The sequence below is a fragment of the Nerophis lumbriciformis genome, linkage group LG09 (genome assembly GCF_033978685.3).
Source record: "Nerophis lumbriciformis linkage group LG09, RoL_Nlum_v2.1, whole genome shotgun sequence".
Taxonomy (NCBI): Eukaryota; Metazoa; Chordata; class Actinopteri; order Syngnathiformes; family Syngnathidae; genus Nerophis; species Nerophis lumbriciformis.
In genome coordinates, this window is record NC_084556.2 from 39,180,479 (window position 1) to 39,324,657 (window position 144,179).

Consider the following 144,179-nt stretch of genomic DNA (forward strand, 5'->3'; position numbering starts at 1 on the left):
AACAAAATAGAAGCAGCCGGAAAAAACGCCTATCTGCAATTATTGCCAGGCTTCGCTCTCATGTAAGGGGGGAAGCCCAACAAGCATGATGAAACATGTTCAGGCCGTACATAACCTGAACGTTCGAGAAAGGTGTCGTGGAGAAGCAGCGACAGAGATGACGAAGCAAGCCCCTCTTCCTCTACTTCAAGCTGCAGCGCCAGCTCCAGTGAGAGTGCTGGTGAGTAACTAATGTTAACTGTTGCCGGTTAATTTCCATATCTGCTCACTCGTAGCCTTTAGGCTAAAATAAGGTTACCTCTTATGTCAACCAGGACTGCAGTAATATTAGCTAGACTAATGTTACCTAAGCATTGTCAGTGGCTAATGGTAACGTTAACGTTCGCCTTTTTGTATGTGTCTGATAACGTTAAACGTTATCTTGTAGCCTACACCACTCCAGAGTTTGCAGGTCTGTCTAATAATTAGTGTTTTCTTTCTTTCTTTAGTTTATTTTGTGCATGAACACACTTACAGCATAACACATCACAGTTTCATATCATTTCACTTTACATCATGTCTGAAAAGGAGTAGGAAGAAGTAAAGCTTATTTAATCCTACCCCTTTCCCACTTCAGAGCGTTTACAAATATATACATCATTTACTGACCTTTTTATAATAAAATAACATCTGTGAATTAGTATATACAACAGTTTTGTAATATGTAATTAATTAATGCAGTCATTATTAATATAGTGAGATGAAGAATATCTTATTTTCAATAAGGTTAAAAGTATTTCTCATCATTCTTCTTTGTACTTTGCAAGCACTATTAATTTGAACAACCTCTTAAAGTGGATCATATCAGTACAATGTTTAACTTCATTACTTAATCCATTCCATCATTTAATTCCACATACTAATGCTAAAGACTTAATAACAGACACCCTAGTCTTCACATTCAGCTAATTTCCCCCCTAATTCTATGCTGTGTCTGTCCCTCATTTTCCCTCCAGGACAAGGACGTGCATTCCTGGGGGAGGCCACACTGATGGACCCCAGAAGGATGTTCCAATAGCAGCAGAAGTGCACTTTTGTAGAGCTGTATTATTTTCAGTTTGGTGCCCAAGGGACTGATTTTATTTAACACTATAGTATTATTTATACACCTATAGTGATCACAGAGGCAGGTTGTTTTTGTGTTACTGTATATATTTGTTTTTCTGAAAAATCCCACTTAACATACTTTGGGTAACAACAGTCAATATTATTTTTTTTAATTATTTTTTTAGGGGGGTAACAACAGTCAAAATGTATTTATTTATTTTATTTTATTTTTTTCTTATAAAATAAAAGTTTGATTGATTGATTGATTGAGACTTTAGTAGGTTGCACAGTGAAGTACATATTCCGTACAATTGACCACTAAATGGTAACACCCGAATAAGTTTTTCAACTTGTTTAAGTCGGGGTCCACTTAAATTGATTCATGATACATGGTTGTTATCATCAGTCATCAACAATTGAGAACAGAGAAATGGATATTGTAACAGTGTAGGTCTGACTTGGTAGGATATGCACAGCAAGTAGTGGACATAGAGAGAGAGAGAGAGAGAGAGAGAGATCAGAAGGCATAAGAAAATTATCTACATTTGATTGTTTACATTTGATTATTAACAATCCGGGGAGGGTGTTAGTTTAGGGTTGAAGTTGTCTGGAGGTGTACTTTTATTGCGGTTTTGAAGGAGGATAGAGATGCCCTTTCTTTTATACCTGTTGGGAGCGCATTCCACATTGATGTGGCATAGAAAGAGAATGAGTTAAGACCTTTGTTAGATCGGAATCTGGGTTTAACGTGGTTAGTGGAGCTCCCCCTGGTGTTGTGGTTATGGCGGTCATTTACGTTAAGGAAGTAGTTTGACATGTACTTCGGTATCAGGGAGGTGTAGCGGATTTTATAGACTAGGCTCAGTGCAAGTTGTTTTAATCTGTCCTCCACCCTGAGTCAGCCCACTTTGGAGAAGTGGGTAGGAGTGAGGTGGGATCTGGGGTGGAGGTCTAGAAGTAATCTGACTAACTTGTTCTGGGATGTTTAGAGTCTAGATTTGAGAGTTTTGGAGGTGCTAGGGTACCAGGAGGTGCATGCGTAATCGAAAAAGGGTTGAACGAGAGTTCCCGCCAGAACCCTCATTGTGCTTTTGTTGACCAGAGAGGAGATACTATAGAGAAATCTCGTTCGTTGGTTGACCTTTTTGATGACCTTGGTTGCCATTTTATCACAGGAAAGATTAGCCTCTAGAATGGAACCTAGGTAGGTGACCTCATCCTTCCTGGTGATAACAATGTCACCTAATGCTAAAGACTTAATAACAGACATCCTAGTCTTCACATTCAGCTAATTTCCCCCCTAATTATATGCTGTGTCTGTCCCTCATTTTCCCTCCAGGACAAGGACGTGCAGTCATTCCTGGAGGAGGCCACACTGATGGACCCCAGAAGGATGTTCCAATAGCAGCACTTTTTGGAGAGCTGTATTATTTTCAGCTTGGTGCCCAAGGGACTGATTTTATTTAACACTATAGTATTATTTATACACCTATAGTGATTACAGAGAAAGGTTGTTTTTGTGTTACTGTATATATTTGGCCCCGCGATGAGGTGGCGACTTGTCCAGGGTGTACCCCGCCTTCCGCCCGATTGTAGCTGAGATAGGCTCCAGCGCCCCCCGCGACCCCAAAAGGGAATACGCGGTAGAAAATGGATGGATGTATATATTTGTTATTCTGAAAAATCCCACTTAATATACTTTGGGTAACAACAGTCAATATTTATTTATTTTATTCATTTTTTTAGGGGGGGTAACAACAGTCAATATTGATTGATTTTTTTTTTTTTTTTTTTAATAAGATAAAAGTGAGCTTTTGTTAAACCAAATATTGTGTTTTTTTTTTCCATATACAACAATCTATCTGGATTCGATAAGAGAATTCGATAATGGGCTCGAACTCGATAATTTCTTATCAAACATCATCCCTAACCGTGGCACAGTGGTTGAAAAACACTGATCTAAGTTACATTTAGTGTCGGTGGCACTGGGAGAAGGTGGGTGAAGTGTCTTGCCCAAGGACACAACGGCAGTGATTAGGATAGCGGAAGCGGGGATCGAACCTGGAACCCTCAAGTTGCTGGTACGGCCGCTCTACCAACCAAGCCACGACGCCCAAGTCAATGAAATAGTGACCAATTGTTTTCCACAGTCGGTAGAATGCAGCGAATGAGGTGTTTACCGCCCTCTGCTGGCCAACACGTGTAACCGCACGGTCCAGTTCCTGGTTCACGCTTTCGGCGATTGGCGCACCACGCAGCATCAACTTTTTAACAATGCAAGTAGTCGGGTCTTAGCTTCTCAAAAATACTTGAGGCGAGCATTGCGTTCGTACACACTGTTGGCGGCACACGTCGTCGCCAGGGCATGATTCTGTAGACTTGTGCAGGTTTCGCTCAGCGGACTCCCAAGCTAAGCTAGCTAACTTGCTAGCTTAGCTTAGCTACATTGCTATCCAACATGACTGACTGCTGCGCCGCAGCCAACTGTGGTTACCAGCAAGAAGGGCCCGACAACAACACTCCACTTTTCAGCTTCCCCGCGGACCCGGAGCGGTAAGAGCGTTCCCCATTGTGCTGCTAAACGTGCATTTGCCATTGGAACGTGTTAGCATCCTTACGTTAGCATTGCTAGCTCAGCATCAGTGACACAAGTCGGTTGAAAATGGCGCAGACTCGCCACACTCCCGAAACAAGTCGTCCGCCCGTCCTGCCTGCCAGGCTAATATTAACTCGGTTTAGTTGTAATACCATCATATTGCAGCGCTTGCCGCTGTGGTAAAATATAATATAGAGCGTATTTGTAAACTTTTGGGAGTGTAAATTACAAATATATTAACGACACCTAGCGTCCCTGCGCGGTAACTTAGCTTAGCATAGCAATCATCTTGTGGGACAACTTTTAAGCATAGTTAATGTCAGAATTGAATTGTGCCGGGCTTATATAAAAATGTGCTGTTTCGGTAGAGTAGTGCAAGTACGAAAGTCGAATATATCTGCCTGAAATGTAATATAAAGTGGGTGTGTCCAAAATCCGGCTTGGGGGCCATTTTAGGCGCGCAGCGCCGTTTTTTTATTGTCCCCCGGTGTACAGCAAAAATAATGTATTCATAATCAATTACCTGTATTGGTAGATATAATACCAATTAGCACAGATGCCTTTGTTTTGTAAAGATCGCTTAGCAAATATTGACCTTAATTTGAATTGTATTATACTAAGGCCCCGTTTACACTAAGCCGGTTATCCAGGGTAAATCCCACCTTACCTTATCCTTGTCCACACACACACAATGGTCGTTTAATACCCCCTCACCCCTCCGTCCGCCGGCGCAACGTGACCTTGTACGCATGCGCGGAAAATGTGCACGTCATAGTCACCTCCAGTGTTGCTTTGTGTGCAAGTTCTTAAATGTAACTTATCTGAACAATATTCAGTGTTGTGGTATTTCAATTAACTGGATTTAGGGCTGGGCGATATGGCCTTTTTTTAATATCGCAATATTTTAAGGCCATATCGCGATACACAATATACAGTATATCTCGATATTTTGCCTTAGCCTTGAATGAACACTTGATGCATATAATCACAGCAGTATGATGATTCTATGTGTCTACATTAAAACATTCTTCTTCTTACTGCATTAATATATGCTACTTTAAAACTTTCATGCAGAGAAGGAAATCACAACTAAAAAAATTACTATTTTTTTCATACGGTGTACATCTGGAAATGTTTTCCTCAGCATTTTGATGGTGTGGGCGTGTGGCACCGAACGGAGATGTTGACGTGCGGAGTAAGCACTGTTCATTCTCTAGCAGGTGACTTTTCAAATGATGCTACATATTAGCAGTAATGCTACTTTTTATAGCAACGCTTTCGCCCCACACTTGACAAATTACGGTTGTCTGTTCGACATATTCCCACTTGAAGCCAAACCACCGCCAGACGATGGACCCCCTGCTGTTTTGTTGGGGAATTAATTATTCCTTCATTTGTAACCAGATTCGCACCTTCTTTCACTCGTATTACCGCTAGCATCACAGCTAACGTTAGCCATGCTGCTACCTCTCTGCTCAAGGAGGGCGTATACGAATGTGACGTATGTCGTGACAGTGTGTGACGTGTGTAGAAGCTGTGCTTGCTGTCTGTGAGAAGGAGACACAGGAAAGCGTGGGAAGAGCCTGTAGTGTAATGCCCGCAGCTAAAAGCAACTGCGTGAGAACGCATACTCGAATATCACGATATAGTCATTTTCTATATCGCACAGAGACAATCCCGCGATATATCGCGCATAACGATATATCGCGCATAACGATATATCGCCCATCCCTAACTGGAATCCAGTGTGCTGTGGGGCCCTATTGTAGTGAATCACACCTGAGCCATCATAAATTAATCAAATCTTTAATAAACACGTGAAAGTACACAATGTGACAAAGAACATTTTGCAACAATCATTCTCGGGATCTAGATATCTGGTCAGGACACTCCTCACCCTTTTGCCTTCACCTTCATTGTCCATTAGTTTTTGGTGACTTTATATACTCTGGACCTAGACGTTGAGTCCGCGACATACATGGCGGACAATAACTGATACAGTCTGCTTTGCCAGTCCAAAAGCATTCGCCGTTTTACGTAGTCTTCTCTCGACGGCCAGGTAATACAAAGCACACGCTACCTTTTTTATCACATCCACAGGAGCCCGCATTCTCGTTGTCTCTCCTTCGACAAATGGACAAAGTTTTTCCCTAAGTAGAATCACAGCTGACCTGGACATTCGAAAGTTCTCTTGTCAGAGAAGTGTCTTATCCCAAATAGCTGCAATCGCTTTCTCTTAACGTATTCATGTGTGATTTCCACAAGCGTCTGCACATGTAGAAGAAGGACAAACACGGGCATGTCTGGATGACTCGCCTCCATATTTACAGTGGTTAGCTCCGAGTTACGAAACTGCTTTATTGTGAAGCTGGCTGTGGCGCGTTCTTTCTGACGTCACTTCCTGTGTGGGCGTGGTCTTTCTGGCGTCACTTCCTCTCCGAACTCAGTTTATAAACGATCAATGAGTCCATACAAAGCTAAGAGCCGGAGATTCAAGAAATACACGGTGCACTTACCCATGTAAAAAATTATCCAAGGAGGGGGACCTTAAACGCCAGTTTAGTGTGGCTATAAGGGGGCTTAGGCTAAATAATTATTCGTTTAAGGGGTTATCTGGCTTAGTGTAGACATAGCCTAAAGCAGTGGTTTTCAAACTTTTTTCCACCAACACTTGGCTCTCCAAGTACCACCATAATGACCAACACTAAAATACAGTAGCATAGTAGGCCTAATTAGTCATTACAAATAGAGCAGATGTTTTATTTAAAGGTGCTCTTTGCAACTTCCTCACAGTACAATTTTTCCAAGCAAAATATACCACCACCAAAATATACCACTTATGTTACCATTACTGGTGTAACAGAACACATTAGTTTGACAATTGTCAATATTTTTCACAATTACAAAGTTTATGTAATAAACATTTTACCGGCCCGAATAAAATGATTAGTGTTTACGCCGGTTACTCACCCTGTCTCGTCAACACACACATGCAGAGAGCGTGTGCACACATACAAAAGTAGTCCAAGAGAAGCAACCAACAATTTGCAGTCGTGTTGTTGTTATGATAGAATATACATTCTATGATAGGTAACGCTAGCTATCAAAATTGCTATTATTAGCTAACAACACCTAAAGCTAATGTGCTTGCATGTGTTACGTGCGTATGTAATTGTCATTACGTACAAGAAGCCATGAGAGGGTGGGATATACTGTGTAAAATACATTAGAAAGTTGGCATCCCCCTAGGAATCTGTGTAAATGGGCCATTTTCCACCAAAAGTTCAGGAACATTTGGTTCCTGGAACCTCTGGTTCTTGGAACTATAGGTTCCTGTAGAAGTGTGTGGTTTGTGTTTCCACTGCATTTTACAGTTCAGGGTGGTTTATATAAATCAGGCTGAAGATATGGAGGTTAATTTGTGTCTTTATTACAAAAGCTTTTTTTGATACTGAATTATAAAAGGAATTGAAAGGAATTTTTTTACATCAAATTATGCTGACAAGTTAATTGGAAAAAATTTTTTTTTTTAAATTCAGTCACTGAATTTTAAAACACTGAATTTGTATACCCTGAATTTTTATACACTGAGTGTATGAAAATTAAGGGTATAAATATCTGGTGTAAAAAAATTCAGTGTATAAAATCTCAATGTAAACAAAATCAGTGCTGAAAAATTCAGTGTCGAAACATTTGCTGCTTCAAAAAGCAAAACTCACTTTCGGTAAATTAACACTGAAGTAGGGTTGTCCCGATACCAATATTTTGGTACCGGTACCAAAATGTATTTCGATACTTTTCTAAAGAAAGGGGCCCACAAAAAATGGCATTATTAGTTTTATTTTGACAGCAAATCTTAGAGTACATTAAAGATATGTTTCTTATTGCAATTGAAGAACAATTTTGGCCTTAAATAAAATACTGAACACACTAGACAACTTGTCTTTTAGTAGTAAGTAGTAAGTATAGACCTGGTTGTGCAAATAAACAAACGTCATGTTAAGTCCTAGTAATAAATACTGTAAATCCACCTTATTTTTGTTGTCCATAACATAAACTAAAAGTTTAGTTGTTGTTTTGCAGGGAAGACAAGTGCTTTATTTGACGCAGATGACCACATTATAGAGTCTTTGGTGATATTTTTTAGCATCAAGAAAATATCCTTAATAGTATGAATAAATCTCTCGTAGGCTCAGCAGCAGAATCTTGATATCGCTGGCAAACATTGCTGAACAACAGGGACATCTATAGTTAATAATAACACAAAATATGAACTTCACACCATAAAAACAACTGCAGACATGAATAGTAGATTAGACTAATATTTGTAGCAGGAAATAAACCGCAAACAAACTTATCCTTTTTCTCATTAGTGTCACAATCACACCAGCACAGCACTCGTTATGTCAATCAAATAGGTTACTCACCGATGCATGAATAAGTCCAACTTTGTCTTTCACTGATAAATCTTTAATTTGTGGACCCCTCGAGATGTAAAAAGACACGATGATCCAATCTTTTCTTTTCTAAATACTGAGAGTGTCAAATGAAGTAAGGTTGAGGCGAGCAGTAACGTCTTGGTGATGATAAATGGTTTAAATCATTAAAAAAATATTTTTCTTAAAATTTTATAAATTTACTGTGTCCCATTTTAAATATTTTTTTTATGATCGTTCATATATTTGCGTCTAAAAATTTCCAAATACACCCAAATCTGCACAGATTCAGGTAAATAAACCGCAGCCCAATGGGACTCCAGACCATCGCCTGAAGCCCAGAAGTACCCGGATGTGCCTCTATGTCACGTGTTTGCAACCCAGCTATACTTCTGTACTGATATCATGTAAATAAACAGACAATAGTAGGTCACAGATCTTTCACTAAAAAGTAAGTAATTGAAATACAAAGCAATCATATATTAAACGATAAGATTTATAAAATATAGTGTACCGAATTGTTTATAAAAAGTCAGGCTTTTGTCCACAATGTCCAACAGTCAGAAAGTCGTCCTCTCGGTAAATTATGAATTTATTTGGGTCAGGCAGTCCATTTCAGCTGTAAATAACAATATATGATAATAATAAATGTCAGTATTTATCTCATGCCGACAACACAAACACATCAACTTTAGCGTTAACTTGTTAGCATTAGCATTTTGTTCACTCAGGTTGAGGCTAGTAACTACACAAATGGAGTGTCACTGACTACTTTTACTACATGTAATAAAATAAATAGTTAATATTTGATGTTATTTACCTTTGTTACACTCGTGTACTGCCTCCTTTTTTTCACGTTCATCCAACAAAGTCAGAGTAATAAGCAGCCGAGGTCGCCGCTTCGAGTCCGGCTTCATACTCCTCCGTTAATACGTTTAAAAGAGTCTGTCACTTCTCGTACCTTCGCATAATGAAATTAAGTTCTTAAAAACTAATAAACAATAAACTGTATATAGTTTAAAAACTACAGCTGAGTAAAAACACTTCAAAATAGTTCCACTGATTAGCATTCTTCAGCGCATAGATGCCCTACAAAAGTTTCTGCATTTCGAAATCTTCTTTTGTTCTCTCCGTTGTCAAGTTTGTTATAGAAATACGTACCGGTACATAAGAAATAAACAAGTTGTCGCCTATATTCCAGTGGCAGTCGTGTGTTTGAAAAATAAGTTTTAGGAACGCCCCCAACTATGTTCAACCAATTACAGCACAGCCCGCCCCCATAGAGGTTCCTGGTAGCTTGAAAAAGTCTCACCGAACTAGGAGGAACTCCAAAAGGTTCCCGGAGAACTAAATCTACCTGGGCTGTTTTTGGTGAAAACACAGGAACTTTATTTACCCCTAAGTGGGAAAGTTCCTGAAAAAGTACTTGGGATGGAAAAGGGCCTATTGTTACAAACAGCCCATTGAGGAAGTATTTTTAATAGTTTGGCCACTGTTACATTACACACAATGTACAAACATAATCAACAATGATACTCTGTATGCAGTACATATTTCCAGGCTTATTTAGCTTACCACGACTCGTCCAGGGTGTACACTGGCTTCCGCCCGAAGCAGCTGAGATAGGCTCCAGCACCCCTCCGTGACCCCTAACAGGACAAGCGGTATAAAATGGATCGATGGATAGATGGCAGAGCTGTGTATAGAGAGAATGGACAACTAAACCCCAGGACATGTCCGGCCAGAAGCATGCAATTGCAGTCTTAAAGGTTTTTTTCTAACAAAATCCAAAATAATACGTTTAAATATAGTTGTAAACATACTCTAGCTCATAAACTTACAATAAAACATGTTTTTTTTGTCAAAGTATTACTTTGGATACATTTTGGGTCCGTATTTGATGCACTCCGCTGTATACATTTATGCAGTGTTTAGTAATTAGCAGACTAACACGCTCTCCACGGTGCAATAAACAAAACAAAAAAATGCACAAAACGACCAAAAAAAATGTATTACCCTCATTTTGCTAAAATCCTTATTAGCTATGGACCAACAATTACAGAGAAATTACGACTTTTGTGTTAAGTATGTTAATTGTGGTGGCTGCCTCCAATGAATTGTTTGTAATCACTCTGCTATATATATCTGTGCTTTTGCTTTTGTTTTTTTTTACTCTTTTTTGTTTTTTGTTTTTTTTGCTGTAGCAAGTCAGCATGGCTTCCTGATATTATTATCACCATACTGAACTAATGCTGATTTTTACTGCAATATTTATTAGTTTGTATTATTTATGACAAATGCAGGTAAAGTGCAGTTTTGAAGTAAAGTTTTGTCAGGCAAGTTGTATTAATTCACTGTTACTGAGAGAGATATACTTCCCGTTTGTTTCCCATGTGTACAGTGTGCTTGCTTACCCTGCACAAGATACTGTTGTCATTCTTTGGCACTTTAGCCTTCGCGGCTAACCTTTGTTTTCCATAATTGTCCTCAATGCGAGGCAAATGCTTCCCGCATTTTTGGCGAGTGGAGCGTCCCCATACTGCACAACAGGGCATGTTTGCATGGCAAAAAACTTGTCAATTAAAAGAGATGTCCGATAAGGAAGTGCTGTGTCGCTTAGCAGCGGCTTAAAACTGCTGTTCAACATGGCGCCCTGAAGTCACGTGAGGAGCTTTTGACCAATAATTAAGAAGATTGTCTGAAACTGAGTTGTCCATACTCTTGTCTATAAACTGCTCTGACTAGTGGTACTTGATAGTGATGTGCGATACCACTGACCTTCTTTCCTATCCCATATGAGTAAGATTCAGACTGGTATCGACGATACTGAGCAAAGCACAGAGTGCCGCTGCGCTTGCACATTACGTACTTACCGAGGCAGAAGAAAAATATAATTCCCACCAATCGTGTTTCATTTAGACAAGATCTCAATGATTGAATTAGTTATCACTTTGTTCTTGTTAATGATATACATTATCTCAAATAACTCAAGTATCAATATTTTGATTTAACAATTGATATTTGGGCATAAAGATCTGATATCGGCGATATCAATATTTCAGTATTGATCTGCACATCAATAGTACACGTACCACAGTTTGAAAATTGCTGTCCTAAAGCACAAAATGTATCAAAATGTCCTCTGCATGTTTACTTTTTTGGTGTGCATTTTTCGGACACATTTGTGCTAAACATTGAGAAGTCAGTGTAGAATTCTTTCACACTGCTAAACTCCCTAAAATAACAATTACATTTGACATTCTACAAAATATATATTGTGTTTTTTTAATTCCTGTCTCATAACTGTTTTATGTATTTCAGCTGCAAACAATGGTTGGATAACTGTTGTCGTCAGGATCTGGCATCCCAAGCTCCGGAGGAACTGCATAAAGTTTACAAACTTTGTGCAAAACACTTTGAGCTCTCTATGATCTCTCAAGAGGTAAAAGGCTTGTACAAATTGTGTTTTTCTGTTAGTTCTGGACTGTTCTGTGGGAAGATAAAGCTACTAACTCTATGTTGTTCAGTTGGGTTCACCATGATGTCATTTAAATCTATTTTATATATATATATATAAATGCTGTCAAATGCTAAATAAAAATTAATCCGATTATCGTATTTTTCGGTCTATAAGGCATGCTTAAAATCCTTTCATTTTCTCAAAAACGACAGTGCACCTTTTGAATATATTGATTCTGGTCGTGCTTACTGACGTTAAATACATTTTAATATGGTACATTGTGTAATAAGTGTGACCAGTACATGGCAGTCCAAAGTTTCCCCAAGATTGCCAAGATACGTGTGGCGATGGGGTCGTGGTTAGGGGCGTGATCGCCATGACGTCATCACTCAATTCATCACATATTTGCAATTGTTGCTGCTTATTGTAGCATTAACTTTGTTGAGAATTTTTCAAGTGTCTAGAGCAGGGGTGCTCACACTTTTTCTGCAGGCGAACTACTTTTCAATTGATCAAGTCGTGGAGATCTACCTCATTCATATATATAATTTATATTTACTTATTTATTAAATATATTTTTGTTAACAAGTTAAAGGTGTTTAATGGTAATGCAAGCATGTTTAACACATATAGTTAATATTGTTAATAAATTAAAGGTGTTTAATGCCAATACAAGTACGTTTAATACATATAGGTAATATTGTTAACAAGTTAAAGGTGTTTAATGATAATACAAGCATGTTTAACACATAGTTAATACTGTTAACAAGTTAAAGGTGTTTAATGATAATACAAGCATGTTTAACACATAGTTAATATTGTTAATAAGTTAAAGGTGTTTAAAGATAATGCAAGTATGTTTAACACATATAGTTAATATTGTTAATAAGTTAAAGGTGTTTAAAGATAATGCAATCATGTTTAACACATAGTTAATATTGTTAATAAATTAAAGGTGTTTAATGATAATACAAGAATGTTTAATACATATAGTTAATATTGTTAATAAATTAAAGGTGTTTAATGATAATACAAGCATGTTTAATACATATAGTTAATATTGTTAATAAATTAAAGGTGTTAAATGATAATACAAGTATGTTTAACACATATAGTTAATATTGTTAATAAGTTAAAGGTGTTTAAAGATAATACAAGTATGTTTAACACATATAGATTCCTTTCTTTCATAAAGACAAGAATATAAGTTGGTGTATTACCTGATGCTGATGACTTGCATTGATTGGAATCAGACAGTGGTGCTGATAACGTCCGCATTTTCGAATGGAGGAGAAAAAAGTCCTCCTTTCTGTCCAATACCACATGAAAGTGGTTGGTTTTTGGCATCTTATTTGTCCAGCTTCCGTACTCCTTTGTATACACTTTACAAGAAATACATTGTCGGCAAACTCCGTAGCTTGCTAGCTTGTGCACGCCAGCTTTCTGAGATTTTGTTAGCGCAACTGTGCAGTCGGTCTTTGGAGTTTTGACGACAGGTACGGCGCCAGAGTCTGTTGAAATAAAGTGTTTCTCGCCTTCCAGTCGGTAATTTTAATGAGCTGGCAGCAGCCAGCGTCATCTCAGAAGACCTTCGGGTGCCGTGAATGTCAATTAAGTGACGAAAGTGACGTCATAGTGAAGATTTATGATCGCTCATTTTTAGGACTATTTTTTTAATGCCTGGCTGGTGATCGACTGACACACCTTCCACGATCGACCGGTAGCTCGCGATCAAAATAATGAGCACCCCTGGTCTAGAGACTATTAAGTACTTTTTTTTAATTAAAAACGACTAACAACAAACCTATCATCTTTTTGTAGTCTTATTATAGAATGTACTCATGTTTAGAGAGTCTACTCGTCCCTCAGTGTCCCCGGCAAAAAGCGAGCTTCAGCAAGCATGACGTCACACTTTCTTCACCCTGCTGCTCCAGTTGGACTTTCTCTCCTTAAAAACCGCCACTGTCCTCTTAGTATTTGCACATTTTATAGATTGCCGTCCACGGATATATTTGGGATATATTAAAGTTACATTCACATCGCAGACATGCTGACAACGTTCCAGACAATGGCATGCGTCTTGTTTATGTCCAGTTTCGGGCAGCGCTGTTTTCGGTGATCAGTTTTTTTCCGATGGCTGAGTTTTCGGTCCATCACTGGACAATAGTGCACACGTAATAGGTTATGTACTGTATATTAGAGGTGGGGGACATAATCGATTTTTAGATGCATCGCATTTCGGACATGGACTGTTATAAAATCGATTAGTATACATCAATAATCGATGTATTTATTGTAAATAAAGTAATGCAGACAGTTCTAAAATTTGTCTGACTACAGTGAGTCACCTCACCAAGAGATCCGACCAGCTTCTTTATTATAGGCTTCTTATGTCCCAGTTTTGCACACGTTTGTATTAATTTGATAAATGTGGGAATTAACTTAACTGTTATTTATTACAAATACACTGTTTTAGAGTTGCAAGTGATATAATATATGTAAATTAAAGATGCATCAATAATCAATTTTTAATGGGATCGTAGCTCCTGAATCATAATCGTAATCGTATTGTGAGGTGCCCAAAGATTCCCACCTTTACTTTATATCCATTCATAATGTAACGATCTGCTGGTGGTAATGTTTTATGTTCGTGTGGTTTTCATTTGGTGTTAATGTTCCCATGATCATAAACACACCGTCTGTGCCTGAGGAAGCTGCGGATAGGCGAAGAATGAGCAAGTGGTGTGTGGGGGAAGCACGGAAAAGAAAGTGTTTGCACGGGAGGTAAAACCTGTTGGAATTGTGCCGTTTGTTAGCATAAGATTGTCAATAAAAATTGAAAATAGCGTCTGACTGTATGTGACTTCTTCTGGAAGCTACAATATATTACTTTAATTTGATTTCATGTAAAAAACGTACTACCAAGGTGTGGTGGCCATGATATTGCTGTAGTGGTATGCCACATTCAGTTACATTAAGGGGAAACCCTGCAGTCATTCATAAAAGATAAGTGTGAACTGCAGGTTGACGTCTGTTCAACAAATTAAGCAAGCAAGAACCGGTAAGCAAGCAAGACCAAAACTTTGATGTTTAATTGATAGATGATCAATGTTCATTGATTTATAAAACATTACACACAGCGCTCAAAGATCTGTCCAAATGTTTAATTACAACTTTAGTAAGCTGTGAAGCCGCACCGCTTGATGACTTATCGGTGCATTACCGCTACCGTAGTCAGACATACTGTGCTTCAACATTCGGGTATTATTATGGTGTCTGTAAAGACCCCAAAATGGCATCTATTAGGAGACATCTGTTGTTTTGTTTCGCAATATTATGCAAAACCAACTTTTCTTACGGATTGGTACCTGCTGTTCTGTATTTGGTATCTGCAGAAGTCTTGAAAATGTGCGCTTGTACCAATGTACCCTTGTAGTCCGTGCCAATGTCGTAGTCAATAAGCTCCTTCTTTGTATCATTTGGTTGTGGGGCATTCATCTTCCATTGTTGCCATTTCTGAAAAAAAGTATTGCACAGTTCTAACTTAATCTATCAGCTAACTCGCTATGGAAGCACTAACAAGTAAAACAAAGATTACAGGAGAAGACACTGTAGAAGTTGAGGCACGTAAATAACACCGCCTACCAAACGGCCAGAAAGCAGCTTGAAGATAGTCTGTAAAACATAATCTTTGCAACATTTTGACGAAAGAACCACCATTGCATATAATGTAGACCCCAAGGAAGTGTTTGAAATGTCGAAAGAAATTATAATATGACCCCTTTTAATGAGCTTTATAATCCGTGGCGCCTTGTGTATGAAAATAGACCCGTTTATTGACAGTGCACCTTATAATCCGGTGTGCCTTATGGTCTGAAAAATACAGTAAGCACAGGATTACTGTTAATTACTTTATTTTGTCAAGGCAGCCGTTAAGAACACCTTTGTTTTTTTTCTGTGTGGGGAAAAAATGGCTATCTGTAATTGTTTTGATTATTTACGCCAAAAACACAATTTTTTTTTTTAATATTTCCAAAGTGTGATGTTGTGTATTGTATATTTCCAGGTTTCCAGTGCATGCGTCTTAAGCGAAGATGCTGTTCCAACAATATTTGATTCCGCTACATCTAAAAATAATGAATCAACATGCAGCAGGAAACGTACTGGAGGCCCTGTAAGTGTGACAGCCATTATGGCATTTACTATCATATATTTGAGTAATCAGTAACCTTTTATAATTGACCATTGTTGACCCATCTAGGCTGAGGAGGAACCCACTGTGAAAAAGTGTACAAGAGGTAAGGTTCAAGGCATGCCTGAAAGTGTACAAGGATGTTAAGTATTACTCAGCCCCTCCAGGACTTTTTAGGCTTTTTCGTGATGGCTGAATTTGCAATAGCTTTTTCTGAAAGTTGCGGCAAAAGTTACAGTACAATGTTTTGAGGCTTTTTTTAATAACATTGAATCAACTTGTGATTTTATCATCAATGTTTTAAGTGTTCCTTGTAACCTTCACTACAAAAACCACACTATTTTAACAAAAATTGTATTGATTGTATTGTTTTACTCGTTTTCAACCACACAGACTTAGAAGTAGACACTAAATGGCAGTAAAAGTACATACTCAGAGCTCATTGTTAGACTGTACGGTTTTACAGAATTCTAACTAAAAATAGTCATAAGTTATTATTTATAGTAAGAAACCCAACCAATGGCTTCGTTATTTGCTGTCTGCTCTGTCATGCACAAGTTACAGACATTCTTTGTATTTATTTCACTATGAGCAGGCGAGGCCGCTAGCTTACTCACAAACAAAAACACGGACATCGCCTCCCGAGTCGCGACTCGCGAGTGAGAAGTAATTGTAATAACTATTGAAATAACTGCACTTCAAGATGTTCAATATTTATTGAAGTGCAATTTTTGCTAACAGAGATTGAGTCCATTTTATTTCTATATTTACCTATTTAAGATATTGAATTAATTATCTAATTACAATAGTAAAAAAATACTACAGTAATAAAACAATGTTTACCGTAATTGCCTTTGAAAGGGTTACTTCCATTATTATTATATAGGGGACGGTGTGGCGCAGTGGAAGAATGGCCGTGCGCGACCCGAGGGTCCCTGGTTCAATCCCCACCTAGTACCAACCTCGTCATATCCGTTGTGTCCTGAGCAAGACACTTCACCCTTGCTCCTGATGGGTGCTGGTTAGCGCCTTGCATGGCAGCTCCCTCCATCAGTGTGTGAATGTGTGTGTGAATGGGTAAATGTGGAAGTAGTGTCAAAGCGCTTTGAGTACCTGGAAGGTAGAAAAGCGCTATACAAGTACAACCCATTTATCATTTATTTATTTATCATTTATATTATGATAACATTGCTGCTTAATTTGTCCACAGTTAATGTAAACATTTCAACTACTCAAAATTAATATTGTCACATGCTTAAAATTACTTTTCCATCCATCCATTTAAATTCATTCAAAGACAAATTTGATTTGGCGAAATGACGCTGATTGTTGCGTGTATTGGACAAAGGTGCAAGGTGATGCATAAATCGCGGGAATTGGTTGAATTGAAATTGGCACAATCGTGTTGTTTTCGAACCCTGAACTACTTTTTTCAACCAGCTTTATGTGTAAAGCCTGCATACAATCATTTAAAACATATTTCCAAGAGCTCCCCAATCTTTTAAAGTGGAACATTCCATAAAAAAAAATCAGTGACTACGTTTTCATGCATTAAAATAGGCGATTTTCCAAAAAGCAACATTCAATTTAAGTTTTTTTTTTTTTTTAATGTGTGTGAATGTAGTGAGTTATAATTGAAGAAGACTACAAAAAAGTTTATCCTTTGACTCACTTATGTGCTTTTTCCTATCAGAGCAAACCGCAACACCAATACTGATTGAGACGATAGAAGAAATTTCTGGCCATGACAATGTTACACCTGAAGAAAAGAAAGAAAAGAAAGCAGAAGAGCACATCGGCAGTTCCAAAGCTAAAGACACTCTGAAAGCTTATTTCAAGGAAATCCTGGCATTGACTGGATTCAGCATCAATGGTGCCAATATCAACACGGATGAGCCGACTGGTGAATTAAGTCAGCATTCTGTAAAAAAAATATGTGCCGAGAAAATTGACAAACAGGAAATTCTTCAGTTCAGTGAGAAGCTAATGAGAGAAGAGATCCAGAACAGCCTGAGACATGCTCGATTCTTCTCAATTATGCTCGAAGATATTACAAGTATCGATGGAAAAGAGCAAATCCCAATTTTCATTCGATCTGTCACAGAGGCAGGTTTACCACAAAAACACCTAATTGGATTCTTGCCCTGTGACTTGAATGCAGAAAGTCTGTATAACGTTCTTCTGTCAGAGTTAAGAAATAAGTGGGGGTTGCGGATGGAGCACTGCAGGGGTCTTTCCTATCTGGTGACAGGACGCATGTGTCAAACCTTGCGAGACCTCACTTGCAAGATTTTGCTGGAGTTTCCACAAGTGGTTCTATCACCCAGTGGCCCATATGCATTCAACATATGGATTATTCGCTGCATGCCTGTGCCCACAATTCAAAATATCATGGACACTGTAGAAGAGGTGGCCTCCTTACTCAGGGAGAAACCAGAGCTGTACAAAAGATTGGAAGAAAAGATCCATTTGGCATATTGGCATATAAAAGGAGAAGTGGACAGAATCAAGGCAATCCTCAGGGGGACCTGGGAGTATGGCACTGACGCCTTCCAAACCATGTTAGATATTCTGGAGCCTTTTCTTAACTGCATCAGTGAGATGATTTCAAAGGTGGATGAAGATACTGCTGAACAGATGGCCAAACTCAAACCTGTTTTGAAGAATTTCCATTTCATTATGTCGTTAGTCGTGCTAAAAAACACCCTCTGCTGTGTGTGCATACTCAACTCCAGTCTCAGGGGAATCATTAGCATGAGTAGTACCCTGCAGTACACTATTTCAAATGCCTTGAAACTTGTAAGCAAGTACCAACAGGATATTGCTGTGCTCAACAAAAAATGGTTTTCAGATGCAGTCGGTCGAGCCAAAAAGCTTGGTGTTGAAGTGATAAAACCTGAGATGGACCAAGAAGATGCAAACGACACCCCGCTTGAGGACTTTTACAGAGAAACCTTGGGACGGCCTATTCTGCAGTATCTTGTTGCAGAGGTCAATCGAGTGTTTAGTATCGAGATGGTGAGGATTTTAAGATGGCTCTCTTTGGTGCCATCCTACATGGCTGACCACAGTTTCAGCATTCGCCGGGATAAGGTGGCAGACGCCAATTTGAACAATCTTTCGAGACCTGACACATTCTACGAAGAGCTCGGTTGCTGGGAAGTGAAGTGGAGGCACGCAAGCAAACGTAGAATATTGCCAACCACAGTATTTGCAACACTGAAAATCCCAGACATTGGTTTTTACCCAAATGTACAGAGCTTGTTGAGGGTGTTGGGCACCGTTCCATGTATAAACGCAGAGGCCGATGTTTACGGACAGTACAATATGGTACTGGAGCGATGCCATGCCTATCTGAAAGCCACACCAGAGGACCAAAGACTATGCAGCTCGGCATACATCTACGTCAACCAAGATGTGCATTTTAGTGTTGAACAAATGGTGGAGTCATATGTCCAGAAGCATCCAGAAATCCTGCAGATCTTACAGATTGTGAGTAGATTGTGATTGCCAATGATTAAACATGTTAACCCATGGTAATATTATATTATGTACTACAGAATGAAGAAACCCAGAATAAGACTTCAGAAGGTAAGACGACTTTAAGAATATTTTATGCATGTTGCTGCTTCGTCATTGTATGCCACTTTTGTGTATTTCAATCTTTCATCTGTTTTTTGTTGTACATGTATTCTCTGTGGAGTTAATGGGGACAATAACCAGTGTTTTTTTAAACATTATAACCTCTTGAAAACCAGCAATTTTCGGTACTTTTGGGTGTGTGATAAATATTGTTTTTGATAATAAAGTCAAATATTTTAATGCAACATTAAAAAAATAGCAGATTATAATAATTGCTGTCCAATTGTTGTATTTTGTTTTATTGTGATATTTCTGAGTCTCAATTAAAGTGCAAGTCCAAGACGTTACATCTCAATAGCTTATAGTTTATGGTGTCTTGGCTCCTCAGTTCAGTCTTTGCTGTCTTGTCTTTTTTTCTTGTGTTAAAAAAGGGTTAATACTGTAAGTATTATACTTATTACGCACCAGCTGTTTGATTGTAATGTGCACATTAGTTCTAGTTTTCATTACCAAATAAATGGCCATGTAAAATTGCTAATCAGTAGCATGTAATAGCAAAGCAAATGTATATTAGCAATCAGCCTTTTTTTTGGAAAAGTGGAGCCTTACTTTACATATATTTTTTTGAGTCAATTTCTTTTTTGACATTGAAAATTACAACATTACCTAGAGTAGGGCTCAAGATTATGGCCAAAATAATAATCACAATTATTTTCATCTATATTAAAATCCCGATTATTAATCACGATTATTTACGGGTAATTAAAACATATTTTATTGCACTTTCTATTTTAAACAAACGAATGAATGTGAACTTGGCTTTCATTTAAAAATATAACTATATAAATTATTGATTAATAATAAAATTAAATGTACAAAAGACAAAGAGCTAACCAAAATAAATATGCCATTGCAGAGTGCGATCATACAGTGCAAGCAAGTGAAAAAAACAGGTTATCCACGAAAGGCACATACAAAGGAACACATTCATTGTACTGCTCACAGTATATATAAGACATGTCTTTGGCCAAATAAAATGTTATTACGGCCATTATTTTGGCGTGTCTATGAGAGATAGATTGATACGGGGTCCCTCAGCAGGGGCGCCGAAAAGGGGGGGGGTAAAGGACACGGATTCTAGGGGCCCATGATGGAGGGGGGCCCAGAGAGGCCCCTAATGATGATGAAATTATAATACAGAAAAAATAATGACACTGTGTTGGGGGCCCTGTAAAGATTCTTTTCATGGGGCCCAAAATCCCTAGCGGCGCCCCTGTCCCTCAGTGCACGGTTGATGTTACGGTCGTCTATATTATAGGCACTCCAGCCTTTGTAGCTGTTTGTCGGGACTTTGCGCCGGTAACGGGTGACCCGCTCTTTTAGTAACCAGCTTTACTGTGCGGGAAAATGATGGCGGTTGAGAAAAGAAGGAAAGTGTTGTTAATGCTTAACGTGTCTCCGCATCTCGATCATTTGTGTGGACGCGCACACCAACACCGCTTTGCCATGCATCTCATAGTGGCGTTTGTTTGTTGTTTGTTGTTGTTACCTGTTACTACTTGATCGGTACCGGAAGACACAATCGGTCCACGCATGCCCGCAGACAACATTACTTCAATTAACTTGTTTTACGGCAGTTATTTTCGTGCATATTTCGTGCATGCCATTTTCTTTTTTGTCATCTTTATTTGAGTACAAATGTCATATAAAATATTACATACAAAACAAATGTTGCTTAAGAATACAGTTTTTATTTTGAAACCGTACAGAAACCTGAACAATGAGCTCAGCAGCCTTAAATGGGAAATAAATACCGGTATATATTTTTTACTACTTTATTTACATCACATACATCAATTCACAATACTGATAATTTGAAAGTCTACTTTTTGTCAGGCCGCAGATTTATATTTAAATTACAGTAAGTGCCTTGTTTAAAAAATTAAAAAAATCAACATTTAAAAAATTAAATTCAAAGTATATCAAACAAACCTTTATCGATGGGAGTCAGTGGTGCCCCCTTGCCTCATTATTTGCAATGACAGAAGAGTGAAAGTTGCTGAAGATGTGGCAATAATACTCAGTTTTTGAAAGAAATATACTTCTTGTTCATGTTTATATTCTTGTTCCCTTTTACTCCTAAGTAAGCTATTCTTAATACAAAATATTCATTAACATTCAAATATCACAGAACTTGACGTCGTGAGGCTCCTTTGTAAAAAATGCAAGTCCATGAAGTGGCGTGGTCTTTGCGCATGCGTGGACTGTCCTGTCTTCTGGTACCGATCAAGTACTGACAGTGCCTAGAAAACGGCGAGGCATGCAGTCGTGTTCCGGGGTTGAAATGCGTGCCTGCTGGTACCTTGTTGGTAACTCTGCAGGAGGGGAGGGAACCGATGTAACAATACATTTATTTTCTAAATATTTTTGGAAGCAACAGGCTGATCTATCTTCAACCTCTGTTGTCACTCACTCTTACTCGCTCCCTCATGATTTCACTGTCTATTGGTCGCCATCTGGTGGTTGGTTAAAAAGGAATCTGCCTGTTTTTAAACGCTAATATTGCCGACAATTACCCTCATTTAATCGCAGTTGCCAAAATCATGATCACGATTAAAATTTGAATAATTGCGCAGACCTAACCTAGAAATAGTTTGGCTAAGTCCGCTCTCAGTGCTGCTTGGAGTGATCGCCAACTGTTGAAGTGCCAAAGTCGGCCATCATCACCTGATGTCACGTGCAACCCAGATACTGAAATATGGCACCGTTGGCTTTTACAAGAATGAGTGTCCAGAAAGAAAAAAACAAAAAGTACCGGTAGATATTTTTGCAAATGATTAAAAAAAACACCTCAAAAATCACATGTAGATAAGTATTCAGACCCTTTGTTTAATACTTTGTTTATGCACCTTTGGCAGCAATTACAGCCTCAAGTCTTTTTGAATACGATGCCACAAGCTTGGCACACTTATCTTTGGACAGTTTCGCCCATTCCTCTTTGCAGCACCTCTCAAGCTCTATCAGATTGGATGGGAAGCATTAGTTTTCATCCAGGAGGTCTCTGTAAATTGCTGCATTTATCTTAGGCTAGTCAGGTAGGTGACCAAGAACCCGATGGTCACTCTGTCAGAGCTACAGCATTCCTCTGTGGAGAGAGGAGAGTCTTCCAGAAGGACAACCATTTCTGCAGCAATCCATCAATCAGGCCTGTATGGTAGAGTGGCCAGACGGAAACCCTTTCTTAGTAAAAAGTTTGCCGAAATGCACCTGAACGACTCTCAGACCATGTGAAACAATTTTCTGGTCTGATGAGTAGGGATGATACTCGAAACCGGTTTTCGATAAGAAAAGAACCCAGTCCTCGGACTCGAATCCCTTTTTGAGAACCGGTACCCGTTATCGAGACCACTATACTAAAGAAAACGAGTTGGTTCTTTATTTGAATCCCTGGGAACGAATCCCGTCCCGACCAGAAATGCCCCTTGAGACATCACAAAAAATTACGTCACATAGCTCAGTCATTAGGCGCAGATAGGGAAAGCAGGAAAAACAATGGACTGGAAAAAGCGCTCCAAGGTGTAATAAAGTTCAAAACAAAAGGTCTAATCCTATGAATAACTTTACTGAGATTTGAGCAGGGTACAAACACATGACAAACACTTTTACGACCAACCGGAAACATAGCAACCAGGCTAGCAACGCACCTCCTTTACGGCAGCTGTCGCAACGTTCTTAAAGCAACCGCAGCACATACATATATATACACAACATATATGACATGATCTCCCTTTTTTAACTTTTGTTTATCTTTCCTTGTAAACAAAACAAAATCACACTGTATATGTGTTGTCTGTCTAATTATAAATAATGCAGACGAGGCGTGTTGGCTGAGTTCTTGACGTTTACTTTCACAGCGTGCTCATAACCTCATTCTTAGCTGCCGGCGTGACGACATGCAACAACACTTTTCGGGGCTACCGCGCATGTTCGTCACTCCCGTTGCATGCTGGGTAGTTTAGTTGTTATATTCCCTAGCTCATAATATCACATCTTTCCCCCTATAAAGAAATAATGTTAACTCAATAAAGTGTATTTCTTTTTTTAGCTTTAACTTTTCATTTTTTTAGCATTGTAACCACATTTGCAAACAACTTTTCTCTTCATAGAATTTTCTTTCAATAAAGAAATAAAGTGCAACAATGTCAAAGCATCATAACAAAGAGTTATGTCAAATAGCAGCAGAAGTGCACTTTTTGGAGAGCTGTATTATTTTAAGTTTTGTGCCCAAGGGACTGATTTTATTTAACACTATATTATTATTTATACACCTATAGTGATCACAGAGACAGGTTGTTTTTGTGTTACTGTATATATTTGTTTTTTTTTTTAAATCCCACTTAATATACTTTGGGTAACAACAGTCAATATTTATTTATTTTATTTTTTTAGGGGGGTAACAGTCAATATTTATTTATTTATTAAATTTTATTTTTCTCTTATATAATAAAAGTGAGCTTTTGTTAAACCAAATATTGTGTTTTTTTTAAAGTTAAAGTTAAAGTTAAAGTACCAATGATTGTCACACACACACTAGGTGTGGTGAGATTATTCTCTGCATTTGACCCATTACCCTTGATCACCCCCTGGGAGGTGAGGGGAGCAGTGGGCAGCAGCGGTGGCCGCGCCCGGGAATCATTTTGGTGATTTAACCCCCAATTCCAACCCTTGATGCTGAGTGCCAAGCAGGGAGGTAATGGGTCCCATTTTTTTATAGTCTTTGGTATGACTCGGCCGGGGTTTGAACTCACAACCTACCGATCTCAGGGCGGATACTCTAACCACTAGGCCACTGAGTAGTTTTCATATACATCAACCTATCTGGACTCGATAAGAGAATCGATAAGGAACCGGTTCGATAAGAGGATTCGATAATAGGCTCAAACTCGATAATTTCTTATCAAACATCATCCCTACTGATGAGACAAAGCTTGAACTCTTTGGCGTGAATGCCAGGCATCATGTTTGGAGGAAACCAGGCACAGTTCAGCACCAGGCCAATACCATTCTTACAGTGAAGCATGGTGGTGGCAGCATCTTGCTATGGGGATGGTTTTCGGTGGCAGGAACTGGGAGACTAGGGAAAGATGAATGCCACAATATACAGAGACATCTTGGATTGCCGACCAGTGCTTCCCATCCAATTTGAAGGAGCTTGAGGGGTGCTGCAAAGAGAAATGGGCGAAACTGCCCAAAGATGGGTGTGCCAAGCTTGTGGTATCGTATTCAAAAAGACTTGAGGCTGTAATTGCTGCCAAAGGTGCATCAACAAAGTATTGAGCAAAGGTCTGAAGACAAATTACATTTCAATTTTGAGTTGAGTTTTTCATTTTTAATACATTTGCAAAAAAAATCTACATGTCTGTTTTTTCTGTCAAGATTAATGAGAAATAAAATGAACTTTTTTGATTTTAGCAAATGGCTGCAATAAAACAAAGAGTGAACAGAAGTTGGCACGTTGTGTAAATTGTAAATAAAAACAGAATACATCCATCCTCCATCAATTTTTTACCACGTGTCCCTTTCGGGGTCGCGGGGGGTGCTGGAGCCTATGTCCGCAATGATTTGCAAATCCTTTTCAACTTATATTCAATTGAATACACTGCAAACAAGATATTTAATGTTCAAAGTGAGAAACTTCTTTTTTTTTTTTTTTTTTTTTTGGCAAATAATTATGCACTTAGAATTTAATATCAGCAACACATTGCAAACAAGTTGGCACAGGGGCATTTATACCACCGTGTTACATGGCCTTTCCTTTTAACAACGTTTGTGAACTGAGGAGACCAATTTTTGAAGCTTTTCAGGTGGATCTTGCTTGATGTACAGCTTAAGTTGTTCCATAGTCCGGGTCTCTGTTGTCGTATTTTTCGCTTCATAATGCGCCACACATATTCAATGGGAGACAGGTCTGGACTACAGGCAGGCCAGTCTAGTACCCACACTCTTTTACTACAAGGCCACGCTGTTGTAACACGTGCAGAATGTGGCTTGGCATTGTCTTGCTGAAATAAGCAGGGGTGTCCATGAAAAAGACCGCAACATATGTTGCTCCAAAACCTGTATGTACTTTTCAGCATTAATGGTGCCTTCACAGATGTGTAAGTTACCCATGCCTTGGGCACTAATACACCCCCATACCATCACAGATGCTGGCTTTTGAACTTTGCGCCTATAATAGTCCGAATGGTTCTTTTCCCCTTTGGTCCGGCGGACACGACGTCCACAGTTTCCAAAAACAATTTGAAATGTGGACTCGTCAGACCACAGAACACTTTTCCACTTTGCATCAGTCCATTATAGATGAGCTTGGCCCCAGCAAAGCCGGCGGAGTTTCTGAGTGATGTTGATAAATGGCTTTGCATAGTAGAGTTTTAACTTGCACTTACAGATGTGGCGACAAACTGTAGTTACTGACAATGGTTTTCCGAAGTGTTCCTGAGCTCATGTGGTGATATCATTTACACACTGATGTCGGTTTTTGATGCAGTACCGCCTGAGGTATGTACTGGTCACAGGCATTCAATGTTGGTTTTCGGCCTTGCCGCTTACGTGCAGTGATTTCTCCAGATTCTCTGAACCTTTTAATGATGTTACGGACCATAGATAGTGAAATCCCTAAATTCCTTGCAATACATCGTTGAGAAACTGTCCGACAATTTGCTCACGCATTTGTTCACAAAGTGGTGACTCTCTCCCCGTCCTTGTTTGTGAATGACTGAGCATTTCATGGAAGCTGCTTTTATACCCAATCATGGCACCCACCGGTTTCCAATTAGCCTGTTCACCTGTAGGTTGTTCCAAATAAGTGTTTGATGAGCATTCCTCAACTTTCTCAGTCTTTATTGCCTTTTTTGAAATATGTTGCAGGCATCAAATTCCAAATGAGCTAATATTTGCAAAAAATAACAAAGTTTACCAGTTCCAACATTAAGTATCTTGTCTTTGCAGTGTATTCAATTGAATATAGGTTTAAAAGGATTTGCAAATAATTGTATTCTGTTTTTATTTCCGATTTACACACCGTCCCAATTTCTCTGGTTTCGGGTTTTGTACATGGGTTATTCTCTTAATTTGGCTAACGTAGCTGGGACGAGTCACTGACCAAGTTATTGGTGACGACAACCCGTGAGTGCTGATTTATTAAAACATTTGCTGGTTTCAAACGATTAGTTTGACTTGTGCATCAGAAATGCAGACACGCTTGCAGTGCATGTGTACCACAGGCTACGCATGCGTGTTTCTTTCAACCTTCCCAAAAGCGTAAAGTGTTGATAAATCTTTTTTGATTATTATTTAAAACTATGTATTTAATTGTGTTGCAGTGACAAGACAAGGAAACCATGCTGAAAAAGATGGTGAAGATGAATTAAGATTTCAACTGATCAACATGGAGATGGACTCTGAGAGGCTTGTAGAGATGAAGTGTGCTGAGACGGACAGAGATTCATTGAAGTCCGCCTTGCAGACAGCAGTGACAACTGCATACAATAGCAAAAGCTGGCAACAAAGTGAGATTTCTCCTGCTCAAGATGAAGAAGTCGAGTATGTCACCAAGTCTGAAATGAAAGAAGTTCTCACCGTGTGTGAAAATGCTGTCAAAGAGGGAATTCTCATGGAAGTAGGGAATTCATTTTTTTCCATGTTTATTGACCGCGTTGTAAAGATTGGGGAGAAGGACTACCTTCCACTTTTTCTTCGGTTTGTTGACAGCTTCGATGTCATGCGACTGGAGTTGTTGGGATTCTTGGAGGCAGCTCTCGATTGTGATGTGATGGTGCAGCGTCTTTTGGAAATAGTAACAGAAGAGTGGCGTCTGGATTTGAATAACTGTAGAGGTCAGGCATACCTTGGATCCGGTAATGTTTCTTATAAACTTAAAGCTTTCGCTTGCAAAGTACAGGAAAAGTACCCCCTTGCTATTAGCACACACTGCTCTTGCTACTCGTTCAACACATGGTGGTCAAAAGCTACCCCAGTGCCCAATATTAAAAGAGCTCTTGATACATTCGAAGAGGTGATGATGTTTTTTGGAAGCAGGAGTGCTCTAGAAAAACAGCTAGACCATGTAATTGCTTATGGTCTTCGAGAGAGCTATGAAAAAGTCCAAGAATTGCAAGGGACATTTTGCTCCCAGTGGCATGAAAAGCATGACTCGTATGAGGTGTTTGTGCAGATGCTGGAGCCACTTGTTGAGTGTCTTGAGAAAGTCAAAAATAGCCCCCAGAGGTGGAAAACTGCTGTCTCGGAACAAGCTGAAGCACTCTTAAACAAAGTGATGACATTTGACTTCATCATTGCGATGGTTGTCCTAAAGAACACCTCGTCTTTTACCAGAGAGTTGAGCGCAGGTCTTCAGAAAGACCATTTCAGTGCTGCATTCCAGCTATGTCAAATCACTGGTATTGTTGCTACTTTAAACAGAATAAAAACCAGTTTGAAGGTGTTTCACCAGAACTGGTTTGATGAGGCCTCTGCAATTGCACAAAGTCTAAGTGTGCAGATCGAAGTGCCTGAGAAGTATTTGCCAAGGGACAGCATGATAAAGCCACTAGGTTTTTACAGAGATGGCTTAAGCGTGCCCCTCGTAGATAACCTCATCAATGCCGTGAAGGATCATTTTTCAGATGATCACAAAGAAGCTCTCAATTTCCTCTCACTGGTTCCTTGTTTGGTCACAGTGAGTTACATGTTTGAGAGCTTAAAATCAAAGCCACCTCTCTACAGCAGTGATCTTCCTGATGCTGACAACTTCTTCACTGAGCTCTGCTGTTGGAGAGTAACATGGAAGACTAAAGTTGCCTCTGTGACCATCCCAAACTCAATATTTCACACATTGCGTCTGCCACTCATGCAGTACTTCGGCAACATCAACGTACTCCTGAGGATTATGTCAGTGTTACCCAGCACGGCCCTTGAGGACTGCGGAGTTTTAATGCGCCACAAGAAATTCCAGGAATACCTAAGAAATACTAATCCAAAAGACCGCTCGCCATGCTTGGCTGTGCTACAGGTGGGCACAGATTTCAGCAGAGATCTTGACCGCATGGTGAGCCAGTGTTTGAAGGTTACTCCACAAGCCCTGGAGGGTATCTGTTTGGTGAGTACTTACATTGACAAGACTTAACTGTAGTTATTATGGTGTTGTAAATGTTTCCATCCGCGCCTTACCCGATCAATTATACAAAAACATCTTCTTGAAGATTTTTCGAAATATTGTTAAATATTAATCCCGAGGGATGCACCCCATAATACGTCTTTAAGGATATTTGCGGTTAAAATGTATTTCAACCTTACCCCATGAAAGTATCCTTAAATCCCGCAATCCTGTTGGTACCTGCTGTTGTATATTTGAGATCTGCATAAGTCCCGAACATTTTAAATCACACCGTGGAGGCATTGCGGAGATATTTGTAGAATAATCTTGCCTTGCTTTCTACATGCGCCAAACTAGCTGTTTGGAATGTGCACAATGGGTGACGTCACAAATGGGGAAAACCGTCAGTGGATTATCCAAATATGGTACAAATGTACCCAGAGTGTCTTGCGCGCGTCCGCCATTGTAGTCTGCATTGTAGTCAATAAGCTCCTTCTTTTTCGCTATCCTCTTGTTCATGCAAGGGTTCACAGGGCTGTACTGCGCGATCGTTTCAGTCGCATGTGCAACTAAAAATAGGTTGTGCGTGTATTGAAAAAAAAGGGCACACGTGCAAATACAGATTTAAACCCTTTAATTAGCCCTTTGCTCCCAAAATAAATCCATACAAATATGATCTAACTGAATTAAAATTTTCGCCCATCTGTATAGCATGTTTGAAATAAACTTATACCATAACCAAATAGACAAGTGATTAATGCAAAAGATGACACTGATCACTCTGTGTGCGCTGAAAGTTGTGTGTTTCCCTCCCTACCCGCCCCGCTTTTCGTAGCTTAATCACTCAGTCTTCCAACAAGATCTCAGTTAGAGGAACTGGTCAGTAAAAGACATTTTTTTGCAGCACCTTAAAACTTAACACAAACTTAATTGCGCGCTAGTAAGTCTGAGGGTCGGAGGGAATAAAGAAATGATTGAAGTGACGAACTTGCCATCCAAATATACCCCGTTTGTTGATGAGAACATACAGCCATGGAAGCATATTCAATCTATTTATTAAGCAGAGGTAACACAAATCAGTAAAAGATTCAAAAGAGCTGCCGTCAGAGCCGACAAACTGCCGCTGCTAACCTGCAAAGCTAATCAAAACAGCTCAAACTAAAATGCCTTTGAGACTCAGACTGAGCGTGGACTCGTTGATGTCACACGTCACTAGGCAACAGGCACCGCCTTTTAAAGGCACACACACAGACACACACACTGCTCTCATGAAACTTAATCTTAACTGCATTATGCGGAATATTTAAAGTTTTTTTTTTTTAAGTAACGCATTAATCACATTTATTAAAGAGTTATTCCTTTAGTAATGCAATTACTTTTTTGGTAAAGTAACAAGTAACTATAATTAATTACTTTTTTAAAGATCTTTCTGTGTGGAGGACTGCGTGGGTTCCCTCCGGGTACTCCGGCTTCCTCCCACTTCCAAAGACATGCACCTGGGGATAAGTTGATTGGCAACACTAAATTGGCCCTAGTGTGTGGATGTGAGTGTGAATGTTGTCTGTCTATCTGTGTTGGCCCAGCGATGAGGTGGCGACTTGTCCAGGGTGTACCCCGCCTTCCGCCCGATTGTAGCTGAGATAGGCTCCAGCGCCCCCCGCGACCCCAAAGGGAATAAGCGGTAGAAAATGGATGGATGGAAAGTAATTTTCAGAACATAGCCTGTCACACAGGCTATGAATGAAGCAGTTGGCAAGTTGGTGTTCCTGACTAAAATCTTTGTGTGTGTTCTATAATGATGTTAACCTATAAAAATACAATTGTTAAAGGTAAATTATTTTTATGTTGCTGCTGATGTTTAAACATATTCATTTTATTTCACATTTTGTTCTTTTGTGATTTTGTTAGCTGAAGAATTGAGCACAGCTAATAATGTTTTAAAGAAAATTGGAGATGATATTTGACTTTTTACTTATGTTATTTTCGAGGCTTTTTCTTATCTCAAAACCCCTCTTAAGTTGGGATACTATTATGCAAAGTCTATTTTTCTTACTTTTTGGTACCTGTTTTTGTGTAATTAGGATCCGCATCAGTCCCGAAAATTTAAAATCTAGGCATGGAGATACTAAGTCAACGGAGATTTCCATTTATGGGTTAGGTAATGGGCCAAACTATATCAGGATATGAGTTTTGGTCCATATCGCCCAGCCCTATACCCGTGTTACTGACAGTGCTAGTATAGTTTGGGGATGTTCTCCATGTTTAATTGTGTGTTACAGTAGGCCTTATGATGGCATTGTGTTTATATGTATGAGTGGACATGTGTACCTTGTTTGAGTGTTATTAATGAAATTGTGATATTTAAGACATTTCATATTGTTCTTAATTCTTTTTTGTGCTACCAAAAAATTCTGTGCAACTAATTATTTTCATTTAGTAGCACCGGTGGTGAAAAAGCTAAGCGTATTGCCCTGAATCAACCACAAGACAAGATGCCGCAACCAAACTTTATACTGTTACATGATTGGCTGTTCGTGTGCCACTCCCACTGATCAATGATCACTTCCTGCATTGCAGAGCAAGTGCCTTTGTACACGCAACAAGCCTTTCTTCGCAACTTCCGATTTCTTCCAACAAAGAAAAAATTACCAAACGTTTTATAAAACTATTTTGATATCAGTTTATCACTCAGCCGTACTACAAATGTCTACTGTACTTAGTTTTTCAACTTAATTTTTCAAAATGTGGTTATGACCGTTTACATTGGCACCAGTATAATTTTGGTACCAAGTTTCGGTCGTGTAAATTCTATAATAAATCCTAATTGTTTAATATACCGGTATGTGAGGTCACATCTATAAACATTTACTGTCAATGATATATCGCCCTGAGAACTAGTGCCCTCTGCAGTACACATTTGTTTTTGGTGTTTTTGGGTCAAAAATAAAAAAATCTGGGAAAAAATTGCTGTTAAGCAAAACACAAAAGACGCTAGCTCTTATGAAGTGAGCGATTACTTTGTCAAGCTCCGTACTTAATACATGCTATACACAATTTTGTCTGTGTGCTCTCACAGGATAAAGAATCCAAAACTTTCATCAAAACCTCTGACAATAACATGGAAGGTATGGTCTTTCTAAGAATTAACTAGAAATAATAATTTGCTGCTTTCTGACAGCCGTAACATCTGAATTGTTTCCTTTTTACCTTGCCATGCAGTTGATGTGTCTATCAAGGAGGAAAACGACAACGCAGAAGTTCAGCAATGTCCTGAGGACCAACATATAAAGCCAACAGATTGCCATGTTGGAGATAACAGTCAAAGTCTGGTCACTGTATTCAGATTGGCTGCACTTCTTGGAAAAAAGAATACCAGCATAGCATGTCTTTCTGAAGAGGAGAAGGAGTATTTCACTCAGGAGCTCAACATGTGCCACTGGTACAGGAAGGAGAACAAAAGAGCGTCATCTATAAGTGAAGCTGAAATGTTGGAGTTCCTCATTGAGGGAATCAGAGATGTCATACTGAAGGAGATAGGGGACTCACCATTCTTCTCACTTATCACGGATAAACCTGTAAACATTGCTGACAAGACTCACCTACCTGTCTTTGTCAGGTATGTTCGAGAATCTGCTCCAAAAGTAGAGCTGATGGGTTACTTGCAATATGAAAAAGACTGCGATGTTGATACTCAAGCAAATAAGCTTGCGAAAGTGATGACTGAGGACTGGGGCTTACCTATGGCTCACTGTCGAGGACAAGCATTCATGCAATTAGGCTCAGGTTATGAAAGCTTAAAGAAAATGACTTTGGATTTCCTCAAAAGTTACCCGCTTTGTGTTGTTACACCTAGCGAGTCCTGTGGCCTGGCCAGTTGGCTGGTAGGAAGTGTGCCTTGCCCTTCTGTCGCAAAAATGCTGGATGTCACAGAAGACCTGCTACTGTTCTTCGATGAATCTCCTTCTCTTGAAAGAACGTTGGCACAGGCACAGGATGGGCTTCTAAATATGCCAAGGGAGGCCTTGGAAGGAATTCCAGAGACATGTTGTTCAAGATGGAAGAGGAGAGAGGACTTCTTTGACATTCTTGCTGACACATTGGAGGGTATCCTCAGTTGCTTAGATGCTGTGAGTTCTGAGGCCAGAGGTGCAATGTCAGTGCATGCGCAAGTTCTCTCAGCTGCTCTGAGAACCATGGATTTCATTGTCACACTTGTGATCCTGAGGAACATCTGTGCTCCTCTTAGTAACTGTAGCACAGTATTCCGCTGTGGAAACCCTGCTGATATTCTGTGTGAAGTGGAAAAGATTCCAACAATCATAGAGACCCTTGACAAAATGTTGGAAAATGTCAGCACAGTACATGCCTCTTGGTTTGAACAGGCATTCCAGTTGGCAAACAAAGTAGCCCCTGAGCAAGTGTGCTTTCCTCAGGAGGCCAGCTACTATGATTCTCCAGAGATATACTACAGAGAAAATCTAAGCATTCCCCTCCTCAGAAATCTCATTGATGAAATGAAGTACAACTTCTCAGAAAGTCACTTGAAGGGGCTGTCGATCCTGTCCTTACTGCCGTCCTGCAATCCACAGCCCATTTTCCCAGAGTGCCCAGACAAGCCTTTCAGCTGCTACCTAACAGATCTTCCGGAACCAGACACACTAGAGCAGGAAATCAATGCATGGGCTGCCATATGGCGAGACAAAGACCAGGATGTCGCTCCTCCAACATCCATTGCAGAAACATTAGTTCATTCTGAGTCAAAGAACCACCCAACAGTTACCTTACTGCTTCGGCTTGTAGCAGTGCTGCCTAGTGTTGGCATTGAGTGTGATCTGATGAAGACCACATTGAATTCCATGAGAAATCTTTTAAGGAAAACTGCTTGCAAAGGTAACAGGACAGTTCGTGTGATGCTCCTTTCTCACAACACAACATTGCAGAAATTGCCCGAAGTAATTGCCAAGTGTATTGAGGTGGATCCAGAGAGTAGCCATTGTCTTTCTCAGGTAATTTAATTTTTTTTTAGTTGGTCTTTGTCTCTTTAGTCACCGTCCACTTTTAGCAGTGCTTAACCAATATTGTTTTTCCAGGTCATGGAAACTTTACAAGGACTACATTTGGACATAGGTAAGTCTGAAAATATTAAATCACCCTTTGAAAATGCATGAATGATTAAGAATTGGCCTGGCTGACTTACTTCCTCCCCTGAGTTTAAAATGTGCATATTTTCTGCTTATATTTTGTGCTTTATGCCCCAATGTAAAACAGTACGCACATAAAAGGATGGTTGAATTTGTTCTGTATAGAATAACTTGCCACATTAAGGATGAACTGAAACATATTTTAAGACAGCTCATTATGCCTCCCATCAGTTTCTGACCTATCAAATACTCCATCCATCCATCCATCCATTTTCTACCGCGTATTCCCTTCGGGGTCGCGGGGGGCGCTGGAGCCTATCTCAGCTACAATCGGGCGGAAGGCGGGGTACACACTGGACAAGTCGTCACCTCATCGCAGGGCCAACACTGATAGACAGACAACATTCACACTCACATTCAAATACTATTTGGGATAAACAAAATATTGCAAACTTGCCAAAATATAGAAAATCTTTCCCATAAAGTAGAAACACAATTTTATTTAACTGTGCAAATGACAACTGAAATGATTTCATCTACACTATTTGATTGGAATTGAATTAATTCATGATTTTATAATGAAGATTTTGTTCATGATTTTATCATAATTATTTTTATGATTACTTTATTGTTATTCAAAATTTGATGCGCCATTTTGTACAGTTTATGCATCTGTGAAGCACTTTCAATTGCCTTGCGTGGAAAGTGTGCTTTGTAAATAAATTTGCCTTGCCAAGAAGATGTAGGCAAATTTCTCAATAGTGTTCGGAAAAAATGGCAGTGGGGGCATGGTCAATATGTTGTACCGTATATGTGCATAATCTGCGTTGATGCACAGGTTTTCTTTAGAAGGACTTAAAAAATGTATTCATACATTTTCAAACAAATCTGTGTTATTAATAATTAGTATCAACTTATAGTTTTTCCCATACAACGTTTTGCCAAATTTTTCAATTGTTGCTGCTTATCGTACAATATTTGTAGACAATTTTTAAAGTTTCTTGAACTTGAATCCTTTTAGTGACTTTTTCTTTAATAAAAATGACCAGCAACAAATCGAGCATCTTTTTCTGGTGTTATTGAAGACTGTACTCGTGTTTAGAGACTCTTTATTTCTGTTGCTGAATGTCCACGACGAACAGCGAGAGCTCCAGCAAGCTTGATGTCATACTTGCTTCGCGCTGCTGCTACAGCTGCATTTTGTATCCTTAAAAGGCCCCCGTTGTCTATAGGCCTGGGATGATAATCAAACGATTGATGTAAATGATCTGGATAATTTTGCAGGCCTAGATAAGGTGTGTGTGTTTTTTTTGTCCCGTGTCTTGCGACAACGAGAAAGATAGTTTGGGTTTAGCACCTGGCTGCGTTTGCTCCATAGCGGGAATAAAATGAATGGAGTGAACCCTCTTTTCATGTACTGTCTTAGTCGGTTTGGGGGAAGCAGGGCCTCAATCATACTAAAACACTGTGTCCAAGTCAGCTTAGTAATTTAGTTAACATTGGTCACCTCTACAATATTCATGTTGTACCAGCCAAGGCAAGTCAAAGGTCTGCACCATATTTTCTCCAGCGTGGCGCCACATTGAGATGATTAACGGTGATGTTATGATCTTGGATGCCACAATCATCAGGGATATTAACATTGAAAACATAGGTTCCCTTGCATATCAAATCAAGCACTTCCACATCTGCGGTGAGGGGAGCAACAGCAGCTAGTACTGAAGCCCTCTGAAGCAGCTGCCATCCACACCAGAGGTCGGCATTAACAAACTTTTACCGGGATGCTGACGCCGGTCACTTTGTTTTATTTCCGTGGAGTCCTGGACGTGCGTTAAAGACCACACTGCTGTTATTAAACAGCACGCGTTGGATGCTGTTCTGCTTGTCTCTCTGGAGTTCCACGAGCAGGAGTAATATTAACCATTGTGCTAAAGAAAGTCTGAAGACACTTTTTTGTTGTGTGCTAACATCAGCAAGGTGTGCGCCTCTTTGGAATGTGTCCACCTCTTAAACCAGCGCATGCGCATGAATCCAGGGAATGCGGAAATGCAATTGCGCATTGAAGGACTTTCACGTGAACCATGACACTAAATAACACATATTTTAGTATTTCGGCATTTAATATAAGTATTTCACACTATCAAATATTATATATATATATATATATATATATATATATATATATATATATATATATATATATATATATATATATATATATATATATATGATAAGGTCAAGCAGGGGTGTCCAATTGGTGTATGGGCTGCCAGCAGAACATGGCTGTTTTTTTCAGGGATCCCAGTCGTCCTCTTTTTGGCGGAATGCGGCTATTCTTTTAGCCTCGTGATTCTCAAACTAGTGGTACGTGGGCTCCATCTCGTGGTACGCCAAAGAATCACTAAAATATAGGGATGTTCCGATGCCAATACAAGGTGTTGGTATCGGTGAGTACTTGTAACTAAATCTCCGATACCACACTAATATGTATTTTATAAGGAACCTCGGGTCTACGACCTAAATAGCGCGCACACAGGCCAATAAGTCCACTAGCATGCTAATGTTGCTACACGGAAATGACTTCTTCTTCGCCTCATTTTCACCGGAAATGGAAGACCAATTCACTAATGGAAGACTGTGCTACCAATACAAACATGAATGTAATGTAATATTTATTTTCTAAATTCTCACCAGGGAGTGTCAACGAAGAAGCGTCAAACCAGGAGACACCCCCAGAACTCAGCGCCATTGGGGTTTCTGCAAGTAGAGAGGAGAACTCCGCTGATACTCAAGTGGTCCTGGAGGTTGTTCAAGGGCCCAGACAGCCAGTGTCTTTCTATGAGCCGCAGCTGCGTGAAGAAATTATCAAGGAACTCTGGGACTCTCAGTTCTTCACAATCATCACTGAACAGACTGTTGTTATAAGCGGTGAAGTTTATGTCCCACTGTGCATTAGGTACCTAAACAAAGAGGACATCCAATGTGAAGAAACATTGGCTTTTGTTCCTCTTGTTGGAGACTGCGCGGTCCTCTCTGAGTCTATTGAGATGGCACTCTCTGAAAAATGGGGTCTTAACATGGCGTACTGTAGAGGACAGGCCTTGATGAGTGTTGGCGAGGTCGGCGCTCAAATGAGAGCTGTGAGCTTAGCGCTAGCTGAAAAATACCCTCAGGCAGTGAGAACAGTCAACTCTAGTTTGTCACTCAATGCGTGGCTGGCAAAGTCCTCTTCAATAGAAGCAGCGACTGAGGGAACGGTCCTGGCAGGTCAAATATTACGTTGGCTAACAGAGGATGCAGAGCGGCAAAATAAACTGGAAGAAATGATCCTCCATGTGTTCCAGCACAATGAGGCAAAGGGGAACGAGCTGAGGGACAAGCTGATGAAGAACTGGGATAAGAGTCACAACATGCATGAAGTGATGGTGGAGATTATCGAAGCTGTCTTGCTTTGCTTAAGTGAGCTCAAACATCAGGGAGACATTTCGGACCGGCAGCAAGCGTCGCAGTTCTTTGATTCCATCACAAACTTTGAGTTCATCCTCTCATTGGTGGTGCAGAGACACGTCTTGAGTGCCACCAAGAAGCTGAGTCAGTCTCTCCAGGGCAAGCCCTTGGACATGTTGCTTGCTGTCAACAGTTTACCAGATCTCAGCGCGTCTCTCAGGAATTTGGTGAGCGACATCAACGCACATCACAAGGCGTGGTTCGAGGAAGCCGTGGTGCTCGCTTCTAAGCTGCACATCCAAATACTGCATTCGGTTCTGTTAGAACCTTTGAGTGAGTTTTACAAACTTGCGCTCAGCGTAAAATTGGTGGAACACTCCTTGTTAGAAGTCGACGAGCTCTTCACCGAGAAGGTCATGGATACCTTGAGGTGTCTGGAGATTGTGCCTTACGCAATGTCCAAAGTAGAAAGCAGCACTCTCAGTGGTCTCATGCTGCGCCTGTACAAGGAAGACCTGCGAGACGAAGCTTCCCTTGATGACGAGATCAAATTGTGGAAGGAGAAGTGGTTGGACCCCCTGGCGGGCTATCTTCCGACCACCGTGCTGGACACCCTCAAAACGTCCCAAATAAGAAGCTACAGTAATATCGAGACTCTCCTTCGACTCCAGGTAATTTTGCCCTTTTCAAGAAGAGAGAGCAACTTCAAGCAAGGAAAGAGAAGCTTACAGGAATTCATTCAGCAGGAAAAAAGATCCCTCGCCGAACTCCATCCTCTGTAAAAGCTGCAAGGTCTTCCATCACGGAGAGGTTGGCGCCATCACCGCCGTACTCGAGGGCCTGGAGGTCTGTAATCAATATTTCTGTGTGTGCATCCATCCATTTTCTACCGCTTGTCCCTCTCGGGGTTGTGGGGGTGGCTGGAGCCTATCCAGCTGCATTCGGGTGGAAGGCGGGGTACACCCTGGACAAGTCGCCACCTCATCGCAGGGGCCGTTTTTGTGTATATTATTCAAATTCTTTGTGTTCGCCATTTGTTGATAGTCTCTAAACCACGTTTTTGATATATTTTCCCCTCTTTTCTAGTTTGTACAATTATACTGCTCAATGGGACCAAAATGGCATAACAATAGTCAGGTGAAATAAAGCAATGTTCCATTGATGGTTATCAATGCTAGTGTGCCTTGATACAAACATTTTATTCAAGATGTCCCATTGGTGTGACCAGGCTGGCATCAGTATCCCTTTTAATGAGTTATTTTACTTCCAACTGTCACTCTTGCTTCATGTTCTGATGCTTTGCCATGTTTGCTGTAAACCTAGCTATTAAAGAATGTCTCCTTGATATGGAAAATCTTCTATATATTTGTCAAAAAAAGTAATAAAAGTGTCCAAAAAGATAAATAGTGGTGTTCATAAGTTTTTCTGATTGTAGCAGTAACTGTAACAAGACACAAGGTGGCTCTGTGGGACTGCATTAGCTAAGCCTGGACGCAAACTTCTTTTGCGACTAAGCCAGCCAACAGAAACAAAACAGAGCTTTATATACTTCAACAAATACCATGACATATTTTCCAATTGCATTAAAATGATAAAAATTTCTGATGGAATCTTAACAATCAATTAAAAAAAATATGTGGTCGTTAACGCACCCTTGATTTGGTTCTCATCTGATTGTGTAGGGGAGTTTTACGATACATTTATACATCCATCCATTTCCTACCGCTTGTCCCTTTTTTGGGGTTGCTGGGGCCTATCTCAGCTGCACATGGGCGGAAGGCGGGGTACACCCTGGACAAGTCGCCAACTCATCGCAGGGCCAACACAGATAGAGATACATGCTTTGTGTATTTAAAAATCTATTGTAATAAAACAAAAGACTAGCCAATTCTCTTTACATTGTTAGAATGATAAAATACTACAATAACATCATGATATTTAACAAGATTTCAGGACTAAACTGTTGTTCATTTAAACTATTTTTTCACAAGTAATGTTGGAATGTAATGTCATCTCTTATGTTATTGCTAGTCAAAGATCCTTAATTTGACAGAAGCGTTCTGCTGTTTTTAAGAACGGGCTAAATAAAATTAGTCCGAGATCCTCTCTATACTTGGCCAATAAAGTTGATTCTGATGACAGGTGTGCTCTGTTTTAAGGAACTATGGCAAGAAAATATTACAAAGATGCTCCATATTGTGCTGCTTTTTAAAATATGCTGCAAAAACTTTAGCAAAAAAATTCTGCATGATGTGCCTTAACAAAAAATGTAGACAATAAATCAAGATGTTCAAATATAAACACAGAAAACATGTGCGATGTACAACAATATGTGATGCATTACATTGTATGCGTGTTCCAAATAATTGAACTGAACTGAACAATTGGAGAGCAATAAACACAAGAAAAACGGTACATTTCTTTTTACATTTGTCTTCATATGAAATTGTTTCTATCTTTTTTTTTTTAATTTAGAATTTGGTAGGTTTTCATGTTTTACACAAAATGTAACAAGAATGTTAGCATGTGGCAGATACAAAAGCAGTTATGTGAGTTGTTGCTCTGTGGCTTCCTTGCTGTGTTTGTGTTTGAGGTAAGAGTTTTGGAGAAACTTTGTGTGTTAACACAATCAATTATTTGCTCAACATTCAATCTAGTCTGAACTATGAGCACCATTTGAACTTTATAAACTTGATGACCTTCCCTTTTTGAACATTTAAAGGCCTACTGAAACCCACTACTACCGACCACGCAGTCTGATAGTTTATACATCAATGATGAAATCTTAACATTGCAACACATGCCAATACGGCCGGGTTAGCTTACTAAAGTGCAATTTTAAATTTTGCGCGAAATATCCTGCTGAAAATGTCTCGGTATGATGACGTCTGCGCGTGACTTCACGGATTGTAGAGGACATTTTGGGACAGCATGGTGGCCAGCTATTAAGTCGTCTGTTTTCATCGCAAAATTCCACAGTATTCTGGACATCTGTGTTGGTGAATCCTTTGCAATTTGTTCAATGAACAATGGAGACAGCAAAGAAGAAAGCTGTAGGTGGGAAGCGGTGTATTGCGGGCGGCTGCCGCAACACAAACACAGCCGGTGTTTCATTGTTTACATTCCCGAAAGATGACAGTCAAGCTTTACCATTGGCCTGTGGAGAACTGGGACAACAGAGACTCTTACCAGGAGGACTTTGAGTTGGATACGCAGACACGGTACCGTGAGTACGCTTCCAAACATTTGATCGCTTGCCGGTACGTGCGTGCCGCTATGTGCATGTCACGTACGTAACTTTGGGGAAATATATGTGCTGTATGAACTTTGGGGAGGTGAACGGTACTTTGGGCTGTGGGATTGAGTGTGTTGTGCAGGTGTTTGAGTTGCATTGGCGGGTTATATGGACGAGAGGGGGGAGGTGTTTGTTATGCGGGATTAATTTGTGGCATATAAATATAAGCCTGGTTGTGTTGTGGCTAATAGAGTATATATATGTCTTGTGTTTATTTACTGTTTTAGTCATTCCCAGCTGAATATCAGGTCCCACCCGCCTTTCACAGCATCTTCCCTATCTGAATCGCTCCCACTGCCCTCTAGTCCTTCACTCTCACTTTCATCATCCACGAATCTTTCATCCTCGCTCAAATTAATGGGGAAATCATCGCTTTCTCGGTCCAAATCTCTCTCGCTGCTGGTGGCCATGATTGTAAACAATGCGCAGATGTGAGGAGCTCCACAACCTGTGACGTCACGCGCATATCGTCTGCTACTTCTGGTACAGGCAAGGCTTTTTTATCAGCAACCAAAAGTTGCGAACTTTATTGTCGATGTTCTCTACTAAATCCTTTCAGCAAAAATATGTCAATATCGCGAAATGATCAAGTATGACACATAGAATGGACCTGCTATCCCCGTTTAAATAAGAAAATCGCATTTCAGTAGGCCTTTAAAGGTGCTGTTAGCTACTTCCTCAGGCTCACAGTAACATTTTCAAAGCAAAAAAATAACACAAGAACTCCACCAGCTAGCTAACACAACACATTTTTCACGATTACAAAGTTTATCATGTCAAGTCATGTTGTTGTGATAGAATCGACATTCAATGACCGCTAACGCTATCTATCCAATTTGCTATTATTAGCTAACAACACCCAAAGCTAATGCGCCTGCATGAGTTACGTACGTACCTGATTACATCATTACGTACGAGAAGCCGTAAGAGGGCGGGATATATGTGTAAAATACATTGGCAAGTTGGCATCTGTGTAAATGTTGCAAACAGCCCCTTTAAGTGAATATCTGCACTAATCCAATACATAATTTATTGAGCAATGTTGTGTGTGTAGATATCTCATTAATATATGAGTTATCTAAAATGATAAAACCATTGTAATGTATGCATAATTTTGCGACTGCTAAATCGATGTTTACTATAAATATGTTCTGAATTATTTTTTTTTTTTAATAAATTGATAGCAAGAATAAATCATCAATTAAATAACTGTCTATTAAAATAAATAACTTTACTAATAAAAATATTAGATGCAATTATTAGAATTATTGAATAAAAATATATTGTATTACCTATTTATAACATATACAATAAATAAAGATTAAAAGGAAGCTGCTTAGTTGCTATCGTAGAATTGGTAAACCTCATTGCTATGCTTAAGGACAGTAGTTTATCTACTAGCTAATATTCAGTCCCTTCAAAAATTCAAGATCGCGCTAAGTCATGTAAATTTGACCAATCCCTGTGATTTAGATTCAGATTCACATTCAGAAGTACTTTATTAATCCCAGAGGGGAAATTAATTTGCGGCCTTGCAACTTTTTCCAAAACCCGAAAATTTGCCGTCCGTTTTGGCCAACAAGCCTTAATTTTTTTGGCAATCAAATTTGTCCCTGAGCAGCTTTCAAACGCGCACATCAATTGTCTAATCAAAACGTACGTAAGTTTCTTGTGTAGACGAAGCAGAAACAACATGTAACAATATATGAACTCTTTATTGATCAAATGGCACAATTGTCCTCCTGCACAATAAGACCTACTTCCTGTTCTTGTCTACAACGCCAAGACTTCTGGGTAATGTAGTATATAAACATTTACTTCCTAGATTACATGTATTTATATAGTTATGTAACTTTTATTTATCCAGGGTAAGCCAATTAAGAAAATATTTTCATTTGCAATGCTGACCTGGCAAAGTGGCAACATTTACATGTTAAAGATGTTGAAGTGTGATGACAATCTCATCGTATCTCATTTACCAACAAACATTAGCAGTATAGATCGCTCTCAGCAGTTCACAAATGCTCTTAACGTGCAGTGGTAAATGTGTTTGTACATAAATAATGGTTTAAGAAGGACAAATACTTTTTAAGTGTTAAACATACACAGAGAATGTCTGCAATTTGTGGATGACAGAGCAGACAGCGGACAATAAGGAAGCCTTTGCTGGTATTTATTTCTGTGATTATAATTATTACGATTATTAGTTATAGTTAAATAAGACAGTAGAGTCATTTGACAATGAGCTCTGAGAACGTGCTCTAGTGTGTATTTTAAGTCTGTGTGGTATAAAATTAGTAAAACATCAATACAGTATTTGAGGTTAAGGTTACAAGGAACACTTAAAATATTAAGTGTATAATGCATATCTTCCTTTTTGACTGTACTTGAATGTATAATAGACTGTATTTATATTATTCACATGCTCCACAAGGTTTGATTTTAGGACCCAAACTTTTTATTTTATATATAAATGATATTTGTGAGGTTTCGAAAATTTTACAGTACATATTATTCGCAGACGATACAAATTTATACTGTTCAGGAGATGACTTGAAAATCTTAGCCGATAATATTGAAGAGGAAATGGTTAAACTAAAATTGTGGTTTAATGTAAATAAATTATCTTTAAATTTGGAAAAGACTAAATGTATGGTATTCAGTAATAAAAGAAAGATAGGAGTTAGTTTATCCATAAACAATGTGAAAATTGAGAAGGTGTCTGAAATCAGATTTCTTGGGGTCATCTTAGATGAAAAGTTGACATGGAAAGCTCATATATTGCATGTGAAAAATAAGGTATCTAAAAGCTTATTTATTTTAAACAAGGTTAAATACAGTTTTCCGTATAATACAATGAGAATGTTATATTGCTCAATTATTCTACCTTATTTCTGTCATGTCTTTTGATCATGTTTTGTTTTAGTTATGTCCTTTTTGGTTTTTGGTCACTTAGTACCTGCTTTTTTACTCCCTTGTTTTGTTTCCATGGTTACCCATTAGTTTCACCTGTTGCTCATTTGGACACAGCACTTGTGTTAATCATGTCACTACTATTTAAGCCTGTCACTTTCAGTTGGTCGTCCTGGCGACATTAACTCTGTTTGCTTCTGCTACCCTTGTCACCCATGCGTTCATTCCAAGCCATTGTTCCATGCACGTTTTTCATGCCACAGTAAGTGTTATATATTTCATGTTCATAGTTTTTGCCTTTGTGCTAGTCTTTTGTTTTCATTATCCAAGTTTGTACTTCCGCCTTTGTGCGCGTCTTTAGTTTGTACTAGTGATGGGTTGATGAGGCGTCATGAAGCGTTTCAACACATTGCAAAACTGTATTGATACTGTGTCGATACTGTGTCACTAAATACTGACATCTGCTGGACATTAAAAATCCCTACAGGCAACCTATGGACCGTCTCAACTGACACTGATTTTATGACCTAGTACAGTGGTTCTCAAATGGGGGTACGCGTACCCCTGGGGGTACTTGAAGGTATGCCAAGGGTTACGTGAGATTTTTTTTAAATATTCTAAAAATAGCAACAATTCAAAAATCATTTATAAATATATTTATTGAATAATACTTAAACAAAATATGAATGTAAGTTCATAAACTCAGTGAAGCACAAGCTCAGGTTTGTCACTAAAATGTCTGTCAAAAAGAACTGTGAAAAGAAATGCAACAATGCAATATTCAGTGTTGACAGCTAGATTGTTTGTGGACATGTTCCATAAATATTGATGTTAAAGATTTTTTTTTTTGTGAAGAAATGTTTAGAATTAAGTTCATGAATCCAGATGGAGCTCTAATATAATCCCCAAAGAGGGCACTTTAAGTTGATGATTACTTCTATGTGTAGAAATCTTTATTTATAATTGAATCACTTGTTTATTTTTCAACAAGTTTTTAGTTATTTTTATATCTTTTTTTCCAAATAGTTCAAGAAAGACCACTACAAATGAGCAATATTTTGCACTGTTATACAATTTAATAAATCAGAAACTGATGACATAGTGCTGTATTTTACTTCTTTATCTTTTTTTTTTTCAATCAAAAATGCTTTGCTCTGATTAGGGGGTACTTGAATTAAAAAAAAATTCACAGGGGGTACATTGCTGAAAAAAGGTTGAGAACCACTGACCTAGTATATACAATAATATAAACCAAGTCATTGTATTTCATTTAGGATTATTTCATAACTTCATTTAAATAAAAATATATTTTTTGTCTTTTTTAGATACAGTCAATAAATAATGTGAACATGTATCATAACATGGAAATCTAAGAGAACGTGTTGTGAATGAGGATGCTTGTGGACCTGGAATTTTTTTTTTTTTTTTTACACATTTTTATTTTTTTTTTAAAAACAGTTTTTCCAACGTATTCAATTTTAGACGCTTTCTCTTCTTAGTTATTATTTCTCCGGCTGTAGAAAAGACCCTTTCACAGGGCACAGAGGAGGCGTCAGTGCGACACAGTTCGCGTATCGGTCACGTGACCAAAACAGCTCATGATCGGTCACGTGACTTTCTAAAAGCGGTACGCGCACCGACACAGGGTTTCGCTCTATGAGCTCGACGCATGCGCCGATGCATCGGTGTTGCCGGACCCATCACTAGTTTGTACCTTTTGTTAGTGTTAAAATAAAATATGTCCTCACCTTCACGCCATGTCCACTCCAACTTTACTTGCATCTCGGGAAAACAAACACCCCATAGTCCACGTCATGACAATTTCAATTATTGTGCAGAAATATGGGGAAATACATATCACAGCAACATAATGTCTTTATTTATTTTACAGAAAAGAGCCATTCATATTATTTTTAAAGTAGGATATAGAGACCACACAAATCCACACTTCATTAGGTCAGCATTATTAAAACTAAAAGACATTGTAGAATTGCATACTCTATTAGTGATGTTCAAAGCTAGAAATAAAGTTCTTCCGAAGGACTTACAAAAGTTATTTGTGTTCACGTCTGAAGATGAGAATCACAGAAGGCCATATGACTTTAAACATCCAAGAGTGAGAACAAATTTGAAACAAATGTGCTTGTCTGTTGCTGGTGTGAAAGCATGGAATTCTCTAAAGAAAGACTTAAAAAGTTGCAAGAATATTTTTTAATTTAAAAATAGTTACAAAAAGAGATAACTGGAATTATGTCAAACTGATTTTTGATTTTGATTGCACGTGTCATTGTGAAAATGCTTAAACGAAAATGGAAAAGTATGTTGGAGTTCGGGTGTTGGTGGAGGGAACAGTGATAAAGTCATCTAAAATAATTTGTGTTAAAAAAAGGGGGCAGATAAATATAATAATATTATTCTTCCATCTGCTCCTTTCTGATCATGGAAATGTATAAGAAACAAAAAAACAATGAAAGTGTCAACTGTACATGCCTTGTATATATGCATTTTCATGAAAGGAATAAAAAGAAATGTTGAATGATGATGATGATGTATAATAGACTGTATTTATATTATTCAAATGTAAAAAATACCTAAATGTTAATTGTTTATCGTGAGCGAACAGTGGTGCTGAATTTACTCCAGGGCTCAATAAAGTACTTTCTATTCTATTCTATTAGTAACAAATTCATAAAATCACAAGTTGATTCAATGTTATTGAAAAAAATAAGCCTCGAAATATCTCAACTTTTGCTTACTTTCAGACAAACTGCAGCAAATTCAGACATTTAAGGCTGCAACAATCACAAATCAATAAAACGTGTAATGAAACTCTGGGGGAACCCTGTAATATTTTCATTTTTGTGTAATTGCCCAGACATTAGGAACCCAAAAAAAAACTAATGTGCATTTTTAGCAGTTGCATCGTGCTGAAATGTGCTTTGTATTGACAATGACTCTGCATATACTTATCTTCCATAACCCACTGAGTGCATGTATTCTTACAGTCAGCGGTAACAGCAGATACAACCAAACAAAGCCCTGATTATTGCTGCTCAGCAGTGTGAAAGGAGCACATCTTGTCTCCGGCGTGGCTCGCCTACAGCGCCGTTGACAGACCTCACCGAAAATGTAGAGAACACAACCTGTGAGTATGGAATATGAACATGATTGACGTATAAAATCACATACATGCACAAAATTTACATATTTGCCAATAGATTGATCATAAATTTGACTAAAGTAAAGCTTTTGTAGAGTAAGTGTCATTGTTTCTGGTGGGACACATTTCAGTGTAACACCAAACAATGGACTAACTTAAAAAGCGGTATTTCCTTCATATGAAAAGTCATGAAAGCAACCAAGATTAGTGTCGTAATCATAAACGTTCATTTGAGCATTGTTTTGTTTCGCGGCAGAGGAATAATAGGCCACTGTGGTTAGAGTGTCCGCCCTGAGATCGGTTAAATCACCAAAAATTATTCCCGGGCACGGCCAACGCTGCTGCCCACTGCTCCCCTCACCTCCCAGGGGGTGAACAAGGGTGATGGGTCAAATGCAGAGAATAATTTCGCCACACCTAGTGTGTGTGTGACAATCATTGGTACTTTAACTTTAACTTTTAATATACTTTCTTTTTAAGCAGGTTAACGTTAGCGACTAATCTTAATGGTGCTTGTTGCATCAATCTTATGATTTCATGGACTTTTTAATGACATATGCTGGTGGCCGGTGGTGACATTTAAGTGGTTTGATTTTTTATAAAATTGGCTTTGCTCAGATTTAAGCTATGTAGATATATCGCGATCATGGCTATTATTAATAGAACAATTTAAAAGTCCAATCTAAATGTCCTCCAACAAGCACACATGGCTGGTCTCTTCTTGTATATTAGCCAAGTCATTTACAAGACAAAAAACATGGAAGGATATCGGCTACAAGGAGCTAGCAGCTACACAAGAGATAAGCACACAATAGTACACAAGCTAGACACACGTAATGAGTGTCCTTATTTGAACTACCGTATGTTTCGGACTAGAAGGCACACTTAAAATCCTTTCATTTTCTCAAAACTCGACAATGCGCCTAATGTACGGAATAATTTTGGTTGTGCTTACCGACCTCGAAGCTATTTTATTTGATACATGGTGAAATGATCAGTGTGGCAGTCACACATAAGAGATACGTGTAGACTGCAATATGACGCCAGTAAACAACACCAAAATTTTATATGTTCCATTGAAAATATAGAACATTACACACGGCGCTCAAACATCTATCAAAATGTTTTAGTACGACTTTAAAGCCGCATCGGATTGTACTGTGCTTCAACATACGAGCAACCGTGCCAGAAACCTGAGGGTTGCAGGTTCGCTCCCCGCCTCTTACCATCCAAAAATCGCTGCCGTTGTGTCCTTGGGCGAGACACTTCACCCTTTGCCCTCGGTGCCACTCACACCGGTGAATTGAATGATGAATGATAGGTGGTGGTTGGAGGGGCCGTTGGCGCAAAATTGCAGCCACGCTTCCGTCAGTCTACCCCAGGGCAGCTGTGGCTATGAAAGTAGCTTACCACCACCAGGTGTGAATGATTGATGGGTTCTACATGTAAAGCGACTTTGGGTACTTAGAAAAGCGCTATATAAATCCCAGTTATTATTATTATTATTATTATGGTGTGTGTAAAAGGTAAGACATATTATCTGGTGTTTTGTTTTGCAATATTATGCAAAAGCAACTTTTCTTACCTTCTGGTACCTGCTGATCTGTATTTGGGATCTGCATAAGTCCTGAAAATCTGCGTGCGTCCGCCTTTGTAGTTCGTGTGGACACCTTAGTCGATAAGCTTCTTCTTTTCCTCTATCTTCTTGTTATGTGACATTCATCCTCTGCTGTTGCCATTTCTCATATAAAGTAGTGTAAAATTCTTACTTATATCTGTCAGTAAACTCGCCATGAAAGAGCTAAAACATACCGGTGTAGTGAGTTTATATTATTCACCCAAGGAACTTTAGCTATTAGAGAGTTCCAGTCGGACGGTTTTTCACAGGACACATTTCCGGCCTTGTTGTTGTTTCCAGATGAGAAGATGCTGCTCCGTTATTGATTTAAGTAAAGTCTGAATGTCATTAAAACAGTTAGCTCCATCTTTTGACACTTCTTCCACTCCCGTCCTTGCACGCTACACCGCTACAACAAACATGACGGAGAAAAGACGCTGCCAAATGTGAGCCACGTAAATAAGACCGCCCACAAAACGGCGCACCCTGAAGCGACTGTCAGAAAGCGGCTTGAAGATGATCTGTAAAACATCATCTATGCAACATTTTGACCAAATAACCACCATTACATGTTATGTAGACCACAAAGAAGTGTTTTACATTTAGAACAAAATTATAATAATATAACTCCTTTAATGCGCTCTATAATCCGGTGCGACTTTTGTATGAAAGTAGACCTGACTCGACCCGCTCATCGGCAGTGCGCTTTATAATCCGGTGCATCCTATGCTCCGGAAAATACGGTATGTTGCAGTCTAAAAAATCACATTTGTCATTATAAACAAGTAAAACATTATTCTAGTTGCATATTACTTAGAGTATTAGAACGTATCAAGTAACAAACATGTCCACATCTTTCAACTTACTATGTCGTTTACTTCTTGAATTATTGTGACCACCCCACTTCACTGTAAAGACAGCCTAAGTCCATTCCAGGCGGTTATTATAAAGAGGTTAGTGTTAATCATACCGACCATGTTTGACTGATCTCATTTGATCAAACCTTTTCTAACATACAATCAATAACTAAAAAGGATGGTTTGTGATGATATCAGATCGTAATTGGTGTCGGCCAATAGTCAAGGCTCAAATATCGGTATGGTATCGAAAAAGAGTCCCTTAGTTTTGAGTGTTATCTGGAGGAATATCCAATAGACACCCTTTAGTTGCCATATTTATTGTGTAATACGAATAACAATTCTCTGCAAACTTTATGGGCAAAGTTTCTTAATAAACAAATATTTGGGACTGCAGCTGACATTTTTCTATTACTACTAGGGGTGTAACGGTACTTGTATTTGTATTGAACCGTTTTGGTACGGGGGTTTCGGTTCGGTTCGGAGGTGTACCGAACGAGTACACATACTAGCAGCGACCGGGCTAGGACAACATGTAAAAGCCAGAGCTGGAAGACCCTCCTGCCTTGTTAAGCTCTCCCCTTTGGCTGCGCGATACAACAATGAATGACGGAGGTTTGCCGACATTGTTCAGCAGCTGCTTCTGACAACACGTCAAACATGTGTTGCACCTTTCCTGCTTCTGGCTCCCAGACCGTAGTCGAGGAGCGCAGGGGAGACACTCCTCCAGGGTCGATGTATTCTGGGGTGCAACACCCTTCACTTTACCCGGCAGTGGGTCTCCACAGCTCCGGACTCAAGGGTAAATGACGAGTCCGGCGATTAGTTGCAAATCGTGGCTTTATTGAGGTCTTGCACACAGCCAATCCAACAAAACACTAGCCACTCCCCGCACTCACCTACCGCTCCCTCACCTCGCTCGCCCACACACTCACCTCACATGCTGTCACATATTAAAGGGCCACACACACACATACGCTACTCTCATAAAACATGCTAACTAGGGATGTCCGATAATATCGGCAGGCCGATATTATCGGTCGATAAATGTGTTAAAATGTAATATCGGAAATTAACGGTTTTTGTTTTTTATTATCGGTATCGTTTTTTTTTTGTTTGTTTTTTTTTTTTTAAATTAAATCAACATAAAAAACACAAGATACACTTACAATTAGTGCACCAACCCAAAAAACCTTCCTCCCCCAACAAAAACTCATTCACACTCATTCACACAAAAGGGTTGTTTCTTGAAACTGTTTAATGTTGCACTTTTTATACGTAGAAGAAAAGTTTTGTCATTTTATTTAATCTGAGCAACAACTTGAAGCAGTTTAATGTTGATTAACGTGGACCCCGACTTAAACAAGTCGAAAAACTTATTGGAGTGTTACCATTTAGTGGTCAATTGTACGGAATATGTACTGTACTGTGCAATCTACTAATAAAAGTCTCAATCAATCAATCAAAAAAAGCACTTTATATGTAGAAAAGTTTTGTTAAGAAATCATTCTGAGCCTTATCTTATTTAGTTTGTATTTTATATATGTTGACCCTGGCAATGGACCCTGTGTGTATATGTATGTTGTGCCATTGTTTACAAATTTGGTAAATAAATAACCAAAAAATGTATATTTTGTTGTTTTCTTACTGTACCGAAAATGAACCGAACGGTGACCTCTAAACCGAAGTACGTACCGAACCGAAATTAAATTAATTACTACTAATCTATTTAACAAGAAATATACTAGCATAGTTACAAAATTCCTTGAAGGCAACACATTAGGTGCGTAAATCTCTTTGACATAACATCTATGCCATAGCTGGGACATGACAGCCATGAACTGTGCTGGTTGACTTTTGCTGCTATGACTCCTTGAAGCTGTCGTCCCTGTTATGTTCCTCACGAGGTGAGATGTGGGAAAATCAAAGGCTTGTGTGTTGACCTCAGTTCAGGTATGAAGAGGCCGAGTGTAAAAAGTCTCTGAACGCGAGCCCGGTCTTGCAGCAAGCGCCACGACGCCCACACAGGTAACGATCTGGGTCTATTCACAGTTGACTGTCACCTCAAACACTTCTGCCGAAACCGCCACCTCGAACACACACTCACTGGACACAACATTAGGCACACTAAGGGCTCGGTAAAAATAATGCTCAGTCGTGATTGGACGGCGTGGTTATATTTGTGTTGCTGCCAGCTTACAGCCTTGAAACGGAAGAACGTCAATCAAACTAATTTTAGAAAGAAACAGACGATTATTGGAAACGTCAGTACTAAACTGGCAAAAAAGAAACAAGCAAGCAATCTAATGAAAATCATATGTCATAAATACAGTGGAGCGAGATATATGACTTTCAGAGATGTCCGATAAGATCGGCCTGCCGATATTATCGGCTGATAAATGCGTTAAAATGTAATATCGGAAATGATCGGTATCGTTTTTTTTAATTATCGGTATCGTTTTTTTATTTTAATGTTTTAAATTTTTTTAAATTTGTTATTAAATCAACATAAAAAACACAAGATACACTTACAATTAGTGCACCAACCCAAAAAACCTCCCTCCCCCATTTACACTCATTCACACAAAAGAGTTGTTTCTTTCTGTTATTAATATTCTGGTTCCTACATTATATATCAATATATATCAATACAGTCTGCAAGGGATACAGTCCGTAAGCACACATGATTGTGCGTGCTGCTGGTCCACTAATAGTACTAACCTTTAACAGTTAATTTTACTAATTTTCGTTAATCACTAGTTTCTATGTAACTGTTTTTATATTGTTTTGCTTTCTTTTTTATTCAAGAAAATGTTTTTAATTTATTTATCTTATTTTATTTATTTATAATTTTTTTTAAAGTACCTTATCTTCACCATACCTGGTTGTCCAAATTAGGCATAATAATGTGTTAATTCTACGACTGTATATATCGGTTGATATCGGTATCGGTTGATATCGGTATCGGTAATTAAAGAGTTGGACAATATCAGAATATCGAATATCGGCAAAAAGCCATTATCGGACATCATTAATGACTTTATTTGGTTCTGTGACAGAGCTCGTGCATCAAAAAATTGAAACAGCGTAGCCCATTGAAATGAATTGAAAACATTACAATTTTAACATGTTGCATGCCCTATAAAAAGGAAAACTAACTTTTAGATAAGAAATATTGTACAAAAACAAGGACAGGGGTGGGCAAACTTTTTGGCTTTTGAAATTTGACAGATTGGCCAGGCGAGGACATGATGCATTTCAAAGCATATCCCATCTGTTGGAACTAAGAGTAGGCTTCTCAAACATGGGCTATTTTAATCATAATACATCTATTTTCAACAAAATCACATCAGAATGTCAAAGAAACATAAACATGGTTTTAAAGGCTTAACACTTACATTCTCTTTTAGGGTCAGCAGTGTTGTTGACCACTCTTTTTTGCCAGTGCGTCGAAGTCTAGTATCAGTTTTGTTTCGGCAATTCTCAAAACAGATCTTTGCTCAATCGTGTTTTAATATTTCGCGGGCTAGTTTCAAGGGACCAACGGGCCGGATGTGGCCCCCGGGCCGTAGTTTGCCCACCCCTGCACTAGGATGTAGTACAAACAAGTACAGTAATTTTTATGAAGTATTCATTATGTATAGCATTTACCTCGGAAAGTGGACTTCTATGTAATCTCCTTCTAGCAGCTTCCCCATATTTTCATAGATAAATGTCCGCCGTCTATAAATTATTTTCAACGTCCTTGGCTGACGTTATCGGCTAATTCTGCTTCAGTATGGTGCAGACTAGCTGTGATATACACGCCAACTGCCTCACTAAGGTAATCATTAATAAGTGTATCATAGAGAGATTATTTTTCATTTTTAAATATTATATATTTTTAAAACAGCTAAAAACAAAATATACATAAAGATGTTTCTAATTACAATAAAAAAATGACCTGCACTGCGTTGGTGTATCCTCGACAAAATTTAAATACCTGCTGTAGGAACACTTGCATTCAGAAGAGGAGAGCTACACTTCCATGTTTACATACAAGGTTCAAACATTAATAACACAAAATGTGGATTGTTCCGATCATGATTTGAGTGTCAAAGATGGTTGGTAATTTAATCTGTTAGATTTCTAACTGAATAATTGCTTCTGATATTATGTACATGACATGTTGTACAAGTTAATGTTATTCATATCTCTGCAGGACAATGTCTTAAGCGCGATACAAACATAATCCGTTTATCATTTAACCCTCTTTATTTATCTATAGCGTCTAATATTCAACCTGCTAAACATTATGTAATTGAGGACAATCAACCATCCATCCATCCATCCATTTCCTACCGCTTGTCCCTTTCGGGGTCACGTATATAAACGTGTTATAAAAGTACACAATATTTCAACCTACCACAAAAATCCCCCCATCTATTCCTCAATTTATATACTGGCATCTATTTAGGTGGAAATATGACAGATTACATTACAAAACATATTTGGGTGGGTACGGCGTAGTGGGTAGAGCGGCCGTGCCAGAAACCTGAGGGTTGCAGGTTCGCTCCCCGCCTCTTGACATCCAAATCGCTGCCGTTGTGTCCTTGGGCAGGACACTTCACCCTTGCCCCCGGTGCCGTTCACACTGGTGAATGAATGATGACTGAATGATAGGTGGTGGTCGGAGAGGCCGTAGGTGCAAACTGGCAGCCTCGCTTCCGTCAGTCTACCCCAGGGCAGCTGTGGCTACAAATGTAGCTTACCACCACCAGGTGTGAATGAATGAGGGGTACCCACTTCTCTGTGAGCGCTTTGAGTATCTAATAATAGAAGAGCGCGATATCAAATCTAATCCATTATTATTATTGTTATTATTTGACAAAGCATGATGGTAATGTAAGACATTTTTATTTTGTTAGTGTAGTTAAACCGGATGTGACGCGTAGCACTTTTACTTTGAAGCCGGAAGTGTGCGATTGGTTTGAGAAGAGGTGTCGTGACATTTTTTTGACCTCAGACAGTTATAAAAGTGCCTCTCCACTTCCTGTCTACCGTCTTTCAGTTTTCCTGAGCTTGATCCCATCTTACTGAAGCAGTTACAGTAACAACCTACATGTTATGTCATACTTGCCAACCTTGAGACCGCCGATTTCGGGAGGTAGGGGGGCGTGGTTGGGGGCATGGTTAAGAGGGGAGGAGTATATTTACAGCTAGAATTCACCAAGTCAAGTATTTCATATATATATATATATATATATATATATATATATATATATATATATATATATATATATATATAAATAAATACTAAGTCAAGTATTTCTCATATATATATATATATATATATATATATATATATATATATATATATATATATATATATATATATATATATATATATATATATATATATATATCATACTTGCCAACCTTGAGACCTCCGATTTCGGGAGGTGGGGGGTGGGGAGGGGGAGGGGGGCGTGGTTGGGGGCGTGTTTAAGATATATATATATATATATATATATATATATATATATATATAAAAGAAATACTTGACTTTCAGTGAATTCTAGCTATATATATATAAAAAATAAATACTTGAATTTCAGTGTTCATTTACAAACTACAACTCACAAACACTTTAGAGTTAGGCTCCACCATCAGAATGTGTACTTAAACTTATAAAGATCACATGGATATTATTTAGTGAGTTGATTCACCAAAACTAACCTGTTATACAGGAGGAAAAAGCACACAGCACGTTTCAATTGTTCACAGACTGGTCGCGCTCATCAGAATGACAAGACACTTCCGGTGTGCAGGTGATAGTATTCAATTGGGAAGAAACGCCCTACTGCCCCCTACTGACCAATGTGAATACTGATAAATGTGTAATGACAGCTCCAAAAACGAATTCAAACCACAAAATAAAATAAATAAATCAACACAAAAATGTGACACATTATGGGTGGGTCACATATGCATGTACAGTAGATGGCAGTATTGTCCTGTTTAAAAGTGTCACAACATTGCTGTTTACGGCAGACGAACTGCTTTACGGTAGACACTGTTGTTGTGTGTTGTCAACACGTCACTCAGGTCCGCCTGAATTTCGGGAGTTTTTCGGGAGAAAATTTGTCCCAGGAGGTTTTCGGAAGAGGCGCTGAATTTCGGGAGTCTCCCGGAAAATCCGGGAGGGTTGGCAAGTATGATATATATATATATGTATATATATATATATATATATATATATATATATAAAATAAATACTTGAATTTCAGTGTTCATTTAATTACACATATACACACACACATAACACTCATCTACTCATTGTTGAGTTAAGGTTTGAATTGTCCATCCTTGTTCTATTCTCTGTCACTATTTTTCTAACCATGCTGAACACTCTCTCTGATGATGCATTGCTGTGTGGCACGCACACAAGTGCTTTCATTAAATGCACTAGATGGCAGTATTGTCCTGTTTAAGAGTGTCACAACATTGCTGTTTACGGCAGACAAACTGCTTTACGGTAGACGAAAACGTGACTGCTGTTGTTGTGTGTTGTTGCCGCGCTGGGAGGACGTTAAAGAAACTGCCTAACAATAAACCCACATAAGAAACCAAGAACTCGCCCTCCATCATTCTACAGTTATAACGTGATTGGGCAGGTACGCCTGAATTTCGGGAGATTTTCGGAAGAAAATTTGTCCCGGGAGGTTTTCGGGAGAGGCGCTGAATTTCGGGAGTCTCCCGGAAAATCCGGGAGGGTTGGCAAGTATGTGTTATGTCATCAATGCACTAAGCTGTAACCTAAACATGGAAGTGAAGTGTAACTTCTCTAAATGCGACTGTCGATTTTACAGTAAAAACTTTACATTTACAACATTTTACTGTAAAATATACAATTGTTTTTTTTTTTTTGCCAACATTTTACGGTAAATGGAAAAACAGTACCACTGTTATTTTTGGGGGGGGTGTTTCACGGAAAAAAGCTGGCAGCTTAGTTGCCAGAATGTTTGTGTTAAATTTACATTGTTTTTTTACAACATTATATTGTTAATGGAAAAAACAGTACAAGTTATTTTTCTATTCTGGCAACTTAGCTGCCAGTTTTTCTACCGTAAAAACAAATGTACCGTCTTTCCATTTACAGTAAAACACAGTCAAAAACAACAACCGTAGATTTTACAGTCAAAAACTGGCAGCTCAGTTAACAGAATTTTAACGCAAAAAACAGTAGTAGTTTTTTTCAATTTACAGTAATATGCTGTAAAGAACAATTATCGATTTGATAGGTAGTTGTTTTAAAGTTAAGCATTTTTATTTAGACAAAAAAATGTTTGGAGACTATGATAATATACTGTAATATTTGTTGCAATATTGGATACAATTAAAGTTTAAAAGGTATGCAATTTCCAGCAGTACATATATTCTTTCTGTCAAAAAGAAAACAATCAATTACATTTAGTGAGAAAATATTAAGTACTTTATTGACACATATCATTTCCAGGTGTTTGCCGGCCAGATCTGGCCCCCGGGCCTTGACTTTGACACCTGTGATCTACTCTAACCCAGTAACAAATAAACATACATTATATATATATTGAATGATGGCATGATTAGGACATAAAAAGGAAATAAAAGCACAATGAACATGCACACAAATCATATGCAAAATGGCCAGAGTTTGAAACAGTGGTTCTCAAACTTTTTTCACCAAGTACCACCTCAGAAAAAAAAACTTGGCACTCCAAGTACCACCATAATGACCAACATTAAAATACAGTAGCGTAGTAAGCCCAGGTATTCATTTAAAACAAGGCAGATATTTTATTCAACAAGTATAGTACATACTTGAACAGTTACACTGTGTTTGAATATAGGAAAATAAACGCTGTACCACAAGATGGAGCCTAGTGGTCAACGTACCACAATTTGAGAATCACTGGCTTAAAAAGTTCAATACAGTACGTTCATTTTTGTTGTTGTGCACGGCATCGTAGGACTAATATTTAGCTCCACGTGAGGGGCAACATGGTAGAAAAGGAGTGTTTAAGGTATATTAAAATAAATGGAAGCAGATAAGTTGTAGTGCATGTGTGTGTGTGTGTGTGTCAGCGACAAAACACTTGATATGCACAACCTGAAGTCATTAATGTTAGCAAAAGCAGTTGGAAGGTCAACGTCTGGACAACAGCTCACTTTGCTTCTGCCTCGCACAAACTCTCAGGAGAAGTGGAAAAAATTAAAACACACAAAAAGCCGCAGCGGCATCAAACTAGGCAAATGTTACTGCTATGATTTATTTCTGACAAACTTATTAACAAGTCCCGCTAAAGTTCATGATCTCCTGTTTGACATTCATTATGTTCGAAAAGAAGTAGGAAGAAACAGAAATGATTTAATTCAACTCCTTCTCTTTATTCATCAGCACATTTATCCACGTTTTATGGACCTCTCACAAGCCATCAATCTTTGGTTTCATTGCACAGAACAAAATCAAGTTCAGTTAAAAAAATCTAATCTAATATAATACAATAAAGTAAAAAATAATATGTGATGTGATGTTATGTGATGTGATATACCTGGACCTGGTGTGGTTTGACCTCGCGTGCTTAGCGTAGCGTATTGTAACATAACATAGTGTAATGTAATGTAGAGTAGCATAATACAACATAGCATAATGTAAAGAAGCCTAACATAGCATATTAAGGTGTAGTGTATTGTAATATAACGTGGCGTAATGTAACGTAAAGTAACATAACATAGCATAATTTAATGTATTGTAGCATAATTGAACGTAGTGTAACGTAATGTTGATTGGCAACACTAAATTGGCCGTAGTGTGTGAATGTGAGTGTGAATGTTGTCCGTCTATCTGTGTTGGCCCTGCGATGAGGTGGCGACTTGTCCAGGGTGTACCCCGCCTTCCGCCCGAATGCAGCTGAGATAGGCTCCAGCATCCCCCGCGACCCCAAAAAGGGACAAGCGGTAGAAAATGGATGAATGGATGGTAACGTAATATAACGTAGTGTTACACAATGTAACGTAGCGTAACGTAATGTAATGTAGCGTGGCGTAACATACCCAAGCGTAACATAACGTAGCGTAACATAACGTAGCGTAACATAACGTAGCGTAACATAACGTAAGGTAGCATTAAGTAGCGTTCACGCAGCACGACGTAGTGTGATGTAGCATAACGTAGCGTGACGTAACATAGCATAACGAGACACACCGTAATATAAATTAGTGTAGTTTAATGTAACATAATGTGATGCCATGTAGTGTAACATAACGTAATGTAGTGTAATGTAACATAACATAGCGTAATATAATATAGCATGGCGTAACATAGTGTAGCCTATTGTAGCGAAATATACTGTAACGTAGCGTGGTCTAACGTAATGTAATGTGGAGTATCATAATGTAACGTAGCGTAATGTGATATCGCGCGGCGTAAAGTAGCGGAGTGGATGTAGCGTGACGTAATGTAGGTATTTTCAGAACAAATGGCGATATACGATACATACCAGTCTCCTAAACAAAATGTCCAAACGTGTCTAAGGTTGTCTAAGTGTTTAATAACTAGATAACCAGTGTTGAGAGTACTCAGATTACTTTTTGTTGTAAGTAGTAACGTGTTGTTTATTCTTATGAAGTAATTAGTTAGACGTTAATATGTCAAAGCAGTTTTTGTTAATTTTATTAATTAATGTTGTAACAATATTGTTAAGATATGCGTTCCCTGGGAAGTATTGTTTGTGTTGCAACAGGGACATTATTCAGTGATGCACCGGAAATGGAGTAGCGCTTGTGATGTACTGTTGTGAACGTGTCTGCCGAAGTTGAACAATAAATTACGGCCCAGTTTGGTCAAAATGATAAATTCTGTGTGACAGAGAACAGAATTTAACAAACGTTTCAATGTTCCCTCTGTGCAATTGCGCACTGCTCAAGCGTCCTCAGCGCACGGCAAATCTATGACACGCACAAAACCAAATAAAAAAATAAGCGCTTAACAATTTTCGACACACGGACACGACAGAGAAAACAGTTTTCGTCATTATTGTTCAAATATTGTAACGTCTGTCGAGACGCTTTGAGGACATGAATTCCATCCATCACTTTACTGAGCAAAACTCTTCATTGTCGGCCATAAACACATCACCAAAACATTAGTAAAAAAAAATGATATCTAGCAAAAGTGGTCATTTTCTGCAGTACAAACCAGACCAAAAGCAACTTTGTTATATCAACAGCAGCTGCTCGCTCTTTCTCACTTGCGCCAACACATACACATATGGCACGTGGCCAGTGATGCGTTTACAGCCACACAAAAAGTCGTACAACTCCAACACCACACATAAAGTGTCATTCCAGGTCGTTACACTATGATTTACCAATCAAATGTGTGCTTATTCTAGTGTCATTTATTAGGAATCTTAATTTATAAATATTAATCATGAAATGCTGTTAGTATATTAATTATATATATATATATATATATATATATATATATATATATATATATATATATATATATATATATATATATACACAAATAAATACTAATAAAAATATATTTTTTACAAACAGGAAGTTGCAGGAATGTACACATGATCCCCTGCTTACATCTCATTGTGCAACATGTGAATGTTTTAATGGGAACTAAATGCAATGTCTGAAAGGGGTACAAATTATTTCCAAAGCAGGACCTCCACCCAGACAAACAATAGAAAAAAAGATATAAAAATAACTAAAAACTTGTTGAAAAATAAACAAGTGATTCAATTATAAATAAAGATTTCTACACATAGACGTAATCATCAACTTAAAGTGCCCTCTTAGGGGATTGTAATGGAGATCCATCTGGATTGATGAACTTAACTCTAAACATTTCTTCACAAAAAAATTAATCTTTAACATCAATATTTATGGAACATGTCCACAAAAAATCTAGCTGTCAACACTCAATATATCATTGTTGCATTTAGTCTCCTCTTAAAGAAAATCAGGTGGCTTACAGACATGGCAAGCGTGTTTTGTCCGGAGATGCCGCTGAAGATGTGCGGACTTCATGCCGCTGTTCGCTAACATTTCTCCACAGAAAAAACACAATGCCTTGGGGGGGGGTTACAACTCGAAGCCGTAAATCCCATTAACACATATTCTTCCGAATACTGTCTGAATTTTGCCAACTCTGGTTTGGCCTTCTTTGGCACATGTTCCTCCATGTTTTCAGCTGCATTACTGCTACGCTTTAACCAAGCCTCCATTGTTTTCTACATCGATAGTTGATTGACAGTTGGTGCCGTGCGGCACCGCCAGGTAGGGTCAAACCATTATGGCATGGACCATGGGGGAAACTCTGGGTTTATGGTAATGAATGGAATAGCCTACTTGATTTGATGTTCAGTTTATGAACTTATATTCATATTTTGTTGAAGTATTATTCAATAAATATATTTATGAAGGATTTTTGAATTGTTGCTATTTTTAGAATATTTAAAAAAAAATCTCACGTACCCCTTGGCATACCTTCAAGTACCCCCCAGGGTACGCGTACCCCCAATTTGAGAACCACTGCACTAAGTAGCCCCGCCATATCCTCTTGAGCTGCTGCAGCCTTATTCTCCCAGGAAGGAACCTGAGGTCTTCAGACCAGCTCCTCCTGGCTGTCCCTAAAAGCAGAATCAAAACCAGAGGAGATAGAACCTTTTCTGTGGCAGGGCCCAGACTGTGGAACAACCTTCCACTATCTATTAGGTCCTCCTAATCAATCCTCCAAATCACTGAGCTCCTGAGCGCGGCCCATTCTTTCATAAATGTTTGTAGAAACAGTCTCCATGCATAAGTGCTTGATTTTATACACCTGTGGCTGGGCCAAGTGATTAGGAACCTGATTCTCATCATTTGGATGGGTGGCCAAAAACATTTGTTATGTTTGTTAGTGTATGGCCTTACAGCAAAATCTGGACCAAATAACCATTATTACACGTTATGTAGACCAAAAGGAACTATTTTAAAAATGGAAACAAATCAAGATAGGTCCCCTTTAGGATGTTTGATGTTACGACAAAAGGCTAACATGTGGAGTTGAACTACATGCCTGTTTGCTAGAATTATCATGATGTGAGAAATAAAAGCCCGAGCTGTGTCAAAAATACTCTGAATGATGTGTAACAGTGGGGCCGGTATAGCTCGGTTGGTAGAGTGGCTGTGCCAGCAACTTGAGGGTTGCAGGTTCGATACCCGCTTCCGCCATCCGAGTCACTGCCGTTATGTCCTTGGGCAAGACACTTTACCCACCTGCTCCCAGTGCTACCCACACTGGTTTAAATGTAACTTAGATATTGGGTTTCAGTGTGTAAAGCGCTTTGAGTCACTAGAGAAAAAGCGCTATATAAATATAATTCACTTCACTTCACAACAGTACATATGTATATTGTCCTTACAATATCAATAGATACAGTTGGATGGAAGTACTTTTGTTGTTTTTCTTACTTTTTATAAGTTTATATGTAATTGTATTTATTGTTTACATTATGTTAGGGCAATCAGCATACATGATCATGATTACTCTCTCTCCTCCTCAAAGGCACGCTCCCATCTCTCTCTCTCTCTCTCTCTCTCTCTCTCTCTTTCTCTCTCCCCCTCACACACACTCTCATACATTCTCACACACTCATAACACGCTGCACGCTGCGGAAGCACACATTCATAAAGATTCATGATCAGTAACATTAATATTATCAGGTACATTAACACCTCCAGTATCTGCCCGGAGCCTTTCTTCCTTCCCGTGTTGGATTTACGGACTCGTCTTGCCGAAAGGAAAACAGAAAACGTTCTTTTTTTGTGTGGATATTGTCTTATTTCTGTCACTTTGGACCGCCGCGTCAAAGGTGGGTTTCTTTTCAAAATAATCCAAATTGTACTTAATCGGAGGATGCGTTGTGCACGTCCGTCACGGACATCACCATTACAGATAGTTATCCCCGTTTTAACATGGGACGTAAACATAACTTGCGATTTACTTTACTGTCTTTAAAATAAATGCAATGACGTCATTGCAAAACTTTTTCCTTTTTTTTTTTTACTGTTTAATGACACTAACTTTAAACCAGTTTGTGTCTTTTTTTAATATAATCAATTTACAACTGTTGTCTTGTTAGCTGATCTAAAGTGATGTTTTCTCGACACGTATCGATCCAATATGGAATCAATGACATACTTATATACTTTGATAGTTATCTGCAATAATGTATATAGTATGTGCTTTAAATGTTACTATCATTTAAGACGACTTATATTATCTTTTGTTAACATTAAATAATTACCTGTGTTGTTTTCAATGCTTAGTGAAGGAAAACCAACATGAATCACAGATTAAAAAGACTCACCACATTCAGACAAAAAATAAATAAATCATCATTCCGTATTTATTTTATATTAATAACTACAGCCTATAATTGAATATTTAACTCATGACAATTTGCTGATCTTTACCTATCCTTTTTTACTTTAATGATTTAGTTATAAAACGGAATAATTGCTATATGTTGTTGTTATTGTTACGTTGTCTTATATTCTTGTATTTATGTTGCCAAAATCACTGTTGATAAAACATATTTTCTTTGCCTGAAATTTCTGTTTTCTTCCAATTAAAACAAATTAAAGACAAAATCATTTATTGATGTTATCGTATCGGTATCGGCGATACGCGCCATTGGATCAGTACCACAATTAGAATGTCGGCCACCTGTATTCGTCATGTCCTTAAGTGATTTCGTCATGTGACAGTCACGTGACTACCCCAGGGCGTCGCTTGGCTGTGTCAGGTAAGCTAGCTTGTTTCCAAAAAGCTTTTTTTTTTTTTTACCAGAACAATAAACAATTCTAACACTTTAATAGGGTGTCAAACATTACAATTAAACTATTCTTGCTATATTTGTTCAATCAGTCAGTATAAAACAAGCTAGTCAAATATCGCTATCGGACCTTTAGCCGTATAATTGCTATGTAAAGCCTTACTTGACATTATTTGTCATAATAGCTAAATGCTACTAAGACACTCAATAAATGTCACTGTTTAAATTATTTTATATACAGTATTGTATGTTCTTTGTATATTTTTGCCACGTAAGTTATTTTTAATTAAAGAATACATTAAGCATGAACAATGTAACATGTATTTAACATTTTGCATCAAAGGGACAAGCGGTAGGATAGGATGGATGGATAGTATTTTAGTAGTACTTTGTAAGGGTTGGCAGTACTGGGAATTAATAATATAGGGTGATTATTGCCGATACTGTTACCAAAACCTTTGATTTGAAATGTCATGATCATTGAATACATTTGTGAATTTGCCTGAGTTATTAGGAAATATTTTAATAACTAAATACAACAGTCTCAAAAACTGATAGTATATAAATAAAATAATCATTACCTTATATACAAGTGCTGTTGAACAATGCCATTTTTATTAGATTACTGACACTTGTGCGTTTTGATTAATCGTGATCAATCCCAGTAAATTACTTGCGTCCATAATTTATATTGACTTTAAAATGACCCCAATGTTTTGACACAAGGGCAGTAGTATTTATTTTCTTAAATGTTTTTCCTGAATGCATGTCTTTTGTTTATTCAAACTTGCAAACAGTTCTAGTACACACAATTGTTTGAGAAAAAAAAGTCACAATTGCAAATCGACAAATTTTTTTTTGACAATGTAATAAAAAATAAATATTGACATATGTAAACGGTACTAATTTCCATTGCATGCAAATGTTTGTGAAAAATAACAACAGTCGTGCTGGAAGCAGTAAAGCTCGCACGAGTGTGCAGCAGAAAGAGCGAGAGCTGTGGAAGCGTTAAAATCTGACAGGAATATTTAATAATTTGCTGGATGTATAGAAGATAAACTGCAATAAAAGTATCAATCCGATATCGGATGCTATCGATACCATAAATACGCCCAGCCCAAGTATTCTGTGTTTCATTTGGTTTGGGTTTTTTTTAACTTCCATATTTCTCAACCCATCAAAGCATGTCAGCATCAAAACATTAGAGACCACCAATTACCCTTGGAAACATCCCCCAATTTACCACTTTTCCTGTAATTCCGCATTTCCATAGTAGTAAATAATTTAGTGTCTGGCATTGATTAATTATTCTCCTCCCAGCAGGGGTTATTTGGCCTGACACGAGGTGAACCCTGCTAGGTGAAGCAGCTCCAAACATCTTTCTTGTCTTTGGGAGTCCCGCCGCCAACCATGAGGAGGTGCTGTCACGTCTTGCCTCTCGCCGTGCTCGCCGCTATGCTGCTCTCTCAGGTCTGCTCTGGCATCAAATGGCTGTAAGTATTCCTTCAGTCTGTGGCCCGCTTCCCACTTTTTTTAAACGGTCGCACACAATGTTGTTCAAAGTCGGGAGTGTTGTTTTTTCGTATCTCGTTAAGTGATGGTAGATTAACAGGCAGGTTCTCCTGCTGGGAGCGGAAACCTCTTTAATAACTTGGATGCTCAGACTGCATGGTTCCAGGGTATCAGATGAAATGTCCCACCCGGTGTATAATAAAAGGAGTAATACGTTTTACAAAGAAAAGTGGGGGTTTGTTGGCTTGCTGTGTGTATTCTTGTAGGGTTACATGTGTGAGAACAAAGCACTTAAAATGCACATGTGGATTATTGACATGGACCACTGGCTTTTTTACTGTCGTTCGGAACGAAATAACTCTCTTGGATGTGTTCAGTATTACAAAACAGACTTAAAAAGGTGTTTTTTGTCCCTTATTAATTATACATGTAGCTGAAAAAAGCAAACATTTGAAAGTTTTGCTGTTTTTGTTTTGTTGAGGAATAGAAAGACTTCAAAATAATACACACGTTCAAAAATAAAGACCTTCAATCATTTCTCCACATGCAATAAAGAGAGCATGTAAATGTGACTATGTATAGACGGAAATGACATGCTCACATGTAAATAAGATCAATACGATATGTTGTGTAGTAAAATAACTATGAAATAAATAATAGGCAGTGTTTCACAAACATTCATTAAAACATTAAAAAAAGATTTGGCGCAAGGTGCTGGTATGCATCACAACTCCACTCCAAATTCCCACACGGTACGCATTAGAAGTAAAGAAAGGGTTTCATGCGTCATGCATCGTTTATTACATGCGAGGGGTCGAGAAAGGGCAAGTATTCATCGTGGGAGCGGAGATCCAGACACGCAGGGCACCTGCACAAGTCCGAGGAGTGTTCTTTACCACGGTCGTGGAAGGTGAAGCGTGGAAGTGTTGAGAACAACTCCACAGGCGCGCAGGACAAGCGGTTGTCATGACTAGCGCTAAGAAGACCCGGGGACACTTTCCAGTCGTTTGGTAACACTTCACCTTCCCAATTAAATACGTAAACCCAGAGGCGCTCCTAGCTAAATTGGGGCCCTAAGCAGAATTGTATTTGGAGCCCCCCCATTATAACATTTTTACACACTTTCATATTTTTTTTTAATCAAATTTGAATATAATTTGATGCATGTTTTGCACTGAAGCACATGGGAAATAAAAGGTCTATTTTTTTAGTGCAAAATAACAAATGGAAAATAAATAAAACATTAATTTGCAAATCTGCCTGAGAAAACTCCGGGCTCAAACCCCTTCCTAGACTCGGCAAAAACGCATCACACCACAGGGGACAGTGAGCATGTCCACAGGAATTTGCCGGTTTTATTCTTATCAGTGACAAAGCAGGAAGGGCTAGAAAAATGTCATATTATTGCCTGTCATTTACTAATTGACATTTTACATGTGCTTCACATGTTACACCCCCCCTTCCCAACAACCCCCCCCGCAGCTCATCTTTTTATTCAATCGTAGAAATTAAATAAGTAAATTTGAATACCTTTGGTAGTATTAATAATAACAAAACAGTATTGTCTTTAAATATATTTTCAATTTTAGTTAAAAAAAAAATCAAAAATAAATAAGTACATGTTTAATGGCCAATTATGCAAATTAGATGCCATCTACTGCAGACACCTCCAACCTCCAGTGTGACAAACCACTGAAAGGTAACCTCAAATTAATTATGTTGTAATCTGGTCCGACATTGTGTAAAAAATCTATTAAATAAAATGAACTTGACATAGTTTGGTTGATGTCAGGCAAGTTTTGCCACACAGGACGCACGCGAGGACCTCGTTGTCCAATCCAGCAAAATCTACTAGGAGTGCGCCACATTTTACACATTATTTTTCAAGTTTTTTTTTTTTTTTAAATGATGCATTTTTGGACACTTTCATCACATTTAAAACTTCACAAGTAAGGTAAATTCAGGTCAGTTTTACAGACATAGTACAATAAGCTCTACAGAACTGTTTCCATTATGCGTGGCATTGTGTTCCGTTGCAGTTGTGGCAATAAATGCTATGTGAGTGACCGTGATGGCGTCGCCGCTTATCATCTTGCACAGAGCGACGGCCCAGCAGCCTAGATAATGTAAAACAGACCCAGTAACTTACACCACCGCCTGTTTCTCACCGGGACCAGAGGTAGCCGTCATTCATTGGCTGCGGTTTCTCTGTGAATACATTAAACATAAACACAGTATTAGGGTGAAACGGTGAGCCATCACCACGGTTTTAAGGTCACGGTTCGGTACAGTAAGGGAACAAAATACAAAACATAAACAGCTTTACAGCTTCATTACATTACAAAAATGAAATATAGTTTATATGGTTTGTTTTTAGCACCAGTAAGAGTATGAACAGTGTAAATGAGTATATTATTTTTACTAGTGCTGTCAGACGATTACATTAAAAAAAATTTGATTAATCACAGTAAATAATTTGTTTATATAATTTACATTATTTTAGAAAAACACAAATGCGATGGCCAAAATAATTAAGTTAAACTCATGACGCAGTAAGTCAAATGATGCGGACACGTTTGTTACTGGATACTTTCTAGTGCACTTCTGCCTTGGAAACTTTGTGTGTGTAAGTAATATGCAACTCTAATTATTTAAATGAGTGTATATATTACTAATTATTTGATACTTGGCTTTATAGACAAATGTGCTGTTTTAGACTGCTATATTGTTAGATTAAAGACACTTATTATGTTTGTCTAGTTTATGTGCTTAGCTGTTGTGTAGCTGCTGGCTCTTAGTAGCCTACAGTTTAGCCTACAGCAGACCTGGTTAATCATTTAGACTCTGGGGCCACACTAAGAGAACAAATAGGTCTGGGGGCCGGAGTGTGTATAATTATGCATATATATATATATATATATATATATATATATATATATATGCATATATATATATATTTGGGGTGTAACGGTACACAAACATTTCGGTTCGGTACGTACCTCGGTTTAGAGGTCACGGTTCGGTTCATTTTCGGTACAGTAAGAAAACAACAAAATACATTTTTGGGTTATTTATTTACCAAATTTGCAAAATCTTCAACCAAAAATATTTTTCTTAGTGGAATATTTGATGTGAAGTAATCGGAACCTTGGATAGGTCAATAATTCATTATAACATTGATTTTGATTCAATATTATATTTTGAGCAATGATAGTTTGAAAAAAAAAAAAAACAGCTTTGTTTTATTAGTCAACATTGCAACTTTTTCTAAATTACATTTAACCTTTAAGCTTTTTTATTTCACTTTTGTTATGTTTTTGTTTATTTTAATAGTATTTTTAGAATGTGCCGTGGACCTTTAAAACATGAGCTGTGGGCCGCAAATGGCCTCCGGGGCACTCTTTTGACACCCCTGCTATAGAAAATAAAAAATTAAATCTGATAAATCTATGGATAAAAAGCAGAGCCTGGCGACGCATGCGCGTTTATCATAACTCTCTTGCTCTCTCTGTCTTTGCCCCTCCCTCACGAATGCTGCCGTGTGTTGTGCCTCGCTGTGCATTGCACACACAACGTGCGTTACGCTACTTAATATGTCTGTGTGGAAACTCGTTCGGTACACCTCCGAACCGAACCGGAACCCCCGTACCGAAACGGTTCAATACAAATACACGTACCGTTACACCCCTAATATACATATATATATATATATATATATATATATATATATATATATATATATATATATATATATATATGTATGTATATGTATATATATATGTATATATGCATATGTATATATATGTATATATGCATATCTCTCTCTCTCTCTCTCTCTCTCTATATATATATATCTATATATATCTATATATATCCATGTATGTATATATTTATATATACATCTATATATATCCATGTATGTATGTATATATATATATATATATATATATATTCTTGGCAGTATCCCTAACATGACTCCTAAGAAAGGCTGGACTGTATTTGTTTACCAAGTAGATGTGTGACACAAACGAACTCAGATTACAACTACATGTTTTGTTAAACTCCGACTAAATACGTATTGATTTCTATATGTTCTTTGACTGGTATTTACCGTAGAGAGCTCATTAAGAGTGTATTGAAGCAAGAGGAAGATGAAATGGCAATGATGAGGAGCACATGTTAGAGATATACTGTAGAGTTAGATCTCAAGAGCACTTCTGTGTTGTAACAAAAGGGGTTAGAGTCAAGAATATGTCACATATATTTGATGTATCTGCTGCTCATTTTAGGATTTTACCCAAGATATGAGAGTTTTTTCCTGTGATGGATGACCAGTTTAATGTCCCTCCCTGCCTTCTTCGTTCCCGTACGTTCACAGCTGTACAAAATACAGACATGAATTTTTAATCTTTTAAGGGAGCTGGTTCTTTTGGCTCGCCTTCCAAAATCTCATCAACATAAAAGTGGCTCAGCTTTTGTTTCATGCGGCTTATTTTCCTCACCTTTTGCGACGTGCGGTCTCAAATTATGTAGCAACTTCACTCCCTTCTATCTCCCTTGTTCCTGCTGCGCAACACAGTCCTCCCCCTTCTGCTCAGTGTCGACACAAATGTATTTCCAATCCAATATGACCGATCACGAGTGGCTTTATCGGCGACGGTTCGATCACTTCTAAGCGCCGACTCCGACCAGTCACTTTAAAGAGCAGGTGTTATCGCTAGAACAAAAAACAGCAACTAGAGATGTGCCAATTCATTGAGCACTGATCAGTATCGGACGATTTTTGTGGAAAAGTAGCATTGCCGATTAAGGCCTTTCAATGCCGATCACAACCACCCTTTAATTCCCAATACTTTATCTATTTTTTGTCCCGTGGCTGAAAGACGGCCAGCAGCTAATTATGTATCTTAATACACAACGTGGTGCAGCTCCTCTAAGCTAATAATAATCACCCATGATACAGCAAATAAACTGTATTTCTTAGTATCTTAAATATCATTATCAGGTATAATTATCACGAGGACGAGGCTAAACATGTTACACACCGACAGCAAGCCAGGAGCAGGCATGCTAATAGCTAAGCTAACCACTAAGCTAGTTTAAACAACACCAATAAATAATTGTTTAGTAAAGTTTAAGAAGTGCAAACAGAAGCACGTTATAGCAGAAAGTAAGCAATTATTAACAGGAAATTAACAAGTAGATTAATAAGAATTAGAGAGAGGATAATATAACAACAATTGTTGGTGTGTCAGCATTGCTGCAGTCGGTACTTAAAGATCCATCCTTAAATTGGTGGTGTCGATACCAAGGGTAGAGTAAGTTTATGATTGATGTTTAGATCGGGGTACTGTGCTCTCTTGTAGTTGTTGCGTTCTTATTTGTTTCTTGTATAGAACAAAGAGAACACAGTCGAACTAAGTGGAATTCCTTGTGTGTTAAACATACTTGTTCAATAAAGCTGATTTTGATTCTGATATTCATGTTCTCAAAATCATATTCTGTTGTTTTTGTTAACGCTTAAAAACATAAATAATTATACAAATAATTCCTTGGACGCAGTAGGACTTTGGGAGCAAACCCCAACGGATTTAAATGAGCAGTAGATAGTAGTTTTTCTTAAACAATTGTATGCAATACGAGAGAATAGCGAAGTAGTTTATATATTGTACTGATATTGTTAAATTGTCAACAGCACTCACCATAAACACATTGAAAGAAATTACAATAACACATGTGGGGTTGGTATCAGTGTTGGTATTGGCGAATCTCATGTATGAATGATGGGTATCGTAACTCAGAACATCCCTGACAGCTACCATCACCTCAACATTTAAATGTGATTTTTTAAATAAATACCCTGTCGTCGTTCTCTCCACAGAGCACTATCGCACACCCCCAAGACGTTACCCATCAACCAGACCCAACATTGTAAGCTTCTGCCCGGCCTGGTGTCCTCCCAAGCTCAGCTGTGCCGCAGCAACATGGAGCTCATGCAAACCATCATCCAAGCAGCCCGCGACGTCAAGAAAACTTGTCAAAAGACCTTCGCTGATATGCGCTGGAACTGCTCCTCCATTGAAATTCCCGTCGACGCCTCAAAGTATCGTCCGGACCTCGACCGAGGTAAGGTGCATTGAAATACGAGGTAGACGTGTGTGCCAAAATTCATATATACAGGTAAAAGCCAGTAAATTAGAATATTTTGAAAAACTTGATTTATTTCAGTAATTGCATTCAAAAGGTGTAACTTGTACATTATATTTATTCATTGCACACAGACTGATGCATTCAAATGTTTATTTAATTTAATTTTGATGATTTGAAGTGGCAACAAATGTTGACCCTGGATCTCAGGAAACAGAGTGGACCGACACCAGCAGATGACATGGCACCCCAAACCATCACCCAACCATGCAAATTTTGCATTTCCTTTGGAAATCGAGGTCCCAGAGTCTGGAGGAAGACAGGAGAGGCACAGGATCCACGTTGCCTGAAGTCTAGTGTAAAGTTTCCACCATCAGTGATGGTTTGGGGTGCCATGTCATCTGCTGGTGTCGGTCCACTCTGTTTCCTGAGATCCAGGGTCAACGCAGCCGTCTACCAGCAAGTTTTAGAGCACTTCATGCTTCCTGCTGCTGACCTGCTCTATGGAGATGGAGATTTCAAGTTCCAACAGGACTTGGCGCCTGCACACAGCGCAAAATCTACCCGTGCCTGGTTTACGGACCATGGTATTTCTGTTCTAAATTGGCCCGCCAACTCCCCTGACCTTAGCCCCATAGAAAATCTGTGGGGTATTGTGAAAAGGAAGATGCAGAATGCCAGACCCAAAAACGCAGAAGAGTTGAAGGCCACTATCAGAGCAACCTGGGCTCTCATAACACCTGAGCAGTGCCAGAAACTCATCGACTCCATGCCACGCCGCATTAACGCAGTAATTGAGGCAAAAGGAGCTCCAACCAAGTATTGAGTATTGTACATGCTCATATTTTTCATTTTCATACTTTTCAGTTGGCCAACATTTCTAAAAATCCCTTTTTTGTATTAGCCTTAAGTAATATTCTAATTTTGTGACACACGGAATTTTGGATTTTCATTTGTTGCCACTTCAAATCATCAAAATTAAATGAAATAAACATTTGAATGCATCAGTCTGTGTGCAATGAATAAATATAATGTACAAGTTACACCTTTTGAATGCAATTACTGAAATAAATCAAGTTTTTCAAAATATTCTAATTTACTGGCTTTTACCTGTATATTGACAAATGTGCTGCTTTAGACTGCAATATTGTTCCATTAGTCACACTTATTACGAATGTTTAGCTTGTGTGCTTTTGTGTGCTTAGCTGTTGTGTAGCTGCTAACTTCTAGTTATTTGATGCAGTCCTACTTTCAGAGCGCTTAGATAGGAATTTTTTTGATCCAAGCCAATATAACCTATGTTTTTTTGCTAATATTGGACCGATATTCGACATTTATTTTATATTAGGTAGGAAAAATAATAACCTATTTATTATTTACCGTCTGGAATTAACTTATGCTGTCTTTAAGTTGAAGTGGATATATTTTTTAAAATCTAATGATGCAATAATTTGAATTATGCGGACACGTTTGTTACTCGATACTTTTCTAATACGCTCCTGCCTTGGAGACTTTGTATGCGTAAGTAATCTGCAAATATAATTATTTGATATTTTGTATTATTGACCAATGTGGTGGTTTTGACTGCATTATTATTCCATTAAGGACATTACGTCTAGCTTGTGTGCTATTGAGTGCTTACTGTAGCTGCTAGCTCCTAGTAGCCTATATTTTGAAGAGGCTATAGGCTACTACCGGAGTGCTTATATTTGAAAATTTTAGATGCAATCATCCGATATCAATATCAGATCACCACTAGTATTAATCCCAATTGCTGTTTTTGTTAATAGTTAATAGCAGGATGATGCTAAACAACACCAGTCCACCTGACTGCACAGTCAGAAGATTAAGGTTTCAAATATTCCTTTGGTTATCTCTATGTAAAGTTTTCATGTTCTTCTCGTGCTTGCATGGGTTAAACTCTCACGGTGCTCTGGCTTTCTCTCACATTCCAAAAATGTGCTTGTAAGTTAATTGTTGAGTGTAAAAAGTGCATAAACTGCATCAAGTTAATACATTATTTGAGTTATTTATTTAATCCAATCCATAATTTAATTACACATAAACAAACTGAGTCACAAATGTGCAAAATGATTTGCTTGAGCACTCAATTCCACAGAATCGCGCGTGCAAACAACCGAGTTTGATATGTGCAATGCAATGTGTGATAACCGAGACATTTTGCCAAACTTGGCATATCGAAAAACCGTATTTTAGGGAAAATGGGGACATACCGAAACCGAGGTGCCACTGTAGTCACATTTTATTGATCTCATTTACATGACAACATGTAATCTCTGCCGCGACATGGTCATGTTTACAATCATTTTATCATCTGCTGTATCGCATGTGTATGAGCGATCACATCAGGATGGGCGATAAAATCTATATCATGATATGTATTGCAGACTCCTGCAATAACGATATAAATCACAATATTATTTGGCATATAAATGATAATAGAACCATTTCAAAACAGGTTACGAAGGCTCATAGTTTGGCTGCTGACATATTGTGTCTTTTTTTGGTTTATTATTTTGGCAAAACTATAATTATTCGACTTGCTTATTTACTCTTACTATCTGGTTATATTCTGTTGTAACATGGTTCTATTTACACTTGTGTTAAAATGTAATAATCACAAATTTTTCTGTTGTTTGGTTACTTTACGTCAGTTTTGCGCGATACTACAAATTTGGGTATTGATTCAATACCAAGTATTTGCAGGAGCAGTATTGGTCATACCAATGCCGATACAGATGTTTAAAATTTTCAAGATCATTGAATTATTCTATTTTTGATTACAGTTATAATCAGACAAAACCCAGGATGACTGTGTAACAAAATCAATTAAAATATTTCCTATAATTGGCTCTGATTTAAATAATTAGTTTTTTTTACCTTAAAGACCTCCCAGGTCCTGGGACTTATTTCCTGATTTTTTAAACAATAACAAAAACGACACAATATTTGTTCCATAATGAAAAATATCAATATAAACATTGTATTATAGATATTATACTTGGTATAGTTGCTGTTGATATGCATATGAATGTTCTCAATTATCCAGGTCTTGTCATCTCAGGGCATTCAATCGATCGCAACTGAACAGTTTGGTTAAAACAAAACAAACAGTCCAAACTAGACTGTTTGGTTTGATTGAATGCCCTGAGACTACTGTTGATATATGTACATTTATGATCCGCCCACCTTTGTTTACGTTCAAAAGCTATAGCTTTAGCTTATCCTCCTACAGTGGCATTTTTTAGCTATTCCTTGTCCTCCAGTGATAATGACACTTGCCGCTACGGAGGCGAGGATTGCTGACTTAAAAGTGGTTTTGGACTGTGCAGGGACGTTAGCCGCTAGCTCGCTAGCAAGGACCCTACAATGCGTCGAGGACGCGTTTGTTTGCTTGTGTCAATCTAATCTAATGTGTCAACAACATGCATTATTGTGATATAACGATAGTATTAAAGCTCTTTTGTTGGCCAAATTTATATTATTCATATTGAATATCATTCGATCTTTATTTTGACTTTGTGGGTTATTTTGGAGTCTTTCTATTGCTTTCTGTAACTGTAGAGGAGAGTTCAGTGCACGTGACACTCAGGTATAAACCTTGAGAAAACACTGCACGTGACGATAATGTGGCTGCACAAATGAACACACCTTTTTTTTGCAACGTTTTGGTTTTAGTTCAACCTTGGGGGAGGTTAGCGCTTTTCCGTGTGCCACACTATATGGTGATTTATTTTCTTTTTACATAGAGAGAGGGTTGTTTGTATGTCTGGTCGAGCTCCTGCGCCCTGTCCAACCTGGGTCTGTCAAATGAGTGTGCGAGATTAGCGGGAGGCATCGAGCTAAAAGCTGTAGCTGTCAACTCAAAGCCCAGCGTGAACTCTTTCGGCATCGGCGAGTGAGGCTTTTTAACGTACACTTGCACAGCCACACCGGCTGTTATCTTAACCAACAGCTTGAAACTTGAAAAAGCGAGTAGCTTATTTAGACAATAGTTATGTTTTAGAAAAGACGTTTGCATCCGTCCATTTTCGGGCTTTGGACCATCAGATGCTAAGAGGCAGACTTTTCCTTGCAAAGGGTGTTTGAACAACTAAGGCTGTCCTGATATATATTTGTCACTTCCGATACAATACCGATATTGGAGACTTAGTAATACTGATTATTAGCACCATTTATCCATACTTTTATTATTTTGTGGTGTGGAATGTTAGAAAAGCTCACGATGCAGTAAGTTAAATGATGCGAACACATTTGTTTATATTGACAAATGTGCTGTTTTAACTGCAGTATTGTTCAATGAAAGACACTTATTACGTAAGTCTAGCTTGTGTGCTATTGTGTGCTTAGCTGTTGTGTAGCTGATAGGTCCTAGGAGCCTAGAGCCTACCATGTGTACTTTTTGTAAATGACTTCAGTAAAATACAAGAAAAGACAAACCTTGTGTGCTTATTGAAGGTCATTGAGATGTTAACTGGCTGTTCATCTGTACACATGTAAACACGCTGCAGGACTGCTTGTATCGGAGCTTTTTCAAAGCTTTATGATGTAAGCTGATATATTGTGATACTTGTTTTTTTGCTGATATCGGACCAATATCCAATGTTCATAACTAAAGGTAATGCCACCTAATGAAAATCCAGGGACACCTTTAAAGTTATGGTTATTGTGTTAGTTTATTTTGAACATGCATACAATTACAATATGTGATACATCACATATTTCCAGTTCCTCATTACAGCAAGTCCGAAAAGTAGTAGGAGGAAGCAGAAAAGTTTTAATTTTAATCATTATTTGTTATTAAATTAGAATAATGTAGTTTAATTGACATGAGGCGTAACACATAGGTAAAATGTATAAAATTATAAATTACTCAATTCATTTTAGGAAGGGGTTATAGGCAACAAATGCTTCTTTTTCAGTGTTTCAGGTAGTTTAATATAATATTTTACATTGTATTCAATAAATATGAAATGAGATCAATGTGCAATACACTTTGCTTAATAAGAAAATGTGTTTTATAGTTAGTTTTATTCTGTATTTACTGTATTCATTGTAGTTTCTAGGGACACAAATGGCACTATTTTGGTGGAATTGTCAGGTTTGTCACTGACAGTTTAGTTATGTTTTGGTTTTTCCTGTCTATTTCCTGTCAGCACTCTTATTTTGGTTATTTCCTGCTCAATGCCTGCCGCCATCTCCGCATCTTGGGGTTCGTCATTTACACACTCTGACAGGAATGGATCTGATACCACTTTAAAATGAGCAGCTTAAGAATATGTTCACCCAACCAGCTATTGGTCATACATGACTTCCCTGTGTTCATACTGTTAAGTCCTTCCATGCATCATCAGCAGTCACATGCGCACATGTGCTGCCATGTTTGATTGATACATTTTGGACTGGTAAAAGTAAATTATAGTCGCTATAAAGATTGACGGACAAGGTGGACTATGTCTGTTTTGATTTGTTATGTCTTTTGAAGAGTTTTCCTTTCATGGAAATCAGTTCCAAATAACATAACTGCACACACCTGCTTGCCAGTCTGCTGAGATCCAATGCAGAAATACCATATATCAACTTCATGTGAACGTGTATCTAAAAATATATATTTCAAGAAAGTAATGCTTGGGTTTGTATGATAGAACTCATTTTAGTTGTACTTAAAACTGAACTTTCTTACAACTTAGTAAAGCTTTTGGTTCTGCAAGTATATCTCAAGTAGACGAGTTTAGTTTTTAACTTAGAATGCTTCTGCTCTAATCAATAGTGATACTGGTTTGCTCACTTAGAGGATAACAAGAAAAAGAAGATACATTTTTGTAAAAACTACTAAAATACTGTACTTTTTTTTTTTCAAGTTTTTATTCAGACATTTAAACATTTGACAAATAAAGAGAAGACATTTTTTTAACGTATAGTCTGAAATGGAGTAGGCTCACATACTGCCCATTCACATAATGCTGTGCAATATGGACAAAAATATATAGTAATTGTATATCCTGATAACGATATATATCACAATAGAGAATTTTTCCTTCAAATTATACAGGGTTTCCCCTAGATTGCCAAGATACCTATGGCAGTGGTTAGGGTCATGCTAGGGGTGTGGTCAATATGACATTATTTGCAATAATGCATATATTTTCTTTTAAAAGTCAAAAAAATCTATATGTACAACAAATGTTTATATATATATATATATATATATATATATATATATATATATATATATATATATATATATATATATATATATATATATATATTAGGGGTGTAGTGGTACACAAAAATTTCGGTTCGGTACGTACCTCGGTTTGGATGTCACGTTCGGTTCATTTTCGGTACAGTAAGAAAACAACAAAATATAAATGTTTTGGTTATTTATTGAAATTTGCAAACAATGACATAACATATATATACACACAGGGTCCATTGCCAGGGTTAATGTGGTCAACATATATAAAATAAAAACTAAATAAGATAAGGCTCAGAATGGTTTTTTAACAAAACTTTTCTACATATAAAGTGCTTTTTTTGATTGATTGATTGAGACTTTTATTAGTAGATTGCACAGTACAGTACATATTCCGTACAATTGACCACTGAATGGTAACACCCGAATACGTTTTTCAACTTGTCGGGGTCCACGTTAATCAACATTAAACTGCTTCAAGTTGTTGCTCGGATTAAATAAAATGACACAACTTGTCTTCTACATATAAAAAGTGCAACATTAAACAGTTTCAAGTCAACTCAGCCTCAGATTAACTTTTCTTTCCCTCCCCCAGCCTGGCTAACTTGGCAGTAAGAGGTGGGAGCTGTTTGCTCGTTTTTATCTTTGTTGAAACGATGTTCACTTGGGGGTGGTGCCGCTTCAAATGGGTTAGCATGTTTGACGTGTTGGCAGAAGCATGCCTTACCGCTGCTGAACAATGTCGGCAAACCTCCGTCCTCCGCACCGCGCAGCCGAAGTGTTCCCAAACGGGAGATCTTAATAAGGCAGGAGGGTCTTCCAGCTCTGGCTTTTACATGTTGTCTTAGCCAGGTCGCTGCTAGCATGCCGTGTGTTGTGCCTCAGTGTGCGTTGTTTACACAACGTGCGCTACGCTACTTAATATGTCCGTGTGGAAACTCGTTCGGTACACTTTCGAACCGAACCGGAACCCCCGTACCGAAACGGTTCGATACAAATACACGTACAGTTACACCCCTAATACATATATATATATATATATATATATATATGTATAAACTGTATATACAAACCCCGTTTCCATATGAGTTGGGAAATTGTGTTAGATGTAAATATAAACGGAATTTGCAAATCATTTTCAACCCATATTCAATTGAATGCACTACAGAGACAAGATATTTGATGTTCAAACTCATAAACTTAATTTTTTTTTTGCAAACAATAATTAACTTAGAATTTCATGGCTGCAACACGTGCCAAAGTAGTTGGGAAAGGGCATGTTCACCACTGTGTTACATGGCCTTTCCTTTTAACAACACTCAGTAGACGTTTGGGAACTGAGAAGACACATTTTTTAAGCTTCTCAGGTGGAATTCTTTCCCATTCTTGCTTGATGTACAGCTTAAGTTGTTCAACAGTCCCGGGGTCTCCGTTGTGGTATTTTAGGCTTCATAATGCGCCACACATTTTCAATGGGGCAGCACGGTGGAAGAGGGGTTAGTGCGTCTGCCTCACAATACGAAGGTCCTGAGTAGTCGTGAGTTCAATCCCGGCCTCGGGATCTTTCTGTGTGGAGTTTGCATGTTCTCCCCATGACTGCGTGGGTTCCCTCCGGGTACTCCGGCTTCCTCCCACCTCCAAAAACATGCACCTGGGGATAGGTTGATTGGCAACACTAAATTGGCCCTAGTGTGTGAATGTGAGTGTGAATGTTGTCTGTCTATCTGTGTTGGCCCTGCGATGAGGTGGCGACTTGTCCAGGGTGTACCCCGCCTTCCGCCCGATTGTAGCTGGGATAGGCTCCAGCGCCCCCCGCGACGCCGAAGGGAATAAGCAGTAGAAAATGGATGGATGGACATTTTCAATGGGAGACAGGTCTGGACTACAGGCAGGCCAGTCTAGTACCCGCACTCTTTTACTATGAAGCCACGTTGATGTAACACGTGGCTTGACATTGTCTTGCTGAAATAAGCAGGGGCGTCCATGGTAATGTTGCTTGGATGGCAACATATGTTGCTCCAAAACCTGTATGTACCTTTCAGCATTAATGGCGCCTTCACCGACGTGTAAGTTACCCATGTCTTGGGCACTAATACACCCCCATACCATCACAGATGCTGGCTTTTCAACTTTGCGCCTATAACAATCCGGATGGTTCTTTTCCTCTTTGGTCCGGAGGACACCCCGTCCACAGTTTCCAAAAACAATTTGAATTGTGGACTCGTCAGACCCCAGAACACTTTTCCACTTTGTATCAGTCCATCTTAGATGAGCTCAGGCCCAGCGAAGCTGACGGCGTTTCTGGGTGTTGTTGATAAACGGTTTTCGCCTTGCATAGGAGAGTTTTAACTTGCACTTACAGATGTAGCGACCAACTGTAGTTACGGACAGTGGGTTTCTGAAGTGCTCCTGAGTCCATGTGGTGATATCCTTTACACACTGATGTCGCTTGTTGATGCAGTGCAGCCTGAGGGATCGAAGGTCACGGGCTTAGCTGCTTACGTGCAGTGATTTCTCCAGATTCTCTGAACCCTTTGATGATATTACGAACCGTAGATGGTGAAATCCCTAAATTCCTTGCAATAGCTGGTTGCGAAAGGTTTTTCTTAAACTGTTTGACTATTTGCTCACGCATTTGTTGACAAAGTGGTGACCCTCGCTCCATCCTTGTTTGTGAATGACTGAGCATTTCATGGAATCTACTTTTATACCCATTCATGGCACCCACCTGTTCCCAATTTGCCTGTTCACCTGTGGTATGTTTCAAATAAGTGTTTGATGAGCATTCCTCAACTTTATCAGTATTTATTGCCACCTTTCCCAACTTCTTTGTCACGTGTTGCTGGCATCAAATTCTAAAGTTAATGATTATTTGCAAAAAAAAAAATGTTTGAAAATGATTTGCAAATCATTGTATTCCGTTTATATTTACATCTAACACAATTTTCCAACTCATATGGAAACGGGGTTTGTATATATATATATATATATATATATATATATATATATATATATATAGCATTCACATATATTTTTCCAACATAATATCGTATTGCCCTACTTCAATTGTTGCTGCTTATTGTACAATGTACTTTGAGATTTCTTTATTTTTTTCTCGACAATTCTCAAATCCTTTTACTCTGTCTTTCCTTATAAAACAAGTGGCAACAAATCCAGCATCTATTTCTGGTGTAATTGTAGACTGTACTCGTGTATAGAGACTCTTTACTTCCGTCACTCCATGTCGGCGATGAAAAGCGACGTCACACTTGTTTCGTGCTGCTGGGAGCCTTTCTGTCCTTAAAAGCTGCCACTATCATCACTGTCTGTGGGTATATCCTAAATATAATAAAGTATGTCTACATCGCGGACATGCTGCCTTCAATCCAGACAACCCTGTGCGTATGGTACGCTTTTGGCAGTCTTGTTCCGGTGATCAAATTTCGGTGCATCACTACTCAGTATTGCGCAAATAATAAACTATATATTACCATTCATACTGTAACTACCTGCTTGTGTTAATGTATATAGTGTGTTATGATGTCAATTTTTTCCATGGCCTGTGAACACACTGTGTCGGCAGAGAATGAGGAAGTGTCGTTGTGTGTCTGGGAGTGAAACATGGAAACAGAAGTGTTTGCACGGAGGAAATACATGTTGGAATTAAGCCCGTAGCTAGCACAAGATTGGCAATAAAAGCTAAAAAGCGCGTCAGACTTTGTGTGTCTTCTTCTGGGCGCTACAATACATTATGTTACTTTAGTTCGTTATCACTTAAAAAAACAAATTTTTAATGTGGCACACCACCACAATCAAATACACTAAGGGGAAACCCTATAATATATGTACGCCAAGAAAATGAATGCAAGTTTTGCTTATCTTTTCTCATTTTATTTATAAAACACATATTTAATGTATAAAAAGGACACAACAATTAAGAATCAATACAACATATTTTTACTCTAATGTCTAGTGGTTACATATTAATTTAGAGATGGAATCTGTAAATTCTCTGTGTTGTGACACTGGCTTTGGGCAACAACTTTATTAGGTTTGTTTGGTGTGTTTTTATTTTCATCATGTCGTGGTTTTAAGGTAATGTTGTATTTTATTGTATTTTAGCACTGTCTTTGTACTGTTCTATGTGTCTTGTCTTCAAGTGATAGACGTGTGTTTAGTCGTTGTAACGACTTGTTGGCGACATGTTTTGCAGATTGCCATTGTTTGGTCGATGTCTTGACTTTTAGAATTAATCATACCTTCTTATGGAACCAATTACCATTCGGGTTTTGTTAGGTGAGCTTCCACTGTGCTTTCCATTTTTACGACATTGTGACATCCAGGTTCCCGACAGTCTTTAGTGTTGTAAGTAAGTGTTGTAAAAATGCTCATCAAAGGAGCAGTGTTGCTGCAGTTATATTAGCCATAGCCCAGACGTGAAAAGTGTGATGTAAACAAAAGAGACTCACATTGCTTCAAAATACACCATCTGACGGTCCTTTTTTAAGTTAATTTAAATTATGCAAGCAGCAATAACCATGTGATTACAGATAGTCATGTGTAATCTAAATTCAAAAGTTTGATTAATCTGATAGAAAAACCCAATCATTTGACAGCGCTACTATATACAGGGTCTCCCTTTAATGTAATTGATCGTGGCGGTCCGCCACAGCAAAATAAAAGCCACCACACCTTAAAAATGAGGGGGGTTTTTTTTACATGAAAAAAAAAAAAATAATATAATGTAGCGTAGCATTCAGAAGACATCACACAAAGTCCAACCCTTTTTTTAACTTTTATTGCCAATTTTATGCTAACAACCGGCCCAATTCCAACACATTCCCACTGGTGCACACACGTCCCTCTCTGTGCTTCACTCCCAGACACACAACAACACTTCCTTATTCCCTGCCAATTCCCCTTCAGGCACAGTGTGTTCACGATTCTAGGAACAATGAATAACACAGTAACATACACATTAACACCAGCAGGTCATAACAATATAAATGATTATATTTATGGTCTATTATTTGCGCACTATTGACCAGTAATGCACCAAAAATTTGGCCACCGATAAAACACTTTGACCGCCAGAACAGCACTAAAACCAGGGATTGTCTGGAGCAGATGCAAAGTGTATGCGATGTGGACGTACTTTAATATATCCGAGATACACCCACGAACAAAGATCTACAAAAAAGGCAATGTGCAAATATTAAGAGGTGGCAGCTTTTAACGAGAGTAAGTGTGTGTGTGTATGTATATATATATATATATATATATATATACACGGTATATATATATATATATATATATATATATATATATATATACACACACACACACACACACACACACATTTTTTCTATCAATTTGGACCGCAGTCAAAATAATTGCCTATGTCAGAGATATTTTTCTTAAATATTCTAAATTGGCCCTCGTGTGTGAGTGTGAATGTTGTCTGTCTATCTGTGTTGGCCCTGCGATGAGGTGGCGACTTGTCCAGGGTGTACCCCGCCTACCGCCCGAATGCAGCTGAGATAGGCTCCAGCATCACCCGCGACCCCAAAAGGGATGGATTTTAAAATCGGATTTATTGGTATGACATCATATTGGCCTGATAATTATCTGTCTGATATAGGGCTGGGCGATATGGCCTTTTATTAATATCTCGATATTTTTAGGCCATGTCACGATACACGATATATATCTCGATATTTTGCCCTAGCCTTGAATTAACACTTGATGCATATAATCACACCAGTATGATGATTTTATGTGTCTACATTAAAACATTGTTATTTATACTGCATTAATATATGCTCATTTTAAACTTTAATGCAGAGAGGGAAATCACAACTAAGTAAATTTACCAAAACTGGCACAAACATTCATGTTATTTCCAAAACAGAAAGTGCAAGATTGTCAAAGACATTTTAAAACAAGCTATTAGTGCACTTTTGTGCATGGTGTCACTAAGATGACATATCACGACACTAAATTAAAGTGCACCTTTTTGTACAGAACGCCACTACAGTAGTTTAAAACAAATCAAGTGCACTTTTGTGCATGATGTCACACAAGATATTTCAATAACTGTCAAATAAAAATTAGCTGCATAATAGGAAATCAAAAAGTGTATGTGCTTCGCTATGTGGTAGGTTACTGCGGACGTTATCTCCTTCTGTTGTTGACTATTTTTTTCATACGGCGTTAATGTGGAAATGGTTGCTTTGGCATTTTGTGGGTGTGGCACCGAACGGAGATGTTGACATGCAGAGTTTCAAGCACTCTTCATTCTCTAGCGGGTGACTTTTCAAATGATGCTACAAATTAGCAGTGCTGCTACTTTTTGTAGCAACGCTTTTGCCGCATACTTGACATATTACGGTTGTCTGTTCAACATCTTCCCGCTTGAAGCCAAACCACCGCCAGACGATGGACCCCCTGCTGTTTTTCTTGGGAATTAATTCTTCTTTCATTTGTTACCAGATTTGCACCTTCTTTCTCTCGTATTACCACTCGCACCGCACCGCTAGCACCAGAGCTAACTTTACCTATGCCGCTATCTCTCTGCTCCACGACAGCGTATGACGTTGCACGTGCGACAGTATGTGACGTATGTAAGAAGGTGTGCTTGTTTTATCTCTCTGTGAGAAGGAGAGACAAGAAAGAGTGAGAAACGCCTGTAGTGTAATGCCCGCAGCTAAAAGCAACTGCGTGAGAACTTATACTCGAATATCACGATATACTCATTTTCTATATCGCACAGAGACAAACCCGCGATATATCGAGTATATTCGATATATCGCCCAGCCCTAGTCTGATGTTTATTGTGCACCTCAGTAAAAATTTATCAATCAGCTATGTTTAGCGACTAGCCACAAATACACTCGCTGAGAGGCTAAACGGGTGAAAAACTTGCACCTGACATAGGAACTGGTTTGTCCAAAAATGATCGCTTCAATGTTGCGTTTTGAATAATTATTTGCTTGGAAACGATAATGACATAACGTTCCAAAGGAAATGCGATATAAACGCTTTCAATCAATGCCTTCTATCAAACTAAATGTGTTCTATCAACGCGGTCAGCAAAGTAGGACATCCCCTGTTCCCCTTTCACTTCCTCAATGAGAACACCGGGTTAACAGCTGATATTACTACTGCTGACGTACCACACCCCATGTGACTCACATCCCCACCATTCAGTAAATGACAAACCAATCAATTGTGCAAAGAACATGCACCACAAATAAAACAAATAACATTAGCTGGCACCTACATTCCGACCCCGTAAGAATTACAATTGCCCCAGTAACAATTATAAGCACATAACCCAAATAAAAAAATTAACTAATTATACAATTTCTTGGGCCCTTTGTGTTATTGTTTTTTTTTAATCTTTCATGAGGTGTCCATAGTCCATTTTAAGTATAAAGTTCATGGTAGATCTTGATCCAATCTTCTTCAACATGTCAAGTCTGGGACAGAGGTTACCAGCCCATGTCCTAAGTGAGTCAACACAACAAGTCAAAGCTGCCTTCAAGACTGTTCCGACTCCTTGGTCACACGTCTGCTGAGGGTGCTGGTGTGGGTTTTAATTTTGACCTTCCGCACTAGTCCCCTTCTGTCTGGAACTGCCTCAGTGACCCTTCCATGGATCCAGGACTACCAAGGGGCAGAATCATCCAATATCAGCACAATGTCCCCAGGAATGAAGTTCCTCTTGACTTTTGTCCACTTCTGGCGTTCCTGTAGTTGTGGTAAATACTTCATAGTCCATCTTTTCCAAAATAAATCAGCAATACATTGGACCTGTTTCCATCTGCCACGTGCATAACTCTACGCCTTGTGAAACAGACCAAGTGGTAAACAGGGCTGGATTTTGAGAAGCAGAAGACGGTTGGGTGTAGACTCTTCTGGCATAGCTGCTTTACTTAGCCAACCTCCGACTCTCAAAATGCCATCTTCCAATATCGGATTGAACTTGTAGATGTGACTGTTTCCTTTCTCACACTCTCCTCTCTGGAGGCAAGAAAAACTCTTCTGAGTACATCTGTCTCTGACAGAACTTTATTAATTCCAGTTCACTGTCTTTGATTTCTTCCAATGAGAGGTGACGTTGACATATCCCACCAACCTTGTGCTGCTTTCCATTTGATACAGACTGAGAAGCATGAGCATGGACTTCCTTCCGTTGCCGGATACTCAATAGCAAAGCTTTAAGGTTTAGTATCCAGGCCATCACTCTTATGAGACGTGTCCAGGATAAGCTGCGGTTTATTAAACATGTCACAGCATCGTCTTTCTCTTGTTCCACAGAAACAATATCAGAAACCTTGACTTCTGGGTCTCCAAACAGCAACTCTCCCAAGTCATCTGGATCCACAGACCAAGCTTCTTCCCCTTGGTTGCAGGACAAATGGGGGACCACATATCCACATTTCATTCTTCAAGTGAAGTCCAGCTTTATTTGTATAGCACATAAAAACAATTTGCGTTGACTGAAGTGATGCACAGGGCACATAAGTAAAAGCAATAAAAGCAATACAAAGAATAAAACAGTGAATAATAGAATAAACAGTAATAAAAGAACAGCAAAAAAGAAACTGTTGAGGTAAAACATTATAAAACCAAGGTATTATTTGTGAAATGCTTGAGAAAATAAATGAGTTTTTAGCAGGGTTTTAAAATGCTCTGTTTGAGCATCCCTGATGTGCAGAGGTAGATTGTTCCATGATTTAGTGACAGCTACAGCAAAGCTCTGTCCCCTCAAGTGCTAGGAGCGTGGGACAGACAGGAGCAGTTTGTTTACAGACCTTAATGCTCTGCTTTGGCAGTGAGGCTGCAGGAGCTCACACAGGTTAGATGGGGCAAGTCCATGCAAGCATTTAAAAACGAAGAGCAGCTTTTTAACATAATTCCTTAAAAGTACTGGAAGCCAATGGAGAACCGAGAACACAGGGGTTATGTTCTCCCAGCGTTTGGTCCCTGTTAGCCAGCGGGCTGCTGCATTCTGTACCTTTGGAGGCAGCGAAGAGAGGACTAATCAAGGCCAATATAACGTCAGAAAAGATTCGACACGCATACCTCTGAAGGCAAAATTTGCTGGATTGTGTATGGTAGGCACATACTTCCATAGAGATTGATTGGATATCTTGAGGATCTCTGTGACTCTGTTGGCTATGAAGACACAAATTCTTGACATTTCATTTTTGATATATTTCCGAACAGAGGTACTGTCTGACCAAAAAACTTGTCTTGCAGCTTCTTCCTCAGCTCCCTTCTCCACAGCTAATCTATACAAACTTCCACCACAGCTGCTGTCAGTTCCATACGTGGCATTGTCACAGGCGTTAAAGGTGTGACCCTGTACTCTCCCATTATGAAAGCACTGTCTGCCAGACCATGGTGATTGTGCAACAGCAGGTAGGTGACAGTCTCAAAAGCCTACAATAAATAAGGTGAATACATATTCAAACAAGAACATCAAAGAACACAAAAGGCATTAAAAAAAGCACAGAGATGATGCAACCAGCTGCCACTTCAGTGGCGACATTTCTACATACAGCCCTTCTCACTTGCATCCGCAAAAGGATGTAACTGAGCTACAGTTATTCCTGCAAAGCTGGGGGGTTTCAAACATCTGCTGGTGCTGTAGTCGTCCAATATTTGTAGCTACTTTACCCAACCTGTCCACTGTGTCTGGCACGCTCTCTGCAAACCCACTTACTATGAGGTCGGTCAGGAACGCAACGTAGTCCTTGTTAAGAATACGTTGCTCAACAACTATGCGATTGTTAGGCATGCTGAAATTTCTGTCCTTAAGAGACAGAATGTAATGGCCATCAATCAGTTTAACAGATCTGTCAGCCATTTCAAGGAACCTGCAATCCTCCGTTGATAACCCCAGCAGTTGGTCTTGGTTGTTCTCAGTGAAACCTGTCGTATACTGCTTGATCCTAAGCTCGTCAAGTGTGATGACTGATATTCTATTGACGATAACTGGTGACTGACACTCAGGACTATTACTGCATCCACCAAGTGGCTCATTTACTCTCCAACCTAACCTTGTCTTGACAACATATGGCTCTCCATTCACATTCCTGATTGGCTCCAAAGCACTGGGAACATTTGTGACTATCAAAATCTTCCCATCTGCATCTATTTCTGGTGGGCGGACATTGTTTCAAGTGAGGTCAATTTCTCAAGTTTTGCTATTGTGTGATATTGCATCTATTGACAGGCATCTTATGTTGGACATAGATCTTTGGTATTTCACAATACGCATCACTGTCCAATCCAGCGATTTCCAAATGAAATGCAATATCACTCTCCACCTCTTTCTCTTGGCACATTGTGCACAAGAAAATCCTTGTTTTCCAGGGAGATCAAGTCTTTCAAACACCCTGTGTGCAGAAAGATGCATTATTTCCTGGGTCCAAAAAGGCGTATGTTTCAACTGCCATTTGCCCCTTAGTTGATTTGACCTCGGACTGTCAAGATGGTAAGTTTACATTCCTGGTCACCTCCCCAGTGAGACTACTAGTTCTTATACCAATGGATGGATGTGCAGCAAGATGGGGTGTCGTGAGCCACATATTTTATATATAAATACGCTTCTTACATTCTCTGTTAATGTGCCTCATACCCAAGCAGCCAAAGCAAACTCCATTAGTTTTCACAATCTTTTAAATGTGGGCTTTCCTCTCCAATAGAGGGCATTACTTCAGCGTGTGTCCTCAATTTTTATGATAGAGGCAAGCAATCTCCGATCCATCCCCTTTGTTTTCTGTTGGGTACTTTTTTTGATTGCTGTAGCAGTTGTGGAAAAACTGCTTCCTTTGACCTTTAAACGAGGCATGGATTTTGTTGTGCGGCCTTGCTTGACTGACACCAGTGTTGGGGCATCCTGTATGTCTCCAAATACAGTGTCCATAACAATTTCTACTTTACGCGCAATAAAGCTTACAATATCAGGGTACATGGCTCACTGCGCCGACCCCTTTCCTGTACTGTATGTCGCAAACTGTAGTGCACCACTAGTTCCTTAGCTTATATGGTAGCTTCTTGATCACAGTGAGCATGTTTGCGACTGTATTCAAATCACACAGACTACATACGGTACATCCTTCATAGCATTACAACATCCACGTAAAAACTGACTATACTTGCATAGCCTTTGCATCTTCTGATTTAAATGATGACAATGAAAATATTTATGTATGTAAGTAGATGATATTTACATGATCATTTCCAAAATGACACTTTCCTTTTCCGTGCCTTTTGAAATGATTCAATTTGATTCATCATGGCCTTTTCCGTGAGTTATCTTCTTTCTGCCATTTTACCAACAGTTGAATGATCACGAAAATCCAATAAAAGCCAGCAGCATCAAAAGTCACAAGAGCCGTGTGATAACTTTAAAAAAATCCAGCGCTGCGCTCCCAACCACACACTAACCTGACGCAGCGATCCAAACACTTGGCTCCTCTCACCAGCAACAACCGACAAACTGAGACAACAAGCCAATTTCCACTCGGCAGCAACCAGTTCAAACTGTTTCCATCAAGCCAACATAACAGCAAAACTCGAAAGGGTTACATACCGTCAATCATCATACGATGTTGGCCGGCCGCAGGCACGCTGTGAGGCGTCCGTGTGTCCATGTCAACCATTCAATTTCCATTCACTAGCTCCGTGTCCAAAACGTGTGGCTTGTTGAGTCCCTCCCGGATCCAATTCAACTTAATTTGTCTCGTTTTTCTGACAATGTAACTTAGTTGGCTTGTTTGCTGACAATAGCTATGTGCACATGGACACAATTAATTGGATTAAAAGCCTAACAAGAATACAAATGCTTTATGTAAACACGACATTCGGAATATTCTGACTCGATCACACACTTTTGGATTAAAATTTCATTCTGATCAAGATGGGTGGTTGATGCCGATCTATACATTTACTTTACTTTTGTAGTACAAAGTGTATTCTAGAACATTAAGGAGTAATATGTCTGTTATAATCACTGCAGAAACCAAGGTGCATGCTAAATATGCAACCGACCAACGTAAGAAAATTAAAAAGCTTTGTTATCCATTTGACCAGCTGGTTTCTTACCAGTAACAGTTAGCTATTAGCATGTATCCTTTGCTTTGTCACACACTTCAACCAGTTGAAATGGGCAAAATTGAAACGATTATATTCTATTTATATTTATTGGATCTGATATTGGGCAGCACGGTGGCCAGGGTGTACGCCGCCTTCCGCCCGGTTGTAGCTGAGATAGGCTCCAGCGCCCCCTGCAACCCCGAAGGGAATAAGCGGTAGAAAATGGATGGATGGATCTGATATTGATATCGGTCCGATATCAGCAAAAAAAAAATGTAATATTGGATTATATCACCTTGCATCTAAAATGTGCATTCTAAGCTCCAATACAAGCAGTCCTATAGCGCATTTACTTGTGCAAAGCTGGACAGCCAGTTAAGATCTAAATATTTGGTGGTATCAGGTATCAATATTATCGATACCAAAGTGGGTATTGGTATCGGATCGATTCTCACGTGATGTGATCGATACTTTTGATGCAGTTCTTGCCTATACGTCCAGCAAGTGACTTGCTTTCATGAGACTGCAGTGACTCTCCCAGTCTGTCAGCGCAAACTGCGCACCTCTCGCTCATTCTACTGCTCACTCAGGCACACTTTGCTTCCTGCTTCACTGACTACTGACTTTATTTTTCACGAACATCTGCCTGAAATGGAAGTTATTTATGTTTTTTTTTTAATATATTCACATTTTTGTTACATTTTTGCATTTTTGGTATCAAGCACTAGTAAATTGTTTCCTAATAAGAGAGGTATTTAATAATTTGATAAACATTCGATACAAATACATTGTTTTGTATGGTTGCATTTAATTATATAGCCATTTTTTTGTGAATAAAATAATTGTCCTGTATTATCGTAGTCATAATCAACGAACTAGAGGCAAATTCACAAAATTATTCAGTAATTTGACATTTCAAGTCAAACCATCTATTAGTATTGGCGATACTAGCTAGCCCTGTATTTACTTGGTATCGGATCAGTATCAAAATGAAAAACTATCGCTTTCACCTACTAAATTTCAGTAAAGTCATTCATAAAAGATAAACATTGTGGGTAAACATGGTACTAGGAGCTAGCAGCTACGCAACAGCTAAGCACACATTAGCACCCAAGCTAGACATATGTACTGTAATAAATGTCATTAATTGAACAATATTGCAGTCTAAAACAGCACATTTTGCAATCTAAACAAGTATCAAATAATTATAGTTGCATATTACTTACACATACAAAGTTTCCAAGGCAGAGGAGTATTTGAAAGTATCCAGTAACAAACGTGTCCGCAATATTTAACGTATTTTGAAGCCTGTTAAATGTTGGTTGTGGTTTCGTTCACCAGGAACGAGGGAAACAGCGTTTGTGTATGCCTTGTCTGCTGCTACCATCAGCCATACCATCGCCAGGGCCTGCACATCTGGAGATTTGCGACTGTGCTCGTGCGGTCCCATTCCAGCTGAGATTCCAGAGCCCGGCTATCGCTGGGGGGGCTGCGCTGATAACCTACATTATGGTTTAATAATGGGCTCCAAGTTTGCGGACGCTCCCATGAAGATGAAACGTGCAGGCTCTCATGCCAACAAACTGATGCACCTTCACAATAGTGAAGTGGGGAGACAGGTGAGCAAGATACAGCAATGTATAGAAGTTCCTTGCTAGTAAACTGAACAGTGATCCCAATTTAAGCTTTGTATTCTTTGTTGCCAGGCACTGAGGGAGGCGCTGGTGATGAAGTGTAAATGTCATGGCGTATCCGGTTCCTGCTCCATCAGGACCTGCTGGAGAGGCCTTCAGGACCTGAGAGAGATCGCCATGGACCTGAAGACTAAGTACCTGTCAGCGACAAAGGTGGTGCACCGACCCATGGGGACACGCAAGCAGTTGGTGCCCAAAGACATTGACATCAGGCCTGTGAAAGAGAACGAACTTGTCTACCTGCAGAGCTCCCCAGACTTCTGCAGCAAGAGTGAAAAGCAGGGTTCTGTTGGCACGCAGGACAGGTGAGACTTTTGATTTATACTGCAGCCTAAGAAGCAGTGTAGATTTTGTAGTACCAAAATGATAGACTCTGTCCTGTATGGGTATTCTCTAACCGTGGCAAAAGCCCAGTTTCTCACAAAGTAGCATTTGGTTCAGTTTGTTAAAGTACCAATTGTCAAAGGTTCCATATGTGTGTGACCCATACTCTCGCAAATTCCAGCATTGTTTAATTGGTGCACCAACAACTGTGAATTATAACTTTGTAGCAGTTGCCAATGTGATGGTTTGTCTTGATCGTATGACTACAAACATAAAACTGATGCACAACAAACCATGTCCCCACCTGCATGCCGACGTGAGAGGCCAGATCTTAATGTTCGCGACCACTTTAATGTTATGAAAGAATGGAAGAATACAAAAGGCTAAAATCAAAGTATTGCAGATTAAAGATAATATTTATTGGATATGCTTTGGTGTAAATTTTGCATACATTTTGCTCCACAGCCAATTTTATAACACACTTTCTACATGTGTCTGCAAAATGTTTATTTCTGGAGGTATTCCCAGATTGCAAATAAAACCGCGCCCCACCCTCTCCAAAAGTATCATAACTTATCTTTTAAAAATGTACAGTTAAAATATGGTGTATGTCTTAAAAACAACTATGCTTTTTCAGACGTGGTCGAAAATAAAAAAAACATTATGTTGATTGACCCGGTCACAACAATCGGTACACCTACACACTCTCTGATCGATTCCGACTCCAGAGCTGCATAAAAAAGTTATTTTTCCTTCATTACGTTGGTGTTCGTGTGCACATGCCGAGATGTTATGAAAACAGTACTTAATCATACTCTCTCTCAAACCTCAAGTAGTAATTACGCTGTCATTTTACATCAAAGTTGAGTCGCTAATCCAATTTCGTACTGGTCCATCTTGACAAAACAGTCCCGTGTAAAATGTGGAAAAGACAAACACAGAAGTATTTATTTCATAAACATCAGAGCGAGTAATAGGCAGCAGCCATTACAGTCTCACAGTCTATGGCGGTGCTTCTCAAATATTTTCTGTTACGCCCCCCCTAGGAAGAAGAAAATATTTGCGGCCAACCCCCCACTCTCTATTGTGGCTATAAATGGTATAATTTGTCTGTAAAATTGTTGTAACTATACCATTTCATAACATTGTAAGCTTAATAGCATTAAAGGACACAACACACCGGTCTTTCCTCCTCGTCTCCCACCGTGGTTACATTGAAGCCAAATGCTACACACGCTTCAACATATTGTGGTATGGCAAAAAAAGCACGTTCCCCGAGGTCACACGAGCTGCCCCACTATTTCAGGACTGGTCTATGGCGCAGAGGGAAAGGAGCACTACGGGCTGCATATTAGAAATGCCCACGTAAGTAGATCTGTCAAAATAAAAATTTAAACTGAACTAATGCCTTCTTAAGCCAGACTATGGTTTATTATTCTGTGATGCACTGTGAGCTGAATTGCATCACTCGGTAAACACACGGCTTATCACGGCTGCTGAACAATGGCGGGCCCACACGGCGGCAAATAGGAAATGACTGATCCTTTGACCGATTGTTGGCTCGTCCACAGTGTTGACTTTAGGAAAGTGATGTCCTGCCTGGTGGCACAGTTTAGTTAGCGGGCTGGCTGATAACAACCAGAATACCCTGCTTGTCTGAGCACGTGTCACCAAAGAAGGCTACTGTGACCGAGGTCCTTGTCCCTTTATCTGCAACAATGACTAATGCACTTATTCTTGGGCACGACACAACTCCAGCTGATATCGTCTCAAGGGGCTCACACAGATTTAGAAGCATTTAAAGGTTTCCTATAGATAAAGTTTTGCTTACACTATTCGCTCCCTGTAGTGTGTAAGTGTGGTGAGAACCGAGCAGGCAGCAAAGAGTCATTTTGTCTGAGGGTTTTACTCGGCAAAGCAGTATCAGGGAAAAAATATGCTGTTATCTTGCAGACTTATTGAATTTTCCAATTTTCTTTCAATGCACGGCTGAGAAGGAAATGCCTTATCTCCAGACTCGATTCATTTGTTATGGATTGCACGACACCGGAGGCGTATTTTGACAATAACAATTGCAGTCACAGGAGTTTTTTCACAAACATAAAAAGCTGATTATGTTTCATCTTGTTTTATTGCAAATTGTGTGCAAATGCTGAAATATGCTTGGAAGAAATAACAACGTTATGTACCTTAAGGGGTCTGAAATGTTTCCAGGGGGGGACAAATACATTCATACCTCTCGTTAGTGATACGTTCCAAAAGGTCAGACAAAAAACATAAAGTAAATTCATCTGGTCAAGACACCCAACAATTGCATTTGTGACCAAATATTGGAGTCTTTTTTCAAATCACTTTCAATTATGCAAGCTAGTAATGACCTGTGATTAATCTGATTAAAAGAATCAATCATTTGAAAGCGCTACTACCAACACATTAAAACACTACCAACAACACCAAACATTAGGAAAGTTCCGATGAGGGATTTATGCTGCCGATTCTGGTACTGATTATCCATGAGTGAGATTGGCCGATACTGATACCGGTCACTTCTAAACTGTATATTTTGTTATTTATTTATGATGAGTGCTATTGATTAACAATATGTAGTAATGTGGCCAGATATGGTACTGCAATCACGGTCAAAATTCTGTAGTTCCCTCCTACGCTCCATGACTGAGGTTGCCAGATACGCATACTTCAAATGGCAATCGACGAGTCCTACGCCGTAGGTTTCTCTTGTTTATGCTTCTTGCAAGATGGTTTACTAAGTAATTATGGCAAATTTTACTGATGTCGATTAGCAAAATGTATTTGCAAAGTTACGCAGCAATATTTTTGTCGGGAGTCGGGACAGACTGTTGGCATTTCCCTGTTAAAATGTCTAGTTTGACCGCACGTACCACCATAGAAATCATATAATAATATATAATGTATATCACATAGACCTACTTTGATGGCAAGCCAAGGTCAACAGTAAAATTACAGCCACATTTCTTTCAGCATAACTCCATGTTGCATCCAATCTGAGACACTGCATTCTCTTCCATGTACGCACATCACCATCTTTCAGTGCAGAGTGCCATTCTATGAGCCAACCCACATTACGCAAAAACCACATTACGCATAAATCATATAGCCTACTACAATGTCAATACACAAAGTAGAAAATAATTTCCTGTAATGCATTATATTGTGCTAAGCAAATACCACCCCATATGTGTTTGATGTACATACAGTACTAGAAACCGCAATTAGCCGTGCTAATGTTGGAACGCATTTCCTCAGCATATCAGCATATTCAGAAAGAAATAGGCACTGACACTACCCATATCCACATAGGTTTTATTTGTCGAAAATATATTTTGCCCTGTCAGTTGGATGACACATCGACATAAAGGCTAACGGGCATATATTTCCCCCGTTAGCTTGCATGTCGATGTGTCATTGACCGGGCTAGCATGTTAAGCATTCATTGCACAAACATACTAGCTTTGTTAGACAAGCTCATAGACTGTATTGGACAATATAGTTTACATACGAAATGTCCATTTCCATTTATTACAAGTAATCAGAAAACTTAAATGCCTGACTTACTTATCAGGGAGGAAATTAGCAAGTTCGGCGTCTTCCCTCCGCCTTCAATCGTCTCCATCTTTCAAAGGCATCCCCGATACAAATCCTCATTTTGTTCCTGGCTTTGTCATGAATAAGTTGAGAATCGTAACGACGCCTTTTAGATTTACTAAAGTCTGACATGTTTAGTAACTTTCGTTATCAGTTATAAAGGTATTTGAAAAGAACATGATTTATTAATGCCTTTTGACATATCAGGGCCATTTAATGATGACTTGATATGAAATTGTTACATATGGAACCTTTAAACTAGTTCCATATAATTTTTTATTACATACAATTGTTTGATCAAAACAAAGTCTAAACTAAATCAAAAACTGCCCTCTATTACTCATTTAAACCTTTTTTGACCTCAAAGTCTTCCTGTGTCCAGGCACTTATTCTTTGAATTTGTAAGCATTACCAAAAAGAAAAAAACTGCTTGTGAAAGACAGTGCTTAGAAGAAGAAATTAATGATATTTGTTGAATTGAAGAAAGAAATCATCAAAAACATGACAGAACGTGTAGCTACTTTAGCTCACTTGGTGAAGCAGTCTGCACCATACTGAAGCAGAATGAGTTGACATAGCCAGCCAAGGGCGTTAGAATAACAACTATAAGGCAGACATTTATCCGTGAAAATATGGAGAAGTTGCTGATGGTGTGTTTGATGGAAAATTAGCTGAAAGGATATACAATTGTATTGTTTTTCATACAATATTATCTAAAGGTAAATGTTTCCTTTTAAAAGGCATGTTACATGTTAAGATTGTTTGCGGGCAAGCACGTAAATTGATTTCAATTCATTTCCATGGGCGACGCTGTTTTGCTGTTTTCGCAAGGAACAAAACTTGCCACAGAACCCTATCCTTAGGTACCACTCCATATTACAAGACACAGGTTTTAGCAATTGTTTACATAGAGCAGTGTTTCTTAACCACAGGGCCCCAAAATGGGCCACCAAAAAAGATCTGTTTCTCAGCTGTGGTCCATATAGGCCGAGCGGTACTTTTCCACCACTTGTAGCAGTAATGACAATATCAAACAAACATAAACAGTCTGGAGCTAAAGTCATAGAGTAGTTTATTGAGCGCAAAAATTATGACCAAAGTGGTGAAGCTTTATTTTCATTTGCACTTTAATTTTATTAACAGTTTAGTTAAAAAACATATTTCTTATCAAGTTAGTTCATTTATTTTAGCACAACATAATTGTATGTAAATTTATTTTTCGGCAGTAATTAAAGAGTCCCGTCTCATGCAGTATATTTGGTTAGTACTTATTCTTATAATCAGCCTGACCTAAACCTGAGGTTTATGAGTTAAATATATTATAATCTTGGTGATTAAAATGTGGTTTCATATCATTTGACAAGGTTGTAAACTGTAAGTAGGTTAGATATTATCAATCACTGAATGAGATTATTATCAAGAGTATGAATACTAATTCAGTGTTAACATTTGAGTGGGCTCCAGGTCCCTCTGTAGTGGAAAAGTTGGTCCCTGAGGTCAAAAAGGTTAAGAATAGAGTAAAGTAAGTTACATTAGTGTACCACTACTGAAGTGGTGACAGAGACCCTGGAAGCAGGCTCAGGACGGGCAAGAAAAGTGGGAGGCAACTTTACCACATGACCTTTTTGAACATTAGAAATGTCATACATCACATGAATGTCATATTCAGCCACTTTACAGATAAACTGTAGACATGTTTCATGTCAAGGACACTCACCAGCTTCAATTTCCGATACCTTAGCAGCCATTCGAATATGCAACATTTTTGCCAAATCTTTGTGGGCCGTGAGAGGACACACATATTGCGTCAATAATCCTCATGTGCTCGTTTAGCTCATCAAACTTTGAAAAAGTCCCCCAAAACTTTGTCTTTAGCTTAGCCTTGTGCAGTATCACCACTGAGTTGTCACTCACTTGTCGCCACTTGAAGACAGGCTTTATCTGTCTTTACACTTGAACTGACCTCCTGTCTCCATAGTTAGGCCTGACAGTCACAAGACCTCAATGTTATGGATGCTCCTTATATGGTCAGTGCTTTATGTGGAGGAAGTAAAAGCAAATTAAGTGTGGGGATTAGAATTGAAGACTGAAGCTTGGACTCGCACTAGGCTAATTGTACCGTGCTTCGCGCCGCCTCACACCCGGCATAATTAATCTGCGATGTTCCAATTATGGATTTAATGCTATTTTTCGATGTATTTATGGTGAGTGCTATTGACAGCGTAACAATATCAACACAATATTTAAACTACTCCCCTTGTCTCTTTTATTACATACAATTATTTGATCAAAACAAAGTCAATAGTACACAATAGCTAAACAAAAGCAAAAACTACTATCTACTACAGATGTATCTTGTAATTTATTTTTTGGTATACAAATAAGGATTTTCCGATCAGTTTTTTGCTGCCGATTCCGATCATTCATGAATAATATCGGCTGATACAAATGCCGAACAAATCACATGTATTAATTGTACATTTTTAATCTATTTATGGTGAGTGCTAATGATATGTATTTTCTTTCTCAGTGATAAGATAAGAAATGCAGTTTTGTCGTAATAAAGGTGATTATTATTAATTTAGAGGATCGGCTCCACACTGTGTATAGTGATACATAATTAGTTGCTAGCGGCGAGTCAGCCTTGGATACTAAAAATAAATCATCCAGCAGTTGTGATCAGCAATAAAAGACGTTAATTCGCAATGGCGATTATATACTTTTTGAAGAAAATTTGCTGATACCGATTGGTTGCGGATCAATCGGCACAGCCCTAAAAAAAATTATAATAAAACCTTTTGAAAACATGTTACAGGTTACAAACGCCTTGGCTGCTGACGTATAACATACAGCGAGAAGCAAGCTTAGCGGTTAGCTTAGCCATTGACATGCCTGCTCTAATAAAATGTTTAGCCTTGTCCTCCAGTGATAATACTACTTGACAATGATACTTAAGAAACTAAGGAATGCAATTTATTTTCCGTAATGGAGGTGATTATTATTAACTTAGGGGAATGGCCCCACACTATGTATGAAGACACATAGATAGCTGCTAGCCACCTGTCAGCCGGGGGATTAAAAACACATAGTGTCTGCCAGAGGGGATCGGGGTATGTGATCGGCATTAAAATGGCAATCACATACTTTTTCACAAAAAGCTGCTGATACTGATCAGTACCCGATGTGTGTGCTTGAGTGTTTGGGGGTTTGGTTCCTCTTTGAAGGTCATGGTGCATTTTAGCTTCATTCTGGGGTTTGTGTCTCTAGCCTTTTTCTTAGAGCAGTGCATTTTAAGCACAGGAGGTGAACAAACCTATGAGTAATCAGTGATGGGTAGTACTGCGCTACAAGTAGTGACACTTCGTAGCTTAACTACTTTTCCCACTACGTGGCAGTAGCGTCGCTCCTTTTTCAACCAGTAGTGATTCCTGTAGCTTAGCTACACTATATTGCCAAAAGTCCACCCATCCAAATGATCAGAATCCAGTGTCTTAGTCCAGGTGCATAAAATCAAGCACTTATGCATGGAGACTGTTTCTACAAACAGCTGTGAGAGAATGGGCCGCTCTCAGGAGCTCAGTGATTTCCAGCGTGGAACTGTCATAGGATGCCTCTGCAACAAATCTAGTTGTGAAATTTCCTCGCTCCTAAATATTCCAACGTCAACTGTCGGCTTTATCGTAAGAAAATGGAAGAGTTTGGGAACAACAGCAACTCAGCCACGAAGTGGTAGGCCACGTAAACTGACAGAGAGGGGTCAGTAGATGCTGAAGCGCATAGTGCAATAAGGTCGCCGACTTTCTGTACAGTCAGTTGCTACAGAGCTCCAAACTTCATGTGACCTTCCAATTAGCACAGCTGCATCTAAGCCATACATCACCAAGTCCAATGCAAAGCGTTGAATGCAGTGGTGTAGAGAACGTCGCCACCGGACTCTAGAGCAGTGGAGACGCGTTCTCTGGAGTGATGAATCACGCTTTTCCATCTGGCAATCTGATGGACGCTTCTGGGTTTGGAGGTTGCCAGGAGAACGGTACATTTCGGACTGCATTGTGCCGAGTGTGAAATTTGGTGGAGGAGGAATGATGGTGTGGGGTTGTTTTTCAGGAGTTGGGATTGGTCCCTTAGTTCCAGTGAAAGGAACTGTAATTGCTCCAGGATACCAAACATTTGTTTGACAATTCCATGCTCCCAACCGCATGGGAACCGTTTGGAGTGGGCCCATTCCTCTTCCAACACGATTGTGCACCAGTGCACAAAGCAAGGTCCATAAAGACATGGATGACAGAGTCTGGTGTGGATGAACTTGACTGGCCTGCACAGAGTCCTGACCTGAACCCGATAGAACACCTTTGGGATGAATTAGAACGGAGACTGAGAGGCAGGCCTTCTCCACCAACATTAGTGTGTGACCTCACCAATGCGCTTTTGGAAGAATGGTGGAAAATTCCTATAAACACACTCCACAACCTTGTGGACAGCCTTCCCAGAAGAGTTGAAGCTGTAATAGCTGCAAAAGGTGGACCGACATCATATTGAACCCTATGGGTTAGGAATGGGACGGCACTTCAAGTTTATATGTGAGTCAAGGCAGGTGGCCAAATACTTTTGGCAATATAGTGTATTTTAGACCCATGTAGCAGCGTAGCTTTCATCAAACGCTACAAAGAGAGAAATTCTAGAGGGGGAAAAACAAAAAATATGAACAAAATCCATGATTATTGGTTGGTTTATGTATGACAAGTCACGATTAGATAAGGTTAGGGCCAATCAGAGGCAAGATAGGGCGGGTCATGAGACTTCAAAACCAGGAAGCAAAATCATACATGGACAGAAGGAGGTTACTCTCAAAGGGGTACTAACCAGCAACCACAACATTTTAGTGACGTTTCTAAAAGAGACAGGTTTATGGAATATATTTTAGTATGGGAAGGTGTATATGTACTGTATGTATGTGAGGGTGGGGGGCAAAGGAGGGAACTCCAATACAGTAGGTGGCGGTAACCTTGAGCCATAAAAATAATAATAATAATAATAGGAAGAAGAAGAAGAAAGAAAAGAAGAAGAAAAAGAAGAATTTGGGCTTCACTATGTAAAGCGATTTGAGTCTCTAAAGAAAAGCACTACATAAATGTAATTCACTTCACTTAACTTCAAGAAGAAGAAGAAGAAGAAGAAGGCAAAGAAGACAACACACACCGCCACATGACAACTAGGGACAGAGGGAAGCTGATGACTTGAAAAGAAAACATACTTGAAAATGGATTCTCTCACACAGATGTTTCCACTGCTGCCAGTGTTGATGATGTTTCCAAAACAAACCCTTGCAATTCATAAACATAGTATTTTAATGCACGGGTTGCTGCTTTGTTTGTTTAAACAACTTTGTTTCCTCCAGGGTGCATACTTAGGCCATTTACCAGTACTTTTATTTCATATACATAATATTTTACATTTGATAAAAGTTCTGTTTTGTACTGGCTAACTTGACAGTGCACATCGGTGTGGGCAAACCTCTCAGGGAGATGGGAAAATATTAATAGCGATTACCCCATGCTGCTTAGTTAACACTGGTAAAACATTTAAATAGGGTTCTAGTCCTGGCACAAAAATATGTAAACTTTTATTGATTTCTGTTCATGTACAAATAGAGGTTGTTAATGTCTGTTTTGTAAGACAAATGTTTTACATTTTTCCATTGGCCAGGTTATTGTCCCTTTGCCACCATGGCTTCTGTTGAATCAGTCATTTATATCCTGCGCTGAAAAATTCCCATTCCAATTGAGAGTATATATTTAAGTGTTTATCTATTATCATTGTCTATTATCACTGCATTTTATTTAATTTGTTTCCAGTGTTTTTCCCCCTCATTTTGTACACAGTACTGCAACTTTGAAAGTTAAAAGAAATGTTAAAATGTTAAAAAGCCAGACATGGCATGTTTCCAGTTGTGTTTATGAAAACAAACAATCAAACTGAGCATTTTTTCTCTGCCTATTTGTTTGGTGGAAAGTTGGACATTCTGGGGATAGCTTGCCCTGTAGCTTAGCGACATTTAATCGAGAGTAACTTGTAGCTTATATTACTACATTTTCCAAGTAGCTTGCCCATCACTATTAGTGATTGCTGGGATGTGAAATGATGAAGGGGTAGGAGTAATAAGCTTTCGAAACTTGTTGAACAGTCAACTGTAAACAATTTCGATTTTGATGTATCTTTGTGAGCATGTTCCAAATGAACTACTACTTCCCTATTATGTACCAATAGTGGTTAAAGCCAGCGAGGTTGCGTTCACAAACTCTTATGATCACCATAATTCACCATTTTTAAGCACCAGTTCAGACACCGTTTAAACACTGGCACCATTTTTAAGTACAGATATGGTACTAGGGTCGCTTAAAATGAAACCAAATCTGTAATTGTGGCTCTTGTTGGAGAGAGCTAGTCTGCCTATGGACGACTGCACACAACTATATCTATGTCTAAACTGTACACAACTATAACAATGTCTAAACGGTACACAACACTATAAGTATGTCTAAATTGTACACAACTATAACAATGTCTAAATTGTACACAGATATAACTATCTAAGACTATACACAACTATAACTATGTCTAAACTGTACACAACTATAACTATGTCTAAACTGCACAGAACTCTAACTATGTCTAAACTGTACACGACTATAACAATGTCTAAACTGCACACAACTAAAACTTTCTAAGACTGTACACAACTATAACTATGTCTAAACTGCACACAACTATAATATTTATGTCTAAACTGTACACAAGTATAACTGTCTATACTGTACACAACTATAACTATGTCTAAACTGTACACAAATATAACTGTCTATACTGTACACAACTATAACTATGTCTAAACTGTACACAAATATAACTGTCTATACTGTACACAACTATAACTATGTCTAAACTGCACACAACTATAATATTTATGTCTAAACTGTACACAAATATAACTGTCTAAACTGTACACAACTATAACTATGTCTAAACTGCACACAACTATAACTATCTAAGACTGTACACAACTACAACTATGTCTAAACTGTACACAACTATAAGAACGTGTAAACTGTACACAACTATAAATATGTCTAAACTGCACACAACTATAATATTTGTCTAAACTGTACACAATTATAACTATGTCTAAACTGTACACAACTATAAATACGTCTAAACTGCACACAACTAAAACTATGTCTAAACTGTACACAACTGTAGCTATGTCTAAACTGTACACAATTATAAATACGTCTTAACTGCACACAACTATACGTACGTCGAAACAATACACAACTATAACAATATCTAAACTGTACACAACTATAACTATCTAAGACTGCACACAACTATAACTATGTCTAAACTGTACACAAGTATAACTATCTAAGACTATACACAACTATAACTATGTCTAAACTGTACACAACTATAACTATGTCTAAACTGCACAGAACTCTAACTATGTCTAAACTGTACACGACTATAACAATGTCTAAACTGCACACAACTAAAACTTTCTAAGACTGTACACAACTATAACTATGTCTAAACTGCACACAACTATAATATTTATGTCTAAACTGTACACAAGTATAACTGTCTATACTGTACACAACTATAACTATGTCTAAACTGTACACAAATATAACTGTCTATACTGTACACAACTATAACTATGTCTAAACTGTACACAAATATAACTGTCTATACTGTACACAACTATAACTATGTCTAAACTGCACACAACTATAATATTTATGTCTAAACTGTACACAAATATAAATATGTCTAAACTGTACACAACTATAACTGTCTAAACTGCACACAACTATAACTATCTAAGACTGTACACAACTACAACTATGTCTAAACTGTACACAACTATAAGAACGTGTAAACTGTACACAACTATAAATATGTCTAAACTGCACACAACTATAATATTTATGTCTAAACTGTACACAATTATAACTATGTCTAAACTGTACACAACTATAAATACGTCTAAACTGCACACAACTAAAACTATGTCCAAACTGTACACAACTGTAGCTATGTCTAAACTGTACACAATTATAAATACGTCTAAACTGCACACAACTATACGTACGTCGAAACAATACACAACTATAACAATATCTAAACTGTACACAACTATAACTATCTAAGACTGCACACAACTATAACTATGTCTAAACTGTACACAACTATAACTATGTCTAAACTGTACACAACTATAAGTATGTCTAAATTATACACAACTATAACAATGTCTAAACTGTACACAGCTATAACTATGTCTAAACTGCCCGCAACTATAATTACATGTAAACTGCACACAACTATAGCTATGTCTAGACTGTACACAACTATAACTATGTCTAGACTGTACACAACTATAACTATGTCTGAACTGTACACAACTATAACAATGTCTAAACTGCACACAACTATAATATTTATGTCTGAAATCTACACAAATATAACTATGTCTAAACTGTACACAAATATAACTGTCTAAACTGTACACAACTATTACTATGTCTAAACTGCACACAACTATAACTATGTCTAGACTGTACACAACTATAACTATGCCTAAACTGCACACAACTATAACTATCTAAGACTGTACACAACTATAACTATGGCTAAACTGCACACAACTATAATATTTATGTCTAAACTGTACACAACTATAACAATGTCTAAACTGCACACAACTATAACTGTCTAAACTCTACACAACTATAACTATGTCTAAACTCTACACACTATAACTATCTAAGACTGTACACAACTATAACTATGTCTAAACTGCACACAACTATACTATTTATGTCTAAACTGTACACAACTTTAACAATGTCTAAACTGTACACAACTATAACTATCTAAAACTGTACACAACTATAACTATGTCTAAACTGCACACAACTATAATATTTATGTCTAAACTGCACACAACTATAACTGTCTAAACTGTACACAACTATAGCTATGTCTAAACTCTACACAACTATAACTATCTAAAACTGTACACAACTATAACTATGTCTAAACTGCACACAACTATAATATTTATGTCTAAACTGTACACAACTATAACAATGTCTAAACTATACACAACTATAAGTATGCCTAAATTGTACACAACTATAACTATGTCTAAACTGTACACAACTATAACAATGTCTAAACTGCAAACAACTATAACTATGTCTAATTTGTACACAACTATAACTATGTCTAAACTGCACACAACTATAACTATGTCTAAACTGCACACAACTATAACTATCTAAGACTGTACACAACTATACGTACGTCTAAACTTCAAACATTTATAACTACATCTAAACTGTACACAACTGTAACTATGTCTAAACTGTACACAATTATAACTATCTAAATTGTACACAACTAAAAGTATGTCTAAACTGTACACAACTATAACTGTCTAAACTGCACACAACTATAACTATGTCTAAACTGTACACAACTATAACTATATAAATTGTACACAACTATAAGTATGTCTAAACTGTACACAACTATAACTATGTCTAAACTCTACACAACTATAACTATCTAAGACTGTACACAACTATAACTATGTCTAAACTGCACACAACTATACTATTTATGTCTAAACTGTACACAACTATAACAATGTCTAAACTGTACACAACTATAACTAAGTCTAAACTGCACACAACTATAACTGTCTAAACTGTACACAACTATAACTATGTCTAAACTCTACACAACTATAACTATCTAAGACTGTACACAACTATAACTATGTCTAAACTGCACACAACTATACTATTTATGTCTAAACTGTACACAACTATAACAATGTCTAAACTGTACACAAATATAACTAAGTCTAAACTGCACACAACTATAACTATGTCTAAACTGTACACAACTATAACTATGTCTAAACTCTACACAACTATAACTATCTAAAACTGAACACAACTATAACTGTCTAAACTGCACACAACTATAATATTTATGTCTAAACTGTACACGACTATAACAATGTCTAAACTGTACACAACTATAAGTATGCCTAAACTGTACACAACTATAACTACCGGTATGTCTAAACTGTACACAACTATAACAATGTCTAAACTGCAAACAACTATAACTATGTCTAATTTGTACACAACTATAACTATGTCTAAACTGTATACAACTATAACTGTCTAAACTGCACACAACTCTAACTATGTCTAAACTGTACACCACGATAACTGTCTAATGTGTACACAACTATAACTGTCTAAACTATACACAAGTATAACTATGTCTAAACTGCACACAACTATAACTATGTCTAAACTGTACACAACTATAACTATCTAAGACTGTACACAACTATACGTACGTCTAAACTTCAAACAACTATAACTACGTCTAAACTGTACACAACTGTAACTATGTCTAAACTGTACACAACTATAACTATCTAAATTGTACACAACTAAAAGTACGTCTAAACTGTACACAACTATAACTGTCTAAACTGCACACAACTATAACTATGTCTAAACTGTACACAACTATAACTATATAAATTGTACACAACTATAAGTATGTCTAAACTGTACACAACTATAACTATGTTTCAACTATAGAAACTATAAGTACTTCTCAACTATACACAACTATAAGTACGTCTAAACTGTACACAACTATAACTATGTCTAAACTGTACACAACTATAACTATGTTTCAACTATAGAAACTATAACTACTTCTCAACTGTACACAACTATAAGTACGTCTAAACTGTACACAACTATAACTATGTCTAAACTGCACACAACTATAACTGTCTAAACTGTACACAAGTATAACTATCTAAGACTGTACACAACTATAACTATGTCTAAACTGTACACAACTATAACTATCTAAGACTGTACACAACTATAACTGTCTAAACTGTACACAACTAACTAAGACTGTACACAACTATAACTATGTCTAAACTGCACACAACAATAACTATGTCTAAACTGTACACAACTATAACTATCTAAGACTGTACACAACTATAACTATGTCTAAACTGTACACAACTAACTATCTAAGACTGTACACAACTATAACTATGTCTAAACTGCACACAACAATAACTATGTCTAAACTGTACACAACTATAACTGTCTAAACTGCACACAACTATAATATTTGTCTAAACTGTACACAACTATAACAATGTCTAAACTGTACACAACTATAACAATGTCTAAACTGTACACAACTATAACTATCTAAATTGTACACAACTAAAAGTACGTCTAAACTGTACACAACTATAACAATGTCTAAACTGCACACAACTATAACTATCTAAGACTGTACACAACTATAACTGTCTAAACTGTTCACAACTATAAGTACGTCAAAACAATACATAACTGTAACTCTGTCTAAATTGTACACAACTATAACAATATCTAAACTGTACACAACTATAACTATGTCTAAACTGTACACAACTATAGCTATGTCTTAACTGCACACAATTATAACGATGTATAAAGTGTACACCTGACGTGCGGTGAGGTTCATGACTGGTGAGGCACTGACTTCATCACAGTCAGATTTACAAACATATGAACCCTAAAGAGTATCTTATTCACCATTTGATTGGCAGCAGTTAACGGGTTATGTTTAAAAGCTCATACCAGCATTCTTCCCTGCTTGGCACTCAGCATCAAGGCTTGGAATTGGGGGTTAAATCACCAAAAATGATTCCCGGGCGCGGCGCCGCTGCTGCCCACTGCTCCCCTCACATCCCAGGGTGTGATCAAGGGGATGGGTCAAATGCAGGACAAATTTCACAACACCTAGTGTGTGTGACAATCATTGGTACTTTAACTTAACTTTAACTTTACACATACAAACTGTAGCACACAAAAAAAGCACATTTAATAAAAAAAACAACCTTATTATGGTCTTACCTTTACTTATAAATGAAGTCCATGCGCCGCTCCTTTAGAACAAAAGCATCGATAACTTGTTTACAGAAGTCTTCCTTATCTTTATTCAGTTTTAAAAGTCTCTCTGTCTCGATGGAGATCTTCCTTTAATTATTACCTCCTGCTTCGATTGAAAGTCCAGTTTAGAAAACTGTTTTATTTTAGATATGTACTCCTCCATGTTAAAAGTCCAGGCGAGAGGAAACAAATAAACAATCGCTGCTAACTGTTGCTGCTTGTTGTCACTTCTTCTGCAGCCGAGTAGTCGCAGAAATTATCTCTGGGATCACTACCGCCCTCTACCACCATGAGGCGGGATTACTGCGAGCCTCACCCAGTGCGTCTTCGCAGCCGTTTTATGATTGCTCAGCATAAGAAATACGTTACACACATACAGTTGTTGACAAAATACACTGTACATTATATACCTCAGCTAACTAAACTATGGAAATGTATAATATAATTCATATAACAATACGGTCTCACTGCACAGCAGGCCAGCAGTTAGCCGAGTCATTGCGCAATCCATGGCGAGGCTCAACTGGCTGGTGACTCACCGCAAGTCTCTTCTCAGTATTTGAACGGCAAATGTGAAAATTCAGCGATTTTGAATAAAAATAATCTAAAACTGGTGAAGTTAAATGGAAAATAACTTTATAGTATAATCACTGGATACATATAACAATTTAATTTTTTTTTCTTTCTTTTTACATTTTTTTTCTTTCCATGATGGCACGTGAGGGCCCTGACTGCACGTCACTGGTGTACACAACTATAACTATGTGTAAACTGTACACAACTATAACTATGTTTCAAGTATAGAAAGTATACAAATAAAGTGTTTCCTAGGTCTCACAAATATAATGAAGGCATTTGCAACTCTTACTGACTGTCGTCCTTCTGCTGCCATTTAGCCTGCGCCCGTCTCCCCACGCTGGTGGCTGACACTGTGCCGTCATAAAACCGAGGCATAACGTGGAAAGGGCAAAGTTAAAAAGGGGGCAGGCCTGCGTATTAAGGGTGATTTATTGTGGCCTATTCACTGCCCATTCAAAGCACGGGCTCAAAGATGAGGGCGCGTTGGTGGGTCAGGAGTATTTAAAGGGTCATTGTGAGCGCTTCACAGGCTGGGAATTTGAAACGTTTCCAACGGAGCCATTAACCTAATTGTCTCTGGTGGGAAGTCCAACTGGAACAGGCTTGTCTTTTAAAAGAAAAGGCGCTCACTCAATCTTCTAACTTTGTGTCCGCTCATTGCAGGCAGTGCAACAAAACCTCGGCGGGCAGCGACAGCTGTGACCTGATGTGCTGCGGCCGCGGCTACAACCCGTACAGCGAGAAGCTGGTGGAGCGCTGCCACTGCAAGTACCACTGGTGCTGCTACGTCACCTGCAGGAAGTGCGAGAGGATGGTGGAGAGATACGTCTGCAAATGAGTCCCCCATCCCCCTCCACCCCACCACCCCACCGAGTCGCAGAAGAACCAAAGATAACCAGAAGGCAAAGCAGTCTTCAGCTTTTGCATGTGACGTGGTCTAGTCATCACTTTAGTATCCAAGCTGTCTGGTTTCTGCCGGACATGGACTGTGACGACAGTTTATGTGAAGACCGCAGTCCTCCTGGGTAGTTACTTTCTCTTGTTAATGACCATGAATTCCCCCCAACGGGGATGAGGGAAGTCTCTTATATTGTAGCGCTAATAAAAAAAGTAATAATATTGGATTTTTATGCTGGAGGAGAAAGATGGTCTCTCTTCTCGACTGAGACTTATGTTTGGCTTCATTCCACACAAATGGAAGGGATTTGTTGGACTCGTGGGACTTTTTTTTTTTTAGGTACAGTTGACACTTTTTCCTTCCGCATGAAAGGACAAAGGAGGAAAAGGAAACATAAAGGGAACTTGGAGTACTTGGGACTGTCACGTCGTCCTGCATGACTTCATCCCTGTGGACTGAAAGGACTTGCAGATTGATTGTCCTTGACCTTTGACCTGCAGCCATCAAATTGTATTCTATTTTTAGAGCATATGAACGAATGGATTTTGTAAACCACTTTTGTGTGGATGTACATACTCGTATTTTGTATACTGGAATAAAGATAAGTATTTATGAAATGATTAAGTGATTATGACATGTTTTTTTAATTTTTTCCTTAACATAAAAAAAAAAAAAAAAGGTTTTCAGTGCTCTTAGAGCCTCACCTGTCATGCAAAATACAAAAAAAACAACAACAAATAATGCTAACATAAAAATTATATATGCCCATTGAACTGTTCTAAATGTACTTTCTGTATGATTTCAATAGGACTGCAACGATTCATCGAATAAATCGATCAGAAAAAAAGCTTTGATTTGTATTTTGTTGCTTCGATGATTCGTTTAATAGATAAAAATGTATAAAATCCGGACAGCGTAGAGTGCCCGGAACTTAAAATACATAGACATTGTTTCCGCGAGACTGCTCCAATCAAGCGCACATGCGGTGATGTTTGTTGCGCTGCGGGGGATGTGGCCTGTGTGCGTGTGTGCGTGCATGCGGCGGGGAATAGCAAAGTGCCGAGAGCGTTGGCTCAAAGACGAGGGGGAAAAAAGAGAAAAGGGCCCAAAGAAGACGAGAAAAGTTTCCAAAGGTTTTGGCATCATTTAAAAGCGAAAAGGACAGAGATGGTGGTGAAATGTTTGCACCGTTTAATGGAGCTGGTATTTCACAATATCGTTACAGCACATTGCCAGAAAACATCCTTCATGTTTAACAGCAGCAAACAAACAGAAAACTAAGTAAAAGTATATTTTGATTGCCAACATCTTATATGTTTGATTTGCACAACAAATGTTTTATAGAAACACGTGAGGAAATGTTAGCATCTACAGTTTGTATGTTAATGCTAACCAGCTGGATGTCCAAAAATGGAACACTATTCCTCCAATTAATTAACATTTTGAAATGTGAATGTGTTCAATTGTTAAATACATAATCATTCAATTTACATCATTTATCAGAGAGTCCTCTTATTTAGTTCTTTATTCATTATCTATTTACCTGGTTTTGGGCTGTCTTTTTCTACTTTTTTTTTTTAATATAAGTAATATATAGAGATGCTCTCGTGTTAAAAGTGCAAATGCAATGCTCCATCCATCCATCCAATTTCTACCACTTGTCCCTCCCGGGGTCGTGGGGGTGGCTAGAGCCTATCTCAGCTGCACTCGGGCGGAAGGCAGGGTACAGCCTGGACATGTTATGTGCATTTGTAAGAAAGAATAAGGAAAAATCCTTGTTTATTTCAACCATTTTATCAAAATATGCATTACTTATTTATTAGTGGATTCATCGAACAAATTAATTGACACATTACTAAAATAATCGATAGCCACAGCCCCAGATTCCAATCATTTTGAACATTTTCTGAATTTGCAGAAGTGGTGCTCACACTTTTTCTGCAGGCGAGCTACTTTTCAATTGATCAAGTCGTGGGGATCTACCTCATTCATATATATAATTTATATTTACTTAGTTATGAAATATATGTTTTTGTTAATAAGTTAAAGGTGTTTAATGATAATGCAAGCATGTTTAACACATATAGTTAATATTGTTAATACATTAAAGGTGTTTAATGATAATACAAGAATGTTTAATACATATAGTTAATATTGTTAATAAATTAAAGGTGTTTAATGATAATACAAGTATGTTTAATACATATAGTTAATATTGTTAACAAGCTAAAGGTGTTTAAAGATAATACAAGCATGTTTAATACATATAGTTAATATTGTTAACAAGTTAAAGGTGTTTAAAGATAATACAAGCATGTTTAACACATATAGTTAATATTGTTAACAAGTTAAATGTGTTTAAAGATAATACAAGCATGTTTAACACATATAGTTAATATTGTTAACAAGTTAAGGTGTTTAAAGATAATACAGGCATGTTTAACACATATAGATTCCTTTCTTTCATGAAGACAAGAATATAAGTTGGTGTATTACCTGATTCTGATGACTTGCATTGATTGGAATCAGACAGTGGTGCTAAAAACATCCGCATTTTCGAATGGAGGAGAAAAAAGTCCTCCTTTCTGTCCAATACCACATGAAAGTGGTTGGTTTTTGGCATCTTGTTTGTCCAGCTTCCGTACTCCTTTGTATACACTTTACAAGAAATACATTGTCGGCAAACTCCGTAGCTTGCTAGCTTGTGCACGCCAGCTTTCTGAGACTCTTGTTTTGTTAGCGCAACTGTGCAGTCGGTCTTTGGAGTTTTGACAACAGGTACGGCGCCAGAGTCTGTTGAAATAAAGTGTTTCTCGCCTTCCAGTCGGTAATTTTAATGAGCTGGCAGCAGCCAACGTCATCTCAGAAGACCCTCGGGTGCCGTGAATGTCAATCAAGTGACGAAAGTGACGTCATAGTGAAGATTTATGACCGCTCATTTTTAGGACTATTTTTTTAATGCCTGGCTGGTGATCGACTGACACACCCTCCGAGATCGACCGGTAGCTCGCGATCGACGTAATGAGCACCCCTGTTCTAGAGTATACGTGAATGACTTTAATGTACAAACCCCGTTTCCATATGAGTTGGGAAATTGTGTTGGATGTAAATATAAACGGAATACAATGATTTACAAATAATTGTCAACCCATATTCAGTTGAATATGCTACAAAGACAACATATTTGATGTTCAAACTGATAAACATTTTTTTTTTTTGCAAATAATCATTAACTTTAGAATTTGATCCTAGCAACACATGACAAAGAAGTTGGGAAAGGTGGCAATAAATACTGATAAAGTTGAGGAATGCTCATCAAACACTTATTTGGAACATCCCACAGGTGTACAGGCTAATTGGGAACAGGTGGGTGTCATGATTGGGGATAAAAACAGCTTCCCAAAAAATGCTCAGTCTTTCACAAGAAAGGATGGGGCGAGGTACACCCCTTTGTCCACAACTGCATGAGCAAATAGTCAAACAGTTTAAGAACAACGTTTCTCAAAGTGCAATTGCAAGTAATTTAGGGATTTGAACATCTACGGTCCATAATATCATCAAAAGATTCAGAGAATCTGGAGAAATCACTCCACGTAAGCGGCATGGCCGGAAAACAACATTGAATGACCGTGACCTTCGATCCCTCAGACGGGACTGTATCAAAAACCGACATCAATCTCTAAAGGATATCACCACATGGGCTCAAGAACACTTCAGAAAACCACTGTCACTAAATACAGTTGGTCGCTACATCTGTAAGTGCAAGTTAAAGCTCTACTATGCAAAGCGAAAGCCATTTATCAACAACATCCAGAAACGCCGCCGGCTTCTCTGGGCCCGAAATCATCTAAGATGGACTCATGCAAAGTGGAAAAGTGTTCTGTGCCAGCATCTGTGATGGTATGGGGGTGCATTAGTGCCCAAGGCATGGGTAACTTACACATCTGTGAATGCACCATTTATGCTGAAAGGTACATACAGGTTTTGGAACAACATATGCTGCCATCTAAGCGCCGTCTTTTTCATGGACGCCCCTGCTTATTTCAGCAAGACAATACCAAGCCACATTTAGCACGTGCTACAACAGCGTGGCTTCGTAAAAAAAGAGTGCGGTTACTTTCCTGGCCCATCTGCAGTCCAGACCTGTTTCCCATCGAAAATGTGTGGCGCATTATGAAGCGTAAAATATGACAGCGGAGACCCCGGACTGTTGAACGACTGAAGCTCTACATAAAACAAGAATGGGAAAGAATTCCACTTTCAAAGCTTCAACAATTAGTTTCCTCAGTTCCCAATTGTTTATTGAGTGTTGTTAAAAGAAAAGGTGATGTAACACAGTGGTGAACATGCCCTTTCCCAACTACTTTGGCACGTGTTGCAGCCATGAAATTCTAAGTTAATTATTATTTGCAAAAAAAAAATAAAGTTTATGAGTTTGAACATCAAATATCTTGTCTTTGTAGTGCATTCAGTTGAATATGGGTTGAAAAGGATTTGCAAATCATTGTATTCCGTTTATGTTTACATCTAACACAATTTCCCAACTCATATGGAAACGGGGTTTGCAAGTGTTCTTGCTAACGTTCGGCATTGTTTGGGTGGCATCACCTACCAAAGCTTACAGCCAACACAAACGAGACCCCGCCTTCAAGTTTCCCAAATTGACCAATTGGGTCGTCATTAAGTCACACAGGACGATGTCGTGACAGGAAGTTATCTTTATGGGTCTATCATTCTGAAACGTAATTGCTGTCATTGTTTCTGGTAGAAATCGTTTCAGTGTAACACCAAACAATGGACTAACATAAAAAGTGGCACTGCATTCACATGAAAAAACTAAGTTATGAAGCGAAAACAGCAAAAGGAAGACAATATTTATCATCATAAACGTAACATTTTCTACTGTCCAGTTAGTTTTAAAGTACACCAATCATTTTTTTCCGAAGCATTGTTGACATATTTTGTAAGCATTTTAAGCATATAAATAGGTAAATTGGACTAAAAATATCAATAGTACAGTAGTGTTGACCACAAAATAAGACCATGGCTGCTAAAGTAAGTACATTAGTCCTATTTTACATGATTATGCCTACTATACTGGATTAAACAATCAAACAATCCTTTCAAAAACGGATTTAGAAGGTTCTAAACAGTTTTTATACTCTAGAACTGAAAATATTCGGTTTATAATTAACGTCAGACCTACGATGTCCAGAATCTGAAATCACATGCATCTTGGAAACTTAAGTCCTAACTTGCTGGAGGGAAAAATTTGTGACGCTTACAGTATTTTAGCCTCTGACCAACTTGCGTTAGTTAGAGTGGTTCTCATGAATTTGTGCCGACAGAAATAGCTGTGGAAAATATAGTGCTTTGCTGCGAGGTCACATGACGCACGCTAAACAGTGAACAACACGCCCAGTTCAATACTTGTTGACCCCCAAGCATGTCTACCCACACAAAACCTCAAAAACACCTTCAAATACCCCAACAACTGCTATAAACAAGGCTGTTTATGTATTTTCCTATAAAACTTAGATTTTATTTCCCAGTACAAAGCATATCTGATCATATTTGTTGATGTGTGATGTTACATACATGTGACAACTTTCATGATAAATGTTTTATTTATTTAAACACAAGTCAACTTTACACTGTTTTGAATTGACCAAAAGCATACATTCAGTGAAAGTGTCTTATCTACAAAACCCAAAACCAGTGAAGCTGACACGTTGTGTAAATCGTAAATAAAAACAGAATACAATGATTTGCTAATCCTTTTCAACTTATATTCAATTGAATAGACTGCAAAGACAAGATATTTAATGTTCCAACTGATAAACTTTTTTTTTTTTTTTTTTTGCAAATAATCATTAACTTAGAATTTAATGGCAGCAACACATTGCAAAAAAGTTGGCACAGGGGCATTTTTACCACTGTGTTACATGGCCTTTCCTTTTAACAACACTCAGTAAACGTTTGGGAACTGAGAAGACTCATTTTTGTAGCTTTTCAGGTGGAATTCTTTCCCATTCTTTCTTGATGTACAGCTCAAGTTGTTCAACAGTCCGCGGGTCTCTGTTGTGGTATTTTAGGCTTCATATTGCGCCACACATTTTCAATGGGAGACAGGTCTGGACTACAGGCAGCTAGTGCTCGCACTCTTTTACTATGAAGCCACGCTGTTGTAACACGTGGCTTGGCATCGTCTTGCTGAAATAAGCAGGGGCGTCCATGATAACGTTGCTTGAATGGCAACATATGTTGCTCCAAAACCTGTATGGACCTTTCAGCATTAATGGCGCCTTCACAGATGTGTAAGTTACCCATGTCTTGGGCACTAATACACCCCCATACCATCACAGATGCTGGCTTTTGAACTTTGTGCCTATAACAATCCGGATGGTTCTTTTCCTCTTTGTTCCGAAGGACACGATGTCCTCAGTTTCCAAAAACAATTTGAAATGTGGAATCATCAGACCCCAGAACACTTTTCCACTTTGCATCACTCCATCTTAGATGTGCTCGGGCCCAGCAAAGCCGGCAGCGTTTCTGGGTGTTGTTGATAAATGGCTTTCGCTTTGCATAGTAGAGTTTTAACTAGCACTTACAGATGTAGCGACAAACTGTAGTTACTGACAGTGGTTTTCTGAAGTGTTCCTGAGCCCATGTGGTGATATCCTTTACACACTGATGTCGCTTTTTGATGCAATACCGCCGGAGGGATCGAAGGTCCGTAATTACATTGCGCACGTGCATTAATTTCTCCAGATTTTCTGAACCTTTTGATGATATTATGGACTGTAGATGGTGAAATCCCTAAATTCCTTGCAATAGCTCGTTGAGAAATATTGTTCTTAAACTGTTGGACCATTTGCTCACGCATTTGTTCACAACGTGGTGACCCTTGCCCCAACTCAGTGGCCTAGTGGTTAGAGTGTCCGCCCTGAGATCGGTAGGTTGTGAGTTCAAATCCCGGCCGAGTCATACCAAAGACTATAAAAATGGGACCCATTACCTCCCTGCTTGGCACTCAGCATCAAGGGTTGGAATTGGGGGTTAAATCACCAAAAATGATTCCCGGGCGCGGCCACCGCTGCTGCCCACTGCTCCCCTCACCTCCCAGGGGGTGATCAAGGGTGATGGGTCAAATGCAGAGAATAATCTCGCCACACCTAGTGTGTGTGTGTGACAATCATTGGTACTTTAACTTTAACTTTAACTTTAACCTTGTTTGTGAATGACTGAGCATTTCATGGAAGCTGCTTTTATACCCAATCATGGCACCCACCTGTTCCCAATTTGCCTGTTCACCTGTGGGATGTTCCAAATAAGTGTTTGATGCTCAACTTTCTCAGTATTTTCTGCCACTTGTGCCAGCTTTTTTGAAACATGTTGCAGGCATCCCATTTTATGGGGGTATCTTGACAATTATTTTACTGATTTGTACCACATTTGGAACATGTGTGAAGGATAAAAAAAATACTAGAGGTGGGAATCTTTGGGCACCTCACGATTCGACGATTCAGGAGCTACGATTCGATTAAAAATCGATTGTTGATACATCCATAATTTATGTATATTGATGCAGTTTTACATGTCTTTTCGTTTCACTAAATAAGTGTTTATAACTTGCAACTTTAAAAAACAGTGCGTTCGTAATAAGAAACAGTTAAATTAATTCTCACATTTACTAAATTAATAGAAGTGTGTGCAAAAACAAAGGAGCTGGTCGGATCTCTCGGTGAGGTGTCTCAGTGCAGTCAGACAAATTTTAGAACTGTCTGCATTACTCTATTTACAACAAATAAATCGATTGATTATTAGTGTTTACTAATCGATTTTATAATCATCCATGTCCAAATTGCGATGCATCTACAAATCAATGATTTCCCCCACCTCTAAAATAAACACTTCAACTCTCCAGGTTGGTTGATCCTGAGAAGCAGTAGTGGATTGAAAGATTGTTGTTGTTCTTTCTAGCACTCATTGACTGTCAAAACTCTGCATTTGATCACACGTGTCCAATACTGCCAAGCTCTAGCTACCTTAGTTAGCTATTGTTTAAGCAACCTACCGTATTTTCCGCACTATAAGGCGCACCTAAAAACCACACATTTTCTCAAAAGCTGACAGTGCGCCTTATAACCCGGTGCGCTTCATATATGGATTAATATTAAGATTAATTTTCATAAAGTTTCGGTCTCGCAACTACGGTAAACAGCCGCCATCTTTTTTCCCCGTAGAACAGGAAGCACTTCTTCTTCTACTGTAAGCAACCACCCGCCCGCGTAGAAGAAGAAAAAGCGCGCGGATATTACGTTTCATTTCCTTTGTGTGTCTACATCTGTAAAGACCACAAAATGGCTCCTACTAAGCGACAGGGATCCGGTTCATGAAAAGACGCAATCTCTCCATCCGCACACGGACTACTATTTCACAGCAACTGCTAAAGACTTTCAAGAAAAGCTGGCTACTTTCCGTGCATATTGTAAAAACAAGATAGCTGAAAAAAAGATCCGGCCAGAGAACATTATCAACATGGACGAGGTTCCACTGACTTTTGATATTCCTGTGAACCGCACTGTGGATACAACGGGAGCACGTACGGTGAATATTCGCACCACAGGGAATGAGAAGTCATCCTTCACTGTGGTTCTAGCTTGCCATGCTAATGGCCAGAAACTTCCACCCATGGTGATATTCAAAAGGAAGACCTTGCCAAAAGAGACCTTTCCAGCCGGCGTCATCATAAAAGCTAACTCGAAGGGATGGATGAAGAAAATATGAGCGAGTGGTTAAGGTAAGTTTACGCGAAGAGGCCGGGTGGCTTTTTTCACGCAGCTCCGTCCATGTTGATATACGACTCCGTGCGCGCCCACATCACGCTGGTTTTTAATATATTATTAAAGTTTGACTGACCTATCTGACTGCTTTTTTGACATTCCTTTAGCGCAGTTAGATGCGGCTTATAACAGGGGGCGTCTTATAGGTGGACAAAGTTTTGAAATATGCCGTTCATTGAAGGCGCGGCTTATAACCCAGGGCGCCTTATGGTGCGGAAAATACGGTACTGTTTTTGCTTGGACACCGTTAATGAGTTGTTGTTGTTTATTTGGCAAAGATTGGGCTTTTCTGATCAGGTCAGAGGGGTTTTATATGTATATATATTTTTGATGTCCTATCTACTAAATCTAGTATCAGTTTCGTACTGAGTTGTAACTTGACCTTTCTTGTTGGTCTCCACAATTGTAGTGTGCTGCTAGGGTTGCTTGCAATTAGAAACAAAAGTAGGGCTATGCATGTTGAGCCTAAAGGGGCATAATTTGTCCCATATCACCTTGATAATTAAATATAGTTTGTAAAATGTCAATGAAAGTAATATACAGTTGTACTTTGGGGTAAAACAACAGAACACCAGATTGACCACATCACCATCAACCGAAAGCGGAGAAGTAGCCTGCATGACGTCAGGGTGAAGCGCGGGGCAGACGCAGCATCAGACCACCACCTTATTGTTGCTGTTTCAAGGGCCAAGCTGAAAGCCTACAAAGATCGGGCAGAAAGATCATCACACACGTTCAACATGCACAGCTTGAAAGAAAAAGCCGAAGAAATCAAGTTTGATCTGAGGAACAGTTTTCAGCACACTATTACATACGCCAGAGGAAACCGTAGAGGAACCGTGGCAGAGCCTACGTGAAACCTGGAGGACAACATGCCAGAGAGTACTGGGGAAGAAAACCAGGAAACATAAAGAGTGGCTAACAACGGAAAATTGGCATTGATCACAGAGAGAAAGACCAGTTAAACCAGGTGCAAGACACAGAAGAGAATCAGCAATTGCTGACACGTTACTGGGACAAGAACCGGGAGGTGAAGAGAAGTGCAAGAAAAGATAAGAGATATTTAATCAAAGACCTGACCCAGGAAGCAGAGACTGCAGCGGTCCAACAAAACATGAATCTCTATGAGATCACTAGGACCCTCTCTGGAAAAAACAGCAATCCAATCCGCCTTGTCAAAGACAAAAATGGAAATGCCATCCTAGGGGAAGAGGATGGCGGAGAACTCAGAGACGCTCAGTACACCTGCACACCCCACCACCATCCCACCACCTACTGAACTCCTTAAGGTGAATACTGACCCCCCTACCAAGAACAAGATCACCAAAGCCATTAAGTCTCTCAAGTCAGGAAAAGTATTGGGCCCTGATTGCATACCACCTGACGCTTTGAAGGCAGACATCCAAACTTCAACTGACGTGCTACACCCACTCTTACATAAGATCCGGGAGCAATAATGAGTGCCGAAGACTGTAAAAAAGGCCATCTTGTGAAGCTTTCATGATGTAACAACTGCAGCGGTATCATGCTGCTCTCTATTTTAGGAAAAGTATTGACTAGGATAATCCAAGAGAGACTGAAGACAGCACTGGACAAGACACTTCGAGATGAACATGCAGGCTTCCGGCAATATAGATCATGCACAGACCATATTGCCATATTGTGCATCATAATTGAGCAATCCCTGGAGTGGCAGACCCCATTGTACGCAAACTTTGTTGATTTTCAGAAAGCATTCGATAGCGTTGACAGAGACGTCATCTGGAGGCTGATGCACCATTATGGCTTTCCTGCAAAGTTTGTCACCTTCATCCAACAACTGTATGAAGAGTCATCCATGACGGAAAGCTGACTGACCCTTGCCCTGAACAGACCGGTGTCCGAAAAGGCTGCCTACTGTCTCCTACGATATTCCTGCTAGTAGTTGACTGGATAATGCGGAAGTTCAGAGCGGGCTGTAAAACTGGTTTACAGTGGACCTTCGAGAAGCATCTGAAAGACTTGGACTTTGCAGACGACATCAGCCTTCTCACCCACAAGCTACAAGATACACAGGAAAAATTAAGCCGTGTTGCAGATGAAGCAGAGAAGACCGGCTTAAAAAGGATTAAGGATAAACAACAAACGGCAAGATCAAATACGACTGCACCTGGAAGATATCAACAAAGTCGACAAGTTTGTATATCTTGGAAGCGTCATTGGTAAAGATGGGGGGGACAGATGAAGACATCAAGTGCCGAATCAACAAAACCCGACACCTCTTCAACATTCTACCGCCCATTTGAAGATCAACTGCCCTTTCACTGCACAACAAGCGCCTTATTTTTAACACCAATGTCAAGTCAGTCCTGCTCTATGGCTCAGAAACCTGGCGGGTTACCAAAACTAACATCCACAAACTCCAGGCATTCACCAACAGGTGTCTTCGCAACCAACTGTGGGACAGGACCAGACAAGCCCCAATCGAAAGGGACATCAAGAAAAAGAAATGGGGATGGATCGGCCACACACTTCGCAAGCCTGCTTCAAACATCACCAAGCATGCCCTGGACTGGAATCCACCAGGGAAGCGGACAACGGGTCGTTCAAGACAGAGTTGGCGCCGGAGTATCAAAGCGGAGGTAAAGACAGCTGGGTTGACATGGGCTGAGATGAAGAGGGTGGCCCCAAACGGCGTACTATGGAGAAGTGTTGTCGTGGCCCCATGTTCTTTGAGGCATCAAGAGACTTAAAGAAGAAGAAGAAAAAGAAGGTACCTTAGGATATGAGTTTGGTACCTTGAAAAGTCATATTGTGAAACAGCGTCACCCATTAAAATTAATGAAATTTATTCAAACTTTAGATAATATATATTGTATTTTGTGATATCCTGTTTTGTCACGTTTATAATTCAATGACATTTGGACATTTGTATCCATGTTAGATTGAAATGATGAGTGTTGATCATGGATACATGTGGAGAGCTTTTGGTGGAACTATTTACTGTCTTGATGGTTGCCATTGCCGCTTAACTCAAAGCTTGTCCACAATGAAAATGAAAACCTCAGGAATGCTTCAACGTGAAGTAAGTCAGCAATCAAGTCTAAGACGTCTAACTGTGTATCAAAAAGATCAGTAAGTTGATGTTCTCTAAGCAGAAACAGACAGTGGGGACAGAAGCAGCGTGTAATGGTCTTGTGGTTTTGGGGGGGTAGGGCAGATCTGCTTGTATGCAGGTGAGTGGGGGTCTGAGAAGTCCGCACATAGGCCTGTCTGTCGACAGCCTCAAGGACTCTTCAGTCACTGGCATTCCTCACTTTGGCAGTGGGAGAGAATAGGTTTGTGTGTGCATCAGTGTGCGTTTGTGTGTCTGTCGCTAAGTGCTTCACTCGAGTCATATGAAGCTGCACCTGTTGATGGAGGTAATGCATGCTGTCTGAGAACCGAGCTACAGGTGGCTCTCTGGACTTGTGTCTGACTAAACGGGAAAGAACTTCTAATTCTAAGATCAGTTTGAACAAAAAATCTGAACGTAGCCCATGGACATAAATACTGACACTTAAAGAACTAACACTGCAGATCAATTCTCATTGTTTGCCCATATGTGACATGTATCTGATTTTTTTCATGTCAGTGTGAACAATACAATTCCGATCTTTGCAAATCCTGAGTAAGGCTTCTTTCGTATGTGAATATAAATCTGGTGTGTATTCAATGTAACTGCTGTCTGAACGTTCAGGTCGCGTTCATCCGACTTACACGCAGAGGTGGGTAGAGTAGCCAGAAATTGTACTCAAGTAAGAGTACTGTTACTTTAGAGATTTATTACTCAAGTAAAAGTAAGGAGTAGTCACCCAAATATTTACTTGAGTAAAAGTAAAAAGTATGTTGTAAAAAAACTACTCAAGTACTGAGTAACTGATGAGTAACATACACACACATATCATATATATATATATATATATATATATATATATATACACACACACACACACACACACACACATATATACATATATATATATATATACACACACACACACACATATATATATATATATATATATATATATATATATATATATATATATATATATATATATATATATATATACATACATTGATATATACAGTATATAATTTATATATTTTTTTTTTGCCGTTTTTGTTTACATGTTAATAGTGTTTTAATGAATATACATGCATGTTTAACACATATAGATTCCTTTCTTTCATGAAGACAAGAATATAAGTTGGTGTATTACCTGATTCTGATGACTTGCATTGATTGTAATCAGACAGTAGTGATGACAAACATCCACGTTTTCAAATGGAGGAGAAAAAAAGTTCCTCCTTTCTGTCTAATACCACATGAAAGTGGTTGGTTTTTGGCATCTTATATGTCCAGCTTCCATATTCGTTTTTATACACTTTACAAGAAATACATTGGCGGCAAACTCCGTAGCTTGCTAGCTTGTTTGCGCAGGCTTTCGGAGACTCTTATTTTGAAAGCGCAGGCGCGATGGAGCGGCACTTTTATTGTGAAGACAGGAACTGTGCAGTCAGTCTTTAGGCTTTTGACGGGATGTACGGTTGAAATAAAAAAGGGTATTTTTTCCTTCACACTTTTGATTGATTGATTGGAACTTATTAGTAGATTGCACAGTACAGTACATATCCCGTACAATTGACCACTAAATGGTAACACCCCAATAAGTTTTTCAACTTGTTTAAGTCAGGTCATGTGACCACCTGGCTCTGTTTGATTGGTCCAACGTCACCAGTGACTGCATCTGATTGGTGGAACGGAGTGAACGTCACCAGTGACTGTATTTGTTGAAACGCAGGGACTATGAAGGTCTGTCTGACAGACCAAAACAAACAAAGCGTGCATTAACAGATCGATAAAAATTAGTAGCGAGTAGCGAGCTGAATGTAGATAAAAGTAGCGGAGTAAAAGTAGCGTTTCTTCTCTATAAATATACTCAAGTAAAAGTAAAAGTATGTTGCATTAAAACTACTCTTAGAAGTACAATTTATCCCAAAAGTTACTCAGTAGATGTAACGGAGTAAATGTAGCGCGTTACTACCCACCTCTGCTTACACGTCATCAAAAAGCAACAAACGTCATAATTCTTCACCATAATAGACTGTCGCTGAAAGAAATATAGGACAAATGAGCAGAAAACAGGCGAAGAGAAGATGTTTTAAAACTCACATCACTTCCGGTTGCTCGCCCACAGCTCTACGGAAAACATGTTGAATTAATGCCCCACATACAATGCGAACAAACATTCTTGCCCTCTTCCTTCTTAATCCCTTTCGCAAAATAATTTGGTTAAGAAATTCAAATTGCCACAAATGCACAGGAGTGAAACCTGCTACAACTCCTGGGAAATGATGGAATCATCTACCTTGGAAGATGTTCATTTAGTTTTTTAATTGTGTAGAAAATATATTTATAACAGACAACTTGTTCAGGGTGTACCCTGCCTACCTCCCGAATGCAGCTGAGATAGGCTCCAGCACCCTCCGCAACCCCAAAACGGACAAGCGGTAGAAAATGGATGGATGGATGGATGACACAAAACTGTAATCATTTTTAATATGGCAACTTTCTAGCTTCAAGAAACAGAGAAAGAAATCCATCCATCCATCCATCTTCTTCCGCTTATCCGAGGTCGGGTCGCAGGGGCAACAGCCTAAGCAGGGAAGCCCAGACTTCCCTCTCCCCAGCCACTTCGTCCAGCTTCGCCTGGGGGATCCTGAGGCGTTCCCAGGCCAGCCGGTAGAGATAGACTTCCCAACGTGTCCTGGGTCTTTCCGTGGCCTCCTACCGGTCGGACGTGCCCGAAACACCTCCCTAGGGAGGCGTTCGGGTGGCATCCTAACCAGATGCCCAAACCACCTCATCTGGCTCCTCTCAATTTGGAGGAGTAGCGGCTTTACTTTGAGTTCCTCCCGGATGACAGAGCGTCTCACCCTATCTCTAAGGGAGAGCCCCACTACCCGGCGGAGGAAGCTCATTTCGGCCGCTTGAACCCGTGATCTTGTCCTTTCGGTCATAACCCAAAGCTCATGACCATAGGTGAGGATGGGAACGTAGATCAACCGGTAAATTGAGAGCTTTGCCTTCCGGCTCAGCTCCTTCTTCACCACAACGGATCGATACAGCGTCCGCATTACTGAAGACGCCGCACCGATCCGCCTGTCGATCTCACGATCCACTCTTCCCTCACTCGTGAACAAGACTACGAGGTACTTGAACTCCTCCACTTGGAAGAAATCATGAATATAAAATGCTGTAGTCAGTAACAGTTTCATTTTTAGACTAAGCAGAGTGAAAAAAACCAAAACTTAATTCTGAGGAAAGAAATGATGGAATCATGAAAAAGCCCCACTACAACACATCACTAGTTCTAGTGACAAACAGTACTCTTTGTCAGCCTTACTCCAACTTTCTCTGATTGCTGGTGTCACATCAGCTTTGCATGTCATGGACATTTCGACCACAGATTTTCAATTGGATTGAGATCCGGACTATTTGCAGGCAATGACATTGACCTCATGCATCTTTCTTCAAGGAAAGTGTTAACAGGTTTGCTTTCTGGCAAGATGCATTATCATCTTGAAAAATGATGTCGTCAGCTACACAAATCCTTTCGATTGACGGAATAAGAAAAGTGTCCAAAGTGTACATGTAAATTTGTGCATTTATTGAAGATGCAATGACAGTCAACTCCCCAGTGCTATTACATGACATCATAATATCATCAGTGACTGTGGAAATGTGGACGTTTTCTTCAGTCGTCTTCATAAATCTCATTGGAACAGCACCAAACCAAAGTTACAGCATCATCACTGAATATGACTTTCACCCAGTCATCCATAGTCTACGATTATGTTTCCTTAGCCCATTGGAACCTTGTTTTTTTTCTTTATTTAAGTCCCATTTCCTTTTTACAGTTTGGTGACTCCAGTTTCTGCCCATTCGTTCTTTATTTGTTTTGCTGTGCATGTTCTGTTTTCAAGACATAGTGCTTTAACATTGTCGTCCTGATGCATTGACATAGTCCTCGGTCTACCAGTATGCTTGCCTTTTACAACCTTCCCACGTTGTTCGTATTTGGTCCAGATTTTAGACGCAGCTGACTGTGAACAATCAACATCTTTTGTAACATTGAGTGATGATTTACCTTCTTAAAGAAGTTTGATAATCCTCTCCTTTGTTTCAATTGGCATATATCATGTTGGAACCATGATTCGTGTCAATCCAGCTGGTGCAACAACCTGTCTCCAGATTTTTTACTGCAGACTAAGGAACAAATTTAATCTGATGCAGGTGCTAGCTTTGGCAATGAACATTTACAAGGGGTTTCCATAATGTTACTCAGATTTGAGTGATTCCATATAATTCTTACTCTGTTTTAACTAATTACAATTGATTTTCTTGATTTCTTTTCGTGTTTCTTAAAACCAGAAAGTTGTCATTTGAAATGACATTTATTTTTTTTTTCTACAAAATTAAACAACTGAATGAACGTCCTCCAAGTCGGGTGATTCCATCTTTTTTTCCAGGGGTTTTATAATTGGAGCCAAACACCTTGCAGCGCGTGGGCGTCATGACGTCATGTAAAATCCCTTTAAGGACACATTCCACTCACATATTTTGTCATTTGAACGACGACATAAAAAGATTGGATTTAACAAAAAAAAAAATCTGAATTTGGCATCATAACACGCAGTGTGAATGTAGCCTGAACGATCAGATCATGCGTCGTCTAAATACCACGAACTGTCATAACTATTCATCAACATATTTGTATAAGCCTTGATGTTGCCACAAATACACCATGAGTGAAACCTACTAAAATTGGAGCCATGTTTACTTCCATAAACACACTGCAGTGTGTGTCGTTTTATGCATATGCTGGTCACTTCAGGGACTATCCCGTTCACATTAAAAATAACTTTTTTTTTGGTCATTTGAATGGCCACATAAAAAGTGTAATAAAAAATCCAAACTATGTATCATACCCTGCAGTGTGACAAAAAAACATTCCAGTCCAAATTATTTTTGATATATCATTTTGAAACAATTTGTTAACTCACTGTAATGTTGTCAATGTCAACATACTATTTGCGTAAGTATCATGTGGCTATATTACATGTATTTGCTCATTCTAGTGCTATAAAACTCATTCCTGTTACATTCAGTCCTGTCACTCAAATAAGTTCTCTTCAGTGTAGGAATCTTTTACAGAAATGAAACAGAAACTGCTTTGAGCCAAAATACAAATTCAAATTCAAATACAGCGGTACCTCAAGATATGTAAATGCAGTTCATTATTATTACATTACTTCATAAAACTACTGTAGTTGTTTGTACTATATTTTATTGTAATGCTTATTCTACCATGTTTCTTATCTAAAAGTTTGTTTTTATTTTTAGGCATGGTACATGTTAAAATTGTGCAGTTTTGGGGGTCAAATACAGAATAAATACATTTAAATTTATTTCAATGACCCACACTGTTCTGTGATGAGGTGGCGACTTATCCAGGGTGTGCACCGCCTTCCGCCCGAATGCAGCTGGGATCGGCTCCAGCCACCTCCGTGAGCCCGAGAGGGACAAGCGGTAGAAAATGGATGGATGGATGGGAAGATTTTCAAGATACAGTCGTTTCCCAAGGTACCACTGTCATTCAATATGTTTATTATTAGATTCATGGTAAAAAAAGAAAAATTCAGAAATTGAAAAAACTTTTTTTGAGAGAGAGTTTTAGGCATATGGCACTGATTCGGTGTAATGGACCTTTAAAAAAATGATGTGAAAATAAACTAAGTTTTTTTTTTTGTTTTCTGTTGTAGATTAGATCAATTTGTGTTTCTTCCTATTGGAAAATAAGTTCTACTTTCAAACCAATCAGAGCTCTTAAGCTGGTTGGTCCTAAGAGTTCAGATTTTTTGTACACAATGTCTAATGTGAATGCAGACTGACCTGCATACAGACGTGCAGTGATGGGCAAGCTACTCAGAAAATGGAGTAAGATAAGCTACAAGTTGCTCTTGATTAAATGTTAAGCTACAGGGGAAGCTATCCCCAGAGAGGAGTCTAAATATTAAATACACGTAAATAATAGTCGGCTTCCAGCAGAGCCAATGGAAGCTCCTCTATTCTGCCCGAAAACCCCAATAAATAACCATTCAAAAAGCGCCAACAATATTTAATTTACATTTCGTGACTTCACCGACTCAGTGGCCTAGTGGTTAGAGTGTCCGCCCTGAGATCGGTAGGTTGTGGGTTCAAACCCCGGCCGAGTCATACCAAAGACTATAAAAATGGGACCCATTACCTCCCTGCTTGTCACTCAGCATCAAGGGTTGGAATTGGGGGTTAAATCACCAAAAATGATTCCCGGGCGCGGCCACCGCTGCTGCTCACTGCTCCCCTCACCTCCCAGGGGGTGATCAAGGGTGATGGGTCAAATGCAGAGAATAATTTCGCCACACCTAGTGTGTGTGTGTGTGACAATCATTGGTACTTTAACTTTAACTTTAACTTTCAATATTAACCAAGTATTAGTGATATTGTTTTTATAAGCGCTAACACAGACAAACTATTTATAGCTGCAACGTGAGCTCCAGTTGATGCTGCTATGTTTACATCATCGAGTAGTCAGCTGTTTCCTCGCTTCCTTGCTCCTTGGAAGTTTATTGTCGATCATAAACCATGCATCTCACCTGTATAGAAGAAGGCTGAGGCAAATGTCAACAAGTTGGTCAATTTTGACAGCCAATTTTAGACCCAGCAATGGCGAAAATGAGAGATTGACAATTATGAGTCATTCTTTATCTAAACAGGAATATAACACGATTCTATCACTTAGCATCCTAATGACAGCAGACAGTGTACAGTAAGTGATGTTTTATTAGGTTTGTTAGCTCTCATTAGGTCTACAATCAGCAGTAATCAGTAATGTTGTAGGGGGAAAAAAAGCATACGTCGTGATGCGTTCTTGAAATTAATGCGTCTGTAAGCTTAAAATTATCAAAATATGTAAATATTACATCTTACCATACATGTGCCTGTTACTATATTACATACATACATACATACATACATACATACATACATCATGTATAAAAAACATAAATGGAGGTGTTTACATGTTTTTAAGGGCTTTATAGGCAGAATAGAGCGGCTCCCTTAGGCGGACTTTTGATCACATTCATCTAATATTTGGAATATCAATCAATCAATCAATCAATGTTTATTTATGTAGCCCTAAATCACAAGTGTCTCAAAGGGCTGCACAAGCCACAACGACATACATTAAAACATCCATCTGTCGTCATGTCTTTCATAATGGTTGTGAACGATAGGCAAAATTCCCAAAAAAGTTTACTTCCCCTTTAACAAACTCTATCTTTACATGAACAGAAACTGAACATATTTGAAATAAACATGTTTTCCTGCCTGGAACAGAGTCAAACAAAATGAAATTCTTCCCCAACTACTACATTTTAAGTTCTTATATAGGTAATAAAGTTGATGTAACTGAGAGTGTACACATGGAACCAATAAGTGTCCATTACTATTAACTATCTGTCATTTAACTCCCTTTGGGGGTCCCGACACCCCACTGCATGTATTTATTTTAGTGTGCATTTCCTTTGGCCCACCTCTATAATGTTAATAATTTTCTCTACCTACAGTAAAAAAAACAGCATTTATCTATATCTTGACATTAAAACAATGACTTGTGTGTTGTTTGAGAGCAGTTGATAATAGTTATGTGCAGTAAATCTTTTCATGAACTCAACTCACCTTAATATGTGTTTTTAAATTTGTGTTCCACGTTTTCGATGTTGAGAAAAGTTTTGATTTGGGCTTACAAAGTAGACAAATAAAGTAAATGTTTTGGGCATTGTTTTATCCAAGTCACGGCGGGGTTGCAGCTTACTGCGCGGTTCGTTCTCCCGGGATGCAAACGGACGACTCAGAACAGGACTTGCAGGTAGGAACATGATTTAATCTTGATAAACCATCCAATTTACAAAACAAAGGCAAGCGTGCCTATCGCACGCGGAAGCTAAGGCAAAAACTTAGCGCAGGAAACATGGAACTATGGACATGGAACATCACGAAACTGGGGCATGAAATAAACAAGACTTACGTATACAAGGCATGAAGCGAACAATGACGCCAGGCCGACTGACTGGCAAAGGCAGGCTTAAATAATGCCTCTGATTAGAGACAGCTGAGCGTCCCGAACACCAGAGGCAGGTGAAAACAATAAGCAGCCATGGCAACCAAACCAAACTCAGGTGTCACAAACAGGAACTAAAGGAGTCCAAAACTAACAGAAAATACAAAAACATGATCCAGACCACGGATCATGACAATCCAAATGCATACATTTGTAGAAATGTGACCAAGTAGATGCATTGTGGGTTTCTACATCGCTAAAAGAAAAATCGTAAGAGATAGGTATTTATTTATTGCCCATTTGAATATTCCTTCTTCTCTTCTCCGACTCCCTTGTCGCCATTTGGGATGTGCGTGTTCGTCGTGATTTTTCTTCCTGTTTCAATGAATCAGAATCAGAATCAGAAATACGTTATTAATCCCCGAGGGGAAATTTAAATTTTCAGCACAATCCCATTCAAGATCAGACAAACATTACAGGGAGACAGAACAGGATCAAACATTACAGGGAGACAGAACAGGATCGCTGACGGGTCTGCCAACTTCCGGCGCCCCTTACAAAAAAGGTAAGATACAGGTAAACAATGGGAAGGGGGGTTGAGAAAAAAAAATCAGTCTAAGCCTGGGCCCCTGGAGAGGGGGTCCAGACTGAGGCCAAGGGGGAAAAAAAAAAAACTCATAGCCATAGCACACATACCTCTTACATGTGTGTAAGAGGGAAACATCAAAGAACACAAAGGACATTAAAGACAATTGCCCTATCTTGCCTCTGATTGGCCTGTCTATAATGTTTTGCCCTAATCTTAACCAATCGTCATTCATCATAGTAAAACTTATTCGGGTGTTACCATTTAGTGGTCAATTGTACAGAATATGTACTGTACTGTGCAATCTACTAATAAAAGTTTCAATCAATCAATCAATCAATGAACAACCAACCATCATTGATATTCTCCAAAGTTTTTCCGCTGCTCCTGGATTTGCAGTCATTTCTCTTCTACAAACTGTATTTCTCTTTCTCTTCTCCCTTTCTCTTCTTTTGTAGCTTGTAGCTTTGTAGCTAAACTACCCGCTACATGGATCTAAAAATAGCTTAGCTACGGAATTTGCTACTCGTTCAAAAAGTAGCCAAGCTACTGGGAATGTAGTTAAGCTACGTTGCTTCGCTACATGTAGCTAGCTACTGCCCAACACTGCAAGGCCTTAGAATGATTCATGACCTCCTTTTTTGACTGTTCCAGTCAAGTTTGAGTCAACAGTTAAGGAAATGTAAATGTTTAAATTAAGTAAAACCGGTGTGTGTAACACTAGATTGACTTCATCACGTCTCCCAAAGATTAGGTTGGACATGTTTTAATAGTTAACCGGGCCAGGTGACCATTTCAGAAACCGCTGTTATCATAAGCCGTGCAAGTATTCGTTTCACCTCCAGCTAACCCTCTCAGAAGTGGCTCACTCGGACACGGTCCTCACAAGAACACCATATTTCATGCTAAGGACGGCTTGTGCAAACACACTGTGTTCATGGCGTTCACATTCATTTGGTCCACATTCCTTCATTTTTGTGTCTGACGACTCAAAGCTGGAACCGAGCGGAAGAGCAGCTGAGTCATTGAGACATGAATGGGCTGGTGGAATGCAGCTGCAAAACAACCCTCGTTGTTGGAAAGTGTTTGTGTCCGGAAAAAAGACAAAACAGACATAACTTTAAATGTAAAAAAATAAATCAAGAAACTAGAAAAGACCTCGGAGAGCAAAGATCTCCAAATACAGTAGTACTTCAATTTGCGAGTACCTTAACTAATGAGTAATTTGGGATACAAGCGGTCTCTTAGCTTTTTACTAGGCTTTAAGTTGTGAGCATACCCTGAGTTACTTCAAATAGACATGTTTTATCTTTACATTTATTTACAATATCAATTATTTATTTTTCTTCCACTGCTGTGAGGAACATTGAATTAGTGTTTCTATCTGTAAGATTATTATCCCAATCCTGTGATGACAAGGGATCAGAATTTTTTTCAGCCAGGTTTGGTTCAACACACACAAATAACTGGTTAAAGCTATGTGCACTTAAGATGCAACTTTAAGGTTTTGCTACTTACGTATAAAATACTAAACGGTCGAGCTCCATCCTGTCTTGCTGATTGTATTGTACCATATGTCCCGGCAAGAGATCTGCGTTCTAAGAACTCTGGCTTATTAATGATTCCCACTGCCCAAAAAAAGTCTGCAGGCTTTGGAGCGTTTTCTATTCGGGCTCCAGTACTCTGGAATGCCCTACCGGTAACAGTTAGAGATGCTACCTCAGTAGAAGCATTTAAGCCCCATTTTAAGACTCATTTGTATACTCTAGTCTTTAAATAGACCAATTTTTAGGCCAGTTGATCTGCTGTCTCTCTTTTCTGCTCTGCCCCCCTCTCCTGCGTGGAGACGTTGTTAGGTGACCACAGATCAGCCTCCATAATATATTATATTATTTATTGTATAATGATGTAAATATGCTTAAAAACATGTTGTATGCCTTATGGATATCACTTTCCTTATGCACAGTGTATTGTAACACATTAGAGACTTAGTTGGTTAAATATATTTTGAAGTTGGGGTTTTTATTCTGGCACATCCTGTTTTTCAGAAACTGCCTGCAACATCCTGTATGTAGACATTTTGTTCAGTGAGAGGTGTTGTGGCATGTTGGCGCAACCTTACACCATCTTAATCGCAAAATGTGATAGATATATTTTACTGTATATTTGTTGGTTGGGCTATGTGGTACTTACCAGTGTACTTGTTTCATTACAGTTTTACCTTTTCGTCAATAAATATTCCTGCCAAGTACAACGTATCATCTGTTTACTGGAGGAATCTTTGAGGAAACAAGTGTACGCTCGCTCTTATATCTCGCATGGTAACAGTATAGTAAAAGCCGAAGACGGAGCAAGTGAAATATTCTCAACTTGAAGTTCCAAAGGAGGGAACATTAACGTCACAGACTGATTTGGACACAGTGTCATATATGTCTAAATCACGTCATTCATCCAGGTCTTATCAATCCCCATGCTCATGTCACTCAAGCGACAGTATGGCAGCGGCCAAGGCTCGCACAGGGGCGGAGGCAGCAAAAGCTAGAGCAACCTTTAGCAGAAAGGAAATGGAAATTAAAATAGAGAAGGCTTGTCTGGAGGCACAATTGGATGTTCCTAAACAGGAAAAGGAAGCAGAAGCTGCCATAGCCAAAGCTGTAATGGAGGCTGCTGTTGTGGGGATAAACTCTGGAGGGAGCTCAGAAGTCATCAAGTAGCTACCCGGAGTAATAATCTCACATGAAAAAGTCAGGGAATATGTGGAAAGACACAGACGGACACAGATTAGGGATGTGATGTAACACCACAACCACAGCAGCGATCTGAGCATTTTGAATTGGACGCTGAAGAGTGCAGCTTACTCAGCCAAGGTCAACGGCAGTATAACAAGCAACGCTCCAGCCCACACCAGGCACGTCACAATCATGCAGAGTCATTTTTGGCAGACCGCCACCCAGTCTACAGTCATGTTGGTTACTTGGCTGAGAGGCCCACGCCTCTCAGCCAAGTAACCAACATGACTGTAGACTGGGTTACTATCCCAAAATTGAAGGTAAAGATAGACCCCAAAGGAATCAAATCACACATCATTATGTGCCAGATTATTCAAGCAAAGACGCTACGAACAGTACATCAGACCTGGCTAAGTTCCTGCTCAGAAGTCAGTTAGTATCAGGAGGCCTGACACGATTTGATGATCAGCCGGAAAACTATCTCAGCTGGAAGTCAAAATTTATCAGTGCTGTAGAAGGTTTGGATATTGCTGCTCATAAACAGATTGACCTGCTCATAAAATTGTTAGGTCCAAATTCCAGTCAGCTAGCTCGTAAGATGTAATCAGCAAATGTCAAGCACCCAGTCATCGGCCTTATTCTGATTTGGACCCAACTGGATGAAATCTATGGCGCTCCAGAAGTCATAGTAAGAACCTTAATTGGAAAAATAGATAACTTTGCGAAGGTTAGCAACCGAGATAGAGAGTTTGGAGACTTACTCTTTGAATTTGAAGCTGCGAAGGAAGATGGATATCTGAAGGGATTATTATACTTAGATACAGCAAGGAGATTAAGCCCTATTGTGGAGAAGTTGCCTTTCCATTTACAGGAAAAATTAATGACATTTGGGTCAAAATACAAGGAAGAGCATCATGCACAGTGTCCACCATTCTCAGTTTTCTCTCAGTTTGTCATCTGAGAGGTCAAGACAAGAAATGATCCAAGCTTTAATGTGTTCTGTTCCACAGTGCCAACTCCACAAATGGAGAAGACTGGGATCTTTAGCTACAGAAGCTCAGTTTCAGTCCACAAAACTAACTAAAACTAAAGAAGACTGGCGGTATGGAGATTCAAGAAGAAGGCCTGAACACACTAGGTTCATAAGAAACCATACCCACTTAAGAAATTAAAGAGCTTTCGAGCAATGTTGCTAGACAACAGAAATAAATTCCTCAAGGACAACAGTATACGTTTTCGCTGCTGTGCTTCAGTTTCCCACTTGGCAAGGAACTGTGGAGCTTCCATAAGATGTGCAAAGTGAGACATGAAAACATGAAGCTGCACTTTATCCAGGTCCGGCACCCGAGGAGTCAAAGACGATTAACCAGGTTTGAAAGAAAAAATGAATGAATTGAGTGAATGAATGAAAAAATGTCGGGGAGCTAGAGACTGCGTCTGGAGATGTATCAATCTCAGTTGGTACAACAATGTGTACTCAGGTCTGTGGCAAGGGTAGCAGTGGGAAAATCATGTTCAAAGATCTGCCTGGTCAACGTATATCCACAAAGTCGTCGGGGAACAAATTAAAAGGATGTATCCGATTCTAGACGATCAAAGCAACGTCTCACGAGCCAAGAGAGAGTTCTTTGATGCCTTTGACATACAAGGACCGTCAGTATCATACATCCTGTCTACATGTGCTGGAGTTATCAATGTGACCGGAAGAAGAGCTCATGGTTACGTTGTTGAGCCACTCATGGGAGAAATAAGCATTCCGTTTCCAACTCTTATAGAGTGCAATAATGTGCCCAACTGCCGAGCAGGAATTCAGATGGCGGACCTGCATCTGGAGCTCCTGCAACAAGAACCTCCATTCACCTATGTAGGACTAGATGTTTTTGGACCATGAGGTGCCAGTGCCAACAGCAAGAGGTGGGCAATACTGTTCATCTGTATGTCTATAAATGCAGTCCATATGGAAGCGTTTGAGGACGTGAGTGGTTCAAGCTGTGGAAACACCCTTTGTAGGTTTTTCTCGATAAGAGGACCAGTGAAGAAGCTCAGGTCTGATTGGGGAACTAACTTTGTTAGGGCTTCCACTCAGCTGAACTTTGCTACGATGGAGAGGAAAGGAATGATGTGAAAACCTATTTTCTTACCCAACGGTGTATATGGGTTTTTAACCCTCCTCATTTGTCCAACATGGGAGGCAGTTGGCAACGCATGATAGGTACGGCACGGAGTACCCTGGAATCCATGCTGCTCCATTGCGGACAGACAACGGTTACCCATGAAGTCCTGTGCACGTTGATGGCTGAGGTTACAGCGGTATCAGTGGTCTCTAGACCACTGATACCGCTGTCATCAGACCCAGAAGCACCACTGATTCTCACCCCATCGATGCTGCTTACGCAGACGTTTGGCACCTTTCCCACTCCTCCTCTCAGATGTCAGTCCTTTCCAGCATCAATGGAAGAGAGTTCAGGCTTTAGCTGAGAAGATCTGGGCGAGATGGAGGCGAGAATATTTGAGCATGCTTCAAAGTAGACAAAAGTGGCACAGGAGGAAGCCAAACCTCAAGAAAGAAGATGTGGTGTCACTTAAGCACAATCAAGCCATATGTCACATTTATGTGTATGTGTGTGTGTGTGTGTGGATATATATATGCATGTATATAGATATGTATGTATATATATACCGTGTATATATATTTTTTGGGGGTGGGTGCACTCGGGGCCTGCTTGCCCCTCGGGGTTCGGTATCTCGAGCTGCTGCAGCCCGGCTGCATGTCTGGGGCTCGTGAGGCGAGGCGGTCTTCCCGTCCGGCTGCGGCGAGGCTCTGGGCCCGTCAGGGCGGTGCATCCCGCCTTTCTGCCCGTGTGGGGTACGGTCTCTCACTGGCTTGGAGGATGGCTGTCTCCTGCTTCTCCTATGCTTTGTCTTCTGCCGGGCGCATCTGGCTATGGCTTACTGTTAGCCTGCTGGGAGTCCTGTCGCTGGCTGGCCGGCCTGCCTGTGTGGGGCCGGTAGTCCCTTGTTCCCTGTGTACCGCACATGCAGTTTCGGTTGGGCTCTCTAAGTGGCTTGGACCGTACTTTGCTCCCGCAGTTACTGGGACACAAATATATTGTACATACAAACACACGCACAATTATTCATACATACACACATTCATTCATACAAACATACACACACACATTGGTTCTACGCACATACAGAGGTACATATCCTTGCATATACATACACAAATACAGTACATACATACACACTCACGGTACATACATATACACGCACATTCACTGTACAAATATACAAATACACATACTGTACATATACAAGCACATATGCATACATACACTCATGCATACAATCATGTTTCATTGAACATATATCAACGTTGTTCCCTGAGGGGAAACTGGGTAAAACACAGCACATTGATACAGCTTAACCTATTTTTCTATAACAATCTACAAGGTTAATATTGTTCGCTTCTCTTTCTTCCCCTCCATTTAACTGCTTTCTTTTGTAAATCAAATTATCATTACATGTATGTATTGTTGCATTTGAAAGAATTGTATTGTTGATAATTGAGGTAATTAACATTATTATTCATTATCAATAGTGTACTTACTATTGGTATTTTTATTTTTCCATTTGTAGTGAAATAATGTTCATTGTCATTTCTCTGTTAGTAGTATCACTCACTAAATTCACCAACTGGATCTTTGCTATCACTTTTCGTATCACATTTGTACATATTGTGTTGTTGTTGTTATTGTCTCTCTGTCTTATCCCCTATAGTCCCCGCAATTTTCCCCTCGTTCTTCCTTTTTTTCTTCTTTCTATCCCCCTTGCTCCGGTCCAGCTGCGCCAAACATGAAATAAACCCATTTAATAACAAGAGAAGTATTCCACACGTTTGTTCCGTAATGTAAATCTGTACAGCTGATACTGTATGGACATCGGCATCAACAATATGATTTGCCTGAGTAGCTGAACAGGACAAAAAAAAGCTGGTCTCAACCAGATTCATGCAATAATTTGTTTTTAGTGCATGTAAACATACCAAGTGTGTGTGTATGGGGTGGAAATGTTGGGTTTGGTGAGGGACAGGGCTCAGGAGTCTTCTGTATGGGGTCTAGAATTTGGTGCTGCACCCACTCCCATAACTGTGGTGCATTTAAGGACTCGTGATTAAAGTTAGAAACAAAGGCATTACTTCGTTTTAAAGGCAACTCACAAGACATGCACTAATAATAATAATACTCTTAACCTTACAATAATATTTAGATACAATTTGTATTACTCACTGGTATGATCAGCTAATCTTTTTTTACACTCTGAAACAAAGGAAAATCATATTTAAGTGAATAATTCAAATTTTGGCCACTTTATAGTGACATTTTTAGAACAAATATTTTCCCCTCATGTACTTCAAAATGAATGTACAGTCGCAATCAAAAGTTTACATACACTTGTAAAGAACATAATGTCATGGCTGTCTTGAGTTTCTAATAAATTCTACAACTCCTATTTTTTTGTGATAGAGTGATTGAAACACATACTTGTTGGTCACAAAAAACATTCATGAAGTTTGGTTCATGAATCACATGGACAAAGATATTACCTTCTAGTGGAAAGTTCTGTGGTCAGATGAAACAAAAATTGAGCTGCTTGGCCACAATACCCAGCAATATGTTTTGGAGGAGAAAAGGTGAGGCCTTTAATCCCAGGAACACCATACCTACTGTCGAGCATTGTGGTGGTAGTATTATACTCTGGGCCTGTTTTGCTGCCAATGGAACTAGTGCTTTAAATGGGACAATGAAAAAGGAGGATTACCGTATTTTCCGCACTATAAGCCGCCCCGGGTTATTAGCCGCACCTTCAATGAATGGCATATTTCAAAACTTTGTTCACCTATAAGCCGCCCCGGGTTATAAGCCGCGCCTACGCTGCGCTAAAGGGAATGTCAAAAAAACAGTCAGATAGGTCAGTCAAACTTTAATAATATATTACAAACCAGCGTTCTAACAACTCTGTTCACCCCCAAAATGTAATGTGCAAATGTGCAATCACAAAAATAGTAACACTCAAATTAATGCAGAGCAATAGTAACATCAATAACTCAACGTTGCTCGAACGTTAATGTCACACAACACACAAAATAAACATTTAAAGCTCACTTTCTGAAATTATTCCTCATCCATAAATCCCTCGAATTCTTCTTCAGTGTCTGAATTAAAAAGTTGGGCGAATACGGCATCCAAAATGGCCGGCTCCGTCTCGTCGAAGTCATTAGAGTCAATGTTGCTGTTGTTTTTCCAGCAGTTCCATGAATCCTGCCTTCCGGAAAGCTCGGACCACAGTTGAGACCGATATATCCGCCCAGGCATTTACAATCCACTGGAAGATGTTGGCGTATGTCGTCCGGCGCTGTCTCCCTGTCTTAGTGGCGCATGTCATCTTGTTGCTTCCTCTACCTTGCTGCTCTATTTCCGTGTTCTACTGCGTGACTTATTGCCTTGAGTTTGAATTCTGCGTTGTACGCGTGTCTCTTAATAGGAGCCATTTTGTGGTCTTTACAGATGTAAACACACAAATGAAATGAAACGTAATATCCGTGCGCTTCTTCTTCTATGGGGGCGGGTGGTTGCTTACAGTAGAAGAAGAAGCGCTTCCTCTTCTATGGGGGCGGGTGCTTACCTTGGCGGTTGCTTACCGTAGAAGAAGAAGCGCTTCCTCTTCTACGGGGAAAAAAGATGGCGGCTGTTTACCGTAGTTGCGAGACCTAAACTTTTTGAAAATGAATCTTAATATTAATCCATATATAAAGCGCACCGGGTTATAAGCCGCACTGTCAGCTTTTGAGAAAATTTGTGGTTTTTAGGTGCGGCTAATAGTGCGGAAAATACGGTACCTCCAAATTCTTCAGGACAACCTAAAATCATCAGCCCGGAGGTTGGGTCTTGGGTGTAGTTGGGTGTTCCAACAAGACAATGACCCCAAACACACGTCAAAATGGCTAAATCGGGCTAGAATTAAGGTTTTAGAATGGCCTTCCCAAAGTCCTGACTTAAACGTGTGGACAAGGCTGAAGAAACAAGTCCGTGTCAGAAAACCAATAAATTTAGCTGAACTGCACCAATTTTGTCAAGAGGAGTGGTCAAAAATTCAACCAGAAGCTTGCCAGAAGCTTGTGGATGGCTACCAAAAGCGCCTTTTTGCAGTGAAACTTGCCAAGGGTCATGTAACCAAATATTAACATTGCTGTATGTATGCTTTTGACCCAGCAGATTTGGTCACATTTTCAGTAGACCCATAATAAATTCATAAAAGAACCAAACTTCATGAATGTTTTTTGTGACCAACAAGTATGTGCTCCAATCACTCTATCACAAAAAAATAAGAGTTGTAGAAATGATTGGAAACTCAAGACAGCCATGACATTACGTTCTTTACAAGTGTATGCCAACTTTTGATCGTGACTATATATAACCTGTATGTGTTTTTACTTTGTGTTTCTCTCTGTTACAAAACATAAAAAACGATAGACAGTTCATATCTTTGTCAGCGGGCTACCTTACAAAATCAAGAGGGGATCAAATACTTATTTCCCTCCACTGAGTCCCAAGTAACGCCATGGCTGGTGTGACCTTGTGCTCTGTGGGAACAGCGCGGCGACAGAGAAGGAAAAACGGATGTGAGTGGACAGCAGTAAAAGTATCAGGGGTTAATGTCAGCCCGGACAATATAACGCCAATTGCCTTTGTGTTGGGCGTGCTGGAGATAAGTTGCTGTGAAAGAGGGAGACAAAGAATTTGGCTGCAGTAGTAAAGGCTTTCAGATCTACTGACCCATACAGTAAGTGGACATTTGTCACCCCACCCCCACCCTCGCTCTCAAGCCTTTAAATTGGAGCCCAGCAGTTTGTGCTCCTAATGGCCAATTTGTGTTTGTTTTCTTTCCTTGTGTGTTCCTAAACATGTTGCTGGGAGATAGTAAATAATGCAAACTATGTACTTTTGGTAAAACAACACCAGCGGTTTACATTGTACATGGAGACTAATTGGAACAAGAGAATGTGAGGTTTTCCCATTATCCTGCTATTTGTAATATCAACATGACTGAACTTTTAGGGTCAGTTTCTGTATCCGTTTTTATTCAGTAATACAATGTTCTCAGCTTCATTTTATTGATTGTTAAGCAGCCAGCAGGCATACAATGTCTTGACAAGAAGCTTTCCTAGTCGCTCCAGCAATCATTAATTGGTTTCTAAGTCTTTTTTGGAGTCATCTTTATCCAGCATCATGTTCGTCACAGTCAGGTCGCAGAAAATGTGGATCAGGGCTTTATGCTGATATCGATCATGCATGAGTAAGATATGCAGAAACCAATCACATGTATCAATTGTCATTAAAAAAAAAAAAAAAGTGAGTGCTGGGAATGGTCGATACGGCCTCAAAACTCTATTGCGATATACAAAACACAAAACCAGTGAAGTTGGCACGTTGTGTAAATCGTAAATAAAAACAGAATACAACGGTTTGCAAATCCTTTTCAACCTATAATCAATTGAATAGACTGCAAAGACAAGATACTTGACGTTCGAACTGGTAAACTTTGTGGATATTTGCAAATATTAGCTCATTTGGAATTTGATGCCTGCAACATGTTTCAAAAATGCTGGCACAAGTGGCAAAAAAGACTGAGAAAGTTGAGGAATGCTCATCAAACACTTATTTGGAACATCCCACAGGTGAACAGGCTAATTGGGAACAGGTGGGTGCCATGATTGGGAGTAAGAGCAGCTTCCATGAAATGCTCAGTCATTCACAAACAAGGATGGGGCGAGGGTCATCACTTTGTGAACAAATGCGTTAGCAAATTGTCCAACAGTTTAAGAACAACATTTCTCAACGAGCTATTGCAAGGAATTTAGGGATTTCACCATCTACGGTCTGTAATATCATCAAAACGTTCAGAGAATCTGGAGAAATCACTGCACTGCAATGATACTACGAACCTTCGATCCCTCAGGCGGTACTGCATCAAAAAGCGACATCAGTGTGTAAATGATATCACCAAATGGGCTCAGGAACACTTAAAAAAACCACTGTCAGTAACTACAGTTGGTCGCTACATCTGTAAGTGCAAGTTAAAACTCTACTATGCAAAGCGAAAGCCATTTATCAACAACACCCAGAAACGCTTTGCTGGGCCCGAGCTCATCTAAGATGGACTGATGCAATGTGTAAAAGCGTTCCACAATTCAAATTGTTTTTGGAAACTGTGGACGTCGTGTCCTACGGAACAAAGAAGAAAAGAACCATCCGGATTGTTAAAAGCGTTTGTTCAAAAGCCTGCATCTGTGATGGTATGGGGGTGTATTAGTGCCCAAGGCATGGGTAACTTACACATCTGTGAAGGCACCATTAATGCAGAAAGGTACATACAGGTTTTGGTGCAACATATGTTGCCATCCAAGCAACATAATCATGGACGCCCCTGCTTATTTCAGCAAGACAATGCTAAGCCACGTGTTACAACAGTGTGGCTTCATAGTAAAAGAGTGCGGGTACTAGACTGGCCTGCCTGTAGTCCAGACCTGCCTCCCATTTAAAATGAGTGGCGCAATATGAAGCCTAAAATACCACAACGCAGACCTCGGACTGTTGAACAACTTAAGCTGTACATCAAGCAAGAATGGGAAAGCTTCAAAAAGTGGTCTCCTCAGTTCCCAAACGTTTACTGAGTGTTGTTAAAAGGAAAGGCCATGTGGTAAAAATGCCCCAGTGCCAACTTTTTTGCAATGTGTTGCTGCCATTTAATTCTAAGGTAATGATTATTTGAAAAAACAAATACATTTTTTCAGTTGGAACATTAAATATCTTGTCTTTGCAGTCTATTCAATTGAATATAAGTTGAAAAGGATTTGCAAATCATTGTATTCTGTTTTTATTTACGATTTACACAACGTGCCAACTTCACTGGTTTTTGGTTGGGTTTTGTATATTGCCGCCTCCTGCGATAACAACGTATTTGGGCATATGAATGATAAAAGAACCATTCCAAAACAGATTACAAAGCCTACTCATATTACTGCTGATGTATGCAGCAACATATTGCGTAATTTCCGGTTGTTAATATCTGGATACTTTCTGTTGCAACATGTTTCTGTTTGAACCCAGGATACATCACTGAGGATGTGTCCAAGTTGCACCGAAAGTGTATATTAGAACTAGTTAACCTGGCCAAGACAGTGACCTCCGGGGATTGGATTGATGACCACCATTTGCAGTTTGGCGAGGCATGGAAGGGAGGCATAAGAGACTTGGCAGTTATTTGGCTTGACCTTGCCAATGCCTGCGGGTCCATTCCACACAAGCTGGTGGAAACCTCGCTTGACCGACAACATGTTCCAGGCAAACTCAATGACCTCATACTGGACTATTACAGCTGCTTCAGTTCGAAAGTCAATTCCAGAACAGAAACTTCCACATTTCATCGGCATTATCACTGAATGCACCATTTCTGTGATATTGTTTTCCTTAGCCATGAATATGTTGGTGAAGTCAGAAGAGTTGGAGTGCAGAGGCTATATGTAGCATCTTGAACTATTTTTTTTTAATCTATTTATCTATTTTCTTATGTTTTTATGTGTTATTATGAATTTGCACTAAATTGGTTTTGCATACAATAAAGATATATTCTATTTTATTCTATTCTACTCACCGACTCAGGCAGCCTCCCATCAGAGCATTTATGGATGATCTGACTGTGACTACAACATCAGTCCCAGGCCTTGAGCATCTCATCAGCTGGGCTCGGATGAACTTAAAGCCAGCCAAGTCCAGATCTCTGGTGGTATAGAAGGAGAAGGATACAGATGAGTTTCGCTTCACCAGGAGGCACCCAGAAAAATATTACCATATTGTATGCTTCATTGACATAATTTTCACCGTTGTCACAATGTTGCTTTTCTAAGTCAATCAGATATTTAATCCCCAATCATACTTTTCTCTGTGCTTAGTCTTTCACTGGAAAAAATGCCCCTTGTAAAAAATAACAGTATTAGTTACTTTTTCTTGTAACGAGCAAAAAAAATCAAGTCAAAATTGTCTTGGTAAGATTTCTTGAAATAAGACATTATATAGGTGTCACAAACGCGGGTGTTCTTCCAATGCAAAGAGACGGCTCCGGACGACAGCGTGAAGGTAGGCTAGGATTTATTAACATAAATCATGCACTACCACAAACATAAACAATACAACAACAAAAAAGGCAAGCGTGCCTAAAACACAAGTGAAGCTGCTAATTAGCAGAAGCCATGGCATGGACTAGGAAAACTTACATGGTCAGAACGAGACATAAGCCGGTGTGACACAAAGACAATGCAGGCAGAACGAGTGATGAACAAAGGTAGGCTTGAATAACAGTGACATGATTGGTGACAGGTGTGTGTGAGTCCGAACGTGAAACAGGTGCGTGACGTGACAGGTGAAAACTAATGGTTGCTATGGTGACAAAACAAACAAAAGTGCACAAAAAGTCCAAAAACAAAACCGAACATGACTAAAACAAAACATGATCACACAGACATGACAATAAGTCAATAAATAGGTCAATATATCTCCACATAAGAAAATAACTTTTTGACTGTTTACAGTAAAAGCTGCCTTATTACAGTCCTTAAACATTTCAATACTTGACTAAGGTGTTCTATATACCTATGCATCTTTTTTTTATGACATATTTCAATGGTTATTCTCTTCCTCCCACCTACAAAGGCTGCACCTGGGGACAGGCTGATTGGCAACACAAAGAAATGGCCCTAGTGTGTGAATGTGAATGTTTAAGTTCCAATGATTATCACACACACACTGGGTGTGGTGAAATGTGTCCTCTGCATTTGACCCCCATATTCACCCCCTGGGAGGTGAGGGGAGCAGTGAGCAGCAGCGTGCGCCGCGCTCGGGAATCATTTGGTGATTTAACCCCCAATTCCAACCCTTGATGCTGAGTGCCAAGCAGGGAGGCAATGGGTCCCATTTTTTGTAGTCTCTGGTATGACTCAGCCGGGGTTTGAACTCACAACCTCCCAGTCTCAGGGACACTGAGCTGGAATGTTGTCTGTGTTGACCCTGGGACTTGACTTGTCCAGGTGTACCCTGCCTGCTGGTAGAAATGGATGGATGGATGGAGTTCAATGATGATATATTCTAGTGTATCATCAATAGTAAATAACATGTTCTTCACTACTTTGTTCTTCATCATGTACACCACTACACCTCCTCTAATCAAGTTGATTCTGTTGGTGTAATTTAATTCAAATCCTTCCAAATCACAATATATTGCTTTTTTAAAACATTTTTTTAGCATCAATCAGTGGTTCTGAGATGGCGCTCACTTTGAAGTCTTTGTTGAATTGTTCCAAAAATGTTTGTAATTTGCATACAAGCTTCTGCTGTTGAAATTATCCATCCATCCATTTTCTACTGCTTGTCCCCCTTGGGGTCACTGGGGAGCTGGAGCCTATCCCAGCCACACTCAGGTAGAAGGTAGTGTACACTTTGGGAGGAAGCCAGAGTACATGGAGCGAACCCATGCAGTCATGGGGAGAACATGCAAACTCCACCACAAGTCCAGGAATCGAACCCAGGACCTTCTCGCTGTGAGGCTTGAGCGCTAACCATAAAATAACATGTGTGTGACACAATTAAACAAACCGAATGTGATATGTTTGTGATTTAAAGAAAGTAAGATTATGTTCATATTATGTATGACTTTAATATAAAGCAGACCTGGGCAAATAAGGCTGTTAAAGGCCTACTGAAATGCGATTTTCTTATTTAAACGGGGATAGCAGGTCCATTCTATGTGTCATACTTGATCATGCCATATTTTTGCTGAAAGGATTTAGTAGAGAACATCGACGATAAAGTTCGCAACTTTTGTTCGCTGATAAAAAAGCCTTGCCTGTACCGGAAGTAGCAGACGAGTAGCGAGACATCACAGGTTGTGGAGCTCCTCACATCTGCACATTGTTTACAATCATGGCCACCAGCAGCGAGAGCGATCCGGACCGAGAAAGCGACGATTTCCCCATTAATTTGAGCGAGGATGAAAGATTCGTGGATGAGGAAAGTGAGAGTGAAGGACTAGAGGGCAGTGGGAGCGATTCAGATAGGGAAGATGCTGTGAGAGGCGGGTGGGACCTGATATTCAGCTGGGAATGACTAAAACAGTAAATAAACACAAGACTTATACATACTCTATTAGCCACAACACAACCAGGCTTATATTTAATATGTCACAAATTAATTTCGCATAACAAACACCCCCCCCTCCCGTCCATATAACCCGCCAATACAACTCAAACACCTGCACAACACACTCAATCCCACAGCCCAAAGTACTGTTCACCTCCCCAAAGTTCATACAGCACATATATTTCCCCAAAGTCCCCAAAGTTACGTACGTGACATGCACATAGCGGCACGCACGTACGGGCAAGCGATCACATGTTTGGAAGCCGCAGCTGCATGCGTACTCACGGTACCGCGTCTGCGCATCCAACTCAAAGTCCTCCTGGTAAGAGTCTCTGTTGTCCCAGTTCTCCACAGGCCAATGGTAAAGCTTGACTGTCATCTTTCGGGAATGTAAACAATGAAACACCGGCTGTGTTTGTGTTGCTGCAGTCGGCCGCAATACACCGCTTCCCACCTACAGCTTTCTTCTTTGCTGTCTTCATTGTTCATTGAACAAATTGCAAAAGATTCACCAACACAGATGTCCAGAATACTCTGGAATTTTGCGATGAAATCAGATGTCTTAATAGCTGGCCACCATGCTGTCCCAAAATGTCCTCTACAAT

At 39.0% G+C, this 144,179-nt stretch overlaps 2 protein-coding genes and 2 long non-coding RNA genes across 10 annotated transcripts; 2 read left to right on the forward strand and 2 right to left on the reverse strand.

Annotated features, from left to right (window-relative positions):
• Nucleotides 1-3,267: 3,267 nt before the first annotated feature.
• Nucleotides 3,268-38,498, forward strand: LOC133608037 (uncharacterized). Its single transcript, XM_061963181.1, has 11 exons — nt 3,268-3,639; nt 11,440-11,560; nt 15,645-15,752; nt 15,840-15,876; nt 17,464-19,262; nt 19,331-19,361; nt 26,735-28,509; nt 31,583-31,631; nt 31,726-33,512; nt 33,597-33,633; nt 36,342-38,498. Exons 1-11 carry the CDS (start codon nt 3,545-3,547, stop codon nt 37,874-37,876), a joined length of 7,374 nt encoding a protein of 2,457 aa, XP_061819165.1. The 5' UTR covers nt 3,268-3,544; the 3' UTR covers nt 37,877-38,498.
• A 4,983-nt stretch (nt 38,499-43,481) lies between these two features.
• wnt11 (wingless-type MMTV integration site family, member 11) lies at nt 43,482-108,587 on the forward strand. 7 transcript variants are annotated; one of them, XM_061963173.2, is made up of 7 exons: nt 43,482-43,564; nt 46,308-46,447; nt 64,120-64,292; nt 70,193-70,437; nt 90,128-90,405; nt 90,493-90,785; nt 107,733-108,587. In XM_061963173.2, exons 3-7 carry the CDS (start codon nt 64,210-64,212, stop codon nt 107,905-107,907), a joined length of 1,074 nt encoding a protein of 357 aa, XP_061819157.1. In that variant the 5' UTR covers nt 43,482-43,564; nt 46,308-46,447; nt 64,120-64,209; the 3' UTR covers nt 107,908-108,587. The 7 variants fall into 7 exon arrangements, with proteins under 7 accessions (XP_061819157.1, XP_061819164.1, XP_061819163.1 ...); XM_061963180.2 differs by having other exon boundaries at nt 64,123-64,292; XM_061963179.2 differs by lacking the exon at nt 46,308-46,447.
• Nucleotides 63,663-74,964, reverse strand: LOC133607312 (uncharacterized). The gene is made up of 3 exons (XR_009815401.2): nt 74,920-74,964; nt 66,461-66,519; nt 63,663-64,271 (listed from the first exon to the last, which is right to left on the reverse strand). It is a non-coding gene; the product is annotated as an uncharacterized lncRNA (long non-coding RNA).
• A 19,357-nt stretch (nt 108,588-127,944) lies between the features above and the next one.
• LOC133607078 (uncharacterized) lies at nt 127,945-141,714 on the reverse strand. Its single transcript, XR_009815370.2, has 3 exons — nt 141,657-141,714; nt 141,038-141,163; nt 127,945-128,380 (listed from the first exon to the last, which is right to left on the reverse strand). It is a non-coding gene; the product is annotated as an uncharacterized lncRNA (long non-coding RNA).
• Between the last annotated feature and the right edge of the window lie 2,465 nt (nt 141,715-144,179).

Excerpts from the sequence above, each read along its gene's own strand:
- LOC133608037 (XM_061963181.1), top strand. The coding sequence starts at position 3,545 with ATGACTGACTGCTGCGCCGCAGCCAACTGTGGTTACCAGCAAGAAGGG. Across the intron at positions 11,561-15,644 it reads TCTCTATGATCTCTCAAGAG|GTTTCCAGTGCATGCGTCTT; the intron begins GTAAAAGGCTTG and ends GTATATTTCCAG. Across the intron at positions 19,263-19,330 it reads TCCTGCAGATCTTACAGATT|AATGAAGAAACCCAGAATAA; the intron begins GTGAGTAGATTG and ends TATGTACTACAG.
- wnt11 (XM_061963173.2), top strand. The coding sequence starts at position 64,210 with ATGAGGAGGTGCTGTCACGTCTTGCCTCTCGCCGTGCTCGCCGCTATG. Across the intron at positions 64,293-70,192 it reads TGCTCTGGCATCAAATGGCT|AGCACTATCGCACACCCCCA; the intron begins GTAAGTATTCCT and ends TTCTCTCCACAG. Across the intron at positions 70,438-90,127 it reads TCGTCCGGACCTCGACCGAG|GAACGAGGGAAACAGCGTTT; the intron begins GTAAGGTGCATT and ends TTCGTTCACCAG.